Genomic DNA, 144,179 nt, shown 5'->3' on the forward strand with positions numbered 1-144,179 from the left:
GCAGCGACAAGTTTGTTATTTTAAGCTCCGAGGCTAGACCGCTACAAGGCCTAGTTCTCTCCATCCAACACATATACACACTCTCTCACACTCTTTCTCTCTCTCTCTCTCTCTCTCTCTCTCTCTCTCTCGCGTTGAGTTCTTTGCCTAGATAGTCTGTTGGAAATTGTTGTTAAGTGCAGTGTTTGGATCCAGCTGTAGCGTGGTCAGATTCTCCTTAGCAACTTATTGCTAGCTACCTCAGGGTGATACGCTAGCTGGTAGGCTTGTGTTCTCGACTAGGCCTGCAGGCGCCATTTTTCCGACGCCATTTTGATACCTTCCTCATTGAGTTACCTGTGATACGACACCTAGGCACTGACCGCCATTTTGGTTTAAGCATTGCCAGAGTGGCTAGTCATTAGCATCTGCCCACAGATACCTACACAAAGCACACATTAGCCACAGAGCTAATCCTTTGTTCTATTTAGCTAACATTCCTTTGTTTTAGCTAACATTCCTTTGTTTTAGCTAACGACAAGCTAGGTCACACACACACACACACGCATCGGCTTGCCCTAGCCTCACACACGCACACACAAGGGATTCTTTTCTTTTTCCTTCTATCTCTTTCTCTCTCTCTTTCCCTCAAATTTATAGTCCAGGTGTAATTGTTCCATTGTTTTGTCTTGTTATTACCTTTGCTGACATTGAATGTATTTTGAGTTTATTATTATTAGTGAGTAGTAGACAAATAAAAGCTAATAAAATTGAATTGCATTTTACTTGTTCCTGTTGTTTATTCACAAGGTCAACTATTTAGAACTCCTTTTTCCTTCAGAATTTAGCTTTTGTACACAACTGGGTTTCCCCTCTAATACAGAGCTACCATTAATCTTGAATGTAACCATTCATGGTGAGTATTAAGATTAATAATTTAAGATTTTATGAGACTGATCTTTATTTATAAATTGATTAATTTAATTATCAATTATTACATAATTTATAATTTAATTAATCCCAATTCAACCTACACTAACCAACCGGACATAGTGGTGGTGGACAAAGAGCAGAAGAGCATGGTGGTGATAGATGTGGCGATCCCAGCTGACGCCAACATCAAGAAGAAGGAACATGAGAAACTTGAGAAGTATCAAGGGTTGAAAGAGCAGCTGGAACGGATGTGGAAGGTCAAGGGTTGCGTGGTCCCTGTGGTAGTGGGGGCACTTGGGGCAGTAACCCCCAAACTGGGAGAGTGGCTCCAGCAAATCCCAGGAACAACATCTGAAGCCTCAGTCCAGAAGAGTGCAGTACTAGGAACATCGAAGATACTGCGCAGAACCCTCAAACTCCCAGGCCTCTGGTAGAGGACCCGAGCTTGAGGATGACATGGATACCACCACCCCCCCCGCCGGGGGTGAGAAGGAGATTTTTTTTTTTATATAATGGGTGGCACGGTGGTGTAGTGGTTAGCGCTGTCGCCTCACAGAAAGAAGGTCTGGGTTCGAGCCCCGTGGCCGGCAAGGGCCTTCCTGTGCGGAGTTTGCATGTTCTCCCCGTGTCCGCGTGGGTTTCCTCCGGGTGCTCCGGTTTCCCCCACAGTCCAAAGACATGCAGGTTAGGTTAACTGGTGACTCTAAATTGACCGTAGGTATGAGTGTGAATGGTTGTCTGAGTCTATGTTTCAGCCCTGTGATGACCTGGTGACTTGTCCAGGGTGTACCCCGCCTTTCGCCCGTAGTCAGCTGGGATAGGCTCCAGCTTGCCTGTGACCCTGCAGAACAGGATAATGTGGCTAAAGATAATGAGAATGAGATATATATATATATATATATATATATATATATACACACACAGTGTGTGTGTGTATGTATGTGTATATATATAAACTTTGAAAGGGTTTCATTTCATATATTCAAAGATTAATTTCCTGAATGGCATGCCATAATATATATATACAACCCCGATTCCAAAAAAGTTGGGACAAAGTACAAATTGTAAATAAAAACGGAATGAAATGATGTGGAAGTTTCAAAATTCCATATTTTATTCAGAATAGAACATAGATGACATATCAAATGTTTAAACTGAGAAAATGTATCATTTAAAGAGAAAAATTAGGTGATTTTAAACTTCATGACAACAACACATCTCAAAACAGTTGGGACAAGGCCATGTTTACTACTGTGAGACATCCCCTTTTCTCTTTACAACAGTCTGTAAACGTCTGGGGACTGAGGAGACAAGTTGCTCAAGTTTAGGGATAGGAACGTTAACCCATTCTTGTCTAATGTAGGATTCTAGTTGCTCAACTGTCTTAGGTCTTTTTGTCGTACCTTCTGTTTTATGATGCGCCAAATGTTTTCTATGGGTGAAAGATCTGGACTGCAGGCTGGCCAGTTCAGTACCCGGACCCTTCTTCTATGCAGCCATGATGCTGTAATTGATGCAGTATGTGGTTTGGCATTGTCATGTTGGAAAATGCAAGGTCCTCCCTGAAAGAGACGTTGTCTGGATGGGAGCATACAGTATGTTGCTCTAGAACCTGGATATACCTTTCAGCATTGATGGTGTCTTTCCAGATGTGTAAGCTGCCCATGCCACACGAACTAATGCAACCCCATACCATCAGAGATGCAGGCTTCTGAACTGAGCACTGATAACAACTTGGGTCGTCCTTCTCCTCTTTAATCTGAATGACAAGGCGTCCCTGATTTCCATAAAGAACTTCACATTTTGATTCGTCTGACCACAGAACAGTTTTCCACTTTGCCACAGTCCATTTTAAATGAGCCTTGGCCCAGAGAAGACGCCTGCGCTTCTGGATCATGTTTAGATACGACTTCTTCTTTGAACTATAGAGTTTTAGCTGGCAACGGCAGATGGCACGGTGAATTGTGTTCACAGATAATGTTCTCTGGAAATATTCCTGAGCCCATTTTGTGATTTCCAATACAGAAGCATGCCTGTATGTGATGCAGTGCCGTCTAAGGGCCCGAAGATCACGGGCACCCAGTATGGCTTTCCAGCCTTGACCCTTACGCACAGAGATTCTTCCAGATTCTCTGAATCTTTTGATGATATTATGCACTGTAGATGATATGTTCAAACTCTTTGCAATTTTACACTGTCGAACTCCTTTCTGATACTGCTTCACTATTTGTCAGCGCAGAATTAGGGGGATTGGTGATCCTCTTCCCATCTTTACTTCTGAGAGCCGCTGCCACTCCAAGATGTTCTTTTTATACCCAGTCATGTTAATGACCTATTGCCAATTGACCTAATGAGTTGCAATTTGGTCCTCCAGCTGTTCCTTTTTTGTACCTTTAACTTTTCCAGCCTCTTATTGCCCCTGTCCCAACTTTTTTGAGATGTGTTGCTGTCATGAAATTTCAAATCGGCCAATATTTGGCATGAAATTTCAGAATGTCTCACTTTCGACATTTGATATGTTGTCTATGTTCTATTGTGAATACAATATCAGTTTTTGAGATATATAAATGATTGCATTCCGTTTTTATTTACAATTTGTACTTTGTCCCAACTTTTTTGGAATCGGGGTTTTATATATATATATATATATATATATATATATATATATATATATATATATATATATATATAGTGCTCAGCATAAATGAGTACACCCCCTTTGCAAAGTAACATTTTAAACAATATCTCAATGAACACAAACAACTTCCAAAATGTTGACAAGCCAAAGTTTAATATAACATCCGTTTAACTCATAGCATGAAAGTAAGGTTAATAATATAACTTTTACACATTTTTTCAGTTTTACTCAAATTAGGGTGGTGCACAAATGAGTACACCCCACAACAAAAACTACTAATATACCAATATACTAAGTTATATTATCAACCTTACTTTCACTGAAGAACAACATGCAGCTAAACGCTGATAAGTGTAAAGAGTTAATTATTGATTTTAAGAAGGACACTCATGATTTCTCCCCTCTTGTGATCGAAGGTAATCAACCCCCTGTTGTAACATCTGCTAAGATTCTTGGAGTTACCATTTCGGACAATCTCAGATGGAATGATCACATACGAGAATGCATTAAGAAAGCGAATAAACGGTTGTTTTACATTGTTTCATTGAAAAGGGCCAATGTTCCCGTTAAAGACATTCTGGATTTTTACTCTTGTACCATCAGGCCCATATTGGAATACTGTGCGCCGGTTTACATGCGCTTCCAATATACCTAAGCAAGGAACTTGAACGGGTGCAGAAACGCGTTATTAAAATTCTTGCCCCACACTCGTCGTACTCGTATAGTGAAGGTATCGCCAACCTCGGTCTCACTACACTCAAGGAGAGACGTTCCAACATCTGTGCCAAGTTCTTCACTGCTATCACCAGTGATCCTACTCACAAGCTAAACTGCCTCTTGCCACCAGTTAACTGCTCAAAGTATACGCTAAGATGAAATAGGAGCTTCTGCTTGCCGTGGTTTAAAACGGACAGGCATAGAAACACCTTTATACCTGCTATGTGTGCAGTGCAGTTTTCGTAATAGAGAACATCTTGTAGAAATTTTAGTTAATCAAACTATTTTCTAAATTTTATTAATTATTCAAATGTATTTATAAATGTGTTGTATGTATGTTTATATATATTTTTTCAATTGTGTACATATGTCACACAATTCAGTCATGTGACTGCTATGTGAGTTTTTTTTAATAAACTATCTATCTAAACTACCTATCAAACAAAAACTACTAATATACCAATATACTAAGTTATATTATTAACCTTACTTTCACGTTATAAGTTAAACGGATGTTATATTAAACTTTGCCTTGTCAACATTTTGGAAATTGTTTGTGTTCAGTGAGATATTGTTTGTGTTCAGTGAGATATTGTTTAAAATGTTACTTTGCAAAGGGGGTGTACACGGCCGGCCCAAGGCATAAGCGAATTAAGTGCCCGCTTAGGGCCCCACACACCACCAGGGGGCCCCCAAGAGCAGTTGGAATGCCCACCTGCGAAAATATTCATCTCATCTCATCTCATTATCTCTAGCCGCTTTATCCTGTTCTACAGGGTCGCAGGCAAGCTGGAGCCTATCCCAGCTGACTACGGGCGAAAGGCGGGGTACACCCTGGACAAGTCGCCAGGTCATCGCAGGGCTGACGCATAGACACAGACAACCATTCACACTCACATTCACACCTACGGTCAATTTAGAGTCACCAGTTAACCTAACCTGCCTGTCTTTGGACTGTGGGGGAAACCGGAGCACCCGGAGGAAACCCACGCGGACACGGGGAGAACATGCAAACTCCACACAGAAAGGCCCTCGCCGGCCACAGGGCTCGAACCTGGACCTTCTTGCTGTGAGGCGACAGCGCTAACCACTACACCACCGTGCCGCCCCCTGCGAAAATATTTTTAATTAAAAAAACGTAATATCAATGACATGATATAGCAGAAACAAAAGACACAAAAATAAGACACAAAATAACGTTTTTTGTATCATTTTCATAGTTGGTACATTAGGTTAACTAATCCTTGCTGCTGGTTGCTGCCACTGCGCTCCTGCACAACCAGACGCACGTGACGTGACAGGAGTTATTCACCTCGGAAGATAGGTGGACTAGATGGCTAAGCCATGTCTCAAAAAAGAAATTATCCATCTGGGGCAGAGAAGAGGAAGAGACAAGAGGAAGAAAAAAAAGCAGCAAGAAAAAGGTAAATTTGAATGTCCAATGTTACTATTTTTGTGTCATTAAGGTTGTCTATGTTCTGGCTAGGTTGGCTGGATTAGCTAACAGAATGTCTGTCATAGTAGCTAGCGTTATGCTATCCAACACAACAAAATGTAGCCTCGGATATCATCTTTAGTTCTAAGCTGAGAGCCGTCGCTTTACTTACAAACTCCAACCTAAATGTCATGACCGATATTAGCTCAAGTGGACAAAGTCGGCCGGCCGTGCCCACCTCCCCTCCCCGCCAAGTTAACGTTACTGCGCTAGTTACATTTTACATACAATTTACAGGATCTTCTGGGGATGATCACTGCAGAACTGTCTAAACCTGTTGGTACAGTTAAACGCAGCACATGAATCTTTATTCTCCGCTTTGACCTATCCAATATGGTGATGAGGATGACGTATGATTCTACGCGGAAGGCGGCGTCTTTAATGGTCCAGAATAAATTGAATGATACACGTTGATGGATTAATTTCTTCTACGCCCTTTTTGAGGAATGTATTGTAGGACTTAAACCCACATCTGAAGAGGTGAGATCACTCCTTTTTTTTCCCTATTTTTGCTGGCGGGATTGACTCTGCCCTAAGGGCAGAGTCTCTCTCTCACTTTGCACCATTACACAATAAATATTCACAGTGAAAATATTTTGTAAGCGCGTTTCATGAACCAAGTTATAGGATTTGTTGACAACTCGCATCGAGTTCGTTACACTTCTACCCGGCGTGAAGCACTCACAGTCATGTGGTTGTGACGTCATTGTAAACAAATCCGTTCTACTCATCCAGACGACTTCACAACGGCAACGTTGCCAGATCTTTCCACTCTGGAACCTGTTCTCAAAAAGATTGCGTTTTGGGCACCCAAAACGCCGCTGCCGTGTGGACGCCAGGCCTAAACGATAAGCAATTGTATCGGAGTCACTTGAATCCGTTGCTGTGTGGACAGGGCCTAAATTAAAGAAGTGGTTCGACAGGAACAAATTATCTTTAAACCTTAACAAAACTAAATTGATGTTATTCGGGAATTGTAAAAGATATTACCATACTTAAATTACTGTGTAGAGATTTGGGGCAATACTTATAAATGTACATCACAACCACTGATTATACTGCAGAAAAGAGCCATAAGGACAATTCATAACACTGGTTACAGAGAACATACTAATCCTTTATTCTTAAAATCAAAAATACTAAAACTCACAGATCTGGTTCATTTTCAAACAGCACAACTCATGTACCGTATAGAACAATAGACAACCTACTTCCAGTCAACATTCAACAACTTTTTTTTTTTTCAGAAAGAGGGGGGATATAATTTGATGCCTACGTTGTGATTACACTGTATGTGTGCACCTTTTAATAAAAAATACACAAATCACTTTACCTCGCTCATTTGCACTATTCCGCACTACCTCATCTTAACAGCTGCTAGTTTGTTTATCCTGCTTATTTCATGTTTACCTGCTATACCTCAAGTGCCCATGGCTGTTTGGTTATTTGAACCAATTTATGTGTATGTATGTATGTATGTATGTATGTATGTATGTATGTATGTATGTATGTATATATGAGTGTTTAGTCTACGTCTAGTTCATATCTAGAGTGTTTATACTGTTTATATTGTTTGGTTGTTTTTTTTCAATTATTCTATTTTTATTTTTATTTATTGCATTGCCTGTTTGCACCGTGGGTCAGAGAGGACTGAAATTTCATCTGTGCTGTATGTCGAGCATGTATAGCATATTTGACAATAAAGTTGACTTGACTTGATTTGACTTGACTAACTTCTCTGATGTCTTTCGTATTACCGGCGTACACTAAGGAAAGGGCATTTGATTTGATAGCAATAATAACTAAATAAACGTGCCGGAATAAGGCAGAATAAGTAAACTTATTGTAAGAACAATAGTGTGCTTTTTCTTTCATTGGTTCTTAGGCTACGTTTACACTAGACCGTATCTGTCTCGTTTTCTTCGCGGATGCACTGTCCGTTTACATTAACCCCCCTGAAAAAGCGGGGAAACGGGAATCCGCCAGCGTCCACGTATTCAATCTAGATCGTATCAGCTCCGGTGCTGTGTAAACATTCAGAATACGCGAATACGCTGTGCTGAGCTCTAGCTGGCGTCTCATTGGACAACGTCACTGTGACATCCACCTTCCTGATTCGCTGGCGTTGGTCATGTGACGCGACTGCTGAAAAACGGCGCAGACTTCCGCCTTGTATCACCTTTCATTAAAGAGTATAAAAGTATGAAAATACTGCAAATACTGATGCAAATACTGCCCATTGTGTAGTTATGATTGTCTTTAGGCTTGCCATCCTTCCACTTGCAAGTAATAAGTGATATGCGCTGGGATCTCACACACAGCGGCTCAGTCCCGAATCGTGGCTTGTTCACTTCACTCGCGCGCTGTGTGAGCTGCGCAGGGCCGGAGTGCGCACCCTCCAGAGGGCACTCGCTGTTCAGGGCGGAGTGATTTGGAGCGCAGGATGCCTGCGGAGCCGAGCGTATCCGCGTATTGGTGTTGCTGTGTGCACGGCTAACGGTTTTATGTAAACGCGAATCGTTTTAAGAACGTTAATCTGATGATCCGCTGATTCGACGTAATGTAAACGTAGCCTTAGTGTTCTGTTTTGGGGGATGCATTTTGCATTATTCAGAGACAGGTGAGAATGGTGACCTGGGGTAGGGCAGCTTGCGCATTCCAGCCAAACGAGCTGTTACGCATTACAAAAGGTTACGCATCAGCAGATTCGTGCAATGAAAGTAAACATTTTACAGTACCATTTTACCATAAATGATAGCCTACATCAAGCCCACCTTCTCAGATTTTTAAGTGCAACAACGCAAATTGTCAAGGAATAAAATATTTACAAAACAAGAAGGACATGATGCTGATGTCGAGGCTGCATGTGTGCACCTTTTAATAAAAAATACACAAATTGCAATAACTTCTCTGATGTCTTTCGTATTGCACTAAGGAAAGGGCATTTGATTTGATAGCAATAATAATAATACGCCCAATAAAACCTCGACATCAGCATCATGTCTTTCTTGTTTTGTAAATATTTTATTCCTTGACAGTTTGCGTTGTTGCACTTAAAAATGTGAGAAGGTGGGCTTGATGAAGTACTGTTTGTAAGAACTGTGTATGTTAGGTTTTGTTTTGCACATTAGTGCAAAATAAACTGGTTAACTTGTTTACATATACAGTGTCTTGTCTACTGATTTGTTGTTTTACTTACAAATATGCCACACATCACTCTGAATATTTTATATTGCAATAGCCACAAGTTGCAGTATAATGTAAACCAACTAAAAACGCAGATTATGGTGGGTGGCTAGACTAACTAGACTAACTGTGTAGCCTAAGAAATAATAAGGCATCTAGCAGTGTAGTTTTGGTGGTGTGTGGGGCCCCCAAATCAAATTCTGCTTAGGGCCCCTTAAAGGCTTGGGCCGGCCCTGGGGGTGTACTCATTTACACTGAGCACTATATATACACACACACACACACAAGACTACATTAATTCGAAAAGTCACTCTTTACAACCATGGTGAGTAGAAAAGCTTCTCAGAATGGACAACAATTTGAACCTTGAGGTGGACAGGCTACAACAGCAGAAGACCACATCTGGTTCCCCTCAGACTCATCCCAGGCTTGTAGTGCTCAAGTCCAGGACTCAGACTCAAGTCCGACTCATACCCTAATTTTAAGGATTCGTGACTTGACTTGGACTTGAGCACTGATGACTCAGACTTGAATGTGGACTCGTGCATTAACTGCATTCAGACTCGTAAATTGGAGACAAGGACTGGGATATTTTCTTTATTTTTTGTAACATGCCATAATAATCTGGCATAAGATATTTATATCTACATTAATTTTTATACTAACTTCATGCAAGAGAATGCACATTCACCTGTTCATACGTCATGTTGAGGAACAAACTAACATTAATGGCACTAAAATGCCAGAGAAGGAAGTGACACGCTATGCTCATTGCACTGTTGATAGCGGGGCTTCCTTGCTGAGAGATGAACTCGCTAGTGTTAACCTTCTCTCATGTTGTTTGCCCTGTTGATAGCGGGGCTTGCTGAGCAATCAACAAGCTTTTTATCTGTATCCTATTAACTGGAATGGGGCAGTCAAGCAGTAACATTAGTCAAACACAACAGCAGAGACGGTTTCACATAAAGAGAGCAACAACCACCATCAAATGGCATGGTTGGAGTCTTGTTCTCAGACTCAACTCGGATCAATAGTGGACTCAGGCTACATCCACACGACAACGGCAACGAGATGTTATTTAAAAATATATCGCGTCCAAATGGGCAACAATCAGTAAAATATCAGGTCCATATGGCAACGCAACGCTTGCTGAAAACGGTGCAATACACATGCCACACCTCTAGGGGCGCTGTAAGACGGTCCCTTCGGAGACACCAGAACAATAGAAGAAGTAACGACGCATGCGCATAAACTATTATGCGCGAGACTTCATATTAGCCACAAAGTCAGGAAAATCTGTTTGTAAAATTACATTATAATGACCAAATACAATGAAAAGTATTTTTCCAGTCTCACCTGTGAAAGTTAATCCCATGTGATCTCGTTTGGACAGAAAACCTGTTGGTACAGTTAAACGCAGCTAATCTTTATTCTCCGCTTTGACCTATCCAAAATGGCGGCGAGGATGACGTATGATTCTATGCGGAAGGCGGCGTCTTCAATGGTCCGGAATAAACTGGATTAATTTGCTCCTCTACGCCCTTTTTGAGGAATGTATTGTCGGACTTAAATCAACATCTGAAGAGGTGAGATCGCTCCTTTTTTCCCCTGTTTTTGCTGGCGGGATTGCACCATTACACAATAAATATTCACAGTGAAAATATTTTGTAAGTGCGTTTCATGAACCAAGTTATAGGATTTGTTGACAACTCGCATCGCAATGAGAAGATACTACTGGTGTTAAGAATCAGACCATTTCATAAATGAATATTTTGCTGTAGAGCTGCAGTGTTTGTACAATTGCATGTTTTTGCTTCACTATTACTGTCACTATTCTGCTTCTTGCATTACTACTGTGAACTAACACTGAACATAATAATAATAATAATAATAATAATAATATCCAAGCTCGTGTTTCACTCTCACTAGTGCTCTGTAAGGCTTTTTCCTGGTGATATTCGTTACACTTCTACCCGGCGTGAAGCACGCACAGTCATGTCGTTGTGACGTCATCGTAAACAAATCCGTTCTACTCATCCAGACGACTTCACAACGGCAACGTTGCCAGATCTTTCCACTCTGGAACCCGTTCTCAAAAAGATTGCGTTTTGGGCACCCAAAACGCCGGTGCCGTGTGGACGCCAGGCCTAAACGATAAGCAATTGTATCGGAGTCACCTGAATCCGTTGCCGTGTGGACAGGGCCTCAGACTCAACTCGAAATTTTCTTTAATGACTTGGACTTGACTCGGACTTGACCACTGGGGACTCGAGACTGGACTCGGACTCGAGGTTTAGTGACTCTACTACAACACTGACTCATCCACAGGCTCACCTAAACTGGACAGTTGAAGATTGAAGAAGTTGGAGACTCAATGCATTGCCCCCTAATTTTCATTTCCACCTAGAAACTGATCTAATATGATCCAACAGTCTAGCATCACAAATGTATTAGTTTCTTTTATGTGTGTGTTTAGAGGAGTCAAAGAAAGATGAGCATACATTTACAAAGGTATACATTTACTGAGAATGCTTTCCACTATATTTTGAAGTGTGGCTGTGGGTATTTGTGCCCATTCAGTCACAAGAGTAATAGTAGGTGAGGCACCGTTTTGGGCAAGAAGGCCTGGTTCACAGTTGGCATCCCAATTCATCCTAAAAGTTTTCAGTAGGGTTGAGGTCAGGGCTCTGTGCAGGCAACTCAAGTTTTTCCACTCCAAACTTGGCAAACAATGTTTCCATGGACCTTGCTTTGTGCAGGCAGATTGTCATGCTGGTTTGAGCCCCTTAGTTCAAGTGAAGGGAACTTATAATGCTACAGCATAAAAAGACATTCTAGACAAATGTGTACTTCCGGTAGCCCACCTATGAGATGAGCAAAGACATGAAAATAAGGAAATAAAACAAGGAAAAATTATTGAAAAAATCAGAGAGGATCTACGATTAGTCTACAGTGATGCTTGAAAGTTTGTGAACCCTTTAGAATTTTCTATATTTCTGAATAAATATGACCTAAAACATCATCAGATTTTCACACAAGTCCTAAAAGTAGATAAAAAGAACCCAGTTAAATAAATGAGACAAAAATATTATACTTGGCCATTTATTTATTGAGGAAAATGATCTAATATTACATATCTGTGAGTAGCAAAAGTATGTGAACCTTTGCTTTCAGTATCTGGTGTGACCCCCTTGTTCAGCAATAACTGCAACTAAACGTTTCCGGTAACTGTTAATCAGTTCTGCACACCGGCTTGGAGGAATTTTAGCCCGTTCCTCCGTACAGAACAGCTTCAACTCTGGAATGTTGGTAGGTTTCCTCACATGAACTGCTCGCTTCAGGTCCTTCCACAACATTTCGATTGGATTCTAAAGGGTTCACAAACTTTCAAGCACGACTGTGTGTGGTGGCTTATGAATGTCTCATCTCACCTCATTATCTCTAGCCGCTTTATCCTGTTCTACAGGGTTGCAGGCAAGCTGGAGCCTATCCCAGCTGACTACGGGTGAAAGGCGGGGTACACCCTGGACAAGTCGCCAGGTCATCACAGGGCTGACACATAGACACAGACAACCATTCACACTCACATTCACACCTACGGTCAATTTAGAGTCACCAGTTAACCTAACCTGCATGTCGGAGCACCCAGAGGAAACCCACGCAGACACAGGGAGAACATGCAAACTCCGCACAGAAAGGCCCTTGCCGGCCACAGGGCTCGAACCCGGCCCTTCTTGCTGTGAGGCGACAGCGCTAACCACTACACCACCGTATCACCCTTGCTTATGAATGTATAGTTACAATTCAAAAATTTATCAAACCAGTAAATGTTTGTTGAATCTGGTCTCTGCATCTCCTATAGAAAATTAATATGCATCTCTGCTTCTCCTGGATCAGGGCTTATTTTGCCTGCCTGCATATTGCGTGAGGTGTTAATGTGTCCTGCATACCCCCACAGCCTGCATTCCAACCTATATAATTTTCTGTCATAGTGATTGTTTTCCACATTAATTCCTGTGTTCATTTCTCCTATCTAGACTAATGGTAAACATGACTCAAACAGCAAATATTTGGATGAAGCTAATTTCTTTGCACTTCACAAGCAGAAGGGCTGGATGGTTATTTTACATGTCAGTGTACCAGAGATAGTGACATGCTGATTTCTTTTACCCAGTTTAACACAATGTTATTAAAGCAAACATAAGTTCTAGCATCTGCAATCTGTGACAGTAATGATGTGTCATTACTCGTTTCAGAAAAAAGTCGCCTCTTTTTTATAGATATAGGCAGTGATGCTACTCTTGTACTCTCGCTGTTATTCTCTAGTATAATTTAATCAATATGTTTCCAGGGAAACCACTTTTTGCCATCTGAGCCGTTCATTAGCATGAATAGGCAGATGTCTGTTGGACACATAGCTGTGAATATGAGGTTGCACGACAGAGAATCCACCTGCTGCTTGTTGAAGATGTACTGCATGTATTAGCAGAGGCAATCAGCAGTTAGGATCAATTTTAACAAATTCATCTCCTTAATGAAACACAGACACAGCATGCACAATGACATTGCAGTATTTTTCAATGTATATTTATAGTGCCTGATGTAATTATTTCAAAGTAATGTTTTTTTCATTAATTAGAAGGTAAAGCAAGATTTCATGAGAAAGAATTAGCCATATTTTTTGCAAAGAATAACAATCACTGGTCGTGAAATCACAAAGTTTGTTCAGTTCAGAATAAAAAATGGCAATGAAGTATTAAGGAGTCAACTCTTACCAATGAGGGGGGGGGGGGGGGGGGGGGCACACACACTAGCCATCAGTGGCAGAATTTTTTATTCACACTGAACTGATTACTTTCTGTATTATGTTCTGTAATCTTTAATCTATGTTGGTTTGAATATTCTCTTATTTATACTGAATGGTTACTGAAAAACTACTCATTTTTTCAACAACTTTACCTTCATCTGACAGTTAGATATCCATCCATTATCCGTAGCCACTTATCCTGTGCAGGGTCGCAGGCAAGCTGGAGCCTATCCCAGCTGACTATGGGCGAGAGGCGGGGTACACCCTGGACAAGTCGCCAGATCATCGCAGGGCTGACACATAGAGACAAACAACCATTCACACTCACATTCACACCTACGGTCAATTTAGAGCCACCAATTAACCTAACCTGCATGACTGTGGGGGAAACCGGAGCACCCAGAGAATACCCACGCGGACACGGGGAGAACATGCAAACTCCACACAGAAAGGCCCTCATTGCCTACTGGGCTTGAACCCAGAACCTTCTTGCTGTGAGGCGACAGTGCTAACCACTACACCACCGTGCCACCCACAGTTATATATAACATCCTAAAATTATATATATATATATATATATCCAAGGCTTGCAAGAGTCGGACAAAAACAAATCTTTCATCTTAAAATGTGATACTGTTCTTGTGACAAATTAGACAAAAATAGTGGTTATTTTTAAACATGTTGTCACATCTATGATCACCATTACTGAGACATTGTATTATATTCCCTTCCTGGTTTCCTGACTCTTGTTCTGAGTTTTTGATCTTGTCTAGCCCATTTTAGCTTGTTTGTGCCTTGTCTGACCTTTTGCCTGTTTGTTTTTCTTTAATTCAGCCTGCTGTTTTGAACTATACACAAGACACTGCACATGTGTTCCTTTTACAATAAAAACTCTCTTTCTGCACATAGTACATCTGCCCCCAAATTAACTTGCCTTCCCTACTGACACGTGTCTAGAATTTCACCTAAAATCAGAGAGAATGGTAGCTGTGCTCATGTCAACAATTCAACACAAGATCAAACTTGACTCTAAAATTGCATAAGCCTGCAAAACCTATTCTAATTGCTTCAGGGTGAATTAATCAAAACTCACCAACGTGCCAAGGTAAATGTAGTAAATCTATCTGGGGGGGGTTGAAGTATTGGAGATGAAAGGAAATTAAACATTTCTTTTTACCACAACATCGTGATTTAAGGTTCACAGTAGAGTTCTTTTTTTTTTTGTCAGTCTGAGGGAACCCTACAACAGAGCACCGTACATGTGCAGTGTTTCAAGTAAAGCTCTTTAGGAAGTAACTGTTTTAACTATCCAAAGATCCCCTCAGGACCTTTTTTTTTTTGTACAACCCCAAATCAGGAAGAAGTTGGGACAATTAAAACTGAAAAACAATGGTTTGTAAATAATCTATAACCTTTATTGCTCTCAGAACAATATAATAGTACATTATTTTATGTTTTACTTCATGAAGTTTATTGTTTTGTTTTTTTTTTCAAAACAAACACATTTCAATTTTGATTCTGGCAACAGGCGGCACGGTGGTGTAGTGGTTAGCACTGTCGCCTCACAGCAAGAAGGTCCGGGTTTGAGCCCCGTGGCCGGCAAAGGCCTTTCTGTGTGAAGTTTGCATGTTCTCCCCGTGTCTGCGTGGGTTTCCTCCGGGTGTTCTGGTTTCCCCCACAGCAGGGGCGCAGATACGTTTTTTGAACTGGGGGGGGACAAAGCTGCCAGCAAACCAACCCCAACCCCGATATGCCTGTCAAACTTGTTATGGGTTACCATAGCAACCAAGCTCGAGCTCGCAACCTGTGCAGTCTGCGCAGCTCAACCAACCGAATATCAGTCTTTGTTTTGTTTTATGTGAGTTGTTGCAACTATGTATACACTGCTGTGCACCTCAATAAACCGAATGGTAATTAGTCTTTTGATTTTTCCGTGAGGTTTGCCTTATGCAAAGAAAGACAGCATAGACGTTTTTTCCTCCCTATAAGTGGGGGGGACCGAACGAAGTGAATTTAAATCTGGGTGGGACGAATCCCCCCCGTCCCACCCTCTATCTGCGCCCGTGCCCCACAGTCCAAAGACATGCAGGTTAGGTTAACTGGTGACTCTAAATTGACCGTAGGTGTGAATTTGAGTGTGAATGGTTGTCTGTGTCTATGTGTCAGCCCTGTGATGACCTGGCGACTTGTCCAGGGTGTACCCCGCCTTTCGCCCGTAGTCAGCTGGGATAGGCTCCAGCTTGCCTGCGACCCTGTAGAACAGGATAAAGCGGCTAGAGATGATGAGATGAGATGAGATTCTGGCAACACATTTAAAAAAAATTGGGACAGTAAAGCATGTACTACTTTACAATGTTGCCATTCCTTCTCACAACACTTAAAAAACCTTCAGGGACAAAGACACCAAGTGATGAAGTGTTTCAGGTGTTATTTTGTTCCATTCTTTCTGCAAACAGGTCTTAATGTGTGCAACAGCACAGAGTTGTCATTTGTCATATTTTTCATTTCAAAATTCACCACACATTGTCTACTGGGAACAGAGGGGACAGACACCGTCCTCTTCCATAGCCATACCTTTGTAATGTGTGCAGAATGTGGTTTTGCATTGTTTTGTTGAAATATCATTGTCTTGTGGAAAAGATATCATCCTGAAGGCAGCATATATGTTGCTCCAGAATCTCAGTGTACTTTTCTGCATTAATGCTGTCATCACAGAACTGTAAGTTATCTTTGTCAAGGGCACTGACACAACCCCATACCATGGCAGACCCTGGCTTTTGGACTTGTTACTGGTAACAGTCTGGGTCCTTTTCGTCTTTGGTCCAGAGCACACAGCATCCATTTCTTACAAAAAAAAAAACCTGGAATACTGAGTTGTCTGACCACAATACATGTCTCTACTGTGTGATGGTCCATCCCAGATGCCTCCAAGCCCAGAGAGGTTGACGATGCTTCTGGACACAGTTAGTATAAGGCTTCCTTTTTGCACAGTAAAGTTTTAACTGGCATTTGTGGATGGAACTCTGTATTGTAGTGCTTGACAAAGGTTTGTGAAAATGAAGCCCTGAGCCTATGTGGTTTTATCAGCTATAGATGAATAACAGTTTTTGATGCAGTGCTATCTGAGGGATCGGAGATCATGGGTTTTCAGATTAGACTTGCGCCCTTGCCCTTTATGCACCAAAATTCCTCCAGATTTCTTGAATCGTTTAATGATATTATGCACCATAGAGAGTGAAATATCCAAATCCATTCATAACTTACTTTGAGGAACATTGTTTTTAAATATTTCAATAATTTTCTCACGCATTTGTTGATAAACTGGAAATCCTCAGCCCATCTTTGCTCCTCAAAGCCTAGGCCTTTTCTGGATACTGATTTTATATCAAATCATGATTATCATCACCTGTTGACATCACCTGCTTCAAATCACATCATTATTTAATTGTTTTACCTCATTATTAGCCCTAAATTGCCCGTCCCAACTTTTTTTTTAATGTGTTGCAGGCCTGAAACACAGTAATGGATGTATATTAACAAATGAAATTAAGTTGACCAACAAAACATAAAATATCTTGGGTTCACACTGTCTGCAATGACAAAGTAAATTTAGAAATCACTGCTTTCTTTTTTTATTTGCATTTTCCACACTGCCTCAACATTTTCTGATTTGGGGTTGTAAGAGTGTAAGCAAATTATGTGTTTTTTTATGCTAGAGAGCTTGCCAAAACACTTATGAATGAGTGTTCTACACTTGTGTAGTAATATTGAATATTTAGATTTTTTTTAACTTTCACATCACTGTAACAACTGTGTAAAAAAAAAAGAGTTAAAAAAAACATTCCTCTCTATTTCCATCTCTATTTGTACCTCTCCATCAATCTCATGTCCAACTTTATTTCATTTACAAAGTAAGTCTGAATGAGATCTGGTGCTTTCACAATGAAAAGTTTGATGCTTTAAACTTTTTGTTCATTATTATTATTATTATTATTATTACATTTAATATATTACTAGTGAATTAGGCATGTGTAATAATGAGTGTACATGTTATTTCATGAGCCAATGTACAAGGCACCAACACTTGGCCAAATTCTACAGTGTGCACTTTAATATTTAATGAAGGTTTTGCAAAGCTCAGAATAAGTCTTAAAAAGAAAAGTAAAAAATAACAAAGTGTACTCTCTGAAGAAAATGTCAGTCTGCTTGGACATTCCAAATGGGATCCTGCAGTGCCTTAAAATCCAAATGCTTTCAGCCCTATAAAGAATTAGGGAGGAAAAACAAGTATTCACATTGCATCCATTTTCCAGTGTGTTCTGGCTTTTTCTGTATTTTTATTGCAAATCTAGCATCATGGCGTGTTACTGCTTAACCCACCTTTGTTCAGCCCATGTGTGTCAAAATCCCAGTCATGTTTGTTGGCAGAACCGTTGCACTATCAGTCCCAGTCCTATAGCATAGTATCGACATACTGTTGAGGCCTGACGGTCAAGAAAAGTGTGTTAATTTGAGAAACATCCAACTATGCTGAGCATTAACATTGTAAAATCTTAACTTGCCATCTAAAAATTATGTCCTTTAATATACAAAACCAATTTTGACAATTATGTTTTTACAGTGGTTTGCATTAGTATTAGCCCCCTTGAAGTTTTCCACATTTTGTAGTGTTACAACATGGAAATGAAATGGACATCATTGGGATTATACTATGTCATGGAGCTACACAAAATTGCCCATAATATTGAAGTACAAGACAAATCTATATAGTTCGCAAAATTATTTACAACTGTAAAATGAAAAAAAGTCAAATTTGTGACAGCATAAGTATTTAGCCCTGTGACTGCTGAACCCCTAAATTAGTTCTGGTTTAATCAGTTGCCACCAAAAGTCATATAAGTGGTTGATTGCATCTAAGCGTGACCTCAGTATAAATACATCTGTTTCTGGAAGGGCCCAGAGAGAACATATAGCATCATAATGACGAAGGACCTTTCAAAAAGTCTAGGATGGGGTTTGTTTACAATACAAAATGAGAAATAATTCAACGGGGTGAAGACTTATTTATAAGTACTATAACTGTAACGGTCCTTTAACATTGATTAACATGTTTTATTATGATTTGTTAATTTCTGTAGAGTTTATATTTCATATTTATTAAGGCACCACTGAATCATATTACAAGTATATTTTAATTATTATGTACTATCACTGTGAGTGCGTTGTGGTTGTGTTTTTGATGCATATATCTATTTACCTCATCATTTATCGCATTCATGCCACCATGGACTGATTCTTGTTTTACTAAATTAAATTGTCCATGTTTACTGCCTCGACTGGGTGTTTCATACAAACTATAATCTACAGTGGTTGTGTCACCTGCAACAAAAAAATTAATTAATAATAACAGGAAAGAATGTCTGTATACTGTATAATGCATTTAATTTTGATTATTTATTAGGTTTATCATAACTTAGCATACTATCAGGCTCATATTCAAAGCCGTAATCTGTATATTCGGAATAGTCTTCAGTTGTTGTCACAAATTCATAGTCATAACTATAATCTGGATCACCTGTAAAAGGGAGGAAAAACAAATAGAAGGTCATTATGTGGAGATGTTTATGGAGAATGGAGAGTTTGAGATGTTTATGGAGTTTATGGAGAGTTTGAGTTACACTCTAATCTTTAAAGCCGCACTGTAAAACCCGATAAGGTCACTGAGCTCAAAAATTTTATTGAAACCGATTACGTAAAAATTTTTGAGGTAAGTAACTTAAATTTTTTAAGGTAAGATTTCTTAAAAATTACAATTAAGTGTAACTATAGTGTAATTTTTAAGAAATCTTACCTTAAAAAATTTAAGTTACTTACCTCAAAAATTTTTACGTAATCGGTTTCAATAAAATTTTTGAGCTCAGTGAACTTATCAGGTTTTACAGTGCGTTTAACACTTGGTTTTCATCGTCAAAATACTAATCAGGTTTTAAAATGCACGTAAGTCAAAAATGTAGTGGGTTTTTTTGTGTTTAATGGTTTTGAATAACAATATAGTGTCATTCCAAAATAAATCTCATCTCATCTCATTATCTCTAGCCGCTTTATCCTTCTACAGGGTCACAGGCAAGCTGGAGCCTATCCCAGCTGACTACGGGCGAAAGGCGGGGTTCACCCTGGACAAGTCGCCAGGTCATCACAGGGCTGACACATAGACACAGACAACCATTCACACTCACACCTACGGTCAATTTAGAGTCACCAGTTAACCTAACCTGCATGTCTTTGGACTGTGGGGGAAACCGGAGCACCCGGAGGAAACCCACGTGGACACTGGGAGAACATGCAAACTCCACACAGAAAGGCCCTCGCCGGCCCCGGGGCTCGAACCCAGGACCTTCTTGCTGTGAGGCGACAGCGCTAACCACTACACCACCGTGCCACCCCTCCAAAATAAATGTCAAACTTTTTTAGAATAACCAAAGGTGGTTTATTTCATGTTGTGTCCTGATGTGGACTGAATTTGGGGGATAATGTGTGGAATAGTTATGCCATGTGACCGGAAAACAATGAGGTTGTGCAAGGTAATAAAACCTGGCAGAAAACATTTGCTGGTTTTCAGCCACATCCAACCAACTGAAACATTGTGATGGTCCAAATCCTTTCTTATTCTGTGTCAGGTATTGAGTTTCCTTTCACTGAGCCTGACAGCTCACTGTTTTACCCAACTACAGAACAGGTATAGACAAGATCTTAATACATTCTACAGTCTTGATTTAATGCAGTTCATATCTATAGCTCATATCTCTAAAGTGTTTTTGTTTTTGGGGGGTTTCGCCCTGGCAGTTTTGAATGAGTTACAAAAGCCACTCTGTATTGGCTCCACTCTCCTTTTTAGTCATTACCTTAGTCCTGATATAACTGTAACATAATTGTGTAAGTGAAATAAATCACTTACTCAATCAGGTAGATGCCAGTAGACAGCCACCTCATTCACACACATTCAGTTATTGGTCAAAAAACACTTTTAGACAGTAAAATGAACTGGTTAAAATTGTTAGATGATTGTACTTGTTCTGGTGTGTGTGTGTGTGTGTGTTCGAGCATGCTTGGACAAGTTTTTTATATTTGCTATTCATTTCTCAGCATGAGAGGATAGCTGATAAGCATCTCTTATAAAGAGCTCATCTCATCTCATTATCTCTAGCTGCTTTTTCCTGTCTTACAGGGTCGCAGGCAAGCTGGAGCCTATCCCAGCTGACTATGGGCGAAAGGCGGGGTACACCCTGGACAAGTCGCCAGGTCATCACAGGGCTGACACATAGACACAGACAACCATTCACACTCACATTCACACCTACGGTCAATTTAGAGTCCCCAGTTAACCTAACCTGCATGTCTTTGGACTGTGGGGGAAACCGGAGCACCCGGAGGAAACCCATGCGGACACGGGGAGAACATGCAAACTCCACACAGAAAGGCCCTCGCCAGCCACGGGGCTCGAACCTTCTTGCTGTGAGGCGACAGCACTAACCACTACACCACCGTGCCGCCCCTTATAAAGAGTTGTTAGGGTAAAATGAGATGTATGAGAAAAAAGTACCTTGGTGTCAAAGTGTTTCACAGTCTAGCAACAGTTCCACAGTGCATGGCAAATATGACAATGCTTGCATGTTTCTATGGTCAACCATACAATCTTGTGATCATATCTGTAGTAATATGGGGAAAACCCAACCAATGTCCCAGCAGTTGAAATCTGACATACAGCCAAAAAATCGGTCATAACCTATTTTTAGACCCCCCCAAAAAAATTCTGTACAGAACAAATTAACACTTGTCCTGGAAGTCCTGTATTAATCTTGTAAACTTGCACAGGCTTTCTGCAGAAATCACTTTAAATAAATAAGAAGCCAGTTTAAGAAAAGGTTTCAAAACATTATCCAGCAGAAAATGCCAACTTTTCGCCATCTAAAGGGTTTCCCCAGGCCGCCACACATTCACAATTATCTCTCTTTGTTGGTCAACAGAGTAATAAACTGACCCTGAACAATATGTTTTTATTAAGCTTTCAAAATCATACATGGCAGTTCAAAAAAGTTACAATCTACTTTTTCAGCTTCTATCAGTCCTGAAGAAAAAATATAATTCCCACAGTCTTAGAAAAACTGCTTTTATATATATATATATATATATATATATATATATATATATATATATTTTTTTTTTTTTTTTTTTTTTTTTTTTTACTATGATGGCTTGTAGCACAAGCAATATTTTTTGCTGAAATGCATTTCCAAAGTAACTTTTCAACATGAAACGGGACATTGTACTTACCCAAACAGTGAGGCAGCACCAAAGCCCCTGTTATCAGCAGAGAGAGCAGTTCTGCATACATGCTGGAGAAGTGTGTGTGTGTGTGTGTGCACGTCTGTGTCTGCGTGTGTGTGTGAGAGAGAGAGAGAGAGAGAGAGAGAGAGAGAGAGAGTCTGTGTCTATGTTGTGAGCAGTGAGACGCATGCATATCCCCGTGTGCTGTATTTATGTACAGGAGAGTGTCAAAGGGTGGAGAGGACTGGGCTGGGCTAAAACAGACTGCTAATACAAACTCATCTCTCTTATTAGTCCTTTGGTTTTTATAAACTTACAGGCAGGTGACAAGTTAAAGGAAAAATAAAATGTAAAGTATGTCTGACGTAAGCTGATGAGCTGACAAGCCACCAGAACAGCTTTGATACTTAACACAGATGCTACAAGTTTCTGGAAATGTACCAGAGTAATGAACAACATTCTTGCAAAAGATATTCCCTCAGCTGGTGTTTTGATGACAATGATGGGAGAAAGCACTGTCTAACATCAGTCAGAAATCTCCAATAGGTATTCGGTTGTACTGAGATCTGGTGACTGAAGACCAAAAACATCTCATCATCTCTAGTCGCTTTATCCTTCCACAGGGTCGCAGGCAAGCTGGAGCCCATCCCAGCTGACTATGGGCGAAAGGCTGGGTACACCCTGGACAAGTCACCAGGTCATCACAGGGCTGACACACAGACAACCATTCACACCTACGGTCAATTTAGAGTCACCAGTTAACCTAACCTGCATGTCTTTGGACTGTGGGGGAAACCAGAGCACCCGGAGGAAACCCACACGGACACGGGGAGAACATGCAAACTCCACACAGAAAGGCCCTCGCCGGCCCCGGGGCTCGAACCCAGGACCTTCTTGCTGTGAGGCGACAGCGCTAACCACTACACCACCGTGCCGCCACCAAAAACATATGATTTAGATTATTTTGTCCTCATCAGTGACTGTAGATGGGTGCATCCTGGAAGAAAGTGCTCCATGAGAATAGAAATATTTCATCAGGGAGTAAAAGTGATCAGTCAGAAGACTCAAACCATGTCAGCTAAATGTCTGTCACAACATAACAGATTCACTGATTTTTCCTTGAATTTGTCACCTATTTAATATTAATTCATTAAAGAATATCTATAGACATTTTTCATCCATTATCCTGTGCATGGTTGTGGGCAAGCTGGAGCCTATCCCAGCCAACTATGGGCAAGAGGCGGGGTACACCCTGGACAAGTTGCCAGGTCATCACAGGGCTGACACATAGACACAGACAACCATTCACACTCACATTCACACCTACGGTCAATTTAGAGTCACCAGTTAACCTAACCTGCATGTCTTTGGACTGTGGGGGAAAGCGGAGCACCCGGAGAAAACTCACACAGACACGGGGAGAACATGCAAACTCCACACAGAAAGGCCCTCGTCGGCCACTGGGCTCAAACCCAGAACCTTCTTGCTGTGAGGTGACAGTGCTAACCACTACACCACTATGCCACCCTCTATAGACATTTTACTTTATCAAAATAATTTTATTGTATAGGCTTTTTCCAAACGTTTGTTAGTTGATTAACTCGGTTAGTTTACATAGGTGTTTGTCTGGTATGTTACATAGTTCTCCTGTCTACAGATGAATCTCCAGGCAGATCCTAACACGCAGCAGCTTTATTATTCTTGGTTGCACTTTAGCATGTCAGTAGTGATGAAGTTTCCATTTGATTCAGTAATATTGTTAATATTAACCCCTTAGAGAAGACACGTCACAGTCATTATGTAATATGTAGCAATTATTCGAATGCTAAGTTTTAAAGGCGATATCTCAAAGAATGTTTTAATAGGACGCATGCACAGGGCCAGGGCCGTTGACAGCTTTGGCTGGGCCCGGGACAAAATAATCTGAGTGGGCCCCCCCCCAAATAATCTGAGTGCCCCCCCACACACACACACACACATACGTGCGCACGCACATCGCCACACAGCAACCACCCACACCCAACCCCTCTTTTCACAGTCTCCATTCACTCCAACCCTTAATTAACAGGTATTCCAAGCCCATTATAACAGTCAACCATTTTATTTCAACATTTCAACATATTTACAGTTTGAACATTTCCTTAGTCTGCAACTATTCAGGTGCGAAATGCAATGCGCTGGACTTTTGCTGTGGCAAAGTCGTCAATATGAATGGCGCGTCGCGCGTGCTGGGGTTACATTACGGGGCTGGAAAAAAGTTATCTGTGTCTTACCTGGCTAAGCTGCCCCACTGCCTTCACCACCTGCTGCATCATCTGAATCTTTTCTAAAATATCTATGCAGTGAGCCAGGCCCGGCGCCATGGGCGGGCCTTAGGGGGCCGTGCCCGCCCTGAGACTCATGTGGGCCCGCCCTGCTGGAACCCAGAGCAGAGACTTTTTTTTCATAGGAGACAGGTCACTGAAGAAATCGTCCATAGAAATGAATGGGGACAGTTCGTAACGGCAGCAAACATTCTAATCAACCGTCTCTGACGGCAGTACGGGTCTGCAAATATCCCGCCTGTTCCGCTGCCAACAACCAATCATATGTCGATCTGAACCAACAGCTTTCCAATCATCTTGCAGCTTCGTGCTCCGCTGTCCCTCTCCTGCCGTTATAGAAGTACTGCGCCTGCGCAGTGTCAAAATAATCCACGAGAAAAGTGGATTTTAAAGCTTTTTCTGAGTCATGAGAACCAACCGAACACTCAAGTATAATCAACTTTTCATGGCGATTTCAATCCTATGCTCTTCGCGACCGTTAGTTTTCACAGAGTCCAGTATTGATATCTCCCCATTCATGTTCAGAGGGTCTGGTCTCACTAATCCGAAAAAGATGCCTGAAAGTGGCCGGCGAGTGACCGCACTTGGCCTGATAGGAGCCCGTCACAGCTTCTTCTTCTTTGTTTTTTTTTCCCCCTCAAAAAAAAAAAACGTAAACTACAAGTCAAAGTTTTTCAGTATAACAATAATAAAGAAAAATGTGCTCAATTTAAAATGTATTGAAACTATTCGAAATCGGCTGATCGGTTCATTCATTATTATCCGTGAGTACAGAAACACTAGTAATAGTTTCTGGATCATTGCTATAAACGTGGACTAATATTTCTTGGGAACCAATGGGTTAATGTAATGGAATGAACCAACCGACCAATCGCATTTTTCCTTCAAATGGTATCTGGGTAAATCAGCAGCTGTCTCAGCCAATCACATTTTATTGCTGGACGGGATCATATCACGACATCTTCCGGTCGATACCCGAAATCAGCTTTGTGTATTGTGAGGCCAGCGGAGCAAAAAAAAAAAAAAAAAAACTTTTAATATGCTGAGCAATGTTTGATACATTTTGGAAAGTTGTTTTGGTTGCTTTATAGGTTTCTTAGAATATTTAACTCGTCACGTCTGTGCTGCTCTCCTGGGTTGCTAGAAACAGTTGTGTTGCCCTGGCTTGGCGTATAAAATGTGTGCCCCCCCCCCCAAAGCAATTCAAGGCCCGTCCGTCAGTCCGTGTCTGGCGCCGGGTCTGCAGTGAGCCCCTGAGGCTCTTGGCTTCTTCAGCTCTTTTTCTCTTTTCTTTTCTTTGCTCCTGACTTGTGCATGTTGGCAAACGGGCTCGCACGCTTATTGTCGAAGCGTTATGATGGAATAGCGCCGTGTTATTTGGCGCCTTAATCAAAGACCAAACCATTTCTGCATTAGGGGTGGTAGGTGGGTTCTTGAATCTATTTTCGAAGACAATAAAGGCAAAAGAACCAGAAATCATTAATTGAATGCAAATATAGCACATTTTTCTCCCCCAAATCAACACATTTTGAAATGAAACAGAATGATTAATGGCATCTTCATGAGGGACCAGTTCTGGGCCCCCCCTCATGCCTGGGCCCGGGACAAAATACCCGGTTGTCCCCCCCTGTCGACGGCCCTGCACAGGGCAATATACTACTTTCAGCTAGCAAAAAGTCCAGCACTGGCACATGCTCCTGTGAGAAACACTTTACATTTTACTCACTGATATGTTAGCATATGGTACTTAGTACTTAATCAGTAAGCAGGTCTGCATGTTAATACAGAGCTTATGCACTAAAAAAAAATTCAAACTGGTTCAGTTTAACAAAGGTTCAATTCTGCTTTAAAACATGAGTAAACTCAACTGGAAGATAACCTTTGTTTCAACACAAAAAGTTAAATTATCCAAGTTATTTCACTAAAGATCATTTGTTTCAATTTGATACTTTGAGTTACAACTTACTGTTACATTATTCATTCAAGAAAACTCACTTTATCTTGTCAAATAAACATAAACTTCCTCACTGTTTCCACTCACATTCATATCTATTGCTATTTTAAATTAAGATTACTAATGTTTTTAAATGGTTTCTACTTAGATTTATTTCTCATCTTGTCTAATAATGGCAAGTTTGCCAGTTTCCTTAAACCTCACACTGAATCACTTCTGAATCACAGCAGCTTCTCTGTATGGGTAGTATCTCACTGGGCTGCGACAGCCTGGGACTAGTTGGAGACACAACAATTGCGATAAAATATGCAAATTTTCACTTGGATTCACACTGAATTGATATTCGCATGTTTTATTGCAATTGTTGTGTCTGCAACTAGTCGCAGCCCAGTGAGATACACTCGCACTTCCTGTCTCATGGAAACTGACTTGAGAAGGGTTTGTGACGGCTTTGCGACATCAGCAACACATTTGCGGCTATTTTGAGAGAAATTTTGTCGCACGAATTTTTTAAACATGTTCAAAATTTCAGCGACGAAGGAGTGACACTTTGCGACTCATGCGAGGAAATTGAGAAGCCCCGCGAACGTTTCAAGACACTTTTGAAACTCTCTCACGAATGACGTTCGCAATTTGTCTCAAGCTGTCACAGTCCAGTGAGATACTGGCTTATTTCCTCGGCTTCACGTTCCCCTTTTCAATTTATAACTTACAGATATGAGTTAAATAAACATTGACAACCCAGACAAAACTCACAAGTTGTCAAGACAATGGATTACTTTAAGTTTCATTTTTGAAAACATTTAAACTCAAGTTCAATATCCAAAGCTTGTCTTGACAATTGGAGTTAAAGAGAAGAAATATTTTCATATAAATTAATGTGGTTATAGTTTTTTACAGTATGTGGGAATAAGATTAACAATTAATATGAGGTGTTTTTTAGGTTTTCAAGAAAAATTGAAGATTTTGTCATGATTGTTTAGTGAATCTTTTCTTCTTTTGGCTGCTCCCATTAGGGGTCGCCACAGCAGATCTGTTCAACATATTTGATTTGGCATAGGTTTTACACTGGATGCCCTTCCTGACACAACCTTCCCCAGTCTATCCAGACTTGGGACTGGCACTAAGTATGCACTGGTTTGTACTACCCCAGTGGCTGGCTATTTTACCTAATCTGCTTGTCTTTGACCTGTGCAGGAAACTGGAGCACTCAGAGAAAACCCAAACAGACACAGGGAGAACATGCAAACTTCACAGAGAAAGGCCCCCGTTGGCTGTGAAGTTTGAACCCAGAACCATCTTGCTGTGAGGCGACAGTGCTAACCACTACACCACCATTATTGCTTAGTAAATCCCCCTGATTATTAGTATCCCACCCTGAGTAGTTAACTTTTGTTCCTTGGTTCTTCATAGTAGCTGTTGTCTATCTATCTATCTATTACAAAAAATTCATGAAAAATTACCCATTTTTCACTAAAAACTTACTAATCCTTGCTAACAAAAGAAAATTATTTCTAAAACAAGATTTTGGACATGTCCTTCAAAATTACTGCATGTTTATAGTTAATATTAGATTGTATAATACATTATCTCTTATCTTCAACGTACTGGAAATAAATATCACTGGATGCCTTTCAATGTGTATTGTTTGAGATTAACAGCATTCATTATATAAAATACTGATTAAAGTGAATAACAAAATATTAGCTTCATTTTCAGTGGCATTTCATGCTCATCTCATTATCTCTAGCCGCTTTATCCTTCTACAGGGTCGCAGGCAAGCTGGAGCCTATCCCAGCTGACTACGGGCGAAAGGCGGGGTACACCCTGGACAAGTCGCCAGGTCATCACAGGGCTGACACATAGACACAGACAACCATTCACACTCACATTCACACCTACGGTCAATTTAGAGTCACCAGTTAACCTAACCTGCATGTCTTTGGACTGTGGGGGAAACCGGAGCACCCGGAGGAAACCCACGCGGACATGGGGAGAACATGCAAACTCCACACAGAAAGGCCCTCCCTCGCCGGCCCCGGGGCTCGAACCCAGGACCTTCTTGTTGTGAGGCGACAGCGCTAACCACTACACCACCGTGCCGCCGCATTTCATACTATTATTATTTATTTATTACACGGCTTTGTTGAATATTCGATTCTGATTGGTCAATTACAGCATTCTGTGGTCTGCTATTTCTGTATTGCTGGGTTTCAGTTGCGTGACTTTTCTTAGCAGTTTTACCGGAAGTGAAATAACTGGTGGTCTAAACAGCTGCCTAGTGCAAACAACTAGCGATAACTTATCAGAGTATGCTCGTAATCTAGAAGCCACTGCTCGCTTTAGATATATTCAGAAGATTGCTATGTGCAATGGAATAGAGCCCTACAGTCTGGGAAAGAAGGATTTGTCATACAATCTCAAAAACTACCCTTCAGTCGAGTTCCCTGACATCTCGAACTATCTGATGTTGCAGACGTCCTTCTACAGCGCAAAACAGATGAAAGTGTGGAAGAGTATGGAGGCTTACAACTTTTTTGTATGTGGCTGGGTAAAGGACCTCACTATCAAGTTGCTGCCGAATGAATCCTGTATTGTTTTTGCCCGTGTAAGTCTGGGGTTTTTTAAGCTTTTTGTTCGTGTCTTTACAACGAAGCACTGTAAATTGAAGTGTAAACAAACAACAGTTCGCTTGATTCTCACTTGTGCTCGCTCTTATATCTCAGGTAAATCATTCACAAAGATCATCAGAAACCTCTTTAAAGACCTAGAGCTTAGTTAAACAAGATGGAGAAGTGATCACGGCGCATTGTAACTGTATGGCTGGGTAAGAATTTTGTCACGACCTTTTAAGCATATGGACTTAGTGAGTAGTAAACAAAGAAACAGCTGGGGACTTTCGTGCTTCATGACTAAAATAAGTACCGTAAAATAACGATACATAGCAAGAAAAATACTTGGAAAACACTAATGACATAGCTGAGAGGGATACAAACCTTTCATTAAGTGATCACTGTAAACTCGAGCATGCTTCGACTCGGCTCCCTTTGATTTCAGTGAGAGGTTCAAAAGCCACCTTTCTCGACATCTTTTTGTGAAATCCTGTGTTCATTCACCCTTTTTTATTAGTTCACGGGGAACCCTGAAGAAACTTTTATCAGTTTCACAGTTTGATTCGAACGACCTAAAACAACACAAGCGTAAGGCATTTTTCATGCAAGTAATGCACCGTCTCCATACAAACACTTTGTCACCTGAGCTTTGGTAGACCACCAGCTAAGGTTCTGAATAACTAATGAGGTGGATGTGACATCACGTGAAACCCAGCAATAACAGTTCATTACTATGAACTACATCATTAGCAGAAGCAATAATCTCATCTCATTATCTCTAGCTGCTTTATCCTGTTCTACAGGGTCGCAGGCAAGCTGGAGCCTATCCCAGCTGACTATGGGTGAAAGGCGGGGTACACCCTGGACAAGTCGCCAGGTCATCACAGGGCTGACACATAGACACAGACAACCATTCACACTCACATTCACACCTACGGCCAATTTAGAGTCACCAGTTAGCCTAACCTGCATGTCTTTGGACTGTGGGGGAAACCGGAGCACCTGGAGGAAACCCACGCAGACACGGGGAGAACATGCAAACTCCGCACAGAAAGGCCCTCATTGGCCACGGGGCTCGAACCCGGACCTTGTTGCTGTGAGGCAACAGCACTAACCACTACACCACCGTGCCGCCCCGGAAGCAATAATATAATTTTTAAATCAGTGAAATAATTTTTCAGTCAATATCTTGTGTCAAATTATTGATTTCTTTAGTAAGTAGCCATGTCATAAGTGGGACAATGTACAGCAAGTTGGCCATTATTGCAAAATAAACCCCTTCAGGATGATTCAAGACCATGACACTATACAACAGGGTACTGCATCACCCTGTCAGGGTTTATTTCACAATAATGGCCGGCTCACTATACATTATCCCTTATATATTGTCATATTATATGAGCTTCAGTGTTCATTAGCATTAAACACTGCATTCACAGATATCTAAGTGAAATTCTTATACAGGCAGTAGAAATCTGTGGGGGGGGAATCTCATGCTCCTTCATGTGTTTTCCTTAGAATTATTCAGAAATCTCAGAATATTCCTCCCAAACTTCCTTAGAATTTTAGCTAAGACAGGTTGAGGAACATGAACTAAGATTAACTCAGCACTCTTGTAGCTCACAAGTGAAATATAAGTAAATTGTCATCAATTTGGGACTGTGGTTTTTTACTAGAGGAAGCCAGTGACCTGGACTGCATTTCACAATAATAATGTAGACTGAACTAGCTATTTGAAGGTTTGTCAGAGGGAAATGAAATTCATTGTTTGCTTGAAAACAAATGCTTTAAAGTTGGTTCCTCTTCTTCCTTGAATAGCGAGGACAGTCTATTATCTTTCCTAATAGAAACAGTTTTTATATTGAATGTAGTGACTAATGCCTTGAACCACCTAATCTGCCCTCTTTTTACAGTCAACCATCTCAATGCATTCAGTTTCCTTAAAGGTATAGTCAGAAATGTCATTAACTTGTGCCAATCGTCGGTGGTGTAGTGGTTAGCACTGTCGCCTCACAGCAAGAAGGTTCTGGGTTCAAGCCCAGCAGCCGGCAAGAGCCTTTCTGTATGGAGTTTGCACGTTCTCCCCGTGTCCGCGTGGGTTTCCTCCGGGTGCTCCGGTTTCCCCCACAGTCCAAAGACATGCAGGTTAGGTTAACTGGTGACTCTAAATTGACCGTAGGTGTGAATGTGAGTGTGAATGGTTGTCTGTGTCAGCCCTGTGATGACCTGGCGACTTGTCCAGGGTGTACCCCGCCTTTCACCCATAGTCAGCTGGGATAGGCTCCAGCTTGCCTGCGACCCTGTAGAACAGGATAAGCGGCTACAGATGATGGATGTGCCAGTCGTATAATAAGAGCAGTGAGTCATTCTTGTGCTTTCAGTTTGTTAATTGTGAGACCCAGACAGATTGAGGCACAGCTATATGACAGACGCAGAGCAGCTCATGGAAATTCCCAGTCCATGAACATTCATCAGCCATAACACAGTCAAAAGCAGATAGAAATAACTCCAATTTTACAAGAACAGGGTCATATTCAGGCTGCAAAGTCATGGAGGGAATAAGGCCTATTCTTTCCCAATGGAAGAATAGTTTTTTTGAAAAACCATGGAACAAGGATTATTGCCAATTAATGGGCCAAATATCACTTACCACAATGTCTCTAACAGCTGTCACCTTGTAGACTCTACACTTTTTTTATCACGATCCTTTAAACAGGTATTATGTTTAAGTGCACACCTGAATATCTTTCATTATGTTCAAAAACAGGGCGGCACGGTGGTGTAGTGGTTAGCACTGTTGCTTCACAGCAAAAAGGTCCTGGGTTGGAGCCCAGCGGCCGGTGAAGGCCTTTCTGTGTGGAGTTTGCATGTTCTCCCCGTGTCCGCATGGGTTTCCTCCGGGTGCTCCAGTTTCCCCCACAGTTCAAAGATATGCAGGTTAGGTTAATTGGTGGCTCTAAATTGACTGTAGGTGTGAATGGTTGTTTGTCTTTGTGTCAGCCCTGCGATGACCTGGCAACTTGTCCAGGGTGTACCCCGCCTTTCGCCCATAGTCAGCTGGGATAGGCTCCAGCTTGCCTGCGACCCTGTCGAACAGGATAAAGCGGCTACAGATAATGAGATGAGATAAAGTACGGTACACATCCTTCATAAAGATAAGCAAAAATGAAATGTTTATATAAAAAAATGCACATGCAAATATTTCAAGCTTAAACATACAGCACATTTATAATTGATATTTTGTACTCCTGTAATGTCTAACAAGGTTGGTGTGAAAGCTTCCCTGATGTGGGTGGAGTACAGAAGTACGGCAGCCGGTTGCTAGTGTTCAAACACACGTTTATTAATTGCTTTTCAGCACAGAAACGGCACTCTAAGACACAGACAGACACACACAGTCGCGTTCTGGTCCCAACTACAGTGGTGCTTGAAAGTTTGTGAACCCTTTAGAATTTTCTACATTTCTGCATAAATATAACCTAAAACATCATCAGATTTTCACACAAGTCCTAAAAGTAGATAAAGAGAACCCAGTTAAATAACTCAGACAAAAATATTATACTTGGTTATTTATTTATTGAGGAAAGTGATCCAATATTACATATCTGTGAGTGGCAAAAGTATGTGAACCTTTGCTTTCAGTATCTGGTGTGACCCCCTTGTGCAGCAATAACTGCAACTAAACATTTCCGGTAACTGTTGATCAATCCTTCACACTGGCTTGGAGGAATTTTAGCCCATTCCTCCATACAGAACAGCTTCAACTCTGGGATGTTGGTGGGTTTCCTCACATCAACTGCTCGCTTCAGGTCCATGCACAGCATTTCAATTGAATTAAGGTCAGGACTTTGACTTGGCCATTCCAAAACATTAACTTTATTCTTCTTTAGCCATTCTCTGGTAGAACGACTTGTGTGCTTAGGGTCGTTGTCTTGCTGCATGACCCAACTTCTCTTGAGATTCAGTTCACGGACAGATGTCCTGACATTTTCCTTTAGAATTTGCTGGTATAATTCAGAATTCATTGTTCCATCAATGATGGCAAACCGTCCTGGCCCAGATGCAGCAAAACAGACCCAAACCATGATACTACCACCACCATGTTTCACAGATGGGATAAGGTTTTTATGCTGGAATGCAGTTGTTTCCTTTCTCCAAACATAACGCTTCTCATTTAAACCAAAAAGTTCTATTTTGGTCTCATCTGTCCACAAAAGATTTTTCCAATAGCCTTCTGGCTTGTCCACGTGATCTTTAGCAAACTGCAGATGAGCAGCAATGTTCTTTTTGGAGAGCAGTGGCTTTATCCTTGCAACCCTGCCATGCACACCATTTTTGTTCAGTGTTCTCCTGATGGTAGACTCATGAACATTAACCTTAACCAATGTGAGAGAGGTCTTCAGTTGCTTAGAAGTTACCCTGGGGTCCTTTGTGACCTTGCTGACTATTACACGCCTTGCTCTTGGAGTGATCTTTGTTGGTTGACCACTCCTGGGGAGTGTAACAATGGTCCTGAATTTCCTTCATTTGTACACAATCTGTCTGATTGTGGATTGGTGGAGTCCAAACTCTTTAGAGATGGTTTTGTAACCTTTTCCAGCCTGATGAGCATCATCAATGTTTTTTCTGAGGTCCTCAGAAATCTCCTTTGTTCATGCCATGATACACTTCCACAAACGTGTGTTGTGAAGATCAGACTTTGATAGATCTCTGTTCTTTAAATAAAACAGGGTGCCCACTCACACCTGATTGTCATGCCATTGATTGAAAACACCTGACTCTAATTTCACCTTCAAATTAACTGCTAATCCTAGAGGTTCACATACTTTTGCCACTCACAGATATGTAATATTGGATCATTTTCCTCGATAAATAAATGACCAAGTATAATATTTTTGTCTCGTTTGTTTAACTGGGTTCTCTTTATCTACTTTTAGGACTTGTGTGGAAAATCTGATGATGTTTTAGGTCATATTTATGCAGAAATATAGAAAATTCTAAAGGGTTCACAAACTTTCAAGCACCACTGTACTCCTCTGCTCTCCTACTCCTTTTATACTCCATCATCACTGCAAGACACACACACACACACACACACACACACACACACACATTAATTGATGACAGGTGTAGCGATTTTGCCACTCGCTTTCCCTGACTCCGCCCTCCATTCACAAACCGATGCTCGGCCACGGCCCCCTGCCACAGTTGGATTTTGTTCCAATCTTCCATACAGAATTGAGATGATCATTGCAAAACAATTGTCTGTGAAGGTTCTCAGTCATCCAGGTCATCATAACACAACATCTCTGTACACTTCAGACCCAGTAACACTCTGAGGCAGAAATTGGTCCACCCTAAGGACAGAGTGCCCAGACACAAACAGGACAACATAGTGTACGCAATTCAATACTGTGAAGAATGCACAGACCTGTACATTGGGGAAACAAAACAACTGCTTCACAAGTGCATGGCTCAACACAGGAGAGCCAGTTCCTCAGGCCAGGACTCTGCAGTCCAGCTTCATCTCAATAACAAAGGACACTTGTTTCAGGACTACAGTGTACGCATTCTAGCCAGAGAAGACCGGTAGTTTGAAAGAGGAGTAAAAGAAGCCATCTTCATCAACCTGGAACGACCATCACTGAACAGAGGAGGTGATCTGAGGCTACATCCACATGACAATGGCAACGAGATGTTATTTAAAAAAATATCGTGTCTACATGGGCAACAGATCAGTAAAATATCAGGTACATATGGCAACGCAACGCAACGCTTGCTGAAAACGATGCAATACACATAGGGTTGCCACCTGTGTCTGACAAAAATCCTGGACATTTCGACCATCCAATCGACCTTTTTGCTTGTAAGCAACGGCGCCCTTCGCACATCTAACCCAAGACAAAAATCGCCCTTCTACGCTGAAATCGTATTGCTCTAATTAGTAAAAATGATGCTTTTGCTAGTTATTTGTTTAGTTAATTGCTTTACATAATATAGCAGGTCTTCATTATTTTGGTTTATTTCCAACAGTTTTTGGTTGTGGACACCTGGGGGCAGTAGTGGGCACAGGTAAAAGGGGAATACATAATTAAGTTCTGTTTGTTTGCTTATGTGGAATAAAAATAAATAATCTAATTTTTCATTGTATCTAAGAATACCTGAATGTAACAATGTAAGGTGTAGTGTCAAACAGCTTACCTGATTGCTTAGAGTGTGGTGTGTGCTTTGTTTGTGCTTGCCTGTGCCTCTGCTGCTCTTGGCTAAACAAATACATAGGAGGACATGTAACTGATATAACTGGGCACATACAGGAGTATGTACTACACTATTTCATTTAATTCACCAAAACCTTACCTAATCTTCCATTTATATTTGGTGTTTTTCTTTGCTGCTGCTATGAGTCCTGTCTGATTTTCAATGAATGTCTTGAACTCAGTACAGGACAACTGAAAGTTTAGCCTGACTTGAAGCTCAGCCTTCACCATTGCAACAGAGAGTCGGTTTCTTTTATCAGTCCAAGCATCCTCCATTGCCCCTTTTCCACCAAAGCAGTTCCAGGGCTGGTTCGGGGCCAGTGCTTAGTTTGGAACCGAGTTTTCTGTTTCCACTGACAAAGAACTGGCTCTGGGGCCAGAAAAACCGGTTCCAGGCTAGCACCAACTCTGGGCCAGAGGAAAGAACTGCTTACGTCAGCGGGGGGGCGGAGTTGTTAAGACCAACAACAATAACAAGACCGCGAAAGATCGCCATTTTTAAGCGACGAGAAGCAGCAGCTGTACAAACGCGAAGTCATCCATTATTATTATTATTATTATTATTGTTGTTGTTGCTGCTGCTTCTTCCGTGTTGTTTTTGCTTTGATATTCGCACCAAGGTTTATGTAAACGTAGTGCCGTAAGTGACGTATACAGCGACGTAAGTGACGTATACAGCGGCGTAATGACGTATTCAGTGACGTAATGACATGGCTCCGCTTAGCACGGCGAGCTATGGAAAAGCAAACTGGTTCTCAGCTAGCTCGCAAGTTGAAACACACGTTTTGCCCATCATGTACAAAAAACTGGGACATTCAGTGTCCCAGATTTTTTTTTTTTTTTTCCGGGACAGACCATGAAAATCCGGGACAATCAGGAAAAACCGGGACAGGTGGCAACACTAAACATGCCACACCTCTACGTGCGCTGTACTGTGTGAATGTGTGACTTGCCATGAAGCTACAAGCCTGTGTCTCTCTGAGAGGGAGCAGCCCCTCCCTCCCGTGTGTGTGCGTGTGCGAGAGTGAGCATCCCCTCCCCCACCCGCGCGCTGCGAGCACAGACACAGAGAAGCACACAAAAAGGGCAGTTTTTCCTCAGAGTGCTCCCTCCAAACAACGGGGATTTACACAAAAATGGAAGGAGATATTAACAAAATTCTTTCACATTGAGTGCCACAAGGCTTTCCTGAACACACTGATATCATTTTTTTGTCTGTAGTGTAACAATAGAAGTAGGACGCATGCGCATAAACCCCTTCTTTTACCCGGCAAAGCACTCACAGGAACAAACACACAACAACAAGAAGAAGAAGATGGCTGCGACTACGCGAGGAAATCGTGCCTTCTGTGTGTACAAATTGTTGTGTATTGGCAGGTTAAGTTTGTCCCACTGTTCATTCCGTCCACTCTCCACTCCTTTATATACAACTGTTTACATTGTGTATGCAGATTCCCGGGTTGTACAATACAGAGAGTGTATCCGACTTCATGCCTCCTGTGTCGTTAATCTATAATTAAGTGTAGCTCCATAAAGGAGCCAGGATATAACACAAATTAGTTTTATTAGTGTGCATAGTTTTATATAACTTAATTTGCTTATTGTGTGTGAACATTTTGAAAAGCAGTCTTATCCAATAAAAAAAGAAATTCAAGAAATGGTTCAGTTACTTGTTTATTTAAAAGAAAAGCTGTATACAAAAGTGAATGCAATGCAGTGGTTCATACAAAACAGCGAGAGTGCTGCTTGTTCTATTCATGTGGTTGTGACGTCATCGTAAACAAATCCGTTCTACTCATCCAGACGACTTCGCAATGGCGCCGTTGCCAGATTTTTCCACTCTGGAACCCGTTCTCAAAAACTTTCGTTTTGGGGCACCCAAAACGCCGGTGCCATGTGGACGCCAGGCCAAAACGATAAACAATTTTATCAGATTCACCTGAATCCGTTGCCGTGTGGACAGGGCCTCAGAGTGTCAACGGCCAATGTGACCTCAACAACTCTCCTTAGGTTTGCTTTTGGTCCACTAGAGGATAAATACCTGGGATTCCTCACAAGTCAGACAGAACTGAAGAAGCCTTTTGGATGAGAGGTGAAACATCTTCAAGAATTTCAAGCAAGTCCAGTTGCCTTCTTTAGCACCTACGGATTGCAAAACATTGATTTTTGTTTGGTTGTCAAACTCATCAAAACAGCTAAAGGCTGGGAAAAGATCAGGTGAATTTTTTTTCTTCTAATTTTCAACTGTCCTTTTGGTGAGTTTGTGCCCAGGATTGCCTCAGATTCCTGTCCTTGGTTGACAGGAGTGGAACCCAATGTGGGCTTCTGCTGTTATAGTTCATCCACTTCAAGGTTCAATGTTTTGTGTATGCTGAGATGTTTTTCTGCTCACCACAGTTGCAAAGACTGATTATTTTAGTTGCTACTGTGTATCCTTCCTGGCAGCTCAAACCAATCTGACCTCTTAACAGGAAGCTGTTTCCACCCACAGAACTGTCACTCACTAAAGGTTTTTTTTCCACACCATTCTGTGTAAACTCTAGAGACTGTTGTGTGTAAATGCTCCAGGAGATCAGCAGTTTCTGATATACTCAAACCAGCCCTTCAGTGACTTACATGATTAAACAACTGGACGAATGTGAAAGTGTGCAGGTGTTCCAGAGAGAGAGACAGCACATGTATGTATGTGTGTATTTCTTTGTTAGAACAAAGACTATATTTTTACACAATAGTTTTTGCTCAATTTAATGAAGAATGTTAACAATTATGCTGTGTACCAGTGGACACTGAATTACTGATGCATGTGTGCTAGTCTCCAATGAAAGGCCAAAAATAAACCCAACCTGATATGTACTTACTTTGTGTTCCAGGCTCCTGACTTTGAAGTACATTTTTGGTCTAACAAGTTCATTAGCTGCAATTAGTCATGCAAATGTTGTCAATGTGCACAGGAAAGAGTATACACAGTTTATTTGTATAGCACTATACAAATTTTAATAAAATTTATTTATCCCTAATGAGTAAGCCTGTGGCAATGGTTGCAAGGAAAACTCCCTCAGAGGACATAAGGAAGAAACCTTTAGAGGAACCAGACTCAAAAGAGAACCCATCCTCATTTGGGTGATAACAGATAGCATGATTATAAATAACTTGCTTCTATAATTGTGTCCTATTTAGTCAAAGAGTATCATTGTGTAACCAGGAAATTCATCATAGTTTTAGTAGGAAGTCTATTTTGTTGAAGTTATCAATTGTTCATTGATGGAGACTGGAGTGCAAAACTGCTCATGACAACTGCAGTCATAAATTTATGTCAAATTGTAGTCTTAAACCATCATGATGAGACTGCAGCCAGAAATAGGGCATCAGGATAGATCAGGCAGGTCCAAAGAGCAGCAGAGGCCAGCATCACTGGTATCGCAGGATTGACGTGTAACTTAGAGAGAGAGAGAGAGGGGTTGTTAGGTATGCCCAGTGTCAACTAATGATGAAGAACAGTATACATTTTGCACTGAGTGCAAGCAGGGACTCCAGCAAGACTAACTATGATAGCATAACTAAACATGAGGTTTAGACATGAGGGAGCCCTGGGAGATAAAGCAGCCAGCCACTCCACTGTCAACAAACCAGAGTGAATGTGTGAGAGTGGGAGACGACAGCATCCATACATCTCAGTTTACCAAAACACTATGTCTGAGGACCCTCCAGATCTACTCCTTTACCTCATAAACACTATTAACAAAAGGCTTGACTAAACATATATGTTTTCAGCCTAGACTTAAACACTGAGACAGTGTCTGAGTCCCAAACACTATTTGGAAGGCTGTTCCATAACTGTGGGGCTTTGTAAGAAAAGGCTCCTCCAACTGATGTAACCTTCACTATATGAGGTACCAACAGATAGCCTGCACCTTTTGATCTAAGTAGGCATGGTGGGTCATAAAAGACCAGAAGTTCACTCAGGTCCTGTGGCGTGAGACCATTCAGTGCTTTAAAGGTCAATAGTAGAATACAGGGTAGTTCCTGTCAAAGGGAAAGAATTTCTCTGATTGGGTTCATTTTTGGTGCTATACCAGTATAATATCTTGCTGGGTGTGCTAAGCATAACATGTTCAACTGAATGGAATTGAAAATGGAGTCAATTCTACATTACTAATTATCTACATAGCCTAATGCAGTATCATTTCATACCTTGAATTTGTTGACAGCTACAGAAGCCCTTTTCTCGTGCACATAACATTAGTTACTTCACCATTTGTTCTCTAACTCTGATGGATTGGCTGTGACTGGCTGTTCAATCAATCTAATGTGTGTGTGTGTGTGTGTGTGTGTGTAAAGTTGTAACACCGAGCATGTAGATGCTATATCGAAAGTGTTTTGTGTCAAGTACGCAAGAGAGGCAGATGTATGTGCAGAAGTGTTTGGTTTAATAAAAGTGCATACATATATACAAAAACACAAAAGGCAAACAGTCCAAATCGGCAGGCAAGGTCATAAACGAGAATACAGGCAAAGGGTTGGTCGAGGCGCAAACAGTATGTCGGAGGCAAAACGAGAACGAGAACTAGAAACAAGAATTGAGAAGCTAGGGAAACCACAAACACGGGACAAAAGGCTTGATAATGCTCACTGAACATAGTGTAATACTTCTCATTGCCTTTGCATCTGCACAGTCCTTAAATAGCCCAACCCATAGTTCTCTAATTGAGCTCAGGTGCACCTTGTTCGCAGTGCGCATGCTGGAGCTCACTTGGCGTGTGTGCAGCCCAAGGCGCACCTTCAGGTGCATGCGCCACAGCATGCAGGACAGACAGAACCCCCTCCCAAGAGCTCCCTCTGGAAGCGAAAATCCATCATACTTGGCCCCGGTGGGGGTTCAGGCTCTGGAGACGACTTGGATTCTTGGCTAGGAGTAGGCTCGAGCTCTGAAGATGATGTGGACTCTGGACTGGGCTCGAGCTCTGGAGATGGCTCGGGCTCTGACACTGGAGTAGGCTCTGGAGTAGGCACCAGCTCTGGCACTGGAGCGGGCCCTGGCGCAGGCTCCAGCACTGGAGCAGACACTGGCACTGACACAGAAGCAGATGCTGGCACAGGTTCAGGCATGGATTCAGGTGCTGGTTCTGGCTGAGAAACCAGCTCAAAAGAGACAGCCTCCTCTGCTGTCTCTGTATCAGCCAGTGGGGGGAGCTCTGAAGCGACAGCCTCCTTAGCTGAGTCGGCCACTGGAGGGAGCTCTGGAGCAATGGTCTCCTCAGCTGAGTCAGCCACAGGAATGGTTGCCTTTAGGAGGCGCTCGAGAGCGACAGCCTCCTCTGCTGAGTCGCCCACTGGCCTGATTGCCCCTCCCCCAAAATTTTCACGGGATTCCTCCTTTACTAATGATTCATACAGTAGATAAACTTGAGCATGGCAAAGAAAGTCTGAGAGTTTCGAAGGCATGGGTGTTCAACCCGAATCAGATAGTCCACCCATCTGTGTGCTCGTCCAGCAATGAATGTCAGGTTGAAGCTCACCCAGATGGGTTCAGGTGGCTTAGGCTCTTGGAAGTCATCATAGAGGACCCCACACTGGATGCGGAATCCACATGGGTGATATTCTCCATTGTAGGGTGGAGGGTAAGCATCAGTATGCCAGCGGAAATATGAGGCTAGCAGCAGGGACAGGGAAACCCAGAAGCGATGTGGAATCGCGTATTGAAACACATCTGCTACATCCATTGTATGGCGAAGTATTCTGTCAAGTATGCGAGAGAGGCGGATGTATGTGCAGAAGTATTTGGTTTAATAAAAGTGCATACATGTATACAAAAAAACAAAATGCAAACAGTCCACATTGGCAGGCAAGGTCATAAACGAGAATATAGATAAAGGGTCGGTTGAGGTACAAACAGTATGTCGGAGGCAAAACGAGAACAAGAACTAGAAACAGGAACAAAAATCGAGAAACCAGGGAAACCACAAACACGGGAAGAAAGGCTCGGTAATGCACACTGAACATAGTGTAATACTTCGCATTGCTTTTGCATCAGCACAGTCCTTAAAGGAGATACGCAGAACCTTTTTTTTTAAATAAATTTCTGAGTGGATAGTATCTCCACCCTTGACTCTTGTATGCTGCATAACTGGGAATTAAAAATATATATTTTTGAGAGTTAAAATCGACCGCAAAGTTGGCATTCGAACTGCCCGCTGAGCCAGCCAGCCCCGAGTGCATGATGTCACAGCGGTAACCGGTTTTAAGACCGAGGCCTTTGACAGCTATAGACCAAAGTCATATAAATAAAAATTTATGGTGAACGTAAGAAATACCGTTACCGACTTGCTCAACTAAGACTGATTTGACTTCATTGATTGTGGGTTGACTCTCATTAAAACAGGATAGGTGTTATAACTTATGCAGCATACATGTACATGCATGCATTTTTACTGATAAAATGTTAAAGGCTAATTAAATAATCAGATGAACTGAGACAATCACATTCTGAAGCAAATTAAATAATCTTATACCGGTAACTTATACACACAATATAAGTTACATGTATTAATCTAAATGCAGGTAAACACCGTGTTGTTTTTGTTGTTTTATATCCAAATGACAATCACAGCTTACCTGTCTATGTTCTTGCTTCTTGAAGGCCGACCTTGTGGCTGATTGTTTTGAAACAATCTGACTTTCAGTTGTTCATTCAGTTCTCCGTTCATTCACTTCTTCCACGTAAGGGCGAGATGGCAGCAATATCCAGTGAAGAAATCAGACTGCTGGTCCACTCATTCTCCATTTTCTCCATACTGAGTACTCCGCCATTACTGCTTGGCTCAGGCAATTACTAAAACCTGGGATGGAACAGAACGTCACCGGTTTTAGCAACAATCGCGGGGCGGTCACTGTGATATGTCCCGTCCCGTTCCATATCAGGTTTTACCAACAACACTCCGGGAGAATTGGTGCAACTGAACTTACTTTCCGTTTAAAAAAAATTTATAAAATAAATGCTTTCCTTTTCTTGTAGCTTTATTTAATTGTTGGTACTGCACCTTCTTTCAATACGAGCTTATAGCCAACACTCCTCAACAGATCAGAGGTTTCATATGAGTCCTCAGTAAAATGTGCAGAGGAGAGGAGAGACCACTTTGTAGGTGCTCAATGTGCCCGTGAATTTCTCGCAAAACGCGTCCAAATCTTTGCAGTTTGAACATTCTTGGGCCATGAATACAACGTAAATCCACCTTCTGTCGTGTTGCTGCACCTGCCAGTAACACATATGTGGCATGGCGATAAATTAGCTCAAAATGGAGGATTGGAGTTGCAGTCAGCTCTGTTTTTTAGTATAGCAGAAATAGCGATGAGACCAATAGACTTCCTGCTGTGACGTTACAGACGTCAAGGTCATTCACTTGGACCGCTACCTATATAAATCACTTTAATCGTAAAAATTACTATATTAGATTTATTGTTAACGCTTAAAATTATTCCTGTGCCATTCTTGAGGTCTCAAAGCATTTAGAAACGAAAGTAAGGCCATGGCTCTGCGTATACGCTTTAAATAGCCAAACACCTAGTTCTCTAATTGAGTTCAGGTGCGCCTTGTTCACGGCTCGCACGCAGCCTGAAGGCCTCTGCATGCTCTTGCGATAAGGCTTTCGCAGATAGCTTTTCGCAGACAGTTGTAATTTATCGTTGAGCGGGGAGTAATAGGCGTGCGCAATGTTATTCACCGCCACAACGCAAGGGGGCGCGAAGTCGCGAAATCGCTAGGAGTAGTTGGTGGGTGTGGTTAGTGGAGTGTTTATCCTCCGGTTACTTATAATGACTAGAACTGGAGTCGTATAGATGTACGTACTTCCTCACTTCCTCGATCAACCGCTCTTCATGCTGCTCCATCTTCGCTCGTGTTTTTAAAAATGGCGGTCGTGAAAACAAACCAAATCGGGAAAGTAGGGAAGCGGAAGTGCGTGTACAGCGGATGTAGAGTGGACCAATCAGGGCCCTCTTGTCTGCGACGCTGTCTGCGAGGCTTCTGCGGTGGTCACAATTTTTGGGAGGTGCGTGCAGAGCGTCTGCGAAGGTGGGGGGGCTACGCAGATGCTATCTGCGACACCGTCTGCTAGGACTGCGTTGTCAGCATAAATTGGCCTTGAGGTGCGCCTTCAGGTGCACACGCCACAGCACGCAGGACTGACATTTTGTGATTTGTTTGTTTGCTTGTTTGTTTACCTCATAGGAAATATGTCCATTTCCTTTCACTCAGAGATTTGTTGAAACAAAGAGTCTAACTCTAATTTTGTACATATAAAAGAATATAAGGATATAGTTGGTTTGTTTGTTTTTTGTTTGTTTTAAATGCTTTCACCTTAGGAAATGTCTCTACAAAATTCTGTCTTCCTCATCTCTAGACTTGACCTGCATTAAACAAATATTGACCAACATTTTTTAGGCCAGCTGTGTGTGTGTGTGCACGTGTGTGTGTGTGTGTGCTCGCGCACGTGCATTCTGCTTGATGAAGTGAATTTTGTGTATCTCATGTTCTCGGTTTCAGTATAATTTTTTTAACGCTACTGCTGAGCTTATTGTACCTCCTTCTCAACTTTTCTAACATTCTGTTCATCATTCTACCAAACCTATAAAAGGTTTCAGTGCAAATTTCAATGAAACTATGTATGAATTTAGCTTTCCTTCTATTTGTAGTAGTGACATTTAGTAAATCCTGGAAATTTACTTTGCTACAACCACAGGCGATTCTAGAGTCTGTTGTGGCCCCAAGCAAAAATTTCCAGGGGGCCCTTCTGACCAGTGTTCATCACCAATATGTTATAAATCAAGTCAAGTCAACTTTATTGTCAAATATGCTATACATGCTCGACATACAGCACAGATGAAATTTCAGTTCTCTCTGACCCACGGTGCAAACAGGCAATGCAATAAATAAAAATAGAATAATTGAAAAAATAGTATAATAGAATAATTGAAAAAAAACAAACAAACAATATAACCAGTATAAACACACTAGATAGGAACTAGACATAGACTAAACACTCAGACAAACAATATAAGCAGTATAAATAAACAGTATAAACACTAGATAAGAAGAATTAGACATAGACTAAACACTCAGACAATATAAACAGTGTAAACACTGGACAAGAACTAGACAAAGACTAAACACTCAAACAGACAGTATAAACACTCTAGATATGAACTAGACGTAGACTAAACACTCATATATATATATATATATATATATATATATATACACACACACACACACACACACACACAAATTGGTTCAAATAAACAAACAGTCAAGGGCACTTGAGGTATAGCAGGTAAACATGAAATAAGCAGTATAAACAAACTAGCAGCTGTTAAGATGAGGTAGTGCAGAATAGTGCAAATGAGCGAGGTAAAGTGAGATGTGCGGTCCCTGAGTTCAGTGTGTTAATGAACGATGAGATGTATGAATGTGTGTGTGTGTGTTTGTGTTTGGGGGGGGGGAACTGTGAGGGTGACATGTCAGATGCTGAAGGGGGGGCAGGGGGGTGTGCAGGCAGAATCTGTGGCAGGGGGCAGAGGGGGGGGAGGAGGGGCAGAACAGGGAGGGAGTTGAGTCTCCTGACCACCTGGTGAAAGAAACTGTTCTTGAGCCTGCTGGTTTTGGCCCAGAGACTCCGCAGTCTCCTCCCCAATGGCAGCAGGCTGAAGAGGCTGTGAGATGGGTGGCTGGGGTCACCTGCAATCCTGATGGCTTTGCAGGTGAGGCAGGAGTTATAAATATCCATTAGAGAAGGGAGAGAGACACCAATGATCCTCTCAGCTGCTCTCACGATGGGCTGCAGAGACTTGTAGCAGGACATGGTGCAGGTGCCGTACCACACGGTGATGCAGCTGGTCAGAATGTTCTCGATGGTGCCTCTGTAGAAAGTGTGCATGATGGGGGCCAGGGCTCTTGCTCTCCTCAGTTTGCAGAGGAAGTACAGACGCTGTTGGGCTTTTTTAGCCAGTGATGCGGTGTTGTTGCTCCAGGACAGGTCTTCAGAGATGTGCACACCCAGAAACTTGGTGCTGCTCACCCTCTCCACTGCAGCACTGTCGATAGATAGTGGAGCATGCTGGGTGTGCTCTCTCCTGAAGTCCACAACAATCTCCTTCGTCTTCTCCATGTTCAGACGGAGATTGTTGTCCTTGCACCACATGGCCAAGCGGCTCACCTCACTCCTGTAAATTGTTTCATCGCCATTGTTGATGAGACCCACCACAGTCGTGTCATCCGCAAACTTGATGAAGAGATTTGAGCTGGATGTTGGTGTGCAGTCGTGGGTCAGCAGAGTGAAGAGGAGGGGGCTTAGCACACATCCTTGGGGGGCCCCCATGTTCAGTGTGATGGTGCTGGCGGAGTTGCTGCCGACCCGTACAGTCTGTGGTCTCCCCGTCAGGAAGTCCAGCAGCCAGTTGCACAGGGAGGTGTTGAGTCCCAGCTGGTCCAGTTTATGAATGAGTTGCTGAGGAATGATTGTGTTGAATGCTGAGCTAAAGTCTATGAACAGGATTCTGACATACGAGTCTTTTTTCTCCAGGTGGGTGAGGGCTGAGTGGAGGGCAGTGGAGATGGCGTCATCAGTCGAACAGTTGGACTGATATGCAAACTGGAAAGGGTCCAGGGCAGGGGGGAGGGCAGACTTGATATGCCGCATGACTAGCCGCTCGAAGCACTTCATGAGGATGGGAGTGAGTGCGACAGGGCGGTAGTCATTGAAGCAGGAGGGAGACGGCTTCTTTGGGACCGAGATGATGGTGGTGGTTTTGAGGCACGTGGGGACAACAGCCTGGTTCAACAAGACGTTGAAGATGTCTGTAAAGACATCTGTGAGCTCCTTGGCACAGTCTCTCAGGACACGACCAGGAATGTTATCAGGACCCGGGGCTTTCCATGCATTTGTCGTCCTGAGAGCTTTCCTCGCGCTGTCTGGGGACAGCATCAATACCTGGTCGCCGGGAGTTGGTGGGGTCTTCTGTGCCGTGGTGCTGTTGTCTGCCTCAAAGCGAACGAAGAATTCGTTCAACTGATTCAGCAGAGACGTGGAGTTGTCACAGGTCTGCGGCGAGGGCTTGTAGTCTGTGATGGTCTGAATCCCCCGCCACAGGTTCCTGGTGTCTCTGCTGTCGTTGAAGTGGTCAGCAATGTGCCTGGAATACTGTCTCTTGGCCACCCTGATGCCTCGTGACAGATTGGCCCTAGCTGTCCTCAGGCCCACCTCGTCCCCAGCTCTGAAGGCGGCATTCTGAGCCCACAGGAGCCTATGGACTTCCCCTGTCAGCCATGGCTTCTGATTGGCCCGAATGGAGATGGTTCTGGTGACCGTAACGTCGTCCATGCACTTCCTCATGTAGGCAGTGACGGTCTCTGTGTACTCCTGGAGATCTGTGATGTTGCTGTAGGTGGCCGCCTGTCTGAACATGCTCCAGTCAGTGGTGGAAAAACAGTCCTGGAGTGCCTCTGAGGACCCTTCTGGCCACACACGTATCTGTTTTGTAGCTGGTTTGGTGACTTTAACCAGCGGCCTGTATGCTGGCATTAGCATAACAGTGGAGTGATCTGAGGCCCCAAGGTGGGGGAGGAGTAGGGCTTTGTAGGCATCTTTATGCATGGTGTAAACATTGTCCAGAGTATTGTTTCCACGTGTGGGAAAGTTGATATGTCCATAGAGTTTTGGAAACACGCTTTTGGGGTTTGCATGATTGAAATCCCCAGCCAGGATGAGGAAAGCATCTGGGTGGGCTGTCTGCTGCTCACTGATGTGCTGATAGAGTTCATTCAGTGCTTCACTCCTGTTGTTATTGGAGCCGGGAGGGATGTATAACGCTACCAGCAATATGGCTGTAAATTCCCTCGGCAGGTAGAATGGCCAGCACTTAATAATCATAAACTCCACCAGAGGTGAGCAGTGTTTGCAGACCACTACAGCATCACGGCACCAGGCATCACTGATGTAAACACAGAGTCCTCCGCCGCGAGTCTTCCCCCCCTCGACTAGCGCTCTGTCTGACCGGTAGCATGTTAGCCGGGCTAGCTGAATGGCACAGTCCGGGACGCTGTCGTTAAGCCATGCTTCCACAAACACAAGGACACAGCACTCACTCACAGACTTAAAAGATGAGCGGAGCAGGCGGACATAATCCAGCTTGTTGTCCAGCGAGCATACGTTGGCCAGAGTGATGGTAGGGATAGCCGGCCAGTGAGGGCTAGCCGCTAGCCTAGCTCGGATACCTCCGCGCTTGCCTCTCTTCTGCTTCTGCCTGTTCCGCCTGTGGCGCTTCCACTGCGGGCTGGATGCAGGAGTGGGGGTCGGTGATTGAGCAGGCCTCCGGAGCAAACCGTAGCCGCATAGCACTTTCGCGTCCGCTGGATTTATATCCATGAATATAGTTCTGCGGATGTCGAGCAGAAACTCACGGGAGTATGTGCGCCTTGAGACTGATGGACGCAACAAAGACGAATAATCTGACACCAACAAATAATAATTAATCTGACACCAACAAAAAATGTATGAAACCAAAGTTTTTTTTAAATTCCAAATGTGAAAGTACAGTGGTAAAGAACAATAAAAACAATAAAAAATAAAATAAATAAGCCCTCGGGCCCCGACTCTCAGGGGGCCCCTAGGCCAGGGGGCCCCAAGCAGTTGCCTGCCTTGCCTGTTCACAAGCTGTGCGTCTGGCTACAACCCCACAACACTGCTGTTTGAGGAATAATATAGCATGTGTGAAAAGCCATCTGAAATTACTTCCTGCATTTAATTCAGTTTCAAAAGGTTTTGAAACTGAATTAAAGTTTTGCTGTTCAATATGTCAGCATTGCTAAGAATACTTGGGGGGGGATACAAAAAGCTTTGTGCCATGTCACAGTTTCTAGCAACAAGTTTTTCCAAGCAGACACAGATTTCTTATGCAAGTCTAGCAGCAGGTTTTGTCAGGTGTAAAACCTGTACTAAATTATACATGGGACAGAAAGTTTTATTCTTGTTGCATTGCCAGAGGGATGTCATGTACCATGTCAGTTTAGCCTGAGGACTAACATACCTAACTGTATGCTGGCACAAATGTACTGTAGACACTCAAAGACAAATTCTCTCAGTAGCTCTGATTTACAATGTATTCCACTGTATATAATGAGAGCAAAGCAAATGGAAGAAGAACAGCGATAATAATAGTAGTAATATTCCATCGGTGGGCGGCACGGTGGTGTAGTGGTTAGCGCTGTCGCCTCACAGCAAGAAGGTCCTGGGTTCGAGCCCCGGGGCCGGCAAGGGCCTTTCTGTGTGGAGTTTGCATGTTCTCCCCGTGTCCGCGTGGGTTTCCTCCGGGTGCTCCGGTTTCCCCCACAGTCCAAAGACATGCAGGTTAGGTTAACTGGTGACTCTAAATTGACCGTAGGTGTGAATGTGAGTGTGAATGGTTGTCTGTGTCTATGTGTCAGCCCTGTGATGACCTGGCGACTTGTCCAGGGTGTACCCCGCCTTTCGCCCGTAGTCAGCTGGGATAGGCTCCAGCTTGCCTGCGACCCTGTAGAAGGATAAAGCGGCTAGAGATAATGTGATGTGATGTGATGTGATTCCATCGGTACATTGTGTTGTATTCGTATTCACAACAACCCACACACACAGCATTGAGTATCATGGCCTAATTTGTGTAAATTTGTGAGTGACATGTAATACTCATCTCATCTCATTATCTCTAGCCACTTTATCCTTCTACAGGGTCGCAGGCAAGCTGGAGCCTATCCCAGCTGACTACAGGCGAAAGGCGGGGTACACCCTGGACAAGTCGCCAGGTCATCACAGGGCTGACACATAGACACAGACAACCATTCACACTCACATTCACACCTACGGTCAATTTAGAGCATAGGTGGCCAACCCGCGGCTCGCGAGCCGCATGCGGCTCTTTGCCTGGTGTCATGCGGCTCTCACCTTCACGTCCAAGTTGGTGTTCGTTTGTGGTTTTATGTGCGTTTTCGCTTCACTGCAGTTAATTACGGTTATTTTATTAAAGGTGCTTCGCTTGGTTTCATTACGGTATTTTCACATCATGACAAATGCGCAGGTGCGTGAGATGATATGCTAAATTCCCCTACAAGTAGCATTTCTGCTGCTGTGTGTGTGTATGTGTGTACATTTGAGTATGTGAATGTGTGCTGATGTGAATTCAGATACACTACAGGCCAAAAGTTTGAACATACCTTCTCATTGAAGTAGCGGGTGACCGTTTGTGATGCTAACTGCGTGTGTGAGTATTGTACTATCCCTGCTGCTGAGGCTTGGGATACGCGCTGGGCGCGCAAGCCTGAGTAGTGGGTGAGTGCTCATTCAGTTTTGATGCCTTGAGTGAGAGTAGAGTATACTGTAAGTGTAAATAGTCATGAGAACACAGAACACATTGAATGAGAAGGTGTGTCCAAACTTTTGTCATGTAGTGTATATACATTATGTATTTGTTCATTTGTTTTCCAGTTATCAATTTGTGTGTGTTCTTCTTTAAAAAATTTGAGCATTGTATTATATTTTATCTATATTTGCACTTGCACTGATCACTGTTCCCAGTGCCTATGGAGCTTGTACTGTTTGAGGAAATTAAATTAGCACTTTAATTTCCATTTTCCGACTGACTGTATTTATTTGAATACTTATTTATTTGAATGCAGGTCTTGTGCAGGTCATGCAATTGAGAATTCAAGCTGAATCAAAATGGCTTTTGCATTTTCGATGTTAAACAGGTAACTCCAAAATGCACTAGAATACAGGAAATTGCATCTAAGAAATCCAAAATTTTTCGGGGGAGGCCCCCCGGAACCCCCCCAATGGGGGGAATCCCCACATGTAAACAATGTCTGCCTTTGTGCCCCACCTACAATTTTCTTCACCAGTCGCCACTCTTGAAAATGACTGGCCTGTGGTCTTGGTACTGCAGTAAATGTATCATCATGTTGGTGTGGGGCATTGGTTAAGTTGGAGTATGACATCAATGTGGCTGTGTGTGTGTGTCCGCGCGCGCAGAAGGAAGGGTAATTGTGTGCCAATGTTCATGTGCCGATGTGGCTCTTTGCCATAACACAGTAAGAATTGTGGCTCTTGGGCTCCGACTGGTTGGCCACCCCTGATTTAGAGTCACCAGTTAACCTAACCTGCATGTCTTTGGACTGTGGGGGAAACCGGAGCACCCGGAGGAAACCCACGCGGACACGGGGAGAACATGCAAACTCCACACAGAAAGCCCCTCGCCGGCCCTGGGGCTCGAACCCAGGACCTTCTTGCTGTGAGGCAACAGCGCTAACCACTACACCACCGTGCCGCCACATGTAATACTAGCTAAGACAATTTCAGTTCCAGGATCTTTCAGGAATACTACAAAATGTAGAAAAGTTCAAGGGGGTAAATAATTATGTAAAGCACTGTACTTATGGCCCTTTTCCACTACCCTTTTTCAGCTCACTTCAGCTCGCTTCAGCCCGACACGGCTCGCGTTTCGACTACCAAAAACCAGCACGACTCAGCTCGTTTCAGCCCTGCTTAGCCCCTAAAACTCGCACCGTTTTGGAGTGGGGCTGAAGCGAGCCAAACCGTGCCGACTGAGGCTGGGGGCGTGAGCAGACACTCCCCTGTGCACTGATTGGTGAGGAGGAGTGTCCTCACATGCCCACACACGCCCCGCGAGCACGCTGGGATCTGTAAACACCGCAAACCCGGAAGAAGAATAATTACGAATTACGAGAATTTCTGAAGCCTTATGTGCCTCGCCTCATCTATACGCTCTTGCCAGTATCTGTCTGCGTTGTCCGTGACAACAAGCCACAGCACCAAGACCAGCAACACTAACGACTCCATGTCCTCCATGTTTATTGTTTACTATCCGGGTCGTGAGACTACCGCTTAAAAGATCACTGAATCAGTGACATACAGAGCATCGTGGACGAGTTTGCGGAGCGCAAGGCTCGTCGTATGCCCTTCAAATAATGCGCGCAGTAGGCTATTGATGTTTTATTATGAGCCATGTACAGTATGTCGCCTAATGTTTTTTTTTGTTTCTGAGTTACATGTTCGTTTGAAGGACTTAATGTACAAAATAACATAGTTGCACCCCGTAGTGTTGAAATTGGTAAACACAGTGCATTCAGTGAGGTTTGCACCGCCCTCCTTTTATTTCTGACTCTTCCTGTCACCGTTGCAACCTCTGAGCGCTCATTCGTATGCCCTTCAAATAATGAACGCAGTAGGCTATTGATGTTTTATTATGAGCCATGTACAGTATCCTAATGTTTTTTGTTTCTGAGTTACATGTTCGTTTGAAGGAATTGATGTACTAAATAACATAGTTGCACCCGGTAGTGTTGAAATTGGTAAACACCGCAGTTGCGGACATTTTGTAGCCTAAAATGATGTTATGATAAGCTTTAATAAAGGGCCCGGTCATTTGCCCCGCCCCCAGCCCGGCTCTGACTTGTTCCGCCACTGTCACTGATGTCACTGTTTGCGCTGCTTAACGACATCACGTGACGTCCACCCACTTTCGCTAACTCCACCCAATGTGTCCACCCACTTCCAGCCAGCACGGTTCAGCGCGGTTGTAGTCGAAATGCAACTCCAACAGCCCCGCTCAGCTCGACTCGGCACGGCACGGCTCAGCCGCGTTTGTAGTGGAAAAGCGGTATTAGGTACAGTATAGTGAACTTTGTAGGAAAAACAAAAGTGTAAGTCAAAAATATAACTTCTTGCTGACAAAAAGTTAATTATTGTACTGTCCCTAAGATGAAAGAAGACAGTCTTAAGGACTTAACTGATATGTTACGGTTAGTGTAATTTCCTCTCACATTCCTCATTTCAGGTTCATTTATTTGGATGAAAATGCAATACAAGAAACAGGCAGTGGATTCATAACATGGCAATGTGTCCATGAGTTTACATTACATTACATGGCATTTAGCAGACGCACTTATCCAGAGCGACATACAACGAGTGCAAAAGTCAGGTCCACAAAGTGCTGAACTTCTAGACAAGAAAGTTCTAGTGCCAACTGAACAAGTGACAGCAATACCTAGTGTAATATGCTGTTGAAATCCCAATACTCAAACAGAAAAGAAAACAAACCAACCATAGAAAGTATAACTAAATAGAGAACTCAGAACAGCTAACCCCAGGCTAGACCGTACACAGCCTGGGTTGGTTGAGACCAAAACACAGTTACACAGTGGGCAGTTACGCAGGGGAGAGGTGCAGCCTGAAGAGGTGAGTCTTCAGTCTGCGCTTGAAGATGATCAGGGAGTCGGCAGTTCTGACCTCAATGGGAAGGTCATTCCACCAATGGGGAGCCAGGACAGACAGCAGTCTTGAGCGGGCTGGGCAGGAGCAGAGAGGAGGAGGGGCCAGGTGACCAGTAGTAGCAGAGCGTAGGGATCTGGCTGGTGTGTAGGGGCGGATCAGACTCTGGAGGTATGCTGGCCCGAACCCCTTGAGAGCCTGGTAAGCTAGCACCAACGTCTTAAATTTGATGCGAGCTGCGATAGGTAGCCAGTGCAGGTCAGCAAGCAGAGGGGTGACATGTGAAGAACGAGGGAGGTTGCAGACTAGTTTGTCCCTTCAATAATGTTTGTTTGAAAGGGCCTTATAAGGACAGTAATTGTTTTTCAACACTTCAGTTTGCAGTGATGGAACCTTACAACATAAAAATATAAAACAGAAGCATTTTTAATAGAAATTATGCACATTTTTCTATAACCATCAAATCCAAATTCAAAAAAAATTTTCATATTTATTTTCTATATCAAATGCTGCTCAGGGTGACACAGTGGTACAGTGGCTAGTACTGTTGTCTTACAGAAAGAAGGTTATGGGTTAGAACCTGCTGGTCGACTGTGGCCTTTCTGTGTGGAGTTTGCATGTTCTCCTCGTGCCTGTGTGGGTTTCTTCCAGGTGCTTTGGTTTCCTCCCACAGTCCAAACACTTGCAGATGAGTGAAACTGGCAACTCAAATTGCCCATAGGTGTGAATGTGAAGGCTTGTTGGTCTCTCTGTGTTAGCCTGTCCAGGATGAACCCCACCTCTCACCCAATTTCAGCTGGGACTGGCTCCAGGTTCCCCTACGACCCTCAATGGATAAGCGGTAGGCTCTAGAAAATGAATGAAAGGATACTGTTTATTCCTGACAATATCAGCATCAAGCAGAGGGCCTTTTCCATTAGGTTACAAATGCACTTAGGCCCTGGTCACACTACAGCTCACGATGGGTTTGCAAATACTTGGCAATGAAAAATTGGTAGCATCACCACCAATCATGCAGTGCATGGGGCAAATGTTCTCTGAGCTTCGCGAGTTGTTTTTTTGATGTCTCTCTGCTTCGTGAGTGGCCAAAAACATTGCGAAAAATTTCAATGCATGCATTGAAATTTGGTGGCAATGGTTTCATCGGTAAACTAAGTGGTGAATACTCGCAGATGGGTTTGGGAATAGTTCCCAAAGCTTGAGGAACCTTTGTTGAGCCTCTTGAGTTGTAATTGTCTCGAATCCATGTCCCTGATGCGCATGGGAGCCTCATTAACACAGCGGCTCAGCATGGCCTAATCTTCACTGAGAGTTGAAAAGTGCATTTTACATTTGGGGATCCTTCATAGTGCATTGTGACCAAGTCACACTGGGGACCCAGGCGTTATGGGAAACACTTGATGCTGATTTGAGCACAATCAGCATGCACATATACAGATGCTGTTTTCCTTATAAAACTGCACTATTATACCTGAGACTACTATTTTTTTTAAACAAAGGGTCGTCTCACACCAAATATTTACTTTGTTTCATTTATTATGGTTTACTGCTATTTATAGTATTTTTTAAGATTGAAACATTTCAGTTCATTAGTTTTAAGCCATTTTTAGTCTACAGCATTTCTTTATGTGTCTAAGACTTTTGCACAGTACTGTATATCTACCCTGCTAACTACCCAACAAAAGAAGGTTAGCCATTATCGCCCATAGTCAGCTGGGATAGGCTCCAGCTTGCCCATGACCCTGCACAGGATAAGCGGTTATGGATGGAGGTACTCCATCCTGTGCAGGGTCATGGGCAAGCTGGAGCCTATCCCAGCTGACTATGGGCGAGAGGCGGGGTACACCCTGGACAAGTCGCCAGGTCATCGCAGGGCTGACACATAGAGACAAACAACCATTCACACTCACACCTACGGTCACCAATTAGCCTAACTTGCATGTCTTTGGACTGTGGGGGAAACTGGAGCACCCAGAAGAAACCCACACAGACACAGGGAGAACATGCAAACTCCACACAGAAAGGCCCCCATCAGCCGCTGGGCTTGAACCCAGAACCTTCTTGCTGTGAGGCAGGCAACAGTGCTAACCACTACACCACCGTGCCGCCCCTATGGAGTACCTGAGAACGTCAATTTAAATGTTATATTTTTCAATAATAAGTAGGTTTATTTATTGGTTCTGTCTTTTTCTCATATATATATATACACACAGTATGCAGTTTTGCATCTCACATCTCAATTGTTGGGGGCAAAATGGAGCAATGGCTGTAGTGCTCCAAAATTAGAAATTGTTTTTAGCCCTTTGGTGACTGACCCCTTGAACATGGTTCCTCCAGGAACGATGACGTTTCAGTCGTCAAGACAACGGAAAAACTAAAATACAAGAGCATTTTGTTTTGTGCACAAGAGCATTGTGACGTATCTTTCTGTTTTTGTATTTTAGTTCTTCTGTTGTCTTGACAACTGAAAAGTCATAGTTCCTGGAGGAACCATTTTCAAGGGGTCAGTCACCAAAGGGTTAATGATATATATCTTCATTTGCAAGCTAAAATTTGGCGCTGTAACCATGTCCCTTTCAAAACAAAAAAGTATTCACCCCCACTGTTCACAACAATGTAATCTCATGTGTAAATACAGTGATTAGTTAATTCAGTTCCAGATTGTAGAACTACAGAAAGTGGAAAAGGTTCAGGGGGGTGAATACTTATGCATTTTGTGGTAAAATTATTTTGTTTTTAAATCTGTCGTTTGTTTCCTGTCTGTTCATCTCTTTTGTATGTGTTCGATCCTTTTGTGCATTCAGAATGTTCTTTTCATATAAATGCTGATAAAGTCACATAGTTTAGAGTTGATTTTGGTCTATAAACAGGTTCTTTTGTTATTGAGAGCAATAAGTGAGAACGTCGCGCCCTCTGGTGGCTGGATTGGGTAACTGTCGAGGGATAAGTTGTTTCCTGTCACAAGGAGCTGAAAATAATTTACTGCAAGGCTCTCAAACATTTGGTCCCTTTTAATTATTAAACTAATTCCACAAACGCCTCATTACAGATTATTTTATGAACGTAAACCAACTTTTCAACTATAGCCTCATTATTTAAATACAATATTGTGGCTATTTATTAGAGCGATATGAACTTTTTATTCCTGAACTTTCCGCTGGCAGGCCACATGAGCCCCAAGTTGACATAATTCAGAGACCTTACTGCTTTTGAGGTATTTAGATTGAATTAAGCCAAATCACTTCAAGTAACCAGTTAAAGCAGCATCCATCCATCCATTATCTGTAGCCGCTTATTCTGTCCTACAGGGTCGCGGGCAAGCTGGAGCCTATCCCAGCTGACTATGGGCGAGAGGTGGGGTACACCCTGGACAAGTTGCCAGGTCATCACAGGGCTGACACATAGACACAGACAACCATTCACACTCACATTCACACCTACGGTCAATTTAGAGCCACCAATTAACCTAACCTGCATGTCTTTGGACTGTGGGGGAAACCGGAGCACCCAGAGGAAACCCACGCCGACATGGGGGGGGGGGGGGATTCTCATGAAGACCTTCACATTAACATAAAGTTTTTCACCTCATTTCAGTATTTTTTTCAAGTTGAGAGCCTAAAATAGAGTGTGAACTTTACTATGTTGATCTTTTTTTAATGGAAAAATATTTTAATAGAATTTTATTCTTATTTGAGGCTTACATGATCCAGAATAATTCTCATCACCGTTACAGTAAATGATGAAGCTAGATCATGAGTTAAAAACATTTTTTGACAATTTATTTCATATTTCCACAAAATATCCCATTAAATGAACAGCACAGTCCATGACAATTACTTTTTTTTTTACATTTATTTAAAGTTACGCAACTCTCATTACCGATACACAATATGTAATATATAATTTAATTTTTTAATTGATGGAAATGTTATAAGAATATGTTTGATAAAAAACTCATGTGGACAACAGGTGGAGAATATACTACAGAAAAATGAGCCAGAGTTATAATTGGATGAAAAACATTTTTAAAAATTAATCATTTTCCACGCATAATGGTAATGAGGAGATAATAAAATGGTAATTAGAATTAATGTAACGGTAGTGAAACTTACTAGGTTAAACCAATTGAGTAACAAAACAGGGAACCAGAAACACAAGCAAATTACAAGTTTGACACAGCAGGTCTTCTTTTTGCTGGTGTTGATGTCCGTGGAGTTTCATTACTTCCTCCATTTTCTATTGGAAGCAAGACCCTTCTTGATGGTCCAGGTGGATCTTCAGTGAAGGAGGGAGGGGTGAGATCTAACACATTGTCTAATGTTTTTTTCCTTTTGTAATATCGTGCCGAATTCTGTCTCCATTTTTGTTGTTGTCTTTTTAATGATTTGGTGTCCAGCTCACAGGCAGATTTCAACTTCCCCATCAATTTGCGCTTTTGGTACCTATGATAAAAGTTTTCAGATGTCAGAGTCAGATGCTAAAGATCATTACAGAGGTTACAGATGTTACAGATCATTACAGACGTATTCATTGGTGATATAATATCAACCCTCCAAATCTCATATGAGTCTACAACAAAAGATCCTATTGTGACTAATAAACACCGTTTTAATCAATAACAAAACATTTATAACCTTGGCGAGCTTTAATAACAAATAAGTCACATATTGGTATGAAGAAAGTTGCATTAAATAATTAGTGTACAGACATATTCCCTCACTGACTTATACCTTTCTCTTTCCTTTCTCCGATATTCCTCAAGCAGAACAGGATCAGCATAAATCCTATCTCTCTGCCTTTTCACCCTAGCTTTGGCTGCTGCTTTCTTGCGCTCAGTGTCTGTCAATCTTCAAACAATTAATATAATCATTAGACTACTCAAAACAGAGTAAAAACATCAATGTCACTGTTACATATGCCTATAAAATGTTTTATAATTCCAAGCTGTGAAATAATAAACATTACACACACAAACACACTCACATACAATACCAATTGATATATACTGTATATATAGATACATACAATAACAAACTATACTGTATACACATAATTTATTATAATATATATATGTATATTGTTGTTCATTGTATAATATGATATATATTATATATTATATTATATTATATTATATTATATTATATATGTATTTATTATATTATGATATTATAATATATAAGCTATATATATGTAAACTAACTAATAGATAATAACTACTATAATAAAATAACTGTAAATACTAAAATAAAATCGATGAAATACCTATTTTAGTAATCTTACATAAGAATCTCATTACCATATCAATGGTTCTCATTACCGTTATTGCCCTCACAGTGCATGGTAATGAGACTATTGAGTAACGGTAATGAGATACTCTTGGCTAATTTCACAAATAACCTGAAATGCTAGCAACCTATAACTTTGCCACATGTTAAAGCCTTATATTGTGATAATAATCATAAAACAATAATTTTTTTTATTTTTAAAAGTAATGAGTATTAAACCATAACGGTAATGATAATAGACAGTGTAACTGAGGACAGATTTAGCAACATTAACATAAATATCACAAAGTAAGAGAAGAGTGAGCAACTGACCTTGTCTCCATTTTGAATCTTGTATCTGAAGTGATGCATCATGGGATAGCTGATCAATTTAAAGGCACGGTGTACTTTTTATGGGGGGGGTGAAATCATGAAACGGTAATGAGAAACATTTGGTGCGCACACAGTTATTTTGTTTAAAATCAAGTACCTTTTTTTGTTCAACACAAAAAATATTAATATTATGCATAAATATAGATGTTTTAAAATAACTTTACACTGTATTTTTTTTTATATAATTAGGAATTTTTATATGATTTAAAGTAAACATTAAAAAAAGGGATGCGGACACAACGGTAATGAGAATTTCCATAGATTTTTTGTTTAATTGATATAAAAATTAGTTTATATGATGATGAAAACCATTTGTCCATACAGTGCTCCCTATTTTCTTTACACAAAATATCAGAGTTTATGTGAATTAAGTATTGATTTTGGAAAATGCGTCCTGGACATGTTCACTGCAGCTTCATGAGAATCACCCGGGGAGAACATGCAAACTCCACACAGAAAGGCCCTCGTTGGCCACGTGGCTCGAACCCAGAACCTTCTTGCTGTGAGGCGACAGTGCTAACCAGGACACAACCGTGCCGCCCACATATAATACAATCGGATGTTAAATGATCTAAATTAAAGCAGTGTTCTCAGAGCAAACTGTTCTAAGTACTATTCGTTTGTATATTGAGTGAAGTCTTGCTAGACCCCAGAGCATGAACCATGCTGTTTCATTCTTAAGTACTCAACAGTCAACCCTTTTCAGTGATTTTTCTTGTTTATTTTGCATTGAAGATCTTTGTATTGCACTTTCATCCAAGTGACATACTGTAGTTATGATTTAAAACTTGGGAAGGAAACATCACCCAAAATGGGCTGCAGTGAGTTTGGGGAGAAGGAGATAAATGCTTTGTTGTGCATAAACAGATTCTTCTTGTAACCATGGTTCTTATCAGCTCACTGAGAGCCCCTGGTTAAAGTTTTTCATGAGCAGAGTTGCTATTTCATCATGCTGCATCTCTCTCAAGGTCGTGCTCCATATGTTATGAGTGCTAATATTGATGGCAAAATGGGCAGATATTGTTTATCAGTTTGAATATACAGTACACTGGAATTATCGTCACTGGAATAAAGATCATTTATAATCATTTCAATGGGGGAAATGTGCTGCACAGTAGCTCACCAGGACTATGAACATATTACAGTAAAATAATAGAAAGATCAAGGACAAAAGATCAGGAGGTACAGTGGTGCTTGAAAGTTTGTGAACCCTTTAGAATTTTCTATATTTGTGCATAAATATGGCCTAAAACATCATCAGATTTTCACACAAGTCCTAAAAGTAGATAAAGGGAACCCAGTTAAACAAATGAGACAAAAATATTATACTTTGTCATTTATTTATTGAGGAAAATGATCCAATATTACATAACTGTGAGTGGCAAAAGTATGTGAACCTCTAGGATTAGCAGTTAATTTGAAGGTGAAATTAGAGTTAGGTGTTTTCAATCAATGGGATGACAATCAGGTGTGAGTGGGCACCCTGTTTTATTTAAAGAACAGGGCTCTATCAAAGTCTGATCTTCACAACACATGTTTGTGGAAGTGTATCATGGCACAAACAAAGGAGATTTCTGAGGACCTCAGAAAAAGTGTTGTTGATGCTCATCGGGCTGGAAAAGGTTACAAAGCCATCTCTCTAAAGAGTTTGGACTCCACCAATCCACAGTCAGACAGATTGTGTACAAATGGAGGAAATTCAAGACCATTGTTACCTTCCCCAGGAGTGGTCGACCAACAAAGATCACTCCAAGAGCAAGGCGTGTAATAGTCGGCAAGGTCACAAAGGACCCCAGGGTAACTTCTAAGCAACTGAAGGCCTCTCTCACATTGGCTAATGTTAATGTTCATGAGTCCACCATCAGGAGAACACTGAACAACAATGGTGTGCATGGCAGGGTTGCAAGGAGAAAGCCACTGCTCTCCAAAAAGAACATTGCTGCTCATCTGCAGTTTGCTAAAGATCACGTGGACAAGCCAGAAGGCTATTGGAAAAATGTTTTGTGGATGGATTAGACCAAATAGAACTTTTTGGTTTAAATGAGAAGCGTCATGTTTGGAGAAAGGAAAACACTGCATTCAAGCATAAGAATCTTATCCCATCTGTGAAACATGGTGGTGGTAGTATCATGGTTTGGGCCTGTTTTGCTGCATCTGGGCCAGGACAGCTTGCCATCATTGATGGAACAATGAATTCTGAATTATACCAGCGAATTCTAACGGAAAATGTCAGGACATCTGTCCATGAACTGAATCTCAAGAGAAGGTGGGTCATGCAGGAAGACAACGACCCTAAGCACACAAGTCATTCTACCAAAGAATGGTTAAAGAAGAATAAAGTTAATGTTTTTAAATGGCCAAGTCAGCGTCCTGACCTTAATCCAATCAAAATATTGTGGAAGGACCTGAAGCGAGCAGTTCATGTGAAGAAACCCACCAACATCCCAGAGTTGAGACTGTTCTGTACGGAGGAACGGGCTAAAATTCCTCCAAGCCAGTGTGCAGGACTGATCAACAGTTACTCGAACCATTTAGTTGCAATTATTGCTGCACAAGGAGGTCACACCAGATACTGAAAGCAAAAGGTTCACATACTTTTGCCACTCACAGATATGTAATATTGGATCATTTTCCTCAGTAAATAAATGACCAAGTATAATTTTTTGTCTCATTTGTTGAACTGGGTTCTCTTTATCTACTTTTAGGACTTGTGTGAAAATCTGATGATGTTTTTAGGTCATATTTATGAAGAAATATAGAAAATTCTAAAGGGTTCACAAACTTTCAAGCACTACTGTATCACAGTTTGGTTTTATAATTTCCTCATGGTAATGAACTGTGCATAAAAAAGTATCTTTTTATAATTAGTCAATTAATCAAAATATCACTGTACTTATTTTTTTCCATGTTTAAAATGACAATTACAGTAAGTGATTATTCTGAAGATTATTACAGATTCAATTTTGTTCCAATTAGAAGTTATTCTTAAGTTGTTAATTTGTGACTCAATAATTATAATGTGTATGAATAATTATACAGTATTTATGAAGCAACATTATATGTAGTATTGTGATGAATCTTGTGTTGTTGTTGTTGTGCTTTCACTCTTCTCTGCTTTGCTGGGCCTAATTCAGACAGTGACACCTCATCAGCCAACTGTGTTCACAGCGACACCTCATGCAGCTCTAATTAGCTGCTAAAGTTTCTCTTGATATTTTATACCATATGATGGAGTTTATACCATGTAATTTCAGACTGACACTGACACACACTGCTGTTCACCTTTATAGCCTTTCGGTGCCGTATTATTAAATGGTAGTTTTGTGTGTAGACGTTCCTTGGGACAGAAAATCTAGTAAAACTTATTTCACTATTCAGTGAATATTTCGCATGTATAAGCCAGATATGCTTAATGAACTCCTGAAGATAGAGATACAGTTCATGAATTATTTTATTTCAAACAAATCTCCAAAGATCAGATTTAAAAAGAGTGGATTTTTGTAAAATGCTTTCACCAAACAATGTGTATAAATAGATTCTCTTGGCATTATGAAACCTTATTCAAGCAAGTAGTTGTTTTTATTCTTATTATTCTTATTCTTATTATTAACCGTGAAACACTGAAATGAGACAGGATGTTTTTTACCACACAGAAATAGATGATTACTTTTGATTTTAAAGGCAAAAAGAGGCATAAAAAATTAAATTCATTCACTATATTTAAGACCCAGTGCACTCACACAGCACTTGATCTGTTTGGCCATTTTACACTGTGCAAGAGTTAATCTTGATACAGTTACAAGTTATGAATTATGCATATACCTACCTTGCTTAATAGAAATTAAAAAGATTAACCATAAGTGGAGTGGTCTGTTGTGTGTCTTTGGCATAGATCTGCACTCTTAGAAAAAAAAAAACAATCTAAAGAATCTTTAAAGGTTCCCTAGTTTGTCCTTCTGGGGAAACTTTAAAAGTTCTGCATGGAACCCTAAAACTGACACTTTAGGAAGTTAAAGACTTAACTATTCCAAGGATCCTGGAGAACCGTTTTGTTGTTGTTGTTTTTCTGCGAGTGCAGAATATTGTTGCTATTGCTACTGATGGAAGAAACAGACATTTACTCAGTATTTAAATGTGGTTATGGAGTTAGAATGGTTTTTAATTGCACAACTGGTCTGTCTCAAGTATATCAGAGATTCACCAATCCTGAGCATAAAAAAAAAATAAGTGCAACACCTACAATTACATATTCACACGTAACCACATGTATCTTGCTATGCTATACCTGAAGCACGGCGTTAAGGAGACTTGAGGGGACACACTATCAATTTTACAAAACACTAAGCAGATATACTGAAATGATTAAGGTGTTTGAGGTACGAAGCTGCATTTCTGAGGTATTTCCAGCAGTCTGTGACTGCATGGCATCTCAGCAACGGTATGACATCAACCAGAGAATCAGAGATAGTCCAGAGAATAAACATGATTAACATTCAAAACCCCCTGCACCAACACTTACTGCTCTACAATCACAGTAAAATCAGTGTAGAAACAAAACCCTCTTAGGATTTATTCTGGTACATATAACTTTAAAAATAAAACAGAGCCAGAGTTGAACTAGAATGTGTTCACATTTTCACTATTATGAAAGTATTTCATGCCTCGCCTGGGGCAACAAATCTGACAAATCAGGCCAGAGCCATTCATTCATTCATTCATTAATAAAAATGCAATTAAAACGAAGCATTCCAAAAATCAAGCGAATTTGTTGCAATTGGTAGATTATATGGCTTACAGGAAGAATTTTTGAATAGAAGAAAATTTAAGCGTTACATGGTCACACTAGATATCTTAGTATGTGATATTGCAAATTAATATTTCTTATTATGAAATGATTGTAAATCAAATACAAGATTATTCAGCCTGTTTAAATGCTTTCACTCACTTTAAATGTTCTTATTCTGTTCGCAGATAAATTTTGCTTCTTTCCAGAAATAACTTTAATATTAGAAGTGTCTGCCGACAGAACAAGACAATTTCAAGCTGAAAATTAATAAAGCATGTCAAGAAGTAGTTTCAGTAATCATTGATTTGGTTTACTGTAATGTTATAATCGGAAATACTTTAGATTTGACTGTATTCAAGATATTTTCACTTGCTGACATTTTTGCAGTGTTGTGAAGAAAGCAAACAGGGAAAAATAACATTATCACTGTAAAGGTACACTACCGTTCAAAAGTTTGGGGTCACCCAGACAATTTTGTGTTTTCCATGAAAAGTCACACTTTTATTTACCACCATAAGTTGTAAAATGAATAGAAAATATAGTCAAGACATTTTTCTGGCCATTTTGAGCATTTAATCGACCCCATAAATGTGATGCTCCAGAAACTCAATCTGCTCAAAGGAAGATCAGTTTTATAGCTTCTCTAAAGAGCTCAACTGTTTTCAGCTGTGCTAACATGATTGTACAAGGGTTTTCTAATCATCCATTAGCCTTCTGAGGCAATGAGCAAACACATTGTACCATTAGAACACTGGAGTGATAGTTGCTGGAAATGGGCCTCTATACACCTACTGTATATAGATATTGCACCAAAAACCAGACATTTGCAGCTAGAATAGTCATTTACCACATTAGCAATGTATAGAGTGGATTTCTGATTAGTTTAAAGTGGTCTTCATTGAAAAGAACAGTGCTTTTCTTTCAAAAATAAGGACATTTCAAAGTGACCCCAAACTTTTGAACGGTAGTGTACGTGTTATTTGTCTGTAGCCTCATCCTGTCTACAGCCTGTATAATGTTAATTGATTTCGATTTTCTCCTCTGGGGTCCAATCTGTTTTCAGCCAAATGGAATTATATGCCTCAGTGTCTGGCAGATGTGTGGGAAATGAGCTTCTAATCATAACTTGGTGGATAAATTGCGGTGATTTCACTGATGTTACATATTCAAATCAGTTCGACAGACATTACTGACATTTCTGCAGCATTAACACTGCATTTCGAAAGGAAATGAGATTCACTCTATATCTGTTACAGAGACAAAAATGCAAAGGGAGCATTAATACAGTGGTGCTTGAAAGTTTGTGAACCCTTTAGAATTTTCTATATTTCTGCATAAATATGGCCTAAAACATCAGATTTTCACACAAGTCCTAAAAGTAGATAAAGAGAACCCAGTTAAACGAATGAGACAAAAATATTATACTTGGTCATTTATTTATTGAGGAAAATGATCCAATATTACATGACTGTGAGTGGCAAAAGTATGTGAACCTCTAGGATTAGCAGTTAATTTGAAGGTGAAATTAGAGTCAGGTGTTTTCAATCAATGGGATGACAATCAGGTGTGAGTGGGCACCCTGTTTTATTTAAAGAACAGGGATCTATCAAAGTCTGATCTTCACAACACATGTTTGTGGAAGTGTATCATGGCACAAACAAAGGAGATTTCTGAGGACCTCAGAAAAAGCATTGTTGATGCTCATCAGGGTGGAAAAGGTTACAAAACCATCTCTGAAGAGTTTGGACTCCACCAATCCACAGTCAGACAGATTGTGTACAAATGGAGGAAATTCAAGACCATTATTACACTCCCCAGGAGTGGTCGACCAACAAAGATCACTCCAAGAGCAAGGCGTGTAATAGTCGGCAAGGTCACAAAGGACCCCAGGGTAACTTCTAAGCAACTGAAGGCCTCTCTCACATTGGCTAATGTTAATGTTCATGAGTCCACCATCAGGAGAACACTGAACAACAATGGTGTGCATGGCAGGGTTGCAAGGAGAAAGCCACTGCTCTCCAAAAAGAACATTGCTGCTCATCTGCAGTTTGCTAAAGATCATGTGGACAAGCCAGAAGGCTATTGGAAAAATGTTTTGTGGATAGATTAGACCAAATAGAACTTTTTGGTTTAAATGAGAAGCGTCATGTTTGGAGAAAGGAAAACACTGCATTCAAGCATAAGAATCTTATCCCATCTGTGAAGCATGGTGGTGGTAGTATCATGGTTTGGGCCTATTTTGCTGCATCTGGGCCAGGACGGCTTGCCATCATTGATGGAACAATGAATTCTGAATTATACCAGCAAATTCTAAAGGAAAATGTCAGGACATCTGTCCATGAACCGAATCTCAAGAGAAGGTGGGTCATGCAGCTGACCCCTTGAAAATGGTTCCTCCAGGAACGATGACTTTTCAGTTGTCAAGACAACGGAAAAACTAAAATACAAAAACAGAAAGATACGTCACAATGCTCTTGTGCACAAAACAAAATGCTCTTGTATTTTAGTTTTTCCGTTGTCTTGACAACTGAAACGTCATCGTTCCTGGAGGAACCATTTTCAAGGGGTCAGTCACCAAAGGGTTAAAGAAAAATAAAGTTAATGTTTTGGAATGGCCAAGTCAAAGTCCTGACCTTAATCCAATCAAAATGTTGTGGAAGGACCTGAAGCGAGCAGTTCATGTGAGGAAACCCACCAACATCCCAGAGCTGAAGCTGTTCTGTACGGAGGAACGGGCTAAAATTCCTCCAAGCCGGTGTGCAGGACTGATCAACAGTTACCGGAAATGTTTAGTTGCAGTTATTGCTGCACAAGGGGGTCACACCAGACACTGAAAGCAAAGGTTCACATACTTTTGCCACTCACAGATATGTAATATTGGATCGTTTTCCTCAATAAATAAATGACCAAGTATAATATTTTTGTCTCATTTGTTTAACTGGGTTCTCTTTATCTACTTTTAGGACTTGTGTGAAAATCTGATCATGTTTTAGGTCATATTTATGCAGAAATATAGAAAATTTTAAAAAGGGTTCACAAACTTGGGCCACCGTTCACAAATTTTTAAGCACCACTGTACATCCTGTGCTTTGTTACCTTTTTACATGTTAAAAGGTTTTCCTCAACACACCATAGTGCCTGAGATTCAAACAATGTGATTTGAGCTTTTTGTCCAGGTGAGCATTACACAAGTCAATCAGTTGGGGGGTGGGAGGACCTTTCTAGAATATTTTACTGACTCTACAAAAATGCATTTTACAATAAAATGTACAAAAAATAACACTGTTTGTAATCAGGTCTAAATGACAGAACAGATTTAAATCATACCTACAGAATTGTGCAAACACATTAATGAGCTACTAACTGTAAAACAAAATGTTTGATACTGGCAGCACATACCCTTTGGTCTGTTACAGTACCACATTTCACATCACCAGTAAGTCTTGATGCCTGTTTATTTCAGGCTTGTATGCAATATTGCATAGTTTTCTATCTGCAAATTAGGTAAAGGCCTCTATGCCGCTGCACATCTCACCTCTTATTGGTTCAGGCAACTTGAAGGTTAAATTTCATTCATGGAAAAGACAAATGTCTTTGAAACTGACATGCAAATTGCATGTGCCCTTGGAGCGTACACTAAGGCAGCATTTTAATCTTTTTTCTTTTTCTTTAATCCTTGTACTAACATTTCAGGTAACTGACTGTGAGCTAGCTACTGTTAGATTGTCTGCTCTGTGCCTTAGGGGATAAAAAGACAGCTTGCCAGTTTCACTTCAGTTTTACAGCATTCAATAGTGCAAATCTGAGATTATTATCCATTTCCTTTAAGCTTTCAAGTCTCCACAAACACCGACTCTGACATCTAATGGCAGTTCTGTCTCTTCCTCTTTCCAAATCCTACAGCAACACTGGCACCAGATTTGATCTGTATTCCTGACTATATATCTACACATGGCTTTTTTTTTTTTTTTAATTTGAGTCCACCTACTTTGAAAGGAAGTTTGCAGAGAAAGTATACAGAAATACCGAGCAAACATCATAAAATTCAACATCAGCTTTCTTCTGCATGTGTGCAGGAAGCCTCTTCACCATGGCCGCCACTGCTATTGGCTGCATCTTATTTATTCTGTGTACATACTTATGTCCTGTACGTACTGTATATAATACACCATGTGTGCCGAGCATTATTCAGAAAACATTAAAGAAGCAGCAAAGACTCTCACAGCCCCATAAAATCCAGAGTCTTTGAGACTTTGATCCTCAATAAACCAGAGCTGTTCCAGTGTATTAAGTAGAAAAATAAAACATTCACATTGTGGCAGGTTGGTGATGTCCATGGTTTTCTCAGCAGCTCCACTGCCTGGGATGCTTTGCTCTTCCATAATAATCCACTTCATAAAGGGCTCCATGACAGCAGAGTTAGAGCTTATACTCCAAAATACCACGACCTATGCTATATTGGTTTCAGTGCAGGGAAAAAAAAAAAATAAGAGCAGCAGCAAATTTCTGTCTGTTGGATTCTTATATTATGGACCAATATACACTCACCAGCCACTTTAATAGAAACAGCTGTACCCCTACTCATTCATGCAATTGTGTGATCTCGGTGATTTTACCAGTGTTATACAACCCCGATTCCAAAAAAGTTGGGACAAAGTACAAATTGTAAATAAAAACAGAATGCAATAATTTACAAATCTCAAAAACTGATATTGTATTCACAGCAGAACATAGACAACATATCAAATGTCGAAAGTGAGACATTTTGAAATTTCATGCCAAATATTGGCTCATTTGAAATTTCATGACAGCAACACATCTCAAACAAGTTGGGACAGGGGCAATAAGAGGCTGGAAAAGTTAAAGGTACAAAAAAGGAACAGCTGGAGGACCAAATTGCAACTCATTAGGTCAATTGGCAATAGGTCATTAACATGACTGGGTATAAAAAGAGCATCTTGGAGTGGCAGCGGCTCTTAGAAGTAAAGATGGGAAGAGGATCACCAATCCTCCTAATTCTGCGCCAACAAATAGTGGAGCAATATCAGAAAGGAGTTCAACAGTGTAAAATTGCAAAGAGTTTGAACATATCATCATCTACAGTGCATAATATCATCAAAAGATTCAGAGAATCTGGAAGCATCTCTGTGCGTAAGGGTCAAGGCTGGAAAACCATACTGGGTGCCCGTGATCTTCGGGCCCTTAGACGGCACTGCATCACATACAGGCATGCTTCTGTATTGGAAATCACAAAATGGGCTCAGGAATATTTCCAGAGAACATTATCTGTGAACACAATTCACCGTGCCATCCGCCGTTGCCAGCTAAAACTCTATAGTTCAAAGAAGAAGCCGTATCTAAACATGATCCAGAAGCGCAGACGTCTTCTCTGGGCCAAGGCTCATTTAAAATGGACTGTGGCAAAGTGGAAAACTGTTATGTGGTCAGACGAATCAAAATTTAAAGTTCTTTATGGAAATCAGGGACGCCGTGTCATTCGGACTAAAGAGGAGAAGGATGACCCAAGTTGTTATCAGTGCTCAGTTCAGAAGCCTGCATCTCTGATGGTATGGGGTTGCATTAGTGCGTGTGGCATGGGCAGCTTACACATCTGGAAAGACACCATCAATGCTGAAAGGTATATCCAGGTTCTAGAGCAACATATGCTCCCATCCAGATGACGTCTCTTTCAGGGAAGACCTTGCATTTTCCAACGTGACAATGCCAAACCACATACTGCATCAATTACAGCATCATGGCTGCGTAGAAGAAGGGTCCGGGTACTGAACTGGCCAGCCTGCAGTCCAGATCTTTCACCCATAGAAAACATTTGGCGCATCATAAAACGGAAGATACGACAAAAAAGACCTAAGACAGTTGAGCAACTAGAATCCTACATTAGACAAGAATGGGTTAACATTCCTAAACTTGAGCAACTTGTCTCCTCAGTCCCCAGACGTTTACAGACTGTTGTAAAGAGAAAAGGGGATGTCTCACAGTGGTAAACATGGCCTTGTCCCAACTTTTTTGAGATGTGTTGATGTCATGAAATTTAAAATCACCTAATTTTTCTCTTTAAATGATACATTTTCTCAGTTTAAACATTTGATATGTCATCTACATTCTATTCTGAATAAAATATGGAATTTTGAAACTTCCACATCATTGCATTCCGTTTTTATTTACAATTTGTACTTTGTCCCAACTTTTTTGGAATCGGGGTTGTAGTTATTCTTGTCAGACCAGCTGGTTTGAGTATTGCAGAAACTGCTGATTTGATTTCTTGGGATATTCACATTCAACAGTCTCTAGGATAGGTTACAATTAACAGTTATTCCACGAAAGCGAGTCGTGCATGAGCTGACAGCCGACGAGGCCATAAGCTATGTACGACGAGATTGAGTGTAATAACTGTTTTATTCTATCCACATTCGTTGGATTTTGAGAAACAGAGCGTTTTTATTTTTTGCAAATTCGATAAATAAAAACGTCATACAAAACGTCCGACAAAATCATTTCCGCTTAGAATGTAAACAAACCGGCGAAATGACAGTAGCAATTTGTGAAAAATGCTATAATAATAATAATAATAATTCTTGAAAAATAAAAATAGATACATTCTTACCATCAAATATTTTTATTCCATATTTTGTTGCTTTTTTTGTATTTTTGGGATTTTGTTTTTGAGTGAAGTTTTTATTTCGTCCTCGGTTGGTTCAGCAACATGCTCCGCCATTTTGTTTTTCTCTACTCATGGTATATGAGCTGATATCCTAGTAGTAGAGTAGCCAATCAGTGCTCAACTGCTCATATCCAGTGAATGAGAACAGAATAACATCTGTTAGCCAAAGGAGGAATCTGAGCCTACAATGAGCACAGGCACATCGAAACTGGACAGCGGAAGACTGGAAAAACATAATCTGGACTTTTTCCAATCTCCATCTGTCCAGCAGTGGTTTTCTGCTGTTGTAGCCCATTTGCCTCAAGCTTTATTATGCTGTGCATTCTGAAATGGTTTTCTGCTCACTGCAATTATTAAGAGTGCTTATTTAAGTTACCATAGTCTTCCTGTGACCTCGAACCAATCTGGCTATTCTTTTCTGACCTCTCTCATCAACAGTATTGAGCAAAAATCCCAGGATATCAGCAGTTTCTGATATCCTCAAATCAAGCCTTCTGGCACCAAAGACGATGCCACAATCAAAGTCACTGAGATCATATTTTCCCCCATTTTAATATTTGATGTACAGAGTGACTGAAGCTCTTGACCTGAATCTGCATTATTTCATTTTATTTTATGCATTGCGCTGCTGCCACATGATAGGCTGAGCATGTTTGCATGTGTCACTATGAAAATGTCTAGGGAGTGTATATTATTGGCTTCACTCGGCCACAGCCACTGAGGGAAGAAGAACAAATCAGGATTTTTGTAAAGCAGACAGAAATTCACAATGGCTACAACATGCACTTTCTGTAACATCATCAGTGACTGGATTATGGCAAATTTCTTTTTTTCTGGCTTTGGATAACCTTCGACATCGTGTCAATTGAAATGTTAACACACATGCTAACTGTCATGTAATCAATTAGTAAGAAATCAGTCATGAGAGTCCTTTGAGGAAATTGACAAAATTCAGGTATCGTGTGGCATCCCAATCAAACCATTTCTGCAAAATAAAATAAATAAGGTCTCTCAGTGATTTCTGTTGTGTGCTATAAATGCCATGACTTCCGATGTTCCAGGGTGAGACCACTGAAGGTTTTGTAAAATACAAACCATTGTAGAAGGTAGCAGAAGACAGTAGAGGAACATGTCTTTAAACACTCTTTAACATTTAAGAAGACTTTACAAAGCTTCTGATAAGCTGGGACAATGCTGGGGGTGTGTAGACTGACAAATTAGAGGCGTTTTTGTCCAAATCGAATGCTGATCAGTCTCATAGTCCAATTTTTATTCATTTTTAATCCGCATCACCAGGCCTCATTGCGTCACCTTGTCCACATCTTCACATCAGGCTCTTCCTGAACTGATTTTGCTGTGGGCTCTTCAGCTTGTCACTGGGGCAGGAGACCTCCTCCAGCTGCCTGCACAGCACTCTGATTTCCTTCACCTCTTCCAGCACGTCTCTGGCCTGCCCCCAGGCACTTGCTGCCTCCTCCAGCAGGCGTTCTGCCTCCTTGCCAGAGGCAGAATCTGCACCACAACCCTGGCTGTGACCCCGCACCTCACTCAGCAGGTCCTGAGTTCTCTCCAGTTTTAAAGAGATAAGCTCCTGGAGCTGGCAGATGGAGTGTGCGGGGGCTGAGGCTGAACAGTGTGGGATCGATCTCTTAGTATCTGAGTGAGAAAGGATCTCATCCATGGAGGCGCAGCGGTTCTTGTCCGTGGTTCGGAACTTTTTTCCAGCCCTGGGCGTTTGTGCTTGGCTCTCACACCAGGTCCAAGAGCTCTCGCTTTTACGTGGCAGGCTCTGAGATTTGACTGTATCCTCACAATCAGGCAGAAGTTGACAGGTGTCCATTCTGGAGTTTGCAGATTTGCTCTGGTCCTGTGCCTCGGGAGATGGCGTATCTTCTTCCTGAATGAGGTCAAGGGTCAGCATACCATCGGATGTAGATGCTGAGGCCTAAAAAAGATAGAAAGAAATAAAGCAGCTGCATATACTACTAGCAAGTCCTGGGGAAAAATGGTGAAGAAAATGTGTTGCACGTAACAGCTACACTAAGCTATTTAAGGAATTAGTTTGTCTCTGATGTTAAGATATGGACAGCTCACCACAGCCAAAAGGTGGCCGCGGGTGGGAAGTCGGCGTGTGTGTGGGATTTTAGCTCGGTCTCGTGTGGGATGAACCAAACAGCTTTCACCTTCCACTGTAACCTGAAAAGTTACGCAAAGGGACGTGAGGATTAGGATAGATCAGTCACACACATTGGCATTATGTAAAAATATCCCATATTTGACCTGTAATTATAACTAGCCCTGCAAGACATACAATCAAATAAATTCATACATACATTCAATAAGTAGATTAGTAAATTAGTAGATTTTTTTATAATCAAGGTTATTAGCTTATTTAAAACTTAGTCCAAACTCTGAAACACTTTTGAACACATTACTGTTCCACATAATAAACCAAAGTCCAGTTTAAAGCATTTCATGACTGCAATAAATATGCCAAAGAGCAGAATAAGAGGTGTTATGCTAAGCCCATACAGCCTTTGCACTAGAGTAAAGGCAGTCATGTGTGAAACTGCAGGCTCTGAGGTTTATCTCCTAGATTACAGGGACAATCTGTTCACAGCAGACCTGGCATTGCGTGCTGACTCCATCCTCTCCATCCTTTCCTCTCCTGATGAGTATATGAGAAGTGCAAGTAGCAAGTCGGCTCTAGTGGAAAGTTTTCATGCCAGTCAGGAGATGCTCTTCAATCAGCAAGCAATGATGACTCAACTATGAATATTCCCTCAGACTCTCTCAACTCAAGATTTTTTTTTTATGAGAGCACTGTGTTGCAGCCAATTTGCTGCTCAGTGCATCACAGAATAGGTGTGGTCACTGCTACTAAATCTGAGAAATGGACAGTTTAGCTGGGGAAAAAAATGCACCTCTAAAATATCAAAATCTTGATTCAGAGGTTATACACAGAACTTATGTCTTAGCTGTTGCATCTTTCAGCGCAGTTTGGATACTAGTTACAGATACCTTTAAAAAAAAAGGCTTCACTTGCAAAATAAGGGGCGTGACTAAAAATGTGCATTTGTATTCTTTCGTGCTTTCTGTACATCTTAGAAAATGAACATCGGGGGCAGCAGAGAGACATATATATATATATATATATATATATATATATATATATATATATATATATATATGTATATGTGTGTGTGTGTGTGTGCTTGCAGGGTTAATTCACCTCATCCAGAATGCGGTTCTTGCCCCTGGTGATGGCTATATTTAAGGCATTGATCCATGACTCTTTTTCCTCTGGACTGACAGCCAGGAAAACCAGATCTGGAACCTAAGGGACATGCAAACATAGCTGTTAAATCTACTCCTGAAATATGATCTCAATTAATTTGTTAAGTTTGGCATTTAAATTCATTTTATTGGACATTTTACTGATGGTTGTTAATCAGTGTTTCTCAACCACTGGGCCAAGCGCCATCTAGTGGGCCACAAATTTTTTTTCAAGAGGAAGCTAATTTTTACTCGTAGTAGGGTACACTTGCTGGGTTACATCCAACATCACATCCGCCTCATTAAGCTACAATCACACTACAGCTCGCGATGCTTTGCGATGGGTTATCGATGAAAATGAGGCATTTTAATGACGATATACACGTGAGCTAAAAGTTGTGGTCACACAGTAGGTGAACACTTGACTGTCACGCCTTTGCGCACTTGAGTCTGGCGCAGCTCAAGTGGCTACGCGCTCACGGACGCTGTTTTCACAGAGGCTTTGCGAAGTATCCTCATCATCACGGTCACATTTGTTTCTAACCATGTTTATAACACTATTTAAATACCCTGCTTTCTGTTTTGCTTTTGTTAAAAAAAACATTTGGAAGCTGGCTCTGGACACTTACAGAAATGCATTTATGTCTTAGGACTACAGTTGACTTGCTAACTTTAGGACTGCGGTTGTCATGAACAGTTTTGCATTCAAGTTTCCATCAATGAAGAGTTTATAACTTCAGCAAAACAGACTTCATGTTAAAACTATAATGAATTTCCTGGTTAACTATTTATACCTTGTGACTCTCTAGGACACAGTTATAGAAGCAAGTTATTTATAATCACACTATCTGTTATCACCCAAATGTGGATGGGTTTCCTTTTGAGTCTGGTTTCTCTCGAGGTTTCTTCCTCATGTCATCTGAGGGAGTTTTTCCTCACCACCATTGCCACAGGCTTACTCATCAGGGATAAATTAAAGATAAAATTAGCTCATGTTTGAAGTCTTTAATTCTCTGTAAAGCTGCTTTGCGACAATGTCTATTGTTAAAAGCGCTATAAAAATAAACTTGACTTAAATATCATGCCTGCTAATAAACACTCTTCCTGCACTTAGATCCGTCTACCGCCATCTATCTTGCAGTGTCCTGATCCCCAGATCTTTAACCCAGCCACATATAAAAAGTTGTTCGCCTCCATGCTCTTCCAGGTTGTCATCTGTGTGTCCGTGTAGAACGATGTCTGCAGCACCAGGTAGTTTGAGATGTTGGGGAACTCAACAGACGGATAATTTTCCAACTCATAGGAAAAATACTTCTTTGTTAGCATGTAAGGATCTAATCCCATTGAGTGGTTTCTGTATCCATTTCTTTTGAGTGTACTTCTTGGTTTTAATAACTTGTTTGTTTTCTGTACACAAACATCGCAAGAAGTTCTTGTGTTAATGGACCAGACTCCACTTTTGGATCATTAATCCCTTTTGACTGAGAATGACCTGCATACAGGGTTTTATGTTGGCTTCTGACACATCCATACAGTTTTAAATACAATACCTACAATTAAAAACAGTTTGGTTTTATTACATTTATTTAATTCCTGGGCTCCCATCTGTAACAGGGAGTGATGCTGCATTCTGTTAATACACTTTACAATAGATTAGTAGATTCTAATAGAATAGATAAGCCAAAATAATTGGGGATCTTTTTTAATGGGCCCCGACTCGTTACAAGTATGAATAGGTGGGCCTCAAAGGTTGAGAACCCCTGTTGTTAATAATATTATGCATAATAATGATGCAACTCCCTTACACACACACAGTGAGGCAAAAAAAAGTATTTAGTCAGCCACCAATGGAGCACTTGCATGTTGCATGTGACGTCACAGCCAATCCAGATTGTGACAGACGCCATCTTGTCGGTCAAACGCCATATTTCCGCCTTCTACTTCTGCTTCTACTTCTGCCTTTTCTTCTGGAAAACCCTACTATATACAATTCTACTACAACGGCTGCGGCTACAAGCTCTCCGTACCTGTGCACGTTTTTTATGTTTTTTGTGTGTATTTTTGCGTGTTGTTAATCTGTACCGGACTTCAATATCCACTACAACCGTATGGACTTACTGGACGTTGGTTTCCAGCAGAAAATGACGGTTTGTAGCGATTTCCATCGCATGCACAACATTCTGGACGAGAAAAAAAAAAACATTCCGGACGAGATAGCGAGACCAGCGGGGTCTCCGTGGATTGTTATCGGAAGCAAAGCGAAGGAGGCGGCGCCAGGAGCGGAAGCAAAAGCGAGGCTGCAGAGCCGGCCTGTTGACTAAGCTCAGAAAACAGCTACTCAAACCTCCACTGCTAAGCCTCTACCTCTCCAACGCCAGATCCATGTAAACAAGACGGACGATTTGGAATTACAGCTGGAATTACCTTATTCTATTCTATAATCGGCTGGTCAGTGCAGTACTAGTAATACTTAAGTGACTTACCCATCCAGTGAGGATCATTTTCTTGTTTACAAGATGCCACATCTGAGTTGCTGACAAATCCTGAATTTCTGTAAAGATAACTGTCCAGAGATTTATAAGCATGCAGTGCTTCACCACTGAACAGTGAGGGAAAGTTGATGAGGTAATTATACACGTCTGGGTATTCCGCTGGCAGTTCCATATCCACTGACACGGTCGTGAAAACTCCGTCCGGTAAGCCATATGGGTCAGTAATCTGCAGATCGTTTATTTTAGACATATATCTAGTTATCTGTTCATTAGAAAAATGAGCCGTGTAGTCCGTCGGTTGAAATTGATCCATTCTGTACACGAGTGCAGCAGTATTCAGCTGTGTTGTTGACCGACAAGATGGCGTCTGTGTACTTTCCGGTCACGTGACTGCAAGATCTCTATTGTGCAAGTTCTCCCACTTAAAAAGATGAGAGAGGTCTGTAATTTTCATCATAGGTACACTTCAACTATGAGAGACAGAATGGGGGTAAAGAATCCAGGAAATCACATTGTAGGATTTTTAATGAATTAATTGGTAAATTCCTCGGTAAAATAAGTATTTGGTCACCTACAAACAAGCAAGATTTCTGGCTCTCACAGACCTGTAACTTCTTCTTTAAGAGGCTCCTCTGTCCTCCACTCGTTACCTGTATTAATGGCACCTGTTTGAACTCGTTATCAGTATAAAAGACACCTGTCCACAACCTCAAACAGTCACACTCTGAACTCCACTATGGCCAAGACCAAAGAGCTGTCAAAGGACACCAGAAACAAAATTGTAGACCTGCACCAGGCTGGGAAGACTGAATCTGCAATAGGTAAGCAGCTTGGTGTGAAGAAATCAACTGTGGGAGCAATTATTAGAAAATGGAAGACATACAAGACCACTGATAATCTCCCTCAATCTGGGGCTCCATGCAAGATCTCACCCCGTGGGGTCAAAATGATCACAAGAACGGTGAGCAAAAATCCCAGAACCACATGGGGGGACCTAGTGAATGACCTGCAGAGAGCTGGGACCAAAGTAACAAAGGCTACCATCAGTAACACACTACGCCGCCAGGGACTCAAATCCTGCAGTGCCAGACGTGTCCCCCTGCTAAAGCCAGTACATGTCCAGGCCCGTCTGAAGTTTGCTAGAGAGCATTTGGATGATCCAGAAGAGGATTGGGAGAATGTCATATGGTCAAATGAAACCAAAATAGAACTTTTTGGTAAAAACTCAACTTGTGTTTTGGAGGAGAAAGAATGCTGAGTTGCATCCAAAGAACACCATACCTACTGTGAAGCATGGGGGTGGAAACATCATGCTTTGGGGCTGTTTTTCTGCAAAGGGACCAGGACGACTGATCCATGTAAAGGAAAGAATGAATGGGGCCATGTATCGTGAGATTTTGAGTGAAAACCTCCTTCCATCAGCAAGGGCATTGAAGATGAAACGTGGCTGGGTCTTTCAGCATGACAATGATCCCAGACACACTGCCCGGACAACGAAGGAGTGGCTTCGTAAGAAGCATTTAAAGGTCCTGGAGAGACCTAGCCAGTCTGCAGATCTCAACCCCATAGAAAATCTTTGGAGGGAGTTGAAAGTCCGTGTTGCCCAGCGACACCCCCAAAACATCACTGCTCTAGAGGAGATCTGCATGGAGGAATGGGCCAAAATACCAGCAACAGTGTGTGAAAACCTTGTGAAGACTTACAGAAAACGTTTGACCTCTGTCATTGCCAACAAAGGGTATATAACAAAGTATTGAGATGAACTTTTGTTATTGACCAAATACTTATTTTCCACCATAATTTGCAAATAAATTCTTTAAAAATCAGACAATGTGATTTTCTGGTTTTGTTTTTTTTCTCATTTTGTCTCTCATAGTTGAGGTATACCTATGATGAAAATTACAGGCCTCTCTCATCTTTTTAAGTGGGAGAACTTGCATAATTGGTGACTGACTAAATACTTATTTGCCCCACTGTATGTGTGTGTGTGTGTAATGTGTTATTTTTGTTCGTGGTTAAATTCCATTCCACGCAAGGATAAATTTGAACCAAAAATTCCACTGTGACATTAAATTTTTAAATTTAAATTTGTGTGTATTTTTAAGCACAAAAATATCAACTGAGTGCATACAGGAAGCAACTGGCATATACTCGACTAATTTAGCACTATGCTGGCATTACAGTGCAGTTTATGCTTCCACCCACAAAAAAACTGAGCCTATAAAAAACCGAGTGGTTCAAGCTCCAAACTATACATGCAACAAAAAAGGAGCAAGAAGCTACACTATCGTGGTGCAAAATTCTAAGTGTTCAAAATATAAATCTCCTGAGACTGCAGCAGTCTTGTTATGCTTTACAGCATATGTATTTTATTGCTGTCTAAGTAGTTTTGCAATACCAAAGGAACTGGTCTTTACTTTTGAGACTATAATAGAAACGTTCACAGCCAACCAGTACTGTGTGATCATCTGCAACTTGGCACAAAAAGAGAACATCAGCACTGTTGGTCTTTTCCTCCAGAGCTCTTGCCTTGTATACCTTTATAAAGCAGTGGGAAACATTAGCCACATGGTGGTGTGCGCTGCTGACTGGTTCCACTCAGGCCTTGGGATTAAGCACCAGCCTCAGTGCTGGATTCCAGTAAATCAGCCTTAATGCTGAACATGTGATCAGTTAAAATCAGCTAAAATAACTGCTGATGTTAAGGGATAGCATTTGTGTGGTATCTTTGACATGAGACGTGTTCTGGTCTGATGGACAAGGCTCTTGTCACATGAACAGGATGAGTGAGGACTTATGAAAGGCGACTAGCATTTTTACTGACAGCTCATTACCGAGTACAAGATGATGAACAAGAGTTTGCATCACTTCTTGTTTGTGATCTATCACTCATTTCTTGGGTTTTCTTTAAAAAATAATAGGTACCCTATGGGTACATGTGGCTACTGCTTATAAATAAAATTGTTTTCTGATACAGTGTCCATACAGTAAATATATGCATGTTATCAATTATACTCGCCTCATCTCTTGCAAACATCACCAAGCTGTGAGCAGCATCAGGGCTTTGTTCAAAATACAGTGCTGTGAATTAATATCTATTTTCAAAATAGTAAGAAAGCACTTGTTCATGAATTGTCTTAGCCTAAATATCTGCCAAAAAGCTCAACAATTTACAAAACCTTTCATTTGACCTTTCAGAAGAACCAAACAAAAGCTGTGACAATCAAAAGGTACATTTTCTTAAAATAACACCATTTACTTGATATCAAATCAGTAGCCTCAGCAAACCACGAGGTGAATTTCGTCTGTCTTTTTATATGCCGATTACCTTCCGATACTACAAAGTTATAACAAGGTTTTTCTTATTTCATTTCTAGTTCTGATTAGCTCTGAAGATTATCAAGAAATCGAACGGGTAATCAAACTTGATCAGGATAAGTGCTAACCGGTGGAGACGGTGGGGACCTCGACTGGCTATCGTAGCCTGCAGGGAATCGGCCGTCAGACATTCTGTCGCATGTCCCAGACCCGGTGAAATGTAACTGAATTGTCTTGGCCAGGCCTAAGGGTCCCATCTGCATCTCATCATTGCTGAGGAGTGTGCTCCCATCACCCAATCTAGCATCCAGCCAGAGCAGGTCATGATATATTCTTTTACCATATTAACATGCCATTGTGTGTCATGCCTGATGTAAAGACTCTTGTCTCTGCGAGCCTACCACACAGATTTAATACTTGTCATTTTTAGGGCATACCTAACAACATGTTTTCTTTCTCTCTCTCTCTTCCCCCCCCCCAATCTGTCCCTCTGAGTTACATGTTGATCCTGGGATTGAGATGCTGGCCTCTTCTGCCCCTCGGACCTGCTTGATCCATCCTGGTGCCCTGTGTCTGGTCGGAGTTTTATCGCCCCACTCCTGTGAAGGACGGCCCCATGAGGACAGTTGAGGGTTATACCTGTTAAAACTGTTAATATTATAGTCAGGCTGTCTGTTGTTGCCCAAATGAGGATGGGTTCCCTTTTGAGTCTGGTTCCTCTCGAGGTTTCTTCCTCATGTCGTCTGAGGGAGTTTTTCCTTGCCACCGTCGCCACAGGCTTGCTCATTGGGGATAGATTAGGGATAAAATTAGCTCATGTTTTAAGTCGTTCAAATTCTGTAAAGCTGCTTTGCGACAATGTTTATTGTTAAAAGCGCTGTACAAATAAACTTGATTGAAACTTGATTGATTAATTGGTTACAAAGTTTTGCTATCGTTACCAGAGGTGGACAAAGTACCCAACTTCATTACTTAAGTCAAAGTACAGATCCCGCTGGTCAAATGTTACTCCGATACAAGTGAAAGTTGTACAGTCAAATTTTTACTTAAGTTAAATTCTTTTTTTCGCGGTGCGGTTTCCATCAAATCCTGCACACTGATTGGCTGGCAAGCGGGTCCGTATCCTACGGTACGGACCCCGGTTACGGACCTCTGGCGACTCGCTCGTTCACAACAACAAACATAGTAGCATTTTTTTTGTAAACATTTCTCTTTTTTTTATAAGATTTATTTATAAGATTATCAAAAATCTCATAAATTTTTGCCAGCATTTCTCAGGAGAATAGCATTAATTTTATAGCATGGATAGCGATAATGATAGTCTTCACAGCAAAAGAGAGTTTTACTACCCTGAGGAAGAAGAAATAAAATAAAACATTTCAGGAGAAAGCTAAAAACTTCTAACTTGCTAACGCCAAGCAAAAACATTGCTGACTCCTGAATGACTCAATTTTGTATAAATAGGGGACTACATAGGTGGCAAAATGTAGTTTTTTTTTCCTGCCATGGAAGTGCACTTGTATACCGAGGAGAAAGCAATTTGCATTACAGCCGTGAATGAGGATTCAAAATGGCTCGGCTCAGTTTTCCCTTTCGGGCGCTCTAGTTTTCTGTTAGAATTTGGTAAAGAAAAAAATAAATATATTATTTACCAGCTTAAGGTCGGTCCGTATGGTGAAATACCGTGACCTCGGCCCAGAGGGCCTCAGTCAGTACTTTCAAGACCTCGGTCACCGTATGGACCTCCCAGCTGGTAAATAACATATATGTACTGAAGTACTTGCTTTAAAAAAATACTTAAGTATTAAAAGTACATTTTCTGTCAACACATTGTTGTATTATTGTCACAACGCTTACAAAACCTCATGCCTTTGAAGCAACCTACTGGATTATTTTGTGAATTCACAAAATGAACACATGCTGTGCCATCATAGTGGTTTAACGTTAAGCTAGCCAGTCAGTGAAGCTCCACCTGACATGCTAGCAAACTCTTTTCAAACTGAAAGTCATATTGGGTAGCTAACATTACTAGAAAAGAAAGATTTCTACATGCTGTTTATTTGGCAAGATTACGCTAAAACATATTTCTGAAAGTACTTTAGATAAGTAAACATTATTCATGTTAGTGTAACTCCATTTTTACATGCTAACTAACAGTGTCCAAATTAACTAGCTATGTGTAAACGTTAGCCGTGGACAAGGCGATGGCAACTTGGCAGACAAATCCATAGAAAGTCACTTGACTAACCAGACTGCATAGCTATTGCAATGTTATCACTAGCTCTAAAAGCACAGACAACTTCATTGCAAGCTTTCTCTTGGAATAAAATGTTTATATACCTCAATATGCTTCTGCAGGTTGGACGGCGAGTTTTTGTAGGCCATGATGTGGTTCGTTTCCGACAAACAAAGCAAACATTTAAAATGAAACGAATCTTTAATCCTTTCAGAAACCTGAAACATGGGTTCATGGGCCATGGGTGCATGCATTCCCCAGAAGAACCGCCTCCTTCCATTCTGCCATCAACTGATCGTGTTCAAATAACACTGCTGAGAAATCATTGATCTTGATTTTATACAGTCTATGGACGTGACGTGACACTAGTGATTACTGATAGACTGTCTCAGTGTCACCTGCAAAAAAATTAATTGCATTTTAAGAAAGAAAAAAAAAACATCCACTTTCAAAGCCACTTCATAATAACGAGTAACGAGGACCTTGACAGAAATGTAGTGGAGTAAAAAGTACGATATTTGCCTTTCAAATGTAGTGAAGTTAAAGTCATAAGTTTAAAAAAAAAATAATACTCAAGTAAAGTACAGATACTCAAAAAGTGTACTTAAGTACAATACTCAAGTAAATGTACTTCGGTACTGTCCAACTCTGATCGTTACACTCGTTCTTACATTCTTATACTCGTTCTTGTGTACCTTTGATAACGCGAGATCAACTATTCATATCGTGAGATCACGATTCGCCGTTCTGGTAATTGTAATACTTATGCGCATACACACTGCACTATTGTTACACTCATTCTTACAACATGATGATAACGCAAGAACAACTGTTCATATCGCGCGATCATGATTCACCGTTCTGGTGATTGTAATGCCCACGTGCTATTGTAATCCTTATGCGTATGCACATGCGCAGTGCGCGATTGTTACACTCTTACATTCTTACAGCACAATCAGTGCGTTTACATGCACATAGAGAAAATCGAATTTCTGCCGTTGCTCGACTGAAATCGAAGTTCTAAATGCCATGGAAACACCTTAGCTCGGCTGAAATCGAACCGAACTTGATTTCTCGTAATTGAGCTACACGACCTAGATTATGCGATTTTAGCCGAGCTACTTAGTGCATGTAAACCCTATCGAGCTACGTAGTCGAGCTACTTACTTCAGCATTGCCCCTTCTGGAAGTGACGAGTGACGAGACCACAAGCGGGAAACACAACAGCCTCGGTCGGCATGACAACGGCATGAATCTTTTCTTTTTGTGGCATTGTTTGCACTGTTAAAATTTAGCTCACTTACTGTATCACCAAATACATCTGTACAGCTGTTGCATAGCTGTGAATTGTGTACATAAACAAGTCATTCTATTTGTCTGTGTGTATGTATATATATGTCCAACATCTGAAGAATGTCAATAAAAATTAAACAATTGAACTTTTTGTGTGTTTATTAAGACATAAGTTAAATTGTAAGCAAAAAAAAAAATTTTGTAAGCAAAAAATGGACTTTAGAAAAATATACAATTGTGCAAAATAAGTTGTCTTACAAAACAGTGGTCTGCGCAGGACAGTTTGTAGCCATACAGTCTGTTAGAGCAAGCCTAACAGCTTGAGCACGGAACTTGTGAACACGGAACTGCCAGTGTTGCCAGATTGGGCAGTTTTAAGTGCATTTTGGTGGATTTGAACAAGTTTGGGGCTGGAAAACGTCAGCAGTATCTGGCAACACTGCGATAACTTTGTTTATACTCTTGAATAGCTCTTCTTCATGACGACAACTGGAAGTGTACCAACACGATGGCGCGTGTAGCACCACCTGTGGCTCGGGTGCACAATGTACCTCTCACAATAGCTCGATTTCCTTGTGTGAATGTAGGATTGGATTTCTCTGGCACCCCTGCTGGGACCCTTAGCTTGATTACCGACAGTAGCTCGATTTGGATGTGCATGTAAACGCACTGACTGACATAGTGGCTACCGCCTCTACATGAGGCAGTAGCCACAAAAAGTAACCTTCTTCTTGAAATCTGAGAATTGCATTGTGTCAGTATTTCCATAGAATATCTAGATGATGTAGTTTTCACAGGAATCTAATTATTGTCTTGTTTTGTTTTGATAACCACCCTATCCTGAGCATTAACCAAGAGACTCTGGTCAAACTCTCGTGGTTACCAGAGGACTACCCCCCCCCACTGTAACCCTTGCCTTATAATGGGTAAGAGGCCGAGTGCTATCGAAATGGAGATTGGCGCCACACCCGTGTGCCTCAAAGACCTGAGTAGTACTGGGACAGGAGACTGCCTTGGAAGACCAGATCCTGCTGTGGGAGGGATTTTGACAGAACTTCCACAGAATATCTCGATGATGTAGTTTGCACTGGAATCTAATTATTGTCTTGTTTTGTTTTGATAACCACCCTATTTTGAGCATTAACCAAGAGACTCTGCATTACTCACTGTGTTGCCTGGTTGGCGAGCACACAGCAGCGTAAACTTGCTGTGATTTTTCTTGGTCCGGCTCTTGGCTTTACGAAGCTCCTCAGATCTCTCATAGTCTGTAAGGTCCACCACCTCCTGAATTTTCTTCTCATCCTTCACCTAAGGAGAGCAATAGATTTACATACATTTAATCCAATCCTTATTTGACTGTTATTTGTTCCGTATTTGAATGATAATATTGCTGGAGTCCTGAGGACTCCTGACCTTTAGACTGAGCAGGACTACAGCAAAATCTTGGCTAGTGTAAAAGGGGCGGGAAGCCTACAAGCCTCTGCCAAACTGAGATGAAAGTCCTACTGTGTGGTCCTTAAGACCTTTCAGCCACATTCACTTGCACTGAACAAAATCTGTTTATCTGTTTCATTATCCTCCTTCTTTATGGTAATATGGGAAAATATCCAGAATATATTATTTGGATCCAAGCCATACCAGCAAAAAAATAATAATAGTGCAATCAGTGTTTCCTTAAACTTGCCATCAATCTATAGCTGTTTTGAAACTCAAACTTTAAACAACAATGGGGAAGCCATGACCTAATGGTTAGAGAAGCAGCTTTGGGACCAAAAGATTGATGGTTTGATTCCCTGGACCAGCAGAAATGGTTGAAGTGCCCTTGAGCAAGGCATCTAACCCTCACCTGCTCCCCAGGGTGCCTCCCCAGGCTGCTCTGGATATGTTGTACGCCACTCTGGATGTAACGTAAATGTAAAAACCCAATGCCTCCCCTCAGTCAACACTCCGACGTCATGCCCTGAACACCTGAAAGCTAGGGCAAGATTCGACAGGACACATGATCAACAACTGGGTATGAACACCTCCTTGTTCTCATTGGTTCCATGTTGGAGGTCCATAACGTTTGTTTGTTTGTTTGTTTGTTTGTTTGTTTGTTTGTTTGTTTGTTTGTTTGTTTGTTTGTTTTTTCTCCACAGCCTTGGGCTCCACAGCACCAGAATGTGGTTTCGCCAAGCATGACAAAAAGTGCAGACATCACTGTCCCACAAAAAGTGCAGACATCACTGTCCCTGGCTTTAAAGCATATCTATAAAAATAAGGTAATCACATTAGCAAACACGTTTTTTGTCTTCACAACATCAAGCCTCATCCCCTACAGAAAACTAATAGTAATCATTTCACACTTATAATTAAACTGATTTAGGATTCATGGTCCTAATTTAACAATTAGGTCTTCTGCCACAACTAAGGCAATATGTAAACCACTTGGCCTCCAGTGTGGCAACTTAAGTCCCTGGCAACAATCAGAGCGCAAATGACACTACTTAAATATATCCAACTTGCCAAAAGGCAATCTAAGGACAAAGCTGCATTTGCAATATTTATACAGCCTGAAGCTTATCACCCTCGGCTCTGGCCATCGAGACAGGGACGATTATCAGTCAGCTTAGACGCACAAAGCGGCTTGTGACATTCGGTCAGATGCTGAAATCGGACTCTGTTTGTTTTCAAAGCCTCAGCAGTATCACTGTTTAAAGAGTATGAAAACTGACACTTATTAGGATGTAAATTGTAAGTGCTAAGCGTAAACTGAGTTTTTCAGAGCGACTTGTTGCACTATTTTGGCCAACTTTTTCAGAATAACCTAATCTATTAGTGTCAGGGCATGAGAATAAATAATAATGTTCAGTGTTATGTGTATTATCCATTGCCTTACTGGTTTCACACATGTATTGCAAACCACTGTTCCAAAAAACTAGGAGTAAGACTGGTGGCAGCAGTGGACAGCAATATGTTTGGACACATTAACAAATATCAGCAACTCATCAAAGTCTTTTCAATCTGACATTATTTACACATACATTTAGTCATGTGGCCGTTGTTCTTATTCAGAACTCCTTCCAAATGTTATGTACCACTGCCCTGCAATAAACAAGTCCTCTCACACTTTTCACTGTGAAGCTACTCATCTCATATTCCTGGAATAATTCTCAAAACCCACGCACTAGCACTCAACCCACTCATCGACAAATCTCTCATCGCCAAAATGCATCCATATCTTCTAAGCTTCATATGTCTACTGCAACAACTATTTCCAAGTCAGTACTGTGCACTAAACATGAAAGAAAGGTATACCGATTCTGAAGATGCTTCATTTTACAAAACTAAACTGTCTTTCGCAATAGTCCAACTTAAGAGCGTGACAGTATACTGAAATGATGGTATAACATTAGTATAGAATTAGTAGTATTATTTTCAACTAAACCAACATGGATAATATCACAAAAATGTGAGTATTTCCAAATTTTAACATTTAAAAGATTTTACTTTTTTTTTTTTTAAAAAAAGGTGATCTATCTGTTTTGAAAAAGTACCAGATATTACAAGTGGGCCACTTTTTTTCTAAGAACATAACAGTACTTTTGCACAGTTGCTGCTGTGTCACATGGCATCTAATAACATCCTCTTTGAAAACACAACGTTGTAAGGAACAGGATTGTGTGATCCAGCCTGATGTGAAGTGGAGGGCTGTCTGTCATCAGCCCAAAGTTCTCATCTCATCTCATTATCTGTAGCCGCTTTATCCTGTTCTACAGGGTCGCAGGCAAGCTGGAGCCTATCCCAGCTGACTACGGACGAAAGGCGGGGTACACCCTGGACAAGTCGCCAGGTCATCACAGGGCTGACACATAGACACAGACAACCATTCACACTCACATTCACACCTACAGTCAGTTTAGAGTCACCAGTATGTCTAACCTGCATGTCTTTGGACTGTGGGGGAAACCGGAGCACCCAGAGGAAACCCACGCAGACACGGGGAGAACATGTAAACTCCACACAGAAAGGCCCTTGCTGGCCATGGGGCTCGAACCCGGATCTTCTTGCTGTGAGGCGACAGCGCTAACCACTACACCATCGTGCCACCCCAGCCCAAAGTTAATTATTTAAATAATATTGGCTATTTTTTTTCATGGTATATCAGATATATTCCACTCAGCTAGCATGATATTGAACTTGCCTTCGACTCGTTCAGTATCATGCTAGCTGAATGGAATATATCTGATATACCACGAAGAAAAGCCAGCCAATATTATTATTATTATTCCATCCATCTCTCATCTCTCATCTCATTATCTCTAGCCGCTTTATCCTTCTACAGGGTCGCAGGCAAGCTGGAGCCTATCCCAGCTGACTACGGGCGAAAGGCGGGGTACACCCTGGACAAGTCGCCAGGTCATCACAGGGCTGACACACAGACACCCATTCACACTCACATTCACACCTACGGTCAATTTAGAGTCACCAGTTAACCTAACCTGCATGTCTTTGGACTGTGGGGGAAACCGGAGCACCCGGAGGAAACCCACACAGACACAGGGAGAACATGCAAACTCCGCACAGAAAGGCCCTCGCCGGCCGCTGGGCTCAAACCCAGGACCTTCTTGTTGTGAGGCGACAGTGCTAACCACTACACCACTGTGCCGCCCCTATTATTATTATTATTATACATACACATTCCTTTCGGGTGTTCAACGCGTCTTTCTCTTTTTATTTCTCTCAAAATCTTCTGTATTTAACGAAGGAAACCTGGTGGCCATGTTTATTTACAAATTGTTACAGTCACTCGCTAGCATGAACATTTTACGTCTCTGACATGTGACATCATGTTGTCCTGACAACCATGCAATATCATAAACTATATTCAACGCTCATTCTCCACTGGGTAGAGTGACATAATACACGTAGGATAAGCGATATGCTAACAATACTGCATGCTATCAAACCAAATGAATGAAACCCGCTAGAAGGGAATAGAATACATGTTTTTATTCCATTGAAAAAGTGTCCTGTATGTATAATAATTTCCGATAATAGGATGTCCCGAAGTGCTCTATCGCTCTCATACAACAACAATTAGCCAACTCTACCCATTTTTATTTATTAAAGAATGGCAAATATATATATGCTTTTAAATAATAGTTTTAAAATCCATTTATGTGGCGCATCCAACATCCCTGTGTAAGTGTTTAAGCCCAAGCACATTAATATAAACCTCTGATTTGCCTTGTACCTCGAACTCCTGTCAGAGCTGCTGTTATAGAAAATTAATCAACACCAATCAGAATTCCAAAGCAGGTGAGGATTCATTCATATAATCATTGTTCATTTATTCATGAGACTATGAATTTTAACATAGTGGAAATTTAACTCACTGTATGAAATATCATGGACCATTACAATAATATTGCGACTTACTTTTATTGTCAGCACTCTTTCTTTCCTCACAGTAACCTAGCAGTTAGCAGCAGGCTAACAATTAGCTCAGTAAAAGCATATCCAGTTGCAGATCGATTCTGAGGAAATTACTCATTAATGAATCTTCACTTATAAACTGAACCAGTAATGAGGTTAGAGCTGGAGAAGAATAATTATACTGCTTTTACTCTCTGAGAATGATCATCATCATCATCCTTCGACAACAGGGGTGGGCGAGATTCCCATGACTAACTCTCTCCAGACACAGCAGTCCTGCATCGCTGAACCCAGGTCTTCAATATCGATGCCCAAGTCTCTGGCAATGGTGTCTGGGTATGTTAACTTTCTGGATACAACTTTGCCAGAAGGGCACCATGGAAGGAGAGAGGAAATTACTTCGCCTGTGGCACAATGGCAATGGCCAGCAAACTAGACGCTTTTGCTTAAGCTTCTGGGATACTTGGGGTAATCCTCCATAGATTTGGCCAAGAGTGGCATGGTCCCTCCAGCTGATGTTCTGTGCTCTTCTTAACAGATTTGTACAGCATCCGTCAAGACGACTCTCAAGCTTGGTAGTTAGGGTCCAGGTTTCTGAGCCATACAGAAGAACTGGCTCTACTAAAGTTCTAAATGTCTGGACCTTAATAGACTTAGTTAAATTTGACTGCCAGATTTTTTTCTAGCTTATTACAGGTTTCCCACGCTTGGGCTTTTCTGATCTTGAATTCCTTTTGTGAGTCTGCAATATGGGATCCCAGGTATTTGAAATCATCTACTTTTTTGATGTTAGTGGCATTTAGGGATTTAAGATCGCATGGTAAGGAAGACGTAGATAAAAATGTTGTCTTTCCCTCATTACAGTAGAGGCCTACTTGACTAGCGGCATATTCTAGCGACTGTAGTAATAACTCTGCATCTTTTATGGATTCTGAGATCAAGGTTAGGTCATCAGCAAAGTCCAAATCTCTGAGAATAAGTGGCTAATTCAAATACTGTATCTCAGTCTGCAAGAAAGAGGTAAGTGATGACCATTACACAAAAACAGCTACAGTGTCACACCATGAGGAAAATACAGTACTATGCAAAAGTCTTAGGCACATGTAAAGAAATGCTGTGAACCAAAAATGGCTTAAAAATAATGAAATGAAATGTTTCAACATTAAAAAATACTATAAACAGTAATCAGTAAACCATAATAAATGAAACAAAGTCAATATTTGGTGTGAGAAGACCCTTTGCGTTAAAAAAAAATTAGTAGTCTCAGGTACAGTGAGTGCAGTTTTATAAGGAAATGAGCTGTAGGTTTTACTGAGCATCTTACAGAACCAGCCCCAGTTCTACTGGATACTTTGAATGTCATACTCGCTTCTTAATTTTGCACCAAAACCCAGTCGCCTTCATTATGTTTTCTTTTTTAATCTGAAAAGTGCTCTGTGGCGGCACGGTGGTGTAGTGGTTAGCGCTGTCGCCTCACAGCAAAAAGGTCCAGGTTCGAGCCCCGTGGCCAGCAAGGGCCTTTCTGTGTGGAGTTTGCATGTTCTCCCCGTGTCCGCGTGGGTTTCCTCCGGGTGCTCCGGTTTCCCCCACAGTCCAAAGACATGCAGGTTAGGTTAACTGGTGACTCTAAATTGACCGTAGGTGTGAATGTGAGTGTGAATGGTTGTCTGTGTCTATGTGTCGGCCCTGTGATGACCTGGCGACTTGTCCAGGGTGTACCCCGCCTTTCGCCCGTAGTCAGCTGGGATAGGCTCCAGCTTGCCTACGACCCTGTAGAACAGGATAAAGTGGCTAGAGATAATGAGATGAGAATGAGAAAGTGCTCTGTTATGTCATATGCTGCTCAGATACAAACCTTTTCCCCCTGTAACATTTAATTTTGTGCTGGAAAACGAACGTTTGGATTATAAAATGTTTTTGTACTGACTCGATAATGTAGAAGTCATAAAATAGAAATCTATAACAAAGTTTGTATGAAAAAATAGGGTGCCTAAGACTTTTGCACAGAACTGTATAAAAACATGAATGAAAAGAAATAAGCAGTATATAGCTGTTTAAGAAGGGCTCAAACAGAAACAGCACTGAGGCTACGGTCACACTACAGCTCGCAATGCTTTGCAATGGGTTATCAATGAAAATGAGGCATTTGATGGCGATGCTTCCCTGAGCTTCGGCAAGTATTTCCAAACCCATCTGCGAATATTCGCTGCTTAGATTGCTGGCAAAAACATCAGCACCCAATTTCAATGCATGCACTGAAATTTTTCGCGATGTTATTTTTTTTTTCATTCACAAGCCAGAGATACGTCAAAAACAACTCGCAAAGCTCGGAGAACATTCGCCTTGGATCGCACGATTGGTGCGGATGCTACAAATTTTTCATCACCAAGTATTTGCAAACCCATCACAAGCTGTAGTTTGACCAGGGCCTTAGCTTTGCTTAACAAAAATACAGTGGTGCTTGAAAGTTTGTGACGCCTTTAGAATTGTCTATATTTCTTCATAAATATGACCTAAAGCAACATCAGATTTTCACACAAATCCTAAAAGTACATAAAGAGAACCCAGTTAAACAAATGAGACAAAAATATTATACATGGTCATTTATTTATTGAGGAAAATGATCCAATATTACATATCTGTGAGTGGCAAAAGTATGTGAACCTTTGCTTTCAGTATCTGGTGTGACCCCCCTGTGCAGCAATAACTGCAACTAAATGTTTCCTTTAACTGTTGATCAGTCCTGCACACCGGCTTGGAGGAATTTTAGCCTGTTCCTCCATACAGAACAGCTTCAACTCTGGGATGCTGATGGGTTTCCTCACATGAACTGCTCGCTTCAGGTCCTTCCATAACATTTCCATTGGATTAAGGTCAGGACTTTGACTTGGCCATTCCAAAACATTCACTTTATTCTTCTTTAACCATTCTTTGATAGAACAACGTGTGTGCTTAGGGTTGTTGTCTTGCTGCATGACCCACCTTCTCTTGAGATTCAGTTCATGGACAGATGTCCTGACATTTTCCTTTAGAATTCCCTGGTATAATTCAGAATTCATTGTTCCATCAATTATGGCAAGCCGTCCTGGCCCAGATGCAGCAAAACAGGCCCAAACCATGATACTACCACCACCATGTTTCACAGATGGGATAAGGTTCTTATGCTGGAATGCAGTGTTTTCCTTTCTCCAAACATAACGCTTCTCATTTAAACCAAAAAGTTCTATTTTGGTTTAAATCCGTCCACAAAACATTTTTCCAATAGTCTTCTGGCTTGTCGACGTGATCTTTAGCAAACTGCAGATGAGCAGCAATGTTCTTTTTGGACAGCAATGGCTTTCTCCTTGCAACCCTGCCATGCACACCATTGTTGTTCAGTGTTCTCCTGATGGTGGACTCATGAACATTAACATTAGCCCATGTGAGAGAGGCCTTGAGTTGTTTAGAAATTACCCTGGGGTCCTTTGTGACCTCACCGACTATTACATGCCTTGCTCTTGGAGTGATCTTTTGGCCCTTTTCCACTACCCTTTTTCAGCTCACTTCAGCTCGCTTCAGCTCACTTCAGCCCGACACGGCTCGCGTTTCGACTACCTCAGAACAGCACGACTCAGCTCGCTTCAGCCCTGCTTAGCACCCAAAACTCGCACGGTTTTGGAGTAGGGCTGAGGCGAGCCAAACCGAGCTGAGTGGGGCTAGGGGCGTGAGCAGACACTCCCCTGTGCACTGGTTGGTGAGGAGGAGTGTCCTCACACGCCCACACACGCCCCGCGAGCACGCTGGGATCTGTAAACACCGTAAACCCGGAAGAAGAAGAATTACGAATTACGAGAATTTCTAAAGCCTTATGCGCCTCGCCTCATCTATACGCTCTTGCCAGTGTCTGTTGGCGTTGTCGGTGACAACAAGCCACAGCACCAAGACCAGCAACACTAACGACTCCATGTCCTCCATGTTTATTGTTTACTATCTGGGTCGTGAGACTACCGCTTAAAAGGCCACTGATGTCACTGTTTGCGCCGCCTAACGACATCACGTGACGTCCACCCACTTTCGCTAACTCCACCCAGTGTGTCCACCCACTTCCAGCCAGCACGGTTCAGCGCGGTTGTAGTCGAAATGCAACTCCAACAGCCCCACTCAGCTCGACTCAGCACGGCACGGCTCAGCCCAACTCAGCCGCGTTGGTAGTGGAAAAGCGGCATTTGTTGGTCGACCACTTCTGGGGAGGGTAACAATGGTCTTGAATTTCCTCCATTGCCTCTTTTCCAACAAATCAATTCCAGGGCTGGTTCAGGGCCAGTGCTGGTGCTGGTTCACAACTCGTTCAACTTGCAAGCCAGCTGAGAACCAGTTTGCTTTTCCATAGCTCGTGGTGCTAATGGAAGCCACGTCATTACGTCGCTGTATACGTCAGTGTAGCGCGGACAATGCGTGGGTGGAGCACAGAGGACGGCAGGACAACGTTTGGGAGGTAGTAACAGCGTATTTTATTAATAAACTTTTCAGTCTAAAAGAACTCGCAGCACACAGACACACTCTCAGCCTCCACTCCCGGGTCGCGCTCCCTCTGCTCTCTCTCAGCCTCTTAAAATAGGGAGCGGTTTACTGGGAAAACACACACAAAACACAGGTTAATTACCGTCAGGTGTAGCGAATCTGCCACTCACCTTCCCCGGCTCCACCCTCCTGTCACAGACCGATGCTTGACCACGCCCCCGCTGCCACATACCCCCACCGCCCGACTCAGGCCGGGCGCCCGTCCGGCCCGCAGCCGACTCCCCCCCCCCTTGACGGGAGAGGAAGTCCGCCACGACCATCTGCGCCCCCGGCCTGTGGACCACCTTGAAGTTGAAGGGTTGGAGTGCCAGATACCAACGGGTGATCCGCGCGTTGGCATCCTTCATGCGGTGGAGCCACTGGAGGGGCGCGTGGTCCGAACAGAGGGTGAAAGAGCGCCCCAGCAGGTAGTAACGGAGGGCGAGGACCGCCCACTTGATCGCCAGGCACTCCTTCTCAATGGTGCTGTAGCGCCCCTCACGCACTGACAGCTTGCGGCTGATGTATAGGACTGGGCGGTCCTCCCCCTCCACCTGCTGGGACAAAACGGCCCCCAGCCCTCTGTCCGACGCATCCGTCTGCAACAAAAAAGGGAGAGAGAAGTCAGGGGAGTGTAAGAGTGGCCCCCCACACAGTGCAGCCTTTACCTCAGAGAAAGCCCGCTGGCACTGCTCCGTCCACTGGACCGGATCTGGTGCCCCCTTTTTAGTGAGGTCAGTCAGCGGGCTGGTGACGTCCGAATAATTAGGTATAAACCTACGATAGTAGCCAGCCAGCCCCAGGAACTGTCTCACCCCCTTTTTGGTCTTGGGCCTCGGGCAGGCCGCAATCGCTGCAGTCTTATTAATTTGGGGACGCACCTGCCCGTTGCCCAAGTGGAAGCCCAGATACCGTACTTCCACCCGCCCAATCGCACACTTCTTCGGGTTGGCTGTGAGCCCCGCTCGCCTCAGCGACCTAAGGACGGCCCTCAGGTGTTGCAGGTGCCGCTGCCAGTCATTGCTATAAATGATGATGTCGTCTAGGTACGCGGCCGCATAGGTGGCGTGCGGCCGGAGGACTCGGTCCATCAGCCGCTGAAACGTAGCGGGCGCCCCAAACAGCCCAAACGGAAGTGTGACGAACTGGTGTAAGCCAAACGGTGTGGAAAAGGCCGTTTTCTCTCGGGATAATGGAGTCAAGGGGATCTGCCAATATCCCTTCGTCAAATCCAGTGTCGAGTAAAAGCGAGCCATGCCTAGTCGATCGAGCAGCTCATCAATACGAGGTGCCTTGGTCAGTCAGAATCTCTTTCGGGATTCCAACCCGGGAGATGACGTGGAAGAGGGCCTCTGCAATACTGCGTGCTGAGATATTGCGAAGAGGCACCGCTTCCGGGTATCGCGTTGCATAGTCCACCAGGACTAATATAAAGCGGTACCCTCGTGTTGACCGATCTAATGGCCCAACGAGATCCATCCCAATTCTTTCGAACGGGGTCTCGATTAATGGTAGGGGGCGCAAGGGCGCTTTTGGAATGGCCGCTGGATTTACTAACTGGCATTCGCGGCACGCCGTACACCACTTACGGACGTCGCCGCGAATCCCCGGCCAATAGAATCGGGCCATTATCCGGGCGAGTGTCTTATCCTGCCCGAGGTGTCCAGCCATGGGATTAAAGTGGGCCGCCTGGAATACCAATTCCCGGCGGCTCTTTGGAATTAATAACTGGGTGACTCGCTCTTTCGTCTGAGTGTCCTGCGTCACTCGATATAATCTATCCTTCAAAATGGAAAAATAGGGGAAGGACGGGGTGGCGCTCGGCTGGAGCGTTTGACCATCGATTACTCTCACTTGGTCAAACGCGTGTCGCAGAGTCTCGTCTCGCGATTGTTCCAGTGGGAAATCCACGAGGGATTCCCCAATAGAAAGAGGAGGGGCCGGCGGCTCCTCCCCCTGTCGCGGAGGTGATGTAGACGGCTCTGCGACCGCCGCTCCAGCCAAAGCGACACCGGGACCCTCCCCCGTCAACCGGCAGGACCCACTCTTTACTAGGCGTGCCATTAAACCCCGAAATCCCGGCCAATCGGTCCCCAAGATCAAAGAGTGGGTAAGGCGAGGATTAACCGCCGCCTTCACTATAGATTTTTCCCCTCTAAAATATATGTGGACTGACACCAACGGGTAGCTGTGAATATCCCCGTGCACACACAACACCTTCACCCCTTGTGCTCCCCCCAATGCCTCGTCTTGCACCAGGCTTTGGCGGATCGAGGTCTGATTGCAGCCTGAATCCACCAACGCCTGATATGTAGCCCCTTGTACACTTACCGGTATGCGATACGCTCCGGCCCGATCGAGGGCAGCCTCTGGCGCGTCGGGGATCCGCACCACCGCCCCCACCTCCATCGCTGCACATTGTTGCTGCAGGTGGCCCGGTTCCCCGCAGCGCCAGCAAACCGGCCCGGGCCTCCCCTCTGCAACTGTGTTCTGGGGCTCACTCACCTGAGGGGGGGGAGAGACAGACACAGAAGGGAGAAACGGGAGGGCACCACGGGTGCGGCGGGCCGGCTGGGGTGGGGCCGGCCCCCGCCTCCGTGGTGGGGGAATGGGGCGAGGACGGGACACGGGAGGAGGGGGGGAAGACAGAGAGAGAGGGGGGGAAGACAGAGAGAGAGAAGAGGAGACAGAAGACGATGTCATCCGTTGTCCTGCCGCCGGTACAGCCGCCAGATGATCCTCCGCCAGTCCTACGGCCTGATCCAGCGACGCCGGGCGGTGGCACTGGACCCACTCCGCGGTTCCGGCTGGTAAGCGGGCAACGAACTGTTCCAGCGCCACCTGGTCGATGATTCCCTCGGCGTCGCGATCTTCGGCCCTCAGCCACCGCCAGCAGGCGTCCCGGAGCTGCTGGCCAAACGCGAACGGGCTGCCGGCTTCCTCCATCCGCAGCGCGCGGAAGCGCTGGCGCTGCTGCTCCGGCGTGCGCCCCACGCGCTGGAGGACGGCCCGGCGAAGGTCAGCGTAGGCCAGCCGGCGGTCGGCGGGGAGCTGTAATGCGGCCAGCTGCGCCTCTCCAGTCAGGAGGGGGAGGAGGCGCGCCGCGCGCTGCTCCATCGGCCACCCCGAGGCTTCGGCGACCTGCTCGAACAAGGTGATGAAAGCCTCGGGGTCGTCCTGCGGGCCCATCTTGGTCACAGTGAGGGGAGACGGGCCCGCGGCCGGGGCGCTGGTGGACCCCGCCGACGCGAGGAGCCGCCGGAACGCCTCTCGAACTTCCTGTTGAGCCAGCACCAGGGCTTCGAAGCGGCGCTCCTGCTCCGTTCGGAGCGTGACGAGTGCCTGGTGCTGGCTCTGCTGAGCCGTGGCGAGGGCGTGGACCAAGTCCGCGAACGGGGAGGATTCCATGGAGCTGTAGCACTGGTGCTCCACCTTTTCCCGGGTTTCGGCACCACTGTAGCGCGGACAATGCGTGGGTGGAGCACAGAGGACGGCAGGACAACGTTTGGGAGGTAGTAACAGCGTATTTTATTAATAAACTTTTCAGTCTAAAAGAACTCGCAGCACACAGACACACTCTCAGCCTCCACTCCCGGGTCGCGCTCCCTCTGCTCTCTCTCAGCCTCTTAAAATAGGGAGCGGTTTACTGGGAAAACACACACAAAACACAGGTTAATTACCGTCAGGTGTAGCGAATCTGCCACTCACCTTCCCCGGCTCCACCCTCCTGTCACAGACCGATGCTTGACCACGCCCCCGCTGCCACAGTCAGTTACGTCGTTGTATACGTCATTACGTCGCTGTATACATCAGTTACGTCGCTACGTTTGCATAAACCTTGGCACGAATATCGAAGCAAAAACAACACGGAAGAAGCAGCAGCAACAGCAGCAACAACAATAATAATAATGGATGACTAAGCGTTTGTACAGCTGCGGCTTCTCGTCGCTTAAAAATGGCGATCTTTCGCAGTCTTGTTATTGTTGTTGGTCTTAACAACTCCGCCCCCCCACTGACGTAAGCGGTTCTTTCCTCTGGCCCAGCAGAGAGTTGGTGCTAGCCTGGAACCGGTTTTTCTGGCCCCAGAGCCAGTTCTTTGTCAGTGGAAACAGAAAACCCAGTTCCAAACTAAGCACTGGCCCCGAACCAGCCCTGGAACTGCTTTGATGGAAAAGGGGCACATTTGTACACAATCTGTCTGACTGTGGACTGGTGGAGTCCAAACTCTTTAGAGATGGTTTTGTAACCTGTTCCAGCCTGATGAGCATCAACAACGCTTTTTCTGAGGTCCTCAGAAATCTCCTTTGTTCGTGCCATGATACACTTCCACAAACATGTGTTGTGAAGATCAGACTTTGATAGAGCCCTGTTCTTTAAATAAAACAGGGTGCCCACTCGCACCTGATTGTCATCCCATTGATTGAAAACACCTGACTCTAATTTCACCTTCAAATTAACTGCTAATCCTAGAGGTTCACATACTTTTGCCACTCACAGATATGTAAAATTGGATCGTTTTCCTCAATAAATAAATGACCAAGTATAATATTTTTGTCTCATTTATTTAAGCGGGTTCTCTTTATCTACTTTTAGGACTTGTGTGAAAATCTGATGATGTTTTAGGTCATATTTATGCAGAAATATAGAAAATTCTAAAGGGTTCCCAAACTTTCAAGCACCACTGTAAACACGGTCAGCCTATGAAGGCTGTTTAAGTTTTAGTGTGCAGGTTTATATCTTCCTCATACCAACAATACTGCATTTCAGAATCTAACTCTACATTGATACTGATTCACTTGCTTTTATGCATCACAGCATCTTCTGTGGAACTTTGATTGTGGGTCATTTCTGCAAAAGTAGCAACAAATTGCAAGAACATACATCATGAAGAGCGTCTACTGATTTGTCATTTGATCATCACAAATAGTTAGCCCATTTTGTACTAGAATTATAAAAGGGACTGTACTGTGTCACATCCTTTTCATCAAATATGTGGAAAACTAAATAAAGGCCAACAATAAAGGGGAAGTGAAACAACATAACAAAGGCAAACCAAAATGTGGAAATATACTCCAAAAGCAGAACAGAAATCAGGAAAGTATTTCAACATACAAACATATAAGAAGACAGCCTTATTTGGATAAAGAACAGAAAGACACTATACATCCTTTTTTGCCATCTGTTCCAATTCATCAAGGGTTTAATAAATAGTCATTTGAGAAGCTTGGATGAACTCTGACATGACTAAAATACAGGGTGTTTATATATGAGTGATTCCACGCTTATGGGTACTGAAATGGGGACATGAACTTATTTTTAAAAATTCACCGAAAACCATTTCTTTTTTTACCATCAGGTCACAAAACATGTAATCTTTAATGAATGATATGTTAAAAGATAACTTTAATTTTCTGAGATGTAATAAAAACATATTTATATGCCAAAGTCAAGCCTATGAGTTCCAAAATGATGTCTGTTACATTACTTCTGTTACGATTGTCCATCTCGCGTCTGTTACAAATTAATTACAATCTAGCTATATACCATGTTAATCTTATTGAAAGAATGTGTATGTTTATTCTACTACACATGTTTATTAATTATATTTGCTAAAACATCACCTTCCTATGTTTCAAAAAGTAATTCTACATTGTTAAAATTGAGAATATATATGTCCACAACACTTCTGTTACGTTCTGACTTTGGCATATAAATATGTTTTTATTACATCTCAGAAAATTAAAGTTATCTTTTAACATATCATTCATTAAAGATTACATGTTTTGTGACCTGATGGTAAAAAAAGAAATGGTTTTAGGTGAATAAGTTCATGTCCCCATTTCAGTACCCATAAGCGTGGAATCACTCATATATACATATATATAAATAATTTTTACAGCCTTTTTTTACAGCCTTTTTTTAACAGTCTTCCTCTTTTTGCACACACACACACACACACACACACACACACACACACACACACACACACACACACACACACACAGGGTGTTTCAAAAAATTTGACATTATTTGAGATGTAAATATCCCAGAAACTACATAGTCTAGGCAAATGAAACTGAACAGGCTTAATGTTTAGCAGTATAAGATTTATTCCTCAAAATTTGAATGAGGAATTCAAAGGTATGTGGATTCCATGAACAATTTCACAAATTTTCAGTATGTGCACCGCCTGAGACAGAGACACACAGACAGCCTTCCTCTTTTAACTTTTTGGGCCGTGTTCAAATCTACATTGCAGTCGGTGCATTTTTAGAGAATTCTCTCATAAATGCATGCTGCAGTCTTGTTCGACTGTGTTCGAGTGTACTCTAATACACAAAACGCCTTTTCTTTTCCAGTGAATGGCATTTCTATACCTAAAAAGATCAAAACAAAAAACATTAAACATAAAATTTTGACCCGTTTCCACACATGCTGTTAAAATTTGAAGTCAACTGAACAAGAATTGGCAAAGTTATTAGATTGTGAAATGATATCGAATTTTTTGAAACACCTTGTATTAAGTCAAAATTTCAAATGCCTCGTAATGCACACTTAAATCTGCTGTAATAAAAATTTGAAAACATAAGTCTAGGTGCTATAAATAAAAGGTGAAACATTAGCTTGGTGGAGTAGTGGATATTCTCTATATACTGCACAGTTTATTGAGTTTTACCATTTTTCAAATCATGTCTGGAAATATAACGCATAATATCCAGTACACTCATGATATCCCACAATGCATTGCAGTAGGTTACAGTTCAAGCAATACAGCCTGGGGCAGGGCAATTTTCCTAGCCAGAGATCTCTTTAACTGTAAAATAAATTCCATGGCACCCCTCAGTGCAGATTTATATCTGGAAAGTTATTACTCGTGAACTTTCCATTAACAGAACATACTGGTTCCAATTTGGCAATATTTATAGTCTATTTTTCTAAGTTACTGAGGTTTAGATTAAACCCATTTGATTCAAGTTGTATGTCAGATAAACTAGTAACATAAAAATACATATAATATATAACATATAATGACAGGTTGTGATTTTCACCAATGTAACTCAATTAAAAAAAGACTGACCCCCTGGCTATACTTCACAGACTCCACTTTAAAACCACTTGCTTAGAGAATGCAGAACACCCATAATGCACTTCACAGTTTGCATGGAAGAGGGAATAAGGAGTCATTTTAGACACAGTGATAGATTATAGTTGAGATAGTACGATATCTTGTGGAAGGAATGGCAGAAAATGAAAAGATAGAGATCTGAGAGATTCACAGGGCTTAAAAACTGTAGCCAGTTTGTTTTTCTTCTTATTGAGAGGAATTTCATTTGCTTACTACCGGTAGGTTATTTGTTATGCTCCCAAAAAACTATCTTCCAAAACTGTCATCTGTATTCAGCAAAGTTAGTTTGACAAAAAACAATACGTGGATGTCTGCCAACGTTTGAATATGAACATTGTTTGCTTGGATGTATTGTAGAATTGTTGTGAATGCAGACTTTTTGTAACCAGCCAAGTCGCACACTCAGACAGTCCTACAAATCAAATCAATTTAGATGTTACTAAGCTTCTTAATCAGGAATCAGAGTAGTGTAACAGTCTGAATAGAATAAAAACTTGCACCCACACCAGCACTTTCTGGATCGTATTATTACATCATGATTCCACTGCTCTGTGTGTGAATGTTTATGAAGGGAGAGACTCTGGAGGAAAATTTAGATGGAGGGTGTGGGACTGAAGAGAGTGGGTGGACTTCTTTTGTGGCCAAGTGTGGCAGACATTAGCAAGATCACTAACACTCAACGACTTTAACGCACAAATTATAAAACAGCCTCCTGCCGCTTTATCATTCACGACCAGGCAAAAATTCAGACAATAAAATATACAGTGATCAGCCATAACATTAAAACCACTGACAAGTGAAGTGAATAATTAAAAGTTATCCCACAAAATCAAGTCGTACATGCACTGATAGCCGATGAGGCGCATAGTGCCGAGTTGTCTGTAAGGGGGTCATTTCACTGAGAAATCTTCCCGGAAGACCGCGCTGCGATCTCAGAGCGTGGCTTGGTCGCCGTAGGTTGTACGCAGTCGACGGTTGACCGAGGGTTGGTTACGCCTTGGTATTCCGTGGTTGCACATGGTCGAGGAATGGTCTCCCCGACAAAGAGATCGTAGCTCGGTTTTCTGGCATGTCAAAAAACTAAGCCTCGACCTAAAAGTCACACAGAGAGCATCGAAAGAGCGAACAAGGTCAAAGAAAGGATGCATTGGTCAAGAGACAATCGAGGCTAGAATGGGGATGAGCGATGCTCAGTCTTCTCGAGTGAGAACTGATTGCGCGCATGGTTGTGCTGCTCGGCCCGTCCTCGACACTCACTCGATCCGTGCGATCTAGCTTCACTCTTTTGCGATCAAGCCTCGCTCCGCGCAACCTGTCCCAGACCTTCCCTAGACCCGTACGCTCCCTATTCTTCCCACGATTGGATTCTAAAGAGGATTAAGGTGCGACCTACTTCAACCAATAAAGATCAACCATCGCTTAAGTTGCGACCGACCGTCGCCTAATCCAATTAAAGCTACGTGTACTGAATGTTATATAAATAGGGCGCATAAATAGGGCGCATAAGCTACGCCTACTGAACGTCATATAAATAGGGCGCAATAGCATGATGCAGAGCGATTGGGTCCATGTTGTCCCTTCAGAGGCTGGTCAAAAACTGATGGTCGGCCACCGATCGCCGGGCCTTTTTATACGGTCACAGTTGGTCGCATGCAAATCCGGGCGGCCGTGACAAATTTGCGCGTAGCTCAGGCGAGAATCTGTCTAGAAAAGCTCAAGAATTGAGCGTACAGAGCGAGGCTAGAACATTTATATCGCAGGCTAAATCGTATTGATCGAGGGTACATTGCAACTCGTACGTAGCTAGATCGGCCAAGATTGAGCCTTGATCGGCCAAGGTCGTGCACTTGCGAGGATAGATCGCTGAGAGATCGACGCTATGTCGCAGATTGGTCGAACAGAACGAGCCTTGGTCGTGTTAAGATCGCATCAGATCGAGTGGATAGTAGGGGTGTGCAAAAATATCGATACGGCGATATATCGCGATACTTTGTCTTCTGATTCAATATCGATACTCAAAATTTGAATATCGATATTTTTTCAAATAATAAATCATGTTTCAGATGGGTTGTAAATCCAGTACGACTTCCGCACCTCCGCTCCGCGAGGTGTCGCTCCCTCACTGCAAGGCACTCTTCGTCTTCTCTTTTTTCCCCGGCGGTTGCAGTGAGGAAAAAAAACAAGCAAGCATGGCTGTTAACGTAAACCTAGAGACACCGCCGAACTTTAAGGCAGATGTTTGGAGGCACTTTGGATTCCAAAGGAAAGGAGAAAAAAACAGTGAGCCGGTGTTCTGTAAAGTTATCCTACCTCTTGGATTTGTCCTACCAAGCCTACTGCGCATGCGCGAAATCCAGGAGGGTAGGAAAATTCAACAGTAGTTTTGTCCTACCGATCAGCTGGGCTGATAGAAAATCGGTGAGTATTTCATGCATTTGCCGATTTTTATGTTTTGTGCGTATTGGTCGAGTCTTTGGCCGAGTCAAATAATTTGTAATGCCTTGTTTTGAATAATAAACCGGTCTGTATGAGAACTTGCTAATTCATGTGTTCTGCGCATGCGCAGTAGGCTTCACGCATGCGCAGTAGGAGACTAAGATGCACACTGCACTTTTCAATGTGTTTCAGACAGTGTGTTGTTCCTGCAAAATAAGCACAAGTTAAATGTTCTCCAGTATATGTTCTCAAGTTTACAAAGAACAAATTGATATTAGTGTTAGCACTGAAATGTATGTGCAGTCTGCAGTGCAAGTTTTAAGTTTTCATAAAACAATTTGATTCTGCTTGTTAAGCAGCACTGATGTGTCCATGCTTACAGAAAAGTTGATAATACTAGCACAGAAATGGGAATTTTCTGTATGTTGTAGTGAAGCAACTCTTGGTTTTGCCAGCAGTGGAATAGAGACAAATATATGTCTGGCAAGAGTGTGTAGTTATGTATGTGAAATGTAATTTTACAGTGGTCAATAAATTCTGATTTTCTTCAGTGACACAGATATCGTGATGTGGTTGAAATTTCTTGCAATATATCGATTATCGCAGAATCGCTCTACCGTGATATTATCGTTATCGTGGGCAAAATATCGCCATAGTATCGTATCGTGAGGTATCTGGTGATACCCAGCCCTAGTGGATAGACGCAAGTAGAGTGTATGTAAAGCGTCTACAGAGCGTATAGGACGCAGGTAGAGCGTACACATCGAAGGTTGAACGAGATAACATCGAACATAGAGCATACACAGAAAATAATGGGTTTAGGTCGCACAGATTTTGCCCGCGACTACAGGAAAACATAGCTGCAATCATAGTCGCGCGTGGTCGCGTGCGATTTTTTCCAGATCATACTTGGTGAAATGAGCCCCTAAGCCATGTACTGTATGACGAGGTTGAGTGAAATAGCTTTAGTTCTATCCAGGGCTTTGAACCGGAATTTTTTTCCTATTGGTTCGTTCCGAACAGAAACGGAATTTTAACGTTTCCGGTTTTGGGTTCCACCATTAAATAGACGTTCCCGAACCGGTTAGAACAAAAAAATTTCGTTCCCGGAACGGTTAATTACGTTCCCTGTCAGCTGTTTAACAAATGGCTATAAAATTATGTCTCTGTCTCATCCAGCTTAAGCCAAATGTAGGCTAATTCTATTACAACCTTCATTAAATAAGACAAGAAATAATTCAAAACAATTATTATTTCAGATGTTGGTGATTTGGATTCTCAGTATGTCTTCCCATCTACACAAACAGAAAAAGTGCCAAAAATGAAAGATAATTCGTTTAGTGTGTTACCAAAGGCTAGTCAGGCCCTATAGAGGGCTACCGCATGACGTCACCGCGCCGCGAGATTTTGTTAGGCGCCATATTGGAAGTACACATCTATGCAAGTACATACATTCATAACAAACTACAGCTGAAATGTAGCCAGGGCCGGTTCTGCCCTAATCTGGACCCGGGTGCAACATCGCGCAAACCCCCCCCCAAAAAAAAACAGTCTAAATCAGGACAACCATCACATAACTATAACTATAAACATTTTATATCAACTATTTTAACTAAATGGGCTATAATAAATCAGCCTGCAGGCAGCCACGGCGGGCTGCCTCAGAAAAGTAACCATTTGTCCTACCTTAAAACTCGTTTTGCATTTTCTGCCTCCTTTTTTGTATTTTCGACCCTCCGTTTATTTTCTTTCCTTTTCTGAAAACCCGATTTGTGTCCAGACATTTTGTTCTGCTACCAACGAACTAACTCGTCAGGTCTCGTCTCTCGAGCCCGCGATGATTCCCGTGGGAAGGGCAACAATTGATACATTTTTACAAACAGCCAATAGGGAGGTTGCATCGTTCAGGCTCTCCTTTGCTCAGACACTCAGTAATGGAGACATGATGGCAGTCCACCTTCCCGCTCTCTCCATTCAATCAGCGAACGTCACACAGGAAGTGAACCCCAGCGGGTCATAGAAACTTGCGCAGGAGAAGAATGACTATTTGTATAGGCTACAGAAACTTTGAGGAACGAAATAAAAACCGGTATTAACCGGTTACCATTATTTTTAATAAGCGTTTCTGTTCCGGAACATAAAAAATAATAAAGTTTCTGGTTTCGTTTCTGTTCCATGTGAAATAGAAAAAGTTCCCGGTTTTCGTTTTCGTTCCTTGAACCGGTTCAAAGCCCTGGTTCTATCCACGTTCACTGGATTTTGAGAAACAGAGCATTTTTATTTTTTGCAAATTCAATAAATAAAAACTTTATACAAAACATCCAACAAAATCATTTCTGCTTAACAAATCGGCGAAATGACAGTAGCAATTTGTGAAAAATGCTAAAATGCTAATTCTTGAAAAATAATAAAGATATGTTTTTACCATCAAATACTTTTATTCCATATTTTGTTGCTTTTTTATGGGTTTTGTTTTCGAGTAGTTTTTATTTCGTCCTCGGTTGGTTCAGCAACAAGCTCCGCCATTTTGTTTTTCTCTACTCGTGGTATATGAGCTGATATCTGCATGGTAGAGTAGCTAATCAGAGTGCGCAATTGCTCATATCCAATGAATGTGGATATAATAACATTGATTATCTCATTACAGTGGCACCTGGCAGTGGATGGGGTGTATTGGCAGCAAAAGAACAGTCAGTTCTTGAAGTTGATGTGTTGGAAGCAGGAAAAATGGGCAAATGTAAGGATCTGAGCAACTCTGACAAGGACAACATTGTGATGGCTGGATGACTGGGTCTGAGCATCTCCAAAATGGCACATCTTGTAGGGTGTTCCCGTTATGCAGTGGTTAGTACCTATCAAAAGTGGTCCAAGGAAGGACAACTGATGAACCGGTGACAGGGTCATGGGTGGCCAAGGCTCATTGATTCACATGGGGCACGAATGCTAGCACATATGGTCCAATCCCACAGAAAAGCTACTGTAGCACAAACTGCTGAAAAGGTTAATGCTGGCTAAAACAGAATCTATCCCCTGGTGACGTAGTAACATTAATGGCGATCTTTTGCCAAGGCTCCAGTGGGAATCAGAACCATCAGAATAACGTACAGTGACGTTGCTGGCAGTGATGTAAATGATGATGTAGTGATATTGCAACTGAACTACACACAATGCCCATGACAAACTCAAAACAACAAGCAAAGAACACATTGCCAGATATGCCTGGAAACTGGAACGACACTGAAAATAAAAGAACTGTTGGCTGTTCATGATGAAGACAAAATTGCTCATAGGATATCTGGTATTAGCCCATCCACATTCACTGGATATGAGCAATCGCGCGCTCTGATTGGCTACTCTACTACTAGGATATCAGCTCATATACCATGAGTAGAGAAAAACAAAATGGCAGAGCGTGTTGCTGAACCAACTGAGGACCAAATAAAAACTCTACTCAAAAACAAAACCCCAAAAAATTCCTTTTATTGAGGAATCTAAACGATTCCACACACAAGAATAGTTGGGCCAACTGTTTGCTTACATTCCCCCCTTTTGTTTGTTTTGTCTGCTGTCTTGTTCTATATATCAATGTAAAATGTTATTCAGAGTAAAGGCCAATTTATGCTGACAACGCAGTCCTCGCAGATTGCGTCGCAGATGGCGTCTGCGTAGCCCCCCCCCCTTCGCAGACGCTCTGCGCGCACCTCCCAAAAATTGTGACCACTGCAGAAGCCTCGCAGACAGCGTCACAGACAAGAGGGCTCTGATTGGTCCACTCTACATCCGCTGTACACGCACTTCCGCTTCCCTACTTTCCCGGTTTGGTTTGTTTTCACGACCGCCATTTTTAAAAACACGAGCGAAGATGGAGCAGCACGAAGAGCGGTTGATCGAGGAAATGAGGAAGTACGTACATCTATACGACTCCAGTTCTAGTCATTATAAGTAACCGGAGGATAAACACTCCACTAACCACACCCACCAACTACTCCTAGCGATTTCGCGACTTCGCGCCCCCTTGCGTTGTGGCGGTGAATAACATCGCGCACGCCTATTACTCCCCGCTCAACGATAAATTACAACTGTCTGCGAAAAGCTATCTGCGAAAGCCTTGTCGCAAGAGCATGCAGAGGCCCTTAGCCTCCTTAGATGAGCTTTAATGCTCCTGGGGCAAACTCTGACCCCAAATATGTTTAAATAAAAATAAATAAATAAATAAATAAATAAAGCCAAAAAAAAAAAGCAACAAAATACAGAAAAAAAGTATTTGATGGTAAGAACGTATCTTTTTTTTCCCCAAAAATTTTATTATAGTATTTTTCACAAATTGCTATTGTCATTTTGTCGGTTTGTTTACATTCTAAGCGTAAATTATTTTGTCGGATGTTTTGTATAAAGTTTTTATTTAACGAATTTGAAAAAAAATGCTCTGTTTCTCAAAATGCAATGAATGTGGATCAAATAAATCCGTTATTCCACTCAATCTCATCATACATGGCTTATAGCCGACTCGGTGCTACGCACCTTGTTGGCTATCAGCTCATACACGGCTCGATTTCGTGGAATAACTGTTAACTGTTTGTGATACTGTGTTGTTGCTAACTAGCTAATGTCTCAGCTTGGGTTTTTTACAACAGTGGACGTGCCACCTCGTGAATTACAGTATACGCCATATCCGGTCTTGCATATTTTACACATCTCACCGAGGGTTGCACTCCTTAGCATTCTGTTAAATACAGTCAGGTGGGATTACACAATATCCCTTACTTTTCTGTTATGGAAGACTGAATGGGAATGAAAATTTGATATTGATCCCCTGTTGTTTTTATCTCATACAATAACAGACTTAGTATGTGAAAGGAGCTTTTGTAAGTCCAAACACCAGGCCAACTGATATACTTCCAGATGTCTCTTAGCATTAAAGAATAATTTCTCAACTATGCCTTTTGGAGGTCCTCATGAAAATGTTTCTTGTTTGTCCTTCACTTAATAAAAATGACACAAAAACAACAGAAGCTGTTTGATTAATGGCATGTGTCTAGACAGCTGCAGAAAACAGTCACCAGTGTGATGAAACATCAGTGTGTTAAGCACTAAAAGGGTCGTTCCTCCCTGTAGCCACAGGCCATATGCTGGCTCGGCATTGTTTGATCCGATGCTGAGCACAGCAAACAGCTTTCTGCGTGAGCATGACTCAAGCTTGTTCCATCTCCCTTTCCCTTAGTGGGAAAAAAGTGAGATGAATAATGGCCTATTTATATTGGGCATGCTTACAGGAGCCAGTTAAAGCTTTCAGGGGTAAAAAAACATTACAGAAAAAACATCTACCTTTACAATACCAAATTTCAAAATCAAATTTTACTGATAGCAACTTTGTTATATTCTGACCCAGGTAGTGTGTTCACAATTGGATCAAGGTGTTAATGCAATGTCGAAAGCCTCTTAAATCCTTCAGCCAGACTAACTGCCTCCTGTTTTCCATGACATCCCTATCAGCTATTTTCCTTCCATCAACCAGTGACTGACTGCTGATATGCAGCATTATAAATGCAATATTGTTATTAATACAGCCATGTGCTGAAGCAGGACGGCACGGTGGTGTAGTGGTTAGCACTGTCGCCTCACAGCAAGAAGGTCCTGGGTTCAAGCCCAGCGGCCGACGAGGGCCTTTCTGTGCCTTTCAGTTTGCATGTTCTCCCCGTGTCCATGTGGGTTTCCTCCGGGTGCTCCGGTTTCCCCCACAGTCCAAAGACATGCGGTTAGGCTAATTGGTGGCTCTAAATTGACCGTAGGTGTGAATGGTTGTCTGTGTCTATGTGTCAGCCCTGCGATGACCTGGCGACTTGTCCAGGGTGTACCCCGCCTCTCACCCATAGTCAGCTGGGATAGGCTCCAGCTTGCCTGCGACCCTGTAGAACAGGATAAAGCGGCTACAGATAATGGATGGATGTGCTGAAGCATGCAATAGTGTTATATAAAACCTTCGAACTAAGTTAAACTGGTTTGGGGCTCAGATTGAAGAAAGAAATGTGATCATCTGTAACTAATCTATACTAAATTAATAATAGGTGCTTGGCCATACATGAGAACTGGAATAATCAAAACCACACTAAATACCATATGTAGAAAATCTATAACGGTTAGGAAGAAGTTTTCATGTCACTTTTCTCGGAGTACACGTATGTATTTATTTCTGTACAAACTTCCTGTTTGAATGATTATATTGAAGCAGCTGGGTGAAGTGTGGTTTAGATAGTTAAATATAAATGTACTGCCTGAGCAAATGTATCTCAGTGTGAATGTGTCTCTTGTCTTTGAGTCTTTTGGTGTTGCATGAAGACTTTGACATTATGATGATTTTAGCAAAAAAAAAAAGAGTTAATGTTATAAATGTCACTTACATGCTGTATTTCTGTACATAAGTGAAAACTTTTACAACAATTACACTTATAATTCTGAGGTCTCTAATGTAAACTTTTGGAGATAGCAGGTATAAATAAATTTATTCTATCTACATTCACTGGATATTAGTAATCGCGCGCTCTGATTGGCTGCTCTACTACTAGGCTATTAGCTCATATACTGTGAGTAGAGAAAAACAAAAAGGGCAGCGTGTGTTGCTGAACCAACCGAGGACGAAATAAAACTCTACTCGAAAACAAAACCCCCAAAAATACAAAAAAAGTAAAAAAAATATGGAATAAAAGTATTTGATGGTAAGAATCTATCTTTTTATTTTTCAAGAATTATTATTATAGCATTTTTCACAAATTGCTACTGTCATTTCGCCGGTTTGTTTACGTTCTAAGCGGAAATCATTTTGTCAGACATTCTGTGTAAAGTTTTTATTTATCGAATTTGCAAAACATAAAAAGTAAAATGCTCTGTTTCTCAAAACCCAGTAAATGTGGATAGAATAAAACAGTTATTCCACTCAATCTTGGCATACATGGCTTATAGCCGACTCAGCGCTACGCACCTTGTCAGCTATCAGCTCATATACGACTCGATTTCGTGGAATAACTGTTAAATACGCGCTGATCACTTCAAAACTGCAACTGACAATATTTATGCCAACAGAAAAGGTCAGGTCTGGACACAAATCCTCTTTAGTACACAACATCATTCTATACATTCTGATACTTTAACCCAAATAACTTGGGTTGAAATCATGTCTCAGTAATTGTGGGTTCACTGTTGCAATAATGGACAGCTTCCTGAAAAGAAGAAACCTTTATTCGTCACATGCACACTTCAAGCACAGTGAAATTCATCCTCTGCATTTAACCCATCTGAAGCAGTGAACACACGCACACACACCCAGAGCAGTGGGCAGCCCAGAGCGCCCGGGGAGCAGTCAGGGGTTCGATACCTTGCTCAAGGGCACTTCAGCCCAAGGCCGCCCCACGTCAACCTAACTGCATGTCTTTGGATTGTGGGGGAAACCGGAGCACCTGGAGGAAACCCACGCAGACACGGGGAGAACATGCAAACTCCACACAGAAAGGCCCTTGCCGGCCGCTGGGTTCGAACTCGGAACCTTCTTGCTGTGAGGCAACCGTGCTAACCACTACACCACCGTGCCGAACCTTTCACAATCAGGTAAAGCAATTTGTTGCTTTAAAAAACAAACTGCATATTTCACTACAAGACAGTTAATTAAGATAGGGTCATGATGTTGTCTGGCAAACTCAGCTCAGCTCATTGCATTTTCCCATGGACAATGTTGTCTTTCACATCAGGGGAGGACAGTTGCTTGCTTGCTCAGCAAAGCAAAACAGGTGCCCTCGGAAAATGCACAGGGAATTAAAAGTTTGCACAGGAAACCGATTTTCTAACATACAGCTGACAGCTCCTAAACAACCCCCAGACCAGGTGTAAGGCAGATGACTGTTGACCACTAGGTGCCTGTGGTTGTGCAGGATGGCAGCAAAAATCACAGGCAAATTACACTTTAAACACTGCTACCCTCCATTTAACCATATGTAAACTAGCACAATTTTACTATGGATGTACAATTATTATCCGCAAAGGTATTCGCAGAGGTGGACAAAGTACCCAACTTCATTACTTAAGTCAGAGTACAGATCCCACTGGTCAAATGTTACTCCAATACAAGTGAAAGTTGTCCAGTCAAATTTTTACTGAAGTTAAAGTACTGAAGTACTTGCTTTTAAAAAATACTTAAGTATTAAAAGTACATTTTCTGTCAATGCATCATTGTATTATTGCCACAACACTTATAAAACCTAATGCTGTTACCAAAGACAGAAATGTGAATTCACAAAATGAACGCATGCTGTGCCATCATGGTGGTTTAACGTTAAGCTAGCTAGGCAGTGAAACTCCACCTGACATGCTAGCAAACGCTTTTCAAACTCAAAATCATATTGGGTAGCTAACGCTACTAGAAAAGAAAAATTTCTACATGCTGTTTATTTGGCAAGATTATGCTAAAACATATTTCTGAAAGGACTTCAGATAAGTTAACGTTATTCCTGTTAGTGTAACTCCATTTTTACACGCTAACTAACAGTGTCCAAGTTAACTAGCTATGTGTAAACGTCAGCCGTGGACAAGGCGATGGCAACTTGGTGAGCAAATCCATAGAAAGTCATGTGACTAACCAGACTGCACAGCTATTGCAACGTTATCGCTAGCTCTAAAAGCACAGACAACTTCATTGCAAGCTTTCTCTTGGAATAAAACATTCACATCCCTCAATATGCTTCCGCAGGTTGGATGGCGAGTTTTTGTAGGCCATGATGTGGTTCATTTTCGGCAAACAAAGCAAACATTTAAAATGAAATGAATCTTTAATCCTTTCAGAAAACTGAAACATGGGTTCTAGGTATGGCCGTGGGTGTGTGCATTCCCCAGAAGAACCGCCTCCTTCCACTCTACCATCAACTGATCGTGTTCAAATAACGCTGCTGAGAAATCACTGAACTTGATTTTCTACAGTCTATGGACGTGACGTGACCCTAGTGATTACTGATAGACTGTCTCAGTGTCACCTGCAAAAAAAAACAATCACGTTTTAGAAAAGCAAAAAAAAAAAACATCCACTTTTAAAGCCGCTTCATAGTAACGAGTAACGAGGACCTTGATAGAAATGTAGTGGAGTAAAAAGTACGATATTTGCCTTTCAAATGTAGTGAAGTTAAAGTTGTAAGTTTCCAAAAAAAATAATACTCAAGTAAAGTACAGATACTCAAAAAGTGTACTTAAGTACAATACTCAAGTAAATGTACTTCGGTACTGTCCAACTCTGGGTATTCGAGAGTCTTAACTTAATGACTTCACATAACTGCATCAATGAGAAATTGGCTACTTTATCATCTCTCATCAACAAAAGGTGGGACCACTTGATAGTTTTAAAACCAGACAATATCGCAGCACTGTTTAACAAAATGAAAACCTTAACATGACAACTGTCAGACAATGAGGGTAAAATGATTTACAATGTAAAATATGTCTGTATATTTAACACGTATTTCTCACGTATTTCAAAATTTGTATATGTTGCATTTGTGAACTGTGCACATACTCCAAGCTATAAATGTACATCCTGTACAGAAATCACCAAAAAATTCCACAAAATTCATGTCAATCACTTCCAGCTTCTATTAATTGTACAAAGTATAACAGAACAACTAAGCACAAAGGATCAATATTCAAATGTCCCTCTGAAGTTGCTGGGGGTTTTTTTTCTGAAGGCTCATACGAACGTGTCAGATGTGTGTTACTGTTAGGACCCCGAAACTGATTATCTTCCAATAACAGCATGTCCGAAGTGCTTTATTCCTCTTATATTGCAACAATTTGCCAATTATTCAATTTTTTTCATTAATTAAAGACACATATACTTTTTATTCATTTATATTCATATATAACATTATGAAAATCCACAGAACGAGTTAGTTCCTCATCTCATCTCATTATCTCTAGCCGCTTCATCCTGTTCTACAGGGTCGCAGGCAAGCTGGAGCCTATCCCAGCTGACTACGGGCGGGGTACACCCTGGACAAGTCGCCAGGTCATCGCAGGGCTGACACTTAGCCCATGTTTACATTAGACCGTATCAGCGGATCATCAGATTAACGTTTTTAAAACGATTAGTGTGCACACAGCAACACCAATACACGATTCGCGTGCACACAGCAATACCAATACACGGATACGCTCGGCTCCGCAGGCATCCTGCGCTCCAAATCACTCCGCCCTGAACGGCGAGTGCCCTCTGGAGGGTGCGCACTCCGGCCCTGCGCAGCTCACAGAGCGCGCGAGTGAAGTGAACAAGCTGTGATTCGGGACTGAGCCGCTGTGTGTGTGATCCCAGCGCAAATCACTTACCACTTGCAAGTGGAAGGATGGCAAGCCTAAAGACAATTATAACTACACAATGGGCAGTATTTGCATCAGTATTTGCAGTATTTTCATACTTTTATACTCTTTAATGAAAGGTGATACAAGGCGGAAGTCCGCGCCGTTTTTCAGCAGTCGCGTCACATGACCAATGCCAGCGAATCAGGAAGGTGGATGTCACAGTGACGTTGTCCAATGAGACGCCAGCTAGAGCTCAGCACAGCATATCCGCGTATTCTGAATGTTTACACAGCACCGGAGCTGACACGATCTGGATTGAATACGTGGACGCTGGCGGATTCCCGTTTCCCGGCGTTTCCAGGCAGTTTAATGTAAACGGACAGTGCATCCGCGAAGAAAACGAGACAGATACGGTCTAATGTAAATGTAGCCATAGACACAGACAACCATTCACACTCACGGTCAATTTAGAGTCACCAGTTAACCTAACCTGCATGTCTTTGGACTGTGGGGGAAACCAGAGCACCCAGAGGAAACCCACGCGGACACGGGGAGAACATGCAAACTCCGCACAGAAAGGCCCTCGCCGGCCACGGGGCTCGAACCCGGACCTTCTTGCTGTGAGGCGACAGCGCTAACCACTACACCACCGTGCCGCCCCCGAGTTAGTTCCTGTTATCACTTATTACAACAGCTATAACCAGTTGTTCTCTCACCACCATCTATTTTTTCCTCTCTTGTAAAGTTACAAGACAATAAAATGCAGCTTGTCATGTTACCAAGAAACTAGAAAAGCCGTTGTAACTTGACCTTGGACAGTTACAAGTTCTGACCATTGAGGCTCCTAACAAAAATGCGAAATAAAATTCTCCTTACTAAAAACATCACTGTATTAATAATTACGTATTTTTGTTTATCCATTTACGTGGAGCATGTGCCGTGCTAGTCCAATGGGTAAAGTGTTACTAAAAAAATGATCATTATTAGAACAAGCACACTGATATAAACGTTGCAGCTGGAAATGAGTGATCTGAAATGGGTTTCTAGAGTATATATTTAAGTGAATCCACAACTTCTGACCAATCAGAATCAAGCATTCAAGAGAGCTGTGATAGAAGTAGATAGTGTGTGATATTGATATCACAATGTAATAACATCATACCATTTTCTGTTTGATTTTCCATATCAAAAACAGAAACATACACTACCGTTCAAAAGTTTGGGGTCACCCAGACAATTTTGTGTTTTCCATGAAAAGTCACACTTTTATTTACCACCATAAGTTGTAAAATGAATAGAAAATATAGTCAAGACATTTTTCTGGCCATTTTGAGCATTTAATCGACCCCACAAATGTGATGCTCCAGAAACTCAATCTGCTCAAAGGAAGGTCAGTTTTATAGCTTCTCTAAAGAGCTCAACTGTTTTCAGCTGTGCTAACATGATTGTACAAGGGTTTTCTAATCATCCATTAGCCTTCTGAGGCAATGAGCAAACACATTGTACCATTAGAACACTGGAGTGAGAGTTGCTGGAAATGGGCCTCTATACACCTATGGAGATATTGCACCAAAAACCACACATTTGCAGCTAGAATAGTCATTTACCACATTAGCAATGTATAGAGTGCATTTCTGATTAGCTTAAAGTGATCTTCATTGAAAAGAACAGTGCTTTTCTTTCAAAAATAAGGACATTTCAAAGTGACCCCAAACTTTCGAACGGTAGTGTAGGCTTTTCGGATCGGATGAACCAGTCTCAAGCACTCAAAAGAAGCATTTCGATGAACCTGAACAAGTAACGGAGAAGTCACTGGATTTCTAATGAATGAGGCTGTGAGCATTAAGCCTATCTCTAATCTTTCTAACTTTTTTATGCTGTATCTGTCAAGTGGGCAGCATCGCCTTTATTGATATTAGTGATGTTTAAAAATATGGTTTTTATGAACACGTTTGTCAGTATTCTCGAAACTGACCTCTTTCTCCGAGATGTACAGCTTGTCTCCTTTCAGCACCACATATCTGTTTTTCCAGATCTCCCTGAAAAGGCCTTTGCCACAATACTTGCGAATCCATCCCACTTTGTCGGGTTGAGCAGGCTGCTGGCTGGAGTCCTGCAAAGCCTTCAAAACACACACACACACACACCACTAAGCAATTAGACAACAGTCCTGAGTACTGGTCCTGGAGGTTGTCTAGTTCACAAATCTGCATACTGTAGGTGGAGTGGTACACACACACACACACACACATACAAAACACACTACCATTGCCTTTGTCATGGAGATCTTCCCATTCTTTGTGCAACACCAACTGTGAGCTGGAGTCAGTGCTGAACTTTCCACAAGAGATCAGTGGAAGGACACAATGGGTCTTTACTTTATGTTGTCCACTAATTCAGGCATGGAACAACAACAAAAACGTGCAAGTGAAGAAAAGGAGAAAAACAGAGATGGAAAATGTCAGTTCTGCAACAACAAATGAGGATTAGTGATGGAGTCCAGCAGCCCACACGTACAAAAAAATGCTACAATGGCGCAGAATGGAGCAGATCGAGCATCAGCATAATTATGTTTCCCAAATGTATCCAGAGACAAAGTGTTAAACCACAAAGACGCGCGTTAGTTAAAGCGACAGTGACTCTGGTGGGGCTCGTACCCGCTTCGCCGAATTGTTCTTCTTCATCATGAGATTGCTCGAGTCCCCTCGAATTAATCCCGTTGCTTCAGTCTGATCTGTGTTTTGTGTTTTTCCAAAATAAGTCCAGTCTGATCGAGGTGGGAAACTAACTGCAGGCTCGAGTCTCTTCACTCCGCCTCGTTTCTCTCCTCCCAGGCGGTGCGCTTCACATGGAGCTGTGCGTTCCAGTCTCTCCTGCGCGTCAACAATAGAGATCAGCTTTCTGGTAGCGCACACACACTGGTGCTGCCATCGCTCTCCTCCGCCCGTTAGAAGTGTGAGAACACACTTGTATGGGTTTGAAGAAGTTGCCGCTGTGCTGCTCATGCTTGGTGCTCCACAGCGCCCCCTGTGTTCATCACAGCGCCATGAGCACTCTGCAGGAGGGAGGAGGGAGCTGCACACACAACATACAGGACAACACGACATCTGTGAAGGCCCAGATACATAAGTTACCTTGTAATATTTAGCACTACTACGGAGCCCCTAAAACCCAGTAACATGATTTTTTTTTTAATTCTGTGCACAAGATAAGAACTAGTTCCGGGCGGGATGGTGGTGTAGTGGTTAGCGCTGTCGCCTCACAGCAAGAAGGTCCGGGTTCGAGCCCCGTGGCCGGCTAGGGCCTTTCTGTGTCGAGTTTGCATGTTCTCCTCGTGTCCGCGTGGGTTTCCTCCGGGTGCTCCGGTTTCCCCCACAGTCCAAAGACATGCAGGTTAGGTTAACTGGTGACTCTAAATTGACCATAGGTGTGAATGTGAGTGTGAATGGTTGTCTGTGTCTATGTGTCAGCCCTGTGATGACCTGGCGACTTGTCCAGGGTGTACCCCGCCTTTCACCCGTAGTCAGCTGGGATAGGCTCCAGCTTGCCTGCGACCCTGTAGAAGGATAAAGCGGCTAGAGATAATGAGATGAGATGAGATGAGATGAGATAAGAACTAGTTCCGGGCGGGACGGTGGTGTAGTGGTTAGCGCTGTCGCCTCACAGCAAGAAGGTCCGGGTTCGAGCCCCGTGGCTGGCGAGGGCCTTTCTGTGCGGAGTTTGCATGTTCTCCTCGTGTCCGCATGGGTTTCCTCCGGGTGCTCCGGTTTCCCCCACAGTCCAAAGACATGCAGGTTAGGTTAACTGGTGACTCTAAATTGACCGTAGGTGTGAATGTGAGTGTGAATGGTTGCCTGTCGCCGGTTCACCAGATGCCCTTCCTTGGACAACTTTTGGTAGGTACTAACCACCGCATACTAGGAACACCCCACAAGATGTGCCATTTTGGAGACGCTCAAACCCAGTCATCTAACCATCACAATTTGGTCCTTGTCAAAGTCACTCAGATCCTTACACTTGCCCATTTTTCCTGCTTCCAACACATCAACTTCAAAAACTGTTCTCTTGCTGCCTAATATATCCCACCCCTCGACAGGTGCCATTGTAAAGAGATAATCAATGTCATTCATTTGACCTCTCAGTGGTCATAATGTTATGGTCGATTGGGGGATATATAATAACTTGTGCACACAATTTAGTATCTTGTGTGCACAAGATAATTATCTTGTCCCCACACGATATTAACTTGTGCACACAAGAATTAAAAAAAAATTACCTTTTGGGACCTTAGGGGCTCCTTATATTACTGATTAGTTCATGGCTATAAACAAGAAACATCAATGTGAACTGCTTATGTTTTGTTTCTTACTGGTTCTTCACTTTACAGTTTCTGACTACCATGGACTCAGATAAGACATATCTGTTATGAACATTCTTCTCTGGCTAGTTGTCCTGAAGCATTCTGTTTCACTGTTCAATTTTTTTGTTCATCTTTCAGTTCATGCTTAGAAAACTGAAGTCACAGAACTACAGCCAGTTCTCTTTTTTACATAGATTGACTGGTTCTGCTACAGTAGTTTTTCAAGTGCTCAGTTTGAGTCACTGTAATATTTTGAGTCTGAATCCGGACTGTGGTTCAGCGGTTGACAGCACGGACTGTATACGATCATGAGTGTTTCAGCTCAACTCCACTTACATTGAATGGCTTTTGGTGTTGTGAACTTGGTAATTCTCTAAAAGATCAGAATTGATAATGAAAAATAGCATGCAGGCATGACTGGAACCCATGTCAAAGATGACTAATTATATCTGTTCATAATGGATGCATGCATTATGGGATGTCAGGCTAAAATCAAACTTAAAACTATAAAACTATAGTTGTTTATAACCTATAAAATTATGTTTATTGCAGTTTTGCTTACTAGTGTGTTCTTTCTACAGGCAAACACTTTAGGAAGTACTGTATAGAAACTGCAAGCATTTCGGTTTCTTTAGGTGGATTGCATTTGTCATGGAGATCATCCCATTCTTTATGTGAGACCAAGTGCTAGCCTGAGTCTGCTAAACTTTACTGAGTTGTTTGAGGACAAAATAGATCTTAGTCATCTGATTTACACATGTGCCAACAAAAATCAAATACAAGTGAACTGGCGCAATGAATTATGGCACTTCTTCAATACAGTAAGTGCAATAAATTGTTTCTACTTCAGCAGTGAACAGCTTAATGTATTCTTCTGAATGTTCCTCATTATCCCCCCGGCATATAACACGGGGGGATATAGCTATCGCTCTTGTCCGTCTGTCCGTCTGTAAACATTTTAGTTTCTGGAGCATAACTCAAAAACTATTAGAAATGTTTTTTCATGAAACCTGAGAGTTATGTTAAGTGACTAGAGGAGTTGTGCCTTTTGACATTTTGGGATTTCTGTGCTTTTTATTTTTTACATATTTCCATGGCAACCAATTCAACTTAGGAAAATTTGGAGTGGGGTTTCATGTGATGTCTGGGGGGATATGTCATCTCCTGATTACTCTTGTTTTAACTCGGTAACTGAGGAATCACTGGCTACTCTCCTCTAATGCAACAGTGAAGTCATTCAACTCTAACTAATTACTCAGATGTAACTCTTCCTCCTTAACTGGGAAGCAATTCAGACACTCCCTTAACTATGTCTAAAGTCTAAAGTCCTTCCCGCACCATATGGCGCATTAGGTGGCACCGATCTCCATTTCTGTAGCCCTCTGTCTCTTGCCTATATTACATAGCTAGAGTTACAGTAGGGGGCTAGTCCTCTGGTAACTGCGAGAGTTTGACTCCCCACAGTGTGCCTTGCCAGATGGCAGTAGGTACCATTTTATGATGATCTTTGGTATGACCCGACCACAAGTAGAACTCACGATCTCCCAATCGAGAGGCGGAAACGCGAACCACTAGGCCACTCGCCGGTCACAACTATGTAACTATGTGCTGTTTGTAAAATGGACAATGTCTCTTTTTCAGACTATTGAGTCTATTTGCTTGCAAAGCTTCAATTTAATTGTTAGAATGGATGTAAAACAACAAAAAGCCCCAACCTAGGAACATGAAACTCAGTCAGCAGCAGCAAGTCAAAAATAGCCCAAATACATGGATAAAGTGCAGATTTTATCAACATTTTTGTCTTGATTCATTCATTCATTCATTCATTATCATTAATTGCTTTATCCTAGTCAGAGTTGTGGGTGGCATGGTGGTGTAGTGGTTAGCACTGTCACCTCACAGCAAGAAGGTTCTGGGTTCAAACCTCATGGCTAATGAGGGGCCTTTCTGTGTGAAGTTTACATGTTCTCCCCGTGTCTGCATGGGTTTCCTCCAGATGCACCGGTTTCCCCCATACTCCAAAGACATGCAGTGAGGCTAACTGGCTACTCTAACTTATCCATTGATCAAGCTTGGAGAGGGATAGGTTCCGCCAAGTTTAAATGCCCTCGACACACCAATGAGGGACTATTAAAATGTCATCAGTGGTGCCCCTATGGTCCTTGCAGGCTATGAGAAGAAGAAGAATCAGAGTTGCCAAGGATGCAGGGAACTGGGTGTGAGGCCATCAGATAGGGGACATCAGACTTTCACAAGGTACCTTACATACTGTACACCAGTGGCGGCTGGTAGTCTTTCAAACAGAGGAGGCTGGTCGGTTACGATATTTCCAGATTTTAAAAGAAAAAAAGAAAAAACACATCAATTTTGCCCATACTCTTGCCTCTGATCTGGCTGATTGTTGGCAGGGTCACAAACTGTGAAATAATAGGTTCTTTTGGCCCATTAGCCTACTGTCCAATATACATGATGGTGGTGTTGGGGGGGTATATTTTAACATTTTGTATTTTAAAATTGTGGCATGTGGCATGTTGTTTAAAAATTGATCATTATTGAAAGCAGCTTTTTGTCAGGAACCTCAGCAGTAACAGCAGAGTGTTCTGGAATAGGCACAAGCACTGACCTTGGGGAGCCAAACACAGAGCTGGGTGCCACACATTTCATTCAATGACACTTTCCCTATATTTTACTTATTTTGACTGAGAAATGTTTTATTGACAATTTTGATAACCCTTCACTTTTAATCCAGGTCTGTAGTGTGAAATGTTCTCAGCTGTGTTTTTGTTTAAAAATGTTTTCAAAATTGCAGCTGTGTTTAATTCATATCCAGAGAAATATATATTCCAATATAATATACTCAGCATAAACATTTTAAATAGATTCTATATTTTTGGTCCATCCATGACATATTACTAAAGTAGCCTACTGTTGTTGATGTGGGTCACTTGCTGTTAGCCAATTCACTTTCTCGTACCAGGAGAGCTGAAAGGAACAAGTATTATTCCCTACCTTTTTCACCAAGTCAATTTGAGGCGTTGGTCTACCCTGCTCTTTAATTTTAATTTTTTCCTCGAAAGGAAGACTGGCAAATGGCTTTGCCAAAATTAAATCAGCAATGCTTGGCATCCGTGTGCAGCTTTCTTGCTAGCTGACTAGCCCCCTCAAGTTCAAGTTCAGTCACTCAAATAAACAAAATTTCTGGAACTAAGATAGCAAACTTGACAAAACTATATTTACACTTTATTTACAATGAAAATATATACAAACTAAAAAAGCTGGTAGAAACCGTATGTAATGAATGAAATCGAAATGTAAGCTGATCTCTTACAATACACCACAGCACTTGCGAATCCGCATGGGACTGAACTGAGATTCACCGCTGCCTGTCTATTTGAAACGAGCTGTCAATCAAAGAAAATATCCGGCCGCTTTCACCAATCACCAGTCTCCTCGCGGAAAGCTTTGCCATGTCCCTCCCACTGTGAGGCTGGGAGTCTGTGGGCGGGCGTTTTTGCAGTATTTGTCCAATAATCGTCTTGCATTTTGAGATTGAAAAGCGCAGAGCTCCCAAATGCCATTGAAATCCACTGTGAGGCTGGGAGTCCGTGGGAGTCTGTGGGCGGGCGTTTTCGCAGTATTTGTCCAATAATAGTCTTGCATTTTGAGATTGAAAAGTGCATAGCTCCCAAATGCCATGGAAGTGCACTGAGGCTGGGCTGCATCGCGCTGTCACGAGGGGGAAAAAACTCACGCACACATTAGGCGAACTGGGGAAAGTTATAATGGAATGATTTCGCAATGTAGTTGGGTTGAGCACATATATTTCTATGATTCTGGATCTGAAATAGCAATGTTATAAGGTCGGCTATAACATAAGCCTAGCGCAATTCATCCTACACGATGTTCGTCATTTTTAGAGGAGGCTGAGCCTCCCTCGTTGTCTTAGAGCAATCGCCCATGCTGTACACACTCAATCACAGCAATTTATTTGTAATTTAGAATCGCCAATGGGCATGTTTTTGTGAGTGGAAACTGGAGAACCAACCTACATGAACATGGACAGAACATGTGAAACTCAACAGATACAGTAACCTGAGCTCAGGATCAAACCAGAGAAACTTCGAGATGTGAGAAAGCAATGCTGCCCACTGCACCATCATGCTGCCCATGTGATTTGGTGTTTGAGGCTAATTATTTTTACTTAATTCGGTTAATTAATCCATTTAACAACATTTATACATATCATCATCTATTATGCATGTTGGACAGCTGGTTAATTTGTCCCTTCTGTATCTTTTCAGAGATTAGCTTGAGATCATGTTCCAAGCCGATGTGTCTTTATACAACGGGCAATAGTGAAATTTAGCTAAGGAGATGACGAAGCTGAATTTGGAGTTAATATGTAATGTCATTTATTTCTGGTTGAAGTGGACTATTTATTTGCTATTTGTAAACATTAAGCACTATGATACAAAAGTAATCACAGAGAGGCATCAGACAAAGAACACTCACTAATCCAGTAGCACTGCCCCAGTTTTAGCAGGCCTGTTGCACAACCACGGTGGAAAGGTGCTTATGGAGCCTCTCTCAAGTCAGTCAACAACCAAAAAGTGTTGTTGTTGTTGTTGTTGTTGTTGTTGTTTTTTAAGTAAGAGGCTTGGGGTAATTTTAGAATAGTTAAGATCCACTTTAGAAAGAGAGACATAAATTATTAGTGACTATATATCTATGTATTTCATATCCAAAAATATCTAGCAATTTACTATCTGTAGATCTCTTAAGTGCCTATTCACTAAATAGTTTTGACCCTGATAACATCAAGTCCTCTTAGAAATTGCTCACCCTCACATCTCACTTTGCTGTGAGGGAAAAGGTCACATCTATAAATAGCAGGTGGTCTTCTGAGAGACCTGTCAGCGAAATGGTGCTCTGCTGGTTAGCAATCACACTGCGAATCTGTCCAAGCTCTATTAAGTTGATTCCTAACTATAATTGTCCAATCAGATTCAGAGTGGTCAGAGAGTTTAACACCAGACACTAGAAAATGATTTGATGAGACTTTCCCACCCTGATCGGTGACCAAGTAGCTAATATCATAGTGTATTTAAAGTGATTACATTACTGGTAAATGCATTCTAAACACAGAGATCCAAGCAAAACAACATTAGTCCATTATTCTACAGCTTAAATATTGAGATATTATTCTTGTTATAATAGTGATTTACTTGTTTAATGAATACTTAAATATTAAGCTTTGGGCAGCACGATGGTGCAGTGGTTAGCACTGTCACCTCACAGCAAGAAGATTCGAACCTCACAGCCAACGGGAGCCTTTCTGTCTGGAGTTTGCATGTGTTCCCTGTGTCTGCATGGGTTTCCTCCAGGCGCTCCGGTTTCCCTCACCATTCAAAGACATGCAGATTTGGTAAAAATACCCAGCCATTTGGGTTGTACAAACCAGTGCATACTTAGTGCCAGTCTCAAGCCCGGATAGATTGAGGCGGGTTGTGTCAGGAAGGGCAGTCGGTGTAAAAACTATGCCAATTCAAATATACGGAACAGATCCGCTGTGGCGACCCCTAACAGGATTAGTCAAAAGAAGAAGACTTGACTATTAATCTTTCAAACTTAAACAGTAATCTTTCAAGCAGTTTGGACTACAGTCCTGGTCCTTATTTTGTCAAATAGCTGCAATAGTCTATATTTAATTTCAAAATTATCTATATTGTCATGCACATAACATCCAGCTTTCCTGTATAATTCCACCTTCAAACTTTCTGTGGCAGGGCCTAGACAGTGAAATGCTTCCAAATTCTGTGAAATAAATAATTTCCAAAATGACATTACAACAGGCGGCAGGGTGGTGTAGTGGTTAGCACTATCGCCTCACAGCAAGAAGGTCCTGGGTTCGAGCCCAGCAGCTGGCGAGGGCCTTTCTGTGTGGAGTTTGCATGCTGTCCATGTGGGTTTCCTCCGGGTGCTCCGGTTTCCCCCACAGTCCAAAGACATGCAGGTTAGGCTAATTGGTGACTCTAAATTGACCGTAGGTGTGAATGTGAGTATGAATGGTTGTCTAAGTCTATGTGTTAGCCCTGTGATGACCTGGCGACTTGTCCAGGGTGTACCCCGCCTTTCACCCGTAGTCAGCTGGGATAGGCTCCAGCTTGCCTGCAACCCTGTGGGACAGGAAAAGCAGCTACAGATAACGGATGGATGGATGGATGACATTACAACATTCAATTATACTGCAAAGTTTTGTTCATTTGTACAGTAGACTACAGATCACTAAGTCAACAGTGTTTTGAATGATATTGGCAAGACATTATTGAACATTATTGAAAAAGTGGGTGAATTTTGTAGCAGATATTTAAAGAAAAGAAGAAGCCTTTATTTGTCACATGCACACTCAAGCACAGTGAAATTCATCCTCTGCATTTAGCCCATCCAAAGCAGTGAACACACACATGCACACACACAAGTGAGCAATGAGCACACACACACAATACAGAGCAGTGGGCAGCCATACTACAGCACCCGGGGAGCAGTTGGGGGTTAGGCACTTCAGCCCAAGGCCACCCCATGTTAACCTAACTTGCATGTCTTTGGACTGTGGGGGAAACTGGCGCACCCAGAGGAAACCCAGAAAAGTTGATGAAAGGTTAGGTAATTTTTAGCTATAAAACTAAAAACGTTACCATATACTACTAAAAACGTTGGACACCATACTTAGCGAATCAACTACATTCAAAATGCATAGCTTTAATTTATGTCTCATCTCATCTCATTATCTCTAGCCGCTTTATCCTTCTACAGGGTCGCAGGCAAGCTGGAGCCTATCCCAGCTGACTACGGGCGAAAGGCGGGGTACACCCTGGACAAGTCGCCAGGTCATCACAGGGCTGACACATAGACACAGACAACCATTCACACTCACATTCACACCTATGGTCAATTTAGAGTCACCAGTTAACCTAACCTGCATGTCTTTGGACTGTGGGGGAAACCGGAGCACCCGGAGGAAACCCACGCGGACACGGGGAGAACATGCAAACTCTGCACAGAAAGGCCCTCGCCGGCCACGGGGCTCGAACCCGGACCTTCTTGCTGTGAGGCGACAGCGCTAACCACTACACCACCGTGCCTCCCTTTAATTTATGTATTATGTAAAAACAAAATTTTGTCTTTGACTTAACCCAAAGAAAAATGTGAAAATGTAAAAACATAACAGTATTGAAAACATAAATAAATTGTATATTTTATACATGTTTCCAGATGTTACTGGTCACATCTACAGAATTACAGTCAGGGTTTTTCATATATGATAATATTTATCACTTATGAAACTGAAAGACTGAGTACTATTTCCCCACCAATGCACTGTGTGATAGGCTGAGGTGAAATTTTGGGCAACAGCAAAGTCAGGAACTGAAAATCAGGTGATCTGAGTTTATCCACCAATGGAATCCTACACAAGCTTGGACAAATACATCCGTACTAGTGGGATCTTGTGGGTGCTTCTTGACCAGTGTCTTTTAGACTGGGACATGCTCCATATTCCCACTACAGTCAAATGTAGGAAAATGTAAAAGTTTGACATAAGACTAATGTTTGTGTGTAATCTAGCACTGAGTGATGAACTATAAAGATAATGTTAATCTGGGTGGCACAGTGGTGCAGTGGTTAGCACTGTTGCCTCACAGCAAGAAGGTTCTGGGTTCAAGCCCAGTGGCCAATGGGGGCCTTTCTGTGTAGAGTTTGCATGCTCCGGTTTCCCTGACAGTCCAAAGACATGCAGGTTAAGCTAATTGGTGGCTCTAAATTGACCATAGGTGTGAATGTGAGTGTGAATGGTTGTGTGTCTCTTATGTGTCAGCCCTACGATGACCTGGCGACTTGTCCAGGGTGTACCCCTCACCCATAGTCAGCTGGGATAGGCTCCAGCTTGCCTATGACCCTGCACAGGATAAGCGGTTATGGATAATGGATTGATGGATGGATGGATGGATGGATGGATGTTAATCTGAGCAATGACTACATGTTTCATAAATAAAGGAAACATGGGGCAAGAGACAAAATATCTAGTGGTTGAAAGTAATCAAGTGCATATTTATTATACTTAAATAGATCTTAGTAATACTTCAGCAATTCTGTTCTGTGCAACTTTATCTTCTACATCACTATATTATATGAAAGAAAAAGTGTTCTCAAAAAATCCATTACACCAGGATTTTCCTTGGGTGTATAGTGCAACTAAAATTAAGTAACTTTTTAATCCCGATTCATAGCACTGCAGCATACTCAACATACAGTATATAGATGTATATGTTTCTCTGAAATTCTTCCTTTCTTCAGCTACCTGTAAACTCATAGTCTTTTTTTATGTGAATTAGCACAATAAATTTAAACCTGAGAAATAGTAAACCCTTTAATGGACATGGCAACTTTAACTTTAAGGTTTTAAACTAAGTAAATCCACTCTTACTCTAATTTCCCTTGAGTCTCTACTTCCCCAAAGAATCTAAGCTTTGGTCCATGAGTTCAAATGTCTAAACTCTTGAGTGCATCACATAGATTTGAATTAACAAATGCATGTTTCAAAAGTTAAATAAAGCTTTCCCTATACTGGAAAGTCACATGGCCCTTTTTGCTGTAAATTTATGCTTGTGTAAAGGAAAATCTACACTTCTTGCATTTTCACCTTAAATACCAGACCTAATAAAGCAACACTTTTCAGACTTTTACATGCAAATATAGCACTATCTGACTTCCCAAATGAGATGATTCGTACTTTTTCATTATTGTATAGTCTTTCCTTTTTCCTTATATTGCTCACTGAAAAAAATCAGGCGTAATGACATATTTTTCAGTTGTTCCCCCAGATAGAGCATCATCAGTAATACACAGCACTTTATATAGTAGAACAAAAGTACAAGCATTTTGCTCCCCAAGGCTAAACATATCCAGTAAACAATGTGGTGTCATGTTGGGGCTTGAAATCCTATTAAAAGAGATATCTGCAATTTTCATGGTTTAGTTTTTTCAAGGCATGTCTGAAAAGAATAATGTCTTCAACTGCTGTTCTTCCAAGGGAATTAAAGTCTGAAGCATTTACACCATGCATCTGTACATTTCAAAATCCCTCAACACTTTGGAGAATCCAAGGTCATGAGACAGAAATATACACAAACATCTTCCTGTTAAGAAATATACCCTATGATTACAGGCTAAATATAAGATTTTCTCCTTAAGATAGCATTACAGTATGTAATTATTGTGTTTCTTCTACAGTTCTCTGACATACTGCTTCTTTATAGACACGTGGGGTTTTTTTTTTTAAAAAAGACGGAGTACTAAAGTTAGAGAGTGTCAGCTTCTGACTCAGTTACACTGACTCAGCTGAAGACCTTGACATAGCAAAGCTACGGTTTTGTGAAGTTTGCAGCACGTGATTATTTACAGTGGAACAACATCTTGCTTTAAACTGTCAAATGGCCTTTCAGAAGTGCACATACACAGAGACAGAAAACATTGGCCAATTTGTCCCTGTTGTGTTTAGTTTTGGCTGGAGGAACAGATCACAACCACAAGTCTTGGATGTGGGTTTTATACATTCAGGCACTTGTTGTATCTTGTCTGCAAATACGTATCTAGCTTTGATGGGAAAGCTCTATATGTGTGTATTTCTCAATAAATTTGCCTGTCTTATGATGCTTTTGTATTATTATACTGCCAATGTCTCTCTATAATATTTATTGACATTTATATGAACCAATTTGTGAACTATAATGCGCATTATCAGTGAGAGTCAGTGTTACTTCTCAGATATGTATGGGTCTATCAGTTCTCACACATCTAAAAGTGATGCGTTCAGTATGAGAGTTATATTAGGAATGTTGCTGTCTCTCTTTTGTTGTTACCTTACACTAGCAAATGAAAGATTCAGTGAAACCCCATCTCACATGGAATACTGGGTCCTCGAGCAAGTATCTGAATGACCAGACTGCAGGTAGTTAAACGCTAGGTCAACCTGAGTCATCATACTGCTCTGTCCCTTGTTGCGTGATAATTTTTTTTTTTTTTAAATACACAGAGGGATTAAAACAACTGAGCCATTATAATGTGTGTATGAGCCAAACTTAACTGAGCCAAAGTTAAGCACTGAGCCATCTTCTCCTTACTGAAGAAACAAAAACATTTGATTGACATTGGCAAGAATGTGTATATCATAGGAAAAAGGCAGCTTTCTTGGATTTTACTTTACAATCACATTATATCGTGTGTGTGTGTGTGTGTGTGTGTGTGTGTGTGTGTCCACATCACTAATCTCATGGGGAATGGGGTCAAGCGCAGATATCCAGGAAAAGACCCAGTTTGTGTGGATTATATAAGTGAATTGATGGATTAGGGTGAACATAATGGACAGTATTGAGTGGTACAACCAGTACAGACATTTGATAACATGACTGTTTTAAGACAGATTTTAAATATCAGGCTACTTTAAAAAGCAAGATAAATCCTCAGTGATTTGAGTTCCGTACTCTGATACTCTACTCTGATGTGTGTGCGTTATATCCTCAGGAAAATCTAAAATATTGATCAAAAGTCACAGCATTCAGGTCAGATTTGGCACAAATTTTTCAGCTACATACTGCCTACATATCTCAACCTTAGGCATAAAAGAAGGTCACTATTTCAGTAACAGTGTTGTGAAGACAAGTTTAAAGTAGAAAAAAATAGTAGGTTGAAAATGAAGAATGCAACCAAATATCAACCCATGCTAGCCTCTGCTGTGCGAATGGTGGACAAGTGAAAAGAAAAGAAATAGATAGTAAAAATAGGGAGAGACAAGACTGAAATTAAAACAAAGTAAAGATGGCAATAGCGCTGCCATTTTAAGGGGTCCAAGAATGAAAGACATGAATTTTTTTGCTGAACAGGAGAGATATTTTAGTCATTAGGTAATTAACTAGTTTCAAAAATAAGAGCCAACTTAGCTTTGTTGTGGACTTTCAAAATCTTACATTGCCCACTTATTTTATAGTTGTTTTAGCCAGGCTTGTAGTACTCGAGTCCGACTCATGCCCTAATTTTAAGGACTCATGACTTGACTTGGACTTGAGCACTGATGACTCAGACTTGGACTCGGACTTGTACATTAACTGCCTTCGGACTCGTAAATTGGAGACAAAGACTCAGATTTTTTCTTTATTTTTTGTAACATGCCATAATAATTTGGCATAAGATATTTATATCTACATTAATTTTTTGTACTGGGGCGGCACGGTGGTGTAGTGGTTAGCGCTGTCGCCTCACAGCAAGAAGGTCCGGGTTTGAGCCCCATGGCCGGCGAGGGCCTTTCTGTGTGGAGTTTGCATGTTCTCCCCGTGTCCGTGTGGGTTTCCTCCGGGTGCTCCAGTTTCCCCCACAGTCCAAAGACATGCAGGTTAGGTTAACTGGTGACTCTAAATTGACCGTAGGTGTGAGTGTGAATGGTTGTCTGTGTCTATGTGTCAGCCCTGTGATGACCTGGCGACTTGTCCAGGGTGTACCCTGCCTTTCGCCCGTAGTCAGCTGGGATAGGTTCCAGCTTGCCTGCGACCCTGTAGAACAGGATAAAGCGGCTACAGATAATGAGATGAGAATGAGATGAATTTTTGTACTAATTTTGTGCAAGAGTGTCACACCTGTGTGCCTTGGTGCGTACATCAGATAGACTCTCGGGCGTGCTCCGGACAGCGCGCGCGCCAAACGGACTCTCGTGCGCACGCCGTAAATGACTTGCACCTGCAAAGGATTATGGCGTAATCAGCACGCTTATATAAAAACTGTGGAAACACACTTACTTTGTGAAGTATTGAGGTGCGTTGCTGACACATTACTGAACCTTATTTCCTTGTTTGGTTATCTGATCCCTGGTTTCCTGTTTCTCATCTTTGATTCTGTCTTGTCTACGATAGCCTGTTTGTGCCTCGCTTGACCTATTGCCTGTTTCACTGTTTTACAATTTTTCCTGCTGTTCTGGATTGTTTACCCTCTTCACTTGTATTAATAAACACACCTTCTGCACTTACATCCGTCTCCCAACCATCGCTGACAGAATACTTCACACTCCCTGACAAAGAGAACGCACATTCACCTGTTCGTATGTCATGTTCAGGAACAAACTAATGTTAATGGTGCTAAAACAACCACTGTCAAATGGTACAGTTGGAGTCTTGTTCTCAGACTTGATTCGGACTCAACTCGGATCAATAGTGGACTCGACTCGGACTCAGCTCTAAATTTTTTTTAATGACTTGGACTTGACTCAGACTTGAACACTGGGGACTCGAGACTGGACTTGGACTCAAAGTTTAGTGACTCGACTACAACACTGGTTTTAGCTAGCTAGTTAATGTTAGGTCAGGCTCACCATCAAGAGGTAGTCATAGACAGTCCACTCTTAGATAACCCCACATTCTCCTAAGAAGCTCCTAAGAATGACTGAAAATACAGTCCTGTGCAAAAGTCTTAGGCAAATGTAAAGAAATGCTGCAGACCAAAAATGGCTTAAAAATAATGAAATGAAATGTTTCAACATTAAAAAAACTATAAACAGCAGTAAGCCATAATAAATGAAACAAAGTCAATATTTGGTGTGAGACAACCTTTTGCTTTAAAAAAAAATTAGTAGTCTCAGGTCAACACGTGGGGCGGCACGGTGGTATAGTGGTTAGCGCTGTCGCCTCACAGCAAGAAGGTCCGGGTTCAAGCCCAGTGGCCGGCGAGGGCCTTTCTGTGTGGAGTTTGCATGTTGTCCGCGTGGGTTTCCCCCACAGTCCAAAGACATGCAGATTAGGTTAACTGGTGACTCTAAATTGACCGTGAGTGTGAATGGTTGTCTGTGTCTATGTGTCAGCCCTGTGATGACCTGGCGACTTGTCCAGGGTGTACCCTGCCTTTCGCCCGTAGTCAGCTGGGATAGGCTCCAGCTTGCCTGCGACCCTGTAGAAGGATAAAGCAGCTAGAGATAATGAGATGAGATGAGGTCAACGAGTGCAGTTTTATAAGGAAATGAGCTGTAGGTTTTACTGAGCATCTTGCAGAACCAGCCACAGTTCTTCTGGACACTTTGTCACACTCACTTCTTAATTTTGCAGCAAAACCCAGTAGGCTTCATTATGGTTTCTTTTTTAATCTGAAAAGTGCTCTCTTATGTAATATGCTGTTTAGATGCAAACATTTTTTTCTGTAACATTTAATTTTGTGCTGGAAAACGAACGTTTGGACTCTAAAATGTTTTTTTTTTACTGACTCAATAATGCAGAAGTGTGTGTGTGTGTGTATAATATAGTATTGTGCAAAAGTCTTCAGCACCCCTATATACGATTTTTCAGATGCCTTTTCAAAATTTAGCTTTAGTTTTTACCTGTAGGATAGCCTATTATAACAAAATGAAGGAAATCTGAAAGGGAAAAAAACTCAAGAATCTCAGGTTTCAGGCTTTTCATGCATTTGCAAGTGAGCATCAGTGCTAGCTAGCAATAGCAGCAAACTGCAGTGCCCTTAGTGCTTGTTGTAGTTTGCCCCTCAGTGCTAGCCAGCAGTAATATACGTAGCTTCCTGGAAGTGATACCTGGAAAATATAGCGTTAAAACAATTATTGTAACTATCACACATCTCATTTTATAGTGAAAAAACTATATTTATTATTATTATTATTATTATTATTATTATTATTATTATTATTATTATTATTAATAGTGTATGTTTTTTGTTTGTTTGTTTTAAATAATTATTTCTTGATGAGCGATGTGTTTTTCTTTGAATAAATATATTTCAATTAAAGGTGGGATTTTTCTCATTTTTTCAGTGCATAATGAAGCTACTTCACCAAAAGGTGGATTTTTTTCTAATCTTTACAAGGGGGACCAATAATCATGAAGGCCACTGTAAGTATTAAAATATAAGTCTGTATTAGTGTTTTTTTAATCCAAATAATGCAATATTTCTTCTATAAAAGAAATGAATTTAATTTCTGTTATAAGATATTTCTGGAGCATTGATTGTTCCATTAAATCAATGACTTGCTGTAACTGTACCTGGTCACTGACAATCTCCTGTTGTATTAAATGGGTAGAAAGGTAAAGATGTGAGAAATTCTGTTGCACTGCAGTATTAACAGCTTCAATAATGCTTAGGACACATTAAAATAGAAAAAAAAGAATAAATATTTTTTATAGACTGCATAGATTAATTTTAACTTGACCAATTATTTTGTTTCATGGGTGGTGCAGTGGTTAGTGCTGTCACTTAACAGCAAGGAGGTTCTGAGTTCGAGCCCAGTGGCCAACAGAGGCCTTTCTGTATGGAGTTTGCATGTTCTCCCCGTGTCTGTGTGGGCTTCTTCCAAGTGCTCTGGTTTCTCACAGCATCCAAAGACATGCGGTTAGGTTAACTGGCTACTCTAATGCTGTGTTCACACTTATACCGGTACGAAAGTGGTATAACTGTATCGATACAAAGTATACCGGTACAGTTTAGTGCATCTGTCCACGCTAGCGAGAAATGTTTGCGGTTTTCTTTCACGGTAGTTGAAATGCGCGTGCGCGAAATGTTTCCGTGGTTACCGAGTAACTTCCTTCCGAGAATATATGGCATCCGTTATTTTGAGATCTCAAGAAAACAAAACAATTATTCCGTGATCTCGAGAAAACAAAACAATTATTTCATGCTCTCAGCTGGATCACTGTATCTCCGTCGGTAGAGACGAAGCCGGGCCAGTCTTCTGCGGAGGTGCCGCGGACTAATTTTGAAATTATCCCTTATTAAAAGACTTAATGCAATCTCTCCCTGTATCAACCCCTGATCAAAATATTGCCTTATTAGGTGATCGATTATTCCAGACATTCTAATGACCAAAGTTGCATCTATACAGAATGAGAAATAGCCCCAAAGTCAGCACATCACAAGTCTCTTGGCGCACCTGAATGAACCATTTCTCAGCTGTTTACTCGAGATCATGAAATAATTGTTTTGTTTTCTTGAGATCTCGAATTAGTTGTGTTGTTTTCTCAGGATCCTGAATTAATTATGTCATTATCTCGGGATAACAAGGTGAATAAAAAAAAGGATTATATGAAGGGCCTCTCTCGGCTTCCGTACGGATGAAACAACGTGTGTGTGCTTTTTGTTGTCAATGTACAGTCTGTATTTCTGGTGGTCATTTATTCAGTCGAATCGTATAAAACGCACGAGGCAGTTGAGAAAGAAACAAACGAATCTCCGTTCTTCACTATTTTATTCAGCAAAGCCATCGATTGAGGTGTGTGACTTTGCGCATGCGCATTATATTTGTATCGATACAGAACCGCTTCATCTGTTCACACTACAGCGAAGCGCTACAGTACCGATACTGTACCGGTACGAAACCCATACATTTGTGGGTTTCGTACCGATACAGTTATACCGCTACAGTACCGGTATAGTTGCTAGTGTGGACAGGTGTTGCGGTACGAAAGTAGTTTCGCATCGGTACAAAATCCCTAGTGTGGACAGGGTATAAATTGCCCATTGGTGTGAAAGGTTGGGTGGGAACTGCTCTACATCCTTCATGTCCACCCTGGGTAGCTCTCCTGAGGTAGCTAACGAATCTGCAGTATACAGTTAATGGCTGACATATGAGAAGAGGAAGATTTTGTTGCATGACTTCTGAAGGTGTCTATAGAAAATATTTTTACTACAAAGAGAATATATTAATTCTTCATCATTTATATAAATATACCTGGATTTTTATAATTGGATTTATGACACCACTGTAAGCAAGTCCACCTTTGTATGAACATTAACACTATATTTGGCGAAGTGAGATGCACCTGGGTCTTGTAACGCTAGCCCTGCAACCCTACTCTGTACACCCATCAATTATGGAGCGAGCCAAGAACAGGAATGTTCATTGACACTCTCTTGTCAAAGAACCATCTTTCCAAAAAAAAAAATCCCTGGAACTATTTCAGTTCAGCACTGACATGATGCCAGTTTCCTCTTAATCTCAAAAGAGTGAGATTTAGTGATGTTTTTGTAATACACATTGCGGAAAAGAAAAACAATTGGCAGCCCACAACACTTATCAACACGTCTTAAATCAACAAGGTGTGTCGAAGTGTAAATCCCTGCTGTATGGCCTCTGAACTACTAAATTAGGAATTGTATGGGCTTGAGTATTTTCTCTGCTGACTGATGAGCCTTACTGAGTGGCCATGTACTGGACGGACTCTTTAACTGGGTAATAATAAGTAAAGATTTTCCTGTAAAAGCCTCAGTAATTTACAACAAAATACATGCAGGTCTAAATGTGAGAATTCATTAATATGATCTCAACCATTTTTCACTGGTTATTATATTCTGTCGTATATTGGACATGATGTTTTGGCATTTAAGGACAAGTAGTAATCAAAGGTTACACTGAGATCTGAGTGCTCCTAATCAATTATTAAAGCATCTTTTATTGGTTTGGTCATTATTCATAAGGCATAAATATGCTATGTTTACCCTCTCGACCTGTTGCAGAGGTTTGCTTTAGAGTTGTCTAATCAAGTTAATGCAGATTTTATCTATAGTGATCTGCTATTTAAATATAAAAAAGATTCCGTCTTCAGTCATTTACACACATTTTGTGTTTTGTTTGCTCTTCTGAACTAAAGAGATAGTATAGTATAGTATAGTATAGTATAGTATAGTATAGTATAGTATAGTATAGTATAGTACACGGGCGATTGCTCTAAGACAACGAGGGAGGCTCAGCCTCCTCTAAAAATGACGAACATTGTGTAGGATGAATTGCGCTAGGCTTATGTTATAGCCGACCTTATAACATTGCTATTTCAGATCCAGAATCATAGAAATATATGTGCTCAACCCAACTACAGTGCGAAATCATTCCGTTATAACTTTCCCCAGTTCGCCTAATGTGTGCGTGAGTTTTTCCCCCTCGTGACAGCGCCATGCAGCCCAGCCTCAGTGCACTTCAATGGCATTTGGGAGCTATGCTCTTTCAATATAAAAATGCAAGACGATTATTGGACAAATACTGCGAAAACGCTCGCCCACCGGACTCCCAGCCTCACAGTGGGAGGGACATGGCAGTTTCCGCGAGGAGACTTGTGATTGGTGAAAGCGGCTGGATATTTTCTTTGATTGACAGCTCGTTTCAAATATAGACAGGCAGCGGTGAATTTCAGTTCAGTCCCATGCGGATTCGCGAGTGCTGTGGTGTATTATAAGAGATCAGCTTACATTTCGATTTCATTCATTACATATGGTTTCTACCAGCTTTTTTAGTTTGTATATATTTTCATTGTAAATAAAGTGTAAATATAGTTTTGTCAAGTTTGCTATCTTAGTTCCAGAAATTTTGTTTATTTGAGTGACTGAACTTGAACTTGAGGGGGCTAGTCAGCTAGCAAGAAAGCTGCGCACGGATGCCAAGCATTGCTGATTTAATTTTGGCGAAGCCATTTGCCAGTCTTCCTTTCGAGGAAAAAATTAAAATTAAAGAGCAGGGTAGACCAACGCCTCAAATTGACTTGGTGAAAAAGGTAGGGAATAATACTCGTTCCTTTCAGCTCTCCTGGTACGAGAAAGTGAATTGGCTAACAGCAAGTGACCCACATCAACAACAGTAAATAGGCTACTTTAGTAATATGTCATGGATGGACCAAAAATATAGAATCTATTTAAAATGTTTATGCTGAGTATATTATATTGGAATATATATATTTCTCTGGATATGAATTAAACACAGCTACAATTTGGAAAACATTTTTAAACAAAAACACAGCCGAGAACATTTCACACTACAGACCTGGATTAAAAGTGAAGGGTTATCAAAATTGTCAATAAAATATTTCTCAGTCAAAATAAGTAAAATATAGGGAAAGTGTCATTGAATGAAATGTGTGGCACCCAGCTCTATATTTGGCTCCCCAAGGTCAGTGCTTGTGCCTATTCCAGAACACTCTGCTGTTACTGCTGAGGTTCCTGACAAAGAGCTGCTTTCAATAATGATCAATTTTTAAACAACATGCCACAATTTTAAAATATAAAATGTTAAAATATACCCCCCCACACCACCATCATGTATATTGGACAGTAGGCTAATGGGCCAAAAGAACCTGTTATTTCACAGTTTGTGACCCTGCCAACAATCAGCCAGATCAGAGGCAAGAGTATGGGCAAAATTGATGTGTTTTTTCTTTTTTCTTTTAAAATCTGGAAATATCGCAACCGACCAGCCTCCCCTGTTTGAAAGACTACCAGCCACCACTGGTATAGTATAGTATAGTATAGTATAGTATAGTATAGTATAGTATAGTATAGTATAGTATAGTATAGTATAGTCAGAGGTGGAAAAACTGGATTGACAAATGGCCCTTTTCCACTACCCTTTTTCAGCTCACTTCAGCCCGACACGGCTCGCGTTTCGACTACCAAAGAACAGCACGACTCGGCTCGCTTCAGCCCTGCTTAGCCCCTAAAACTCACACCGTTTTGAAGTGGGGCTGAAGCGAGCCAAAGCGAGCCGAGTGAGGCTGGGGGCGTGAGCAGACACTCCCCTGTGCACTGATTGATGAGGAGGAGTGTCCTCACATGCCCACACACGCCCCGCGAGCACACTGGGATCTGTAAACACCGTAAACCCGGAAGAAGAAGAATTACGAATTACGAGAATTTCTGAAGCCTTATGCGCCTCGCCTCATCTATACGCTCTTGCCAGTATCTGTTGGCGTTGTCGGTGACAACAAGCCACAGCACCAAGACCAGCAACACTAACGACTCCATGTTTATTGTTTACTATCCGGGTCGTGAGACTACCGCTTAAAAGCTCACTGATGTCACTGTTTGCGCTGCTTAACGACATCACGTGACGTCCACCCACTTTCGCTAACTCCACCCAATGTGTCCACCCACTTCCAGCCAGCACGGTTCAGCGTGGTTGTAGTCGAAATGCAACTTCAATAGCCCCGCTCAGCTCGACTCAGCCCAACTCAGCACAGCACGGCTCAGCCCGACTCAGCCGCGTTTGTAGTGGAAAAGCGGCATAAGTAAAAGTCCTGCTTAGGTTTTCCTTCTGCCTGTGCTCTCAACACAGGTGATTTCACCAATTAGCTCATCAACCTGGCTTTGGGGATGTGGTAATTAGGATCAGCTGGTTCATTGAATTGGCTGGAGCAAAAATGTGGCAGGGTTTTTACTTTCTGCACCCGGGTTTTTCCACCTCTGAGTATAGTATAGTATAGTATAGTATAGTATAGTATAGTATAGTATAGTATAGTATAGTATAGTATAGTATAGTATAGTATAGTATAGTATAGTGGACATTATAATTCTGTATGCAATTTGCTAGCATACACTATATGGCAAATGTATGTAGACATTTGACCATCACGGCCATATGTAAGAGTAAATTAATTCCAGATTTATCCCCCTTTGCTGTTATAATATGCTCCAATCTTCTGAGAAGGCTCTGAAGGAGATTTTGGGCTGTAGGGACTTGCCCATTCAGCCACAAAACCATTGATGAGGTCAAGCACTGATGTCAGGGTGCAGTCAGCATTCCAATTTATCCCAGACCATCCTTTATTCATTTTGTTTACTATAGTTGAATTTGTATTGTTGAATCTGTAAAGTAGTTCACATTTTCATTTCAACACTTTGGAACTGAGTCAAGAGTGCTATAACTGCATTATAATGATAATATATAGCACAGTACTTACAAATTCTAGAATTTCAGAGTGTTTAAGTTCACCTGCACTGTATATTTTACTGTTTTCCGTGCTATAAAACACAGAAATCAACTCAGCACCTCAGGAAGTAATTCTGAAATAGTTTAAAATTAGTGTGACGGTGGTGCTGTCGCCTCACAGCAAGAAGGTTCTGGGTTCGAGCCCCGTGGCCGACGGGGGCTTTTCTGTGTAGAGTCTGCATGTTCTCCCCGTGTCCACGTGGGTTTCTTCCAGATGCTCCGGTTTCCCCCCACAGTCCAAAGACATGCAGGTTAGGCTAATTGGTGGCTCTAAATTGACCATAGGTGTGAATGTGAGTGTGAATGGTTGTTTGTCTCTATGTGTCAGCCCTGCGATGATTTGGTGACTTGTCCAGGGTGTACCCCGCCTTTCGCCCGTAGTCAGCTGGGATAGGCTCCAGCTTGCCTGCGACCCTGTAGAACAGGATAAGTGGCTACAGATAATGGATGGATAATAATAATAATAATAATAATAATAATAATAATAATAATAATAATAGGTAAATAAAAGCCACATAAATTAAATATAATAAAATACAATTGATATGAGATAGAATAAAAGTGTATGGGGAGTGGACTTGACAACACAACTTAGAAACCTCAAACTAAACTAAAAGCAAGAGAAAAAAGGTGGGTCTTTAAATTCAATTTATTTATTTATTTATTTTAAGTTTTTTGGGGGGCTTTTTTCACCTTTATTGGATAGGACAGTGTAGGGACAGGAAATGAGCGGGAGAGAGAGACGGGGAGGGATCGGGAAATGACCTAGGGTCGGAATCGAACCCAGATACCCGGTAATTCAATTTAAAACTATCAGTGGTGGGCTAGGATCTGATGTGAAATGGGAGATTGTTACACTCTGGGGGCAACAATGGAAAAGACATGGTCACCTTTGGATTTGAGGCGTGAATGGGATACTGAGAGTAGTAATTATGAAGATGATCTAAGTGATCTGGGAGCAGAGTATGGTGTAAGCCAGACCTGGGCCTTTTTCGGCCCGCGGGCCGCATCCGGCCCTTTGGTTCATTCTGACCGGCCCGCATAAGGTTAATTAGAAATTACCAAATAAACGTATTTTCTAATTTTACCTCATGCATGGACTGAATGTGCATTGCTTTTATTTTGAAGTTGTGTTCAACAAAAACGCAATGCGCACGACATGAACATGACATGAAATCCCACGAAACCTAATCCCGTGATAACTACTTCCGTAATTTGTCCAGACCAACCACAAACTTGTACGTCATCCTTCAAACGGTCCAGCCAATCACATAGTGTGACGTCACCAGCAGGCGCCGGAGCCCGAGCCGATTTGTAGATCTGATACCTACACCGAATGGACTGATGATCATCTGTCAGCTGTGCTTCACATCTCCACCTCAGACATTCAACCTGACTTTGATGCACTCGTTAAAGACCAACAGAGACTAGATTTCTCTCACTGAACAAATAAAAAACTGAAAAACACCAAATGAGGTGATTAAACTACAAATGTGGGCATCATTATTATAATATGATGCATCTTGCTTGATGTTTGGAGTAGAAAGACAATATTGTGATGTCTTTATTGTGTTTTGGGGTGAATGTGACTGAAAAAAAATGGTACAAACGTTCACATTTTGTTAACCATTGTTTTGGGAAATTTGATTGAATAAATGACATTTTTTGTAAGGCAACCTCATTTTTTCCATACTCTTACCAGTCTTAGCAGCTTGTAAAAACAATGTTATTTACTGCTTTATATAAAGAAATACAATTAATATTATGCAGAATTTAATTCAGCCTTTTGGTCCGGCCCTCCACAAAATTTTCTGTTTCTCATGTGGCCCCATGGAAAAAATAATTGCCCACCCCTGGTGTAAGCAGATCAGAAATGTCCTGTGGGGTTAGATCATTAACGCTTTAAAAACAAAAAGTAACATTTTAAAATCAACTGTGTACTTCAGAAGAAGAAGTCTTTATTTGTCACATACAAACTCAAACAGTGAAATCCATCCTTTGCATTTAACCCATCTGAAGCAGTGAACACACGCATGCACACACACACACAAGTGAGCAATGAGCACACACACATACTCAGAGCAGTGGACAGCTATGCTACAGCGCCCGGAGAGCAGTTGGGGGTTAGGCACCTTGCTCAAGGGCACTTCAGCCCAAGGCTGCCTCATGTTAGCCTAACCACATGTCTTTGAAGTCAGTGCAGTTGAGCCAGGATGGGAGTGATGTGCTGTCTTTACTTAGTTCTGGTCAAAAGTCTAGCTGCTGCATTTTGGACCATTTGTACACTCTCAGAAAATAAAGTATATTGTACCTTTAGGGGTACAATGGCTTGTCACTGGAGCAGTACCCTCTAAAGTACTTATTTGTACCCTTTATATACTGCTTGGGGACATATGCATACCTGTTTGGCCCTAAAAAGATACACATAGTTAGTGTAAGGACCAATAATATGCCCTAGGGGGTATATTAGTGTAGATTGTACCTTAGGGGACAGAAATGGACTCCTATTGTACCTCAATTTCTGACAATGTAGTCGCAAAAGAGTTGAATGGGTCAACCCCAGATACAGAGCATTACAGTAGTCCAGCTGAGAAGTAATAAAATCATGGATTACTGTTTCCAAGTCTTTGGGGAGCAATAGTGACTTTACTTTTGCAATATTTCTAAGATGGCAAAAAATGCCTTTCACAACATTATTCACTTGTTTATTGAAATTCAACAAGCTGTCTAGAAAAACACCAAGATTTTTAACCTCATTAGGCAAATGTGCAGACAGAGGACCAAGAGTAGAGCTGATACTGGAGACTGAACTGGAAGGTCCAAAAATGGTCACTTCAGTTTTCTTATCATTCAACTGAAGGAAATTTCCTGGCATCCAGCATTTGATGTCCTCCACACAGCTAAATAGGTTCGTCATAGAACATGTACTGTACTGTTAGATTAAACTGGTAGGTAAAACTGTGTCATCTGCATAGCAATGATATTAGATGCTATATTTCTCAGAAATTGAACCAAGGGGAAGCATGTATAGTGAAAATAGGAGAGGTCCCAAAATGAAGCCTTGGGGGATGCCACGTTTCATGAGAGCAGAGGAAAATGAGTAATTTCCTATTTTGGAAATTATTCAAATAAGATGACACTTGGATGAAGACAACTTTTTCAAGAACCTTTGAAATAAAAGGTAGCTTAGAGATGGGTCTGTAATTTTTGTGGTCATTCGGATCAAGGTTAGGTTTTTTTAAGAGTGGTTGCACAATAGCATGTTTAAAACTAACAGGAACAATTCCATTCAATAAAGAGCGGTTTATAATGGCCAGGATGAGGGGGAAGAGTGTAAGGGGAAAAAATTTATACAAAGATATAATGTGTTTTTTGCAGTACTAAAAATTAGCCTATCACCTTCAGGGATAGTCATTTAAGAGAGACATTGTATCAGCATTGTGTTATATGGCCTGAGACAGTATACAGTACAGCTACACACATGCTGCTATGTCAGTTCAGAACAGAGCAGTATGATATTGACTGGTTCAAACACATCACATCACATCTGTTTGTATGTCCGAGTCTCCTTCATAGGTTATTTTGCATTTGTTTTCCGAAGGACTGTGCGCTGTGTTACACACTGGAAATGGCCAGAAGCTACATTATGTTAGATAACACAATCAAAGATTTGGGGATCAATAATCTCTCTTGCTCTCTTACTATCATTAGAAGCCAATGGCCCACAGGACAATATTATAGTGACATTTAGTTCATTACACAATGCTATTTTACTGAGTAAGACTCACTTTGATACAATGTTTTAAGCTTGTCTAAGTAACAAAGCTATACTTCGAGTGCTACAGTTTTTCTTAAAATATTGGAAGTGAAATTTTAAATGCTTCCCATACCATCCAAAAAGTATATAACAAATAACTCTCATAATCTGTTTCAAATAAAGCAGTTAATCTTTTTTATCGCTGCTTAGAAGAATCATTGAAGAAGAAGAAGAGCCTTTTATTTGTCACATGCACACTCAAGCACAGTGAAATTTATCTCAAAAGGCCATAAGTGTGGAACATGCAAGTGCATCTGCATTGACTATAAAGCACAGGAAATAAACTGATGACCAGTAAACATTCTTCTTCATGGTCCATTAGAATTGAAAAAGACATTTTGCCTCTGATGAGTGAAAATGGCCATGGCTTTGCACAAATGTTTATGGATGTATATTAGTGGTAATGATTTCTTTAATGCAGTAGTAAATGCTAGCAATGAGAAGATTGTAAGAGCTACTGCTGGGCCCTTGAGCAAGAACTTTAACTCATAACTGCTCAGCTGTATGCTTGCATTGTAACTGTAAGTCACTTGGGATAAAAACATCTCCCAATTGAATATGAATGTCAAATTAATTTAAAGTAATTAACGTTCTTTAATACTACCAAAGCATTTAAAAATCAGTTTGCCATATGATACATTTCTCACATATGATGTTTTCTTGCACATTTGAATATGACTAAACAAGGGCAATTTGCACACTAAAAATAAACATCCAACACAAATATTCATTAATTCGTCATTTGTCACAGGGTGACACAGCAGTGTAGTGGTTAGCACTGTCACCTCACAGCAAGAAGGTTTTGGGTTTGAGTCCAGTGGCCGGCAAGGGCCTTTCTGTGTGGAGTTTGCATGTTCTCCCCGTGTCTGTGTGGGTTTCCTCCGGGTGCTCCAGTTTCCCCCACAGTCCAAAGACATGCAGGTTAGACTAACTGGTGGCTCTAAATTAACTGTAGGTGTGAATGTGAGTGTGAATGGTTGTCTGTGTCTATGTGTCAGCCCTGTGATGATCTGACGACTTGTCCAGGGTGTACCCCGCCTCTCGCCCATAGTCAGCTGGGATAGGCTCCAGCTTGCCCATGACCCTGCACAGGATAAGCGGTTACGGATAATGGATGGCTCATTAGTCACAGTTGATCCAGAGCCTATCCAGATTATGCTGAGTGTGAGGCAGGAACACACCCTGGATGGGACACCAATCCATTACCAGTCACCATACACACAAACACTCACTAACATTTAGAAGCAATTTAGGCCCTGTCCACATGGCAATGGATTCAGGTGACTCCGATACAATTGTTTATCGTTTCGGCCTGGCGTCCACACGGCACCAGCGTTTTGGGTGCCCCAAAACGCAATCTTTTGAGAACGGGTTCCAGAGTGGAAAGATCTGGCAACGTTGCCGTTGCGAAGTCGTCTGGATGAGTAGAACGGATTTGTTTACGATGACGTCACAACCACATGACTGTGAATGCTTCACGCCGGGTAGAAGTGTAACGAACTCGATGCGAGTTGTCAACAAATCCTATAACTTGGTTAGTGTAGCCAATCCACCCACCAACATGTTTTTGAGAGGTCAGAGGAAACCAGAGAGTCCAAAGGAAACTCACATTATTCCATCCACATTCACTGGATATGAGCAATCACATGCTCTGATTGGCTACTCTACTACTAGGCTATCAGCTCATATACCGTGAGTAGAGAAAAACAAAATGGCAGACTGCATCAAGTCAGATATATCACTTTGTTACCAAGTATTTAAAAGAAACAGAAATAGCTAAAAGAATATCGTCCCCGCCCAATATTTCCTGTTCCACACTCCAGCCCAGTAATGCACCTTTAAGTTGGTTTGCCAACTGCCAAAATAACCCTAAAGAAGAAGAAGAAAATGGCGGACTATGTTGCTGAACCAACCAAGGATGAAATAAAAATTTAACTCGAAAACAAAACCCCCCAAAAATACAAAAAAAAACCAACAAAATATGGAATAAAAGTATTTGATGGTAAGAATGTCTCTTTTATTTTTCAAGAATTATTATAGCAAATTGCTAGTCATTTCATCAGTTTCTTTAGATTCTAAGCAGAAATGATTTTGTCAAATGTTTTGTACAAAATTTTTATTTATCGAATTTGCAAAAAATAAAAATGCTCTGTTTCTCAAAATCCAGTCAGTGTGGTTAGAATAAAACAATTATTCCACTCAATGTCATTGTACATGGCTTATAGCCAACTCAGTGCTACGCGCCTTATTGGCTATCAGCTCATATACAACTCGATTTTGTGGAATAACTGTTAATTAACATAGAGAGAACATGCAAAACTTGAACCTATGCTCACATTTGAACTGGGGACTTTGGAGCTGTAACATGGTAACACTACTCACTCCACCAACATACCGCCCACAACCCAAATATTTAATAGTGAAAATTAATTGAAGAACTCTCACAGAGCATTAAAGTAGTTTCAAAATTTTTTTGAATGAAATACTATTAACTTTGAGTTCACCAAGGAAATCCATTACACACAAAAAAATTTATTGAAAATTATATTTGACAAAATTTCTTTGGCTTAAATTGATATGTGTTCAAAGTGGAAAGCTGAGAAACTGAGGTTTGTCTACACCACGGGCGATTGCTCTAAGACAACGAGGGAGGCTCAGCCTCCTCTAAAAATGATGAACATCGTGTAGGATGAATTGCGCTAGGCTAATGTTATAGCCGACCTTATAACATTGCTATTTCAGATCCAGAATCATAGAAATATATGTGCTCAACCCAACTACAGTGCGAAATCATTCCGTTATAACTTTCCCCAGTTCGCCTAATGTGTGCTTGAGTTTTTCCCCCTCGTGACAACGCGATGCAGCCCAGCCTCAGTGGACTTCAATGGCATTTGGGAGCTATGCGCTTTCAATCTCAAAATGCAAGACGGTTATTGGACAAATACTACGAAAACGCTTGCCCACCGGACTCCCAGCCTCAGTGGACTTCAATGGCATTTGGGAGCTATGCGCTTTTCAATCTCAAAATGCAAGACGGTTATTGGACAAATACTGCGAAAACGCCCGCCCACCGGACTCCCAGCCTCACAGTGGGAGGGACATGGCAAAGCTTTCCACGAGGAGACTGGTGATTGGTGAAAGCGGCCAGATGTTTTCTTTGATTGACAGCTCGTTTCAAATATAGACAGGCAGCGGCGAATTTCAGTTCAGTCCCATGCGGATTCGCAAGTGCTGTGGTGTATTATAAGAGATCAGCTTACATTTCGATTTCATTCATTACATACGGTTTCTACCAGCTTTTTTAGTTTGTATATATTTTCATTGTAAATCAAGTGTAAATATAGTGTTGTCAAGTTTGCTATCTTAGTTCCAGAAATTTTGTTTATTTGAGTGACTGAACTTGAACTTGAGGGGGCTAGTCAGCTAGCAAGAAAGCTGCGCACGGATGCCAAGTATTGTTGATTTAATTTTGGCGAAGCCATTTGCCAGTCTTCCTTTCAAGGAAAAAATCAAAATTAAAGAGCAGGGTAGACCAACGCCTCAAATTGACTTGGTGAAAAAGGTAGGGAATAATACTCGTTCCTTTCAGCTCTCCTGGTACGAGAAAGTGAATTGGCTAACAGCAAGTGACCCACATCAACAACAGTAAATAGGCTACTTTAGTAATATGTCATGGATGGACCAAAAATATAGAATCTATTTAAAATGTTTATGCTGAGTATATTATATTGGAATATATATTTTCCTGGATATGAATTAAACACAACTACAATTTGGAAAACATTTTTAAACAAAAACACAGCCGAGAACATTTCACACTACAGACCTGGATTAAAAGTGAAGGGTTATCAAAATTGTCAATAAAACATTTCTCAGTCAAAATAAGTAAAATATAGGGAAAGTGTCATTGAATGAAATGTGTGGCACCCAGCTCTATGTTTGGCTCCCCAAGGTCAGTGCTTGTGCCTATTCCAGAACACTCTGCTGTTACTGCTGAGGTTCCTGACAAAGAGCTGCTTTCAATAATGATCAATTTTTAAACAACATGCCACAATTTTAAAATATAAAATGTTAAAATATACCCCCCCCACACACACA

At 41.6% G+C, this 144,179-nt stretch overlaps 1 protein-coding gene and 1 long non-coding RNA gene across 5 annotated transcripts; one reads left to right on the forward strand and one right to left on the reverse strand.

The window, feature by feature from the left end:
* The first annotated feature begins 37,773 nt into the window (after positions 1 to 37,773).
* LOC132887044 (uncharacterized) lies at positions 37,774 to 82,395 on the forward strand. Its single transcript, XR_009654763.1, has 4 exons — positions 37,774 to 37,905; positions 74,145 to 74,263; positions 78,628 to 78,659; positions 78,807 to 82,395. It is a non-coding gene; the product is annotated as an uncharacterized LOC132887044 (long non-coding RNA).
* plekho1b (pleckstrin homology domain containing, family O member 1b) lies at positions 69,186 to 115,074 on the reverse strand. Of its 4 annotated transcripts, none has more exons than XM_060922363.1 (7): positions 114,779 to 115,074; positions 114,097 to 114,243; positions 83,444 to 83,584; positions 72,894 to 72,998; positions 72,287 to 72,367; positions 71,756 to 71,857; positions 69,186 to 71,606 (listed from the first exon to the last, which is right to left on the reverse strand). In XM_060922363.1, exons 1-7 carry the CDS (start codon positions 114,806 to 114,808, stop codon positions 70,986 to 70,988), a joined length of 1,227 nt encoding a protein of 408 aa, XP_060778346.1. In that variant the 5' UTR covers positions 114,809 to 115,074; the 3' UTR covers positions 69,186 to 70,985. The 4 variants fall into 4 exon arrangements, with proteins under 4 accessions (XP_060778346.1, XP_060778348.1, XP_060778347.1 ...); XM_060922365.1 differs by having other exon boundaries at positions 114,394 to 115,074; XM_060922364.1 differs by having other exon boundaries at positions 114,388 to 115,074.
* Between the last annotated feature and the right edge of the window lie 29,105 nt (positions 115,075 to 144,179).

This window comes from Neoarius graeffei, chromosome 5 (genome assembly GCF_027579695.1).
Source record: "Neoarius graeffei isolate fNeoGra1 chromosome 5, fNeoGra1.pri, whole genome shotgun sequence".
NCBI lineage: Eukaryota > Metazoa > Chordata > Actinopteri > Siluriformes > Ariidae > Neoarius > Neoarius graeffei.

Bases quoted from the DNA above. Each gene is read 5' to 3' on its own strand.
- plekho1b (XM_060922363.1), bottom strand. From the start codon at position 114,808: ATGATGAAGAAGAACAATTCGGCGAAGCGG. The intron at 83,585-114,096 runs GTCAGTTTCGAG...TGCTCTCCTTAG, and splicing joins TGTACATCTCGGAGAAAGAG to GTGAAGGATGAGAAGAAAAT. The intron at 71,607-71,755 runs GTGAGCTGTCCA...TATCTTTTTTAG, and splicing joins GCGGCCACCTTTTGGCTGTG to GCCTCAGCATCTACATCCGA.